Below are 144179 nucleotides of genomic sequence, written 5' to 3' on the forward strand. Positions count from 1 at the left end.
TTGCTATATGAAGAACCATTCTTTTCAAACTAAGAGACAAAAACAACATTTGAAAAGCCTACAACTGGTAAACAAACCTCTAAAATGGTACTGAGAATCTACAACATAACAAATAATATGAAAATAGTTACTCTGAGGCTAGACAAGAAGAGCAATTAATGTTCTATTATAATAACAAAGCCTGGTTATTGTTGTGTTTACATACAGTATGGCTCATTCTAGTCTCACAGGCATATACCAAACCAGGTATAATTTCTTTTTAATTGTTACTTTAATTACTAAGATCAATTGTACACAAGAAGCGCAGTCATTTGGCTGTTACAATGGTATAGTGTAACATACTGTGTGCACCACAGTCAGTGTGAGAGTGTGACTCACATCTAACACTGATGTAGGCGTGGAAATTGCTGATCACACATATGACTTTCCCTTCTTTTCTCTGTTCCTTAGTTGTCCTGCAAAGGTTTTGCACTTAAGCTGATTGTAATTATGACCATGCTGCTTGCACAGGTTATTTTCAGTGTCAAGTTTTATTCATCTATCAAGAAGTGCAGATAGCGTATGACTGCATGGTAGGCTTTTCAGCGTCTGTATGGCATGCAGAAAGAGCATTTCATCGATTTCAGATAGAAATTTTACATGTTTTCCTCAGGGTTTCCCACATAAATGTAAAAAGAAATCATAAGTGATGCACCTGTTATATTGAAGTGTTGGTATCCATTGACAGTTTTATTATAATCCTCTGGCTGTATAAAATAGGTGACATTTGGTCGTGCTTCACTGCAGAGATTGTGACAGTGAAAGACCTGGTAAAAACTCTGGCTTTACTGAACTTTTTGTTGAGCATTTTGTCTAATGAGTTGTAATTAATTGTATGATTATGCTTAGGGGCTTAATGGCTCAGGAGTAACACTATGTCCTCACACTTCCAGCACTGCGGGTTTGATTCCTGGTTCTTTGTGCAGTTTTCGTAAATTTATGTTCCCCCTGGGATCAATAAAGTTAATCTAATCTAATTTAATCTAATCTAAATTGCCCAGTGTGAGACCTATGATATACAGGCATCTCACCAAAGGGTTCCAGCACCTTTCCACCATAAGCTCCAAGCTGACAACATAAAGATTTGTGGGTAATAATATCCAGTATGTATATTACAAAAGTAATAAGGCATATAAACTAAACTATATTCATGAATTCCTGCGCTTTGATTACCGTAGTACCTTCACCAGGCTTTAGTGTTTTCTCATAGATGACATTCGGTTTCTCACTTCTGATGTAAAAGTGATATCAGTCGTTAATTTACGTGAACCTGCCCATGACTGCAAAATGTCATTTTCATATCCTTAGCGATGCCAAAATGTCTTCATGATTCATAAGAAGTGATTTAAACAGGTGCTAGGTGGGTAGGCGAAGTTAATATTAAAAGGTAGCAGTTGATATGGAATTCTCTGAATCATTTCGCATGCTGTCTTCATAATCACAAGTGTCTCTGAAAGGTAGATTATGAAAGATTACTGATAATTAGGCCATGCATCAAGTTCTTTATTCATTACACCATTAAAAAATGTTTCGTATAGATTTTATTGTGTCATCCCAGTTGGGAAAAAAAAATTGGTTGCGCATTACCGTCAATATTTGGAAAGGACTTATTTATTTTATATTTTATTTTGTTTATACATCCACTACAAAAATAGTTTGCTGAAAAGTTGATATGGGAAGGTGAGCTCGTAGAACTGACCTGTGTGTTTTGGGTTACAAAGGTTTTACCACAACGCTAAATGCTAGATGAAACAAAATTTCAAAAAGCTGGAAGTGACTGGATAGCGAAGCATCATTGCTCCTCTTTGGGTTCCCTGACACCGAACAGGTGCTTTGCATGAAACCTTTTTTTTCCTCAAATTATTCGCTATTATTATTTTTTTTGTACAGAACGCCTCCCCCGCAGATTTTTGCAGTAGAGCAAATCATTAATCAGAGTGGAGCACTGTGACAGCACTCCCTGTGTGCTGAGCCTTCTTCCTCTTCTAATGAGAAAGTCACAGAGGATAACACAAATCAATAAGTGGACACAACTCAGTGAGCCATCAGATAGTAGGAAACTAATAGTGATTAGAGAGATCTGAAAAATGAGCTGCTCTTCACTTCTACAGAAAAACATCATCCACCGCCGTCACTTGTAAAATGTCTCCTTATTTGAATGCATCAGGGTTAATCTCTTTCCAACTTGTTATCTTTAGGCGACGTAGCACTCCAAGCGTTACTTAGTAAATATGAAACTTCTTATCCCAGTATGAAGAATCTTTTAATGGCCTATTTACACATTACATTTTTTTTCTCCCCACTTGGGAGTTTCATTTCTTTCCTCAATTGTCCTTTCTTTCTTTCTCTCTTTCTTTCTCTCTTTCTTTCTTTGAGCATGCATATTCCTGAAGAAAGGAAGACATCACATTTTAGGTCCCTAAATGGCAATCCATGCTGCTCTTTCAAAGGCAGGTAGGCAGTATTGACACTGACAATACACACTTGTAATACAAGCGGGGCTGTTTTGTGTCCAATCAGATACTCTGGTGTAACTGGAGGACTGTATTTAATTGTTCCAGTAAAACATCCTGATTAATGTAAGATGACTGTTGTTTAATCTCGACATACAGTACACTTACTGTATATACAAGGGTTGGCATAACTGATACTCAAGTGTGCATTCGCAGTATAATGATAAAAATGCGTGGTGATTTCTTGTTGTGGGGTGGGGGGGCTCTTGACTGCCTGATGCATTAGTTAAAGTATATTTTTGATTAAAATCCTTTGGAGTCCAGGTGAGCAGGAGATACCAAACTAGAATGACAGGTTTGACCTACAGCAGGTAAATTATCTAGACGAGGCAGTACCACAGTCCGAAATGCTTACCCTGTGTCAGGGCTAATCGATCTTGCTGAAAGGACATTTTAGCTTGAAGCAGACGAGATTTATTTCATATTATAAGGATATCTATGAATGCAAATGACATAATTTAACTAACGAAACCTGAAATATTTATTTCAGTAGATTTCGCAGAATTTCAGGAGATAGAAGTGAAGAACGTGTGAGAACGAGTGAGTGGAGGCCTGAACACCAGCCATCCATCTGTCAGCTACTTCCTCAGGTCCGCGGGGCCATGGGGGCTGGGGCCTGGGGCCTGTCCTAGGCAGCGTAGGGCACTGGCAGGGGTACGCCATGGCCACCCCGTGGAGGAGACCGGTCCACTGCAGAGGCCATGATGAAAAAGGAAGAAAAAGGTATCAAATTAGAATATGGAAACTCAAGCAGGGCGGCAGGCAGCATTAATTACTTATTTAGAATCTTTTCTTTGCATTTACTTTATTTAGTGGATGGTTTTGTCCAGTGCTGCATACAAGAGGCAAATACACATTACAAGCATTTTTAAACGGCTTTTAAGTTTACGTTTTTTTTTCTACATGAGCATTTTGGTAAGGTTTTTTATCAAGGTATTGTACTTTAAGAAGAGTCTTTATGGGATACAAAGCAGTTTCCTTTGAGGTCCCCCAAACCGGGTGCCTTAGAACAATGAAGAATGTATGACCCTAACCTTAAGGCTATCAGGCACCAGTCCACCTGCTTCCCAGCATGCGGCCCTATTAAATGCTCCACTTTGCAGTGCGCTATCATACCAGCCAGAGCTACTGTCAAATCCTCTGCTGTCAGGCCTTATTGTTAGAAGGAGAAACACACAATACCTGCTAAATTCCAATGAGTCATTGCATTGTTGAAAAAGCTCGGTTTTATCCGTTTTTTCCTAACGAGGGCAGTTTATGTTTGCTTTAACTTCTATTCATGAAGCACAGACTGTTTCCTTTAAGTGAAGACATATTCAAAAAAGTATGAGGAGCTAAAGTATTAATTGATTGTTAAACAGCATATTATGTTAAGTTTCAGTGGTGTGAAACAGTTACAGTTACAGTGTACAGTGTATTGACAAACATCTAAGGATGACATGCCCCATTAAGTCTCAGAATAAACAGAAGCCACTATGTTCCTCAGCTACTGTAAGCAGAAACTGTCACTGTAAAGGTATCGCCCGTTCACGTTCGACAGCTAAGGCTGACGGCAACTTGTCAAATTACGACAAAAGTTTGGAAAGCACTGACAAGTGAAATGTAGTACTTTTCAAAATATAATCATTAACAGTTCTAAATAAATTAACCTGCATTGTTGAATGAATATATATATATATATATATATATATATATATATATATATATATATATATATATATATATATATTTTCAGTTAAGACCTGCAAACTTACTGTTAAGACACCAAATAAAAGGTATCAGTGGGGAATCTGTTCACAGAGGTAGAGTAGCAGTCAAAAGTTTGGACACGCCAAGCCGCCTATAAAGGGATAGTGGAGGAGGAGTTTGAAGAAAGAAAAGTGGCCAATGAGAGCTCAGCATATATGTGGGACCTCCCTCAGGACAGCTGGAAAAGCACCTCATGAAACTGGAGTAGAGGATACAGTAGGTCAACTAGTTCCAATTTGGATTAAGGGCCTTGCTCATGGGCCCAATGACGGCATCACTCTGCCAACCATGGGATTTGAACCAGCAACCTTTTGAGTTCCAATCCACAGAGCTCTCCCACCTGCCCCCAAGAAATTATTTTTTTTATACTTTTTTCCTCAGTACATAAGCCATACTGTATATGTTATTTTGTAGTTGTGATGTCTTTAAAATTATTCAGTACAAAGAGAATAGTTACTATGGGTATGTGTGTCCAAACTTTTGACATCATGTACAGATGGTTATACATGGGGATGGGCTGGGGGGCCGAGGTGTGACCTGAGCACATGCCCTTTAGCTTCAACTGCCTCCCAGTAAGGCAAGAGAGGAGATCTTCTGAGAGGGCCTCTACCATAGCTATTCCCCCCCCCCCCAGTCAGTTGACACGTATTTGTCCAAAGCGAAACTGGACATATGGGGCCGATGTTGGGCTTTTCAGCTCCATGGCGCCGTGTTTAAGACATGAGGACGAAGGGGAAGGACAGGCCTTTCTGCTCACCAGTGATCAATTAGTAATTGCTTAAAGTGGGATTGCTTTGTGTATGACAGATACACTGGTCCAATGGGAGGCGGGCAGGGGGTCCGGATAGTTCATTCTTGGTTTGTTATATAGTATGTTCTTGTTTCCCACTCATTATACGCCTATGAATTTGCCATCCCATCCCACAGCTTTCTATGTCTCCTGACGGTTCGAGTTTGTTATGGTCTATATTTGTTGTGGCAGCCAATAGAGCCGCCATCCGCATCAAGCTCTGTACTGAGAGCAATGAGGCTGACAATGTGGTCAGAATTGCCATGTCTTCTGACAGTCTTTGTGCTGCAGTCTTGCAGTTCTTTGCCTCTGAAAATCCGCAGCCACTTTACTGAACGTGAAAAGGACCAATTCAGTCTGCTCACCTCATTCAGTAAGTCTCACACATGGCATCTAAGATGAGGATGAGGAGGAAGGACAACTGGAGAGTCAGATCTACCGGGTCACTGCTATGCGTTTGCCAACCAAATAATTAAAAGCAATAGACAAAACGTTATAACTCTGGGTTGGCCGAACGCCTTGGATACTAGAATCAAAATCATGTTTTCCTTTTGCCGAAATCAAAGAACACCTTCAACATACGTTAATAAATTGATGTCATGCCTACGCTGGATGCTGCTCTCAGCCTTACATGTTCATTTTGAGCCTCTGAAGAATTACCTCAAATATGTCATCTTGTAAGACAGCCCCCCCAGCCCGCCAAAGCCAACTGGCTGGTGCAAAATTACAGGTTGTCTTCTCTGCTTATCTGGAAAATTAGGGTCTTGTCAGTAGATCTGGCAATTCCCAATCTGCGCCTTAGTATCTGTGTTTACTTGCCTGGAAATTAATGCTGTTTGCTGCATTACTCAGTATGTTAGGTCATGCAGTGCTTTTTCCAGCCTGATTTTTTTTTTTTACTTGCTATCGTTGAAATTTAAAAACAGCATTGGATTGAAAAATTGACACCAACAAGCTGGTCAAAGAAAAAATAAAATATAACAAAATAAAACAGCGATACCAGTTTTTTTTTTTTTTGAGTACATCAGTTACGGAGTGAAAAGTGGATCTTGTACTATGTGGGCTGTTTTGAAACACATACTGTAGTGACAATGCTTGATGATTTACAATTTAATGGAGAGTTCTGGGGACATGGAATCTATGAACGATGACACATTCTCTTCCTGTGGACCCCTTGCTGATTCCATAGCCTTCCACAATATTTATATCATTTTTATTGTTTGTCAAACCTCATAATTATGTGGTCAGTAAAAATGGAAGCTGATTATCAGCAGCAGCTTCGCCGTATCTGCATTGTTTCCCAGTTTTACCTTTTTAGAAATTGTTTGCACTTATTCATTTTTCAATAAATTTGAATATGAATCAAGTTAAATGTCATTATAACTGAGATTTTACATACAGGAATAAACACAGCTTTAGATGTCGACATCTGTGAACACCAGTGCATACTGTATGTCTAACGGCATCTACATTATTGACCCCACTGACCACTGCTTTAAACACGAAAAGAACCACAAAAACCACCAACAGCCTTAACACACAGGGATAAACTTCAAATACTTTTAAGTTGAAACCCAAAGAATTAACGGATACATATTACAGTTAGTTATGAAACCCCGAATTGAGTTTTTTTTGTATATTCCCTGATTGTCTTATGTTGGCACTCTCTGCAGAATACACTTTGATGTTCCCTGGTTCCAGCTCCCTAGGAGCAAAATAAACCAATCCCAGAAGCCATTTACATCGAGTGGAAGGACACCCAACAACTGATGAGAGTAGGACAAAAACAAGGATTAATAACATAATCTTACTTTAAAGCTACATATTCTATCAGCTGTAATTCTTGGTTTGAGCTGAATGTTACGAAAGCCCTGAAATGCATACTGTAACACACCAGCAAATATGAACACACACCAAGAGCTACCGTGCGCTACTTTGCTTGCTGGTATATTTGCTTTTGTATTTCTGTATTTGCTGGCATGTGTTCATATTTCCTGTTTTGTGTTTGTTCTGTCATATTATTTATTCAACCTGCGACATGTTTATACTTTATTACTAAATTGATCTTTCGTTTTCCACAGAATAAAAAAAACGTAACATTACATAATTTGTGTGCATTATACAAGTGTTATATTACGTAAAATATCAAATTGTGATATTTCAGACATTTATAAATATATTTCAGATATTTCTGAGTTTCAGACAGAGGGTGAATAGAGATGTCCAGTGCGAGAAAAGTAACGCGTGCAACAATGAAGCATGTAAATCTATTCTAGTAAGCCCCAAAAATAAAATTATGAAGTGATAATTAGCATAATAAATCCCCTTTAATAAACTATAACTACTTTTCTTGAGAAAACATTGCAAGCCAGCTAGATAGCAGCCAGGTACCCTGTGCTACTGAAATGTTTTTAATATACTGTATAAATGAATTGACAAAATTTGTTTTTTGCTCCAAAGAATCTCCAGAACATTCGGGTCCGGCCCTTTTCTACAGCAACGTTCAGCTGGGTCGACTCTATCCAGAGGTTAACTAAAGGGTTTTGAAAACTATACAAAACTGCCTTCCAAATGTTCATCTAGCACAGAGTTCTGGCGGATCCTAATGTAGTACCATGCAAATGCAAAAACCATATTAAAAGTCAAGCTCATATTCTTCATTTGGGATGGAATAGCAATCATCTGTACATGGACACAGGAACTGCGGCGTGAAAAAGCACAGTAGCAGAAATAATACTGGTATATTAGCTGATCAGGCCTTTATTCCAGAGGTGACATTGTTATTATGGCTTAATGAGGTGTGCTTATAAGGAGAGGAGATCGTATGCTTTTCACCTCTATGACGATGGCTTGGCAAGTCGCAGTCAAGCTGAACGTGAAGTCCTGCTGCTCGATGTAGCAAGGCTTGCTAAAAAAAACACATGGTCAAGTGAAGTCGTACATGTTTGTTTCACTGGGCTGACAGGGCAGGCAAGGCCAAGGAGCCAAGTGTAGGTGTTAATGAGCAAGCTACTGTAGCAAGACGGGCAAGGTGCAGCCCCGAAAGGTAGGAAGGAGACATTATTATTAGCATAGATTATTTAAGAGCTTATTAGTCATTTTTTATTTTTTTTTAAATCCAACACCAACTTACATGGCTTACAAATTAACATCATTATGTCCCCAAAGGAATCCAGATGCATGATCTGTCTCAGCGCCACAACAGCAAAGGCTCCATCGACCCCCCCCCGGTCCAGTGTGTAGGTGTTTCACTGTCACTAAGAGCACTGCATTGTTGGCAGGTAAACGCCACAACCTCCCTCGACCCACCTAGCACAGTTGTGTGGTGTTAAAGAAGTTGAAGCTGCTGAACTTTCGCTGCGTTTCATCCCCAGCGATTCTCTCTCGGGATTTTACCGTAAAGATATCCATCTTTTGTAAATAACGGCTCATCCATTTATGGTTGCAGTGATACAATCCAGGGAAGATAAATCCGTAATTTATTTTTGGAATGCCATACACAATACACACAACACAAGTTATTTTGGCTGGTGTGAGGACACTGAATGAGACACAAATGAACACAGAAGCAAATCTTTCACCTGCACACACGCAAACGCAGTAAAATGGGTTCTGAGATTTTTTTCTTATGTAGTAAATATTTTGTCAGCAACTCATAAGTATCCCTCTGCACCATCTGTGTGTAGATGTTAGTGTGTTCATAGCACCAGACAAAGATACCAGACAATTCGGACTGTAGGAAACTGGCCCATCCCTTATGATAATTCCTTTGCCTGTCCTCCATGACGCCTGAGACTTAGAAGATGAGGGTGAAAAATGTGGATTTTTACTCTGATATTGAAATGGGAATTTCCTCCTTACTATGCCTACACAATATGTGCTCACCACAACATTTAAAAGCAGTGAGATTTGCAATTCCAAAACAATGGAAAGTTAAAAACCCATTGTGTTACATTGCATTAATTCTTATTTAGGCGATGCTGTTGTTCGAATTAAGTGCCGTCGGGTTTTCCAGCTGACCTGCACGTGTGACGTGCGAAGTCCTTGCAAACTGAAGGCTAAAGTCCCACGAAAGCCTGGTGCTCTTTACATGCACATTTATTGATTTATCAGACACTTTTGTCCAAAGCAACGAACTAGTGAGGCAAACAGCACATTACAGGTAATCCCTAAGTTAAGAACGAGATTTGTCCGCCAAGTTTACCTTTAAGTTAAATTTGTAGGGGAAACATAAAACGTAAAACAATACGGTACATGATGATGATAATAATAATAATAATAATAATAATAATTATAATAATAATAATAATAATAATAATAAATAAATAAAACTTAATAATAATGGCTCAAGCATCACAATGTTTTCGTAAGTGTCACAAAGGAGTGCGTGCATTAATGCGTTATTATAAACCATTGTATTTACAGTAACTCTATATATATATATATATATATATATATATATATATATATATATATATATATATATATATATATATATATATAAATAAAAAAAAGTTAGCTAGTATGGTACTTCATGGCAGTCAGTTAGTATGATGTTCTTAAGCCATGGAATGCCTGTAGTTATAATCAGAAGCCCAGCTACAGGACAAGCAATGGCCTGGGGCCCCCGAGCTGTGAGGGGGGTCCCCGAGGGCGGCTGATTACGTAGCACATTGAAATGACAAATCTGCTTTATTTGTATATTCGTGTTTATTAAATTCTGTTTGTTGACATTATAAATATACCCGTCACAGTAAAAATAAAAGTAATAGATTTTACCATGCTGGGGGAGGGGGAGTTGGAGGGGCCCATGGAGTTTTGCCTGCTCCCCCCCCCCCCCCCCCCCCCGAGTCCCTAGAATCACTTCTTTTAATACTGTTAAGCTGAGTAATGTGTCACGAACCTCTTTAGTGGATATTTCACAAGTGGTCAAACATTCAGGAAGCTTCAGATCCTCAGTTTAAACACAGCAATGAAAAAACGCTACAATTAATATATAGTTAGCGCTGATACATGAACCAGAATGGCTAAAGATACCAGGTAGAGGCTTCCATGATTCTGAAACCATAGTCTTGAACCTGAATCCCTAAGAGAATCAAATTCAGTGTTTAAATGCCAAGTTATTGCTGATTAAATTGCTGTACCACTGCCAGCACTTGATTTACATAATTGCCCACTCCTCAATACGGACGGTTTAAAACACAACTGATGAACCTGTGCATTGACTCTGCATACCATCCACACTCCTATGAGGTGATTAAGCATATTAATGTGTATTAAACTATTTTGGGGCAGGAAATCAATGCAGCACTAATGCTCCAATCAAAACTGAATGTTAATTTATTTCTGTGGACATATTAACACACAGGATGACACATTTGTAACATACCACAGAACAACAAAGTGCTGTGAACAAAAAAATAAATTGCGTTATATTTTACTTGCAGGCGTGAGAGCGGTCCCAGCTCTTAAACAGCTCACCATCTTGCACCCCCTGAGTACCTGAAGCAGACCTCAAGCTCGCTGTTTGGCTCCCAGTGACGGTGCTGCTTGTACTAAAAGCCCCAGAATTTAGATGCCCATCCTGCATATTCTGTAATTAATGCCCCAACCCTTCTTGATCATCTCCACTGATTTCCAGTAGAAGCGTATTGATGGCCATTGTCTCAGCACCAAGTAACACATGTTTTGGAAGCTGAATGCTGAGATCATCATCCTTGGGAGTCTGAATCCTTCAGATCACAAGCTACCAGCAGCCTAATCTCGCTCCTAAAGAAAAGCAGTGACACAGATGAATGAAGTAAACTGAAGTGTGACTATGAGGTAATTTATTGAAAACTTTTGCCACCATTGTCATTTATATCTTATCAAGATAAATGGTATTGATTTTTTTTTTGCCAGATAGTAAAATGATTCCAAGATTTAAACGATTAACAATATAAATTTTAATGGTTGCAATTAAATTAAATGAAAAATTTCACTTATGTTAAACTTTAGAGCAAACTCCTTATTAGCAGAGGAAATTTAATTTACAAAACGTGGAGTGAAAATTAATGTACTTACCTGGTAAACCATTTGTATCTTAATATTGACGAGCGGCGTGTTTCCTGGAGGTCCTGTACTGGCAGGGAATCTTATATCGAGTCCCCAATGAAAAGTCTGTCAGAAACCCATCCTAACACAGTATCACAGCATGTGAATCAATCACTGGCAGCTAAAATCAGTCTCACAAGAACCAGTTCATCAGTTAATCAGGTATGGAAATAAAAACCCCAAACTTCTGCTGCTCTGCGTAAGAATCGGCATGTAAATATGTGCATCGTTACCTTAAGTAGGGTGTGATATTTTACATTTGTTTTAATGTTGACTGTGCTAAGAAAATTTATTAGGATTAATTAGAAACTGGAAATCTCTACATTTCACTTCAGCAGAGATGAGATGCCTTCTGCAAGATCTGATAAGTGTCAGATAATTGTGAAATAAGTGTGAAATACCTGCGCAATGATGGCATCTTATAGTGCTATTAGCATCCAAAACGAAATTTTCATTTTAAGGATGGAAATTTACCAAATTTTCTATTTGATCAGTATGGTCATATTTCATTAAGACTAATGTTTTCCTGTGGTAAAGTGGGATTAGCAATCCAATTAACTGCAGTTTTTCAGCTTGATCTTTGCTCCCTCTAGTAAGATTCACTAACAGCCAAACCTGAATGTCTGTAAACTGCTGAAAAGCTACAGGACAGCAACTGATTAAAGCACAACGTAGATTTGACACTGAGCTGTCTATTTGTTTGTGTCATATACTGTAGCTGTTTATTTACCAGCAAAATGATTTTAAAATTCTAGTTTTCAAGAAAGTTACAGATCAACCATGGCTGGTAAAAGTAGATGTGTGTGACTGTTACCTAGAGGGGAATTTGACCCCAAAAATCACAATTTACTCATCCTAAATGATGTCCTGCATTTCAACAGAAAATAATTGATTCTAGAGCAGTATTTCTAATATTATTCTGATCTCATTTTTTATTTAGGCTGCCATCTGACAGTCCGACGTTGCTACATTGTAATATTTACATTAATTGACAGGGTCCTCAGCTCCCAATAACTTCTGGTGAAGGGCAAGATGAAAGGAATTTCCCCCAGGGAAGTGTAAACATATATCTCATTACCAGTGCATTTCAGTAGCACTAAATAAGAACATCACTATGCTGGAGTGATTGTATTTTATATGTCTGCAATGCATTTTCATCATTCTGGCTTTATTATAACTTATTATTAATGGATATAGTGCTATTGTATATATTTTGCCATGGCATTTTACTGAGATGTTATATCAACCTTGTAATAAAGGTTTTAGATTCATCAAAGTGTACATTTTCATCAGAAACATTATTCTGTCAAAACGAATACATTGAGCTAAAACAATAAAATAAAAGGAGTCTACCCAGAACAATGACTAAAGTTTTAAAATATTACAGTGTGTTTTGTGATTGGAAATTAAATTTATTTCCACTTTACTTTTCCGCAGACTGTCTGAATGCAACCTCCCTACAGTGCAAACAGGGACTAGGATAAGTGGCTAGAAGATGGATGGATTCATGGATGGATAGATGGATGGATGGTTGGAGGGAGGGGGGGACGGAGGAAGGGATATATTTGATATTTTAATGCTTGGAACTTATTGATTATTTTTATATTATTTTATACAGTAATTGGTAAATTTTATATTGCAGTTCACTGAATTAATAGTTAAGATTTAAGGGGCTTCATTTGTATTTGGATCATGTTAAGTGATGCGTATGACTGAAAAAAAGGATGAATATTGAGTGTCACCTCTTCAAAAATATAAAGAGAATATAGACTTTTAAAATCCATCTTTAGATCCGAGGCATAGAGTGCAAGTATGCCTGAGAATTACAGCATGGTGTCGATCCGCCCTGGTACAGAAGCTGCCTTAGCCACAGCTACATAGCTACAAATGACGGATCGTTATTCTCTGTTGAAGGACAAGCTCCGCCTATTGCAGTATGCTTCTAGACCTTCGTACCATTAACCAAGCTCATTTGAGGAATTCAGTCGCATTATGAAAATGACCATGTCCCGCTTGGTAAAGGTTAGAATGCATTATAAAGTTCTTTTTCTTATTTAAAACTCACAGAAATCATTAGTACGTACGTCCCTGAAAGGTCCCTCTGCTCAGAAAATGTGGGTTTTTCAGTAATTCAGTGAAGAATGAATGAAAAGTAAGTGTAAGATGGTAAAGCATTCATACGCAGAATGGGAACCTGGGTCTGTAGGAATAAGAGGGTGTAGAAGACACTGGCGAAAATGGACTGAAGGGAATTCCTTGTATGGACTAGGTTTGCAGTTAGGCCGACTGTTTGGTAGCTTTGCTGAAAATACAAGGACGTCAGGTGCTGAGATGTTGATATTATCCCTAGAATCATGAGTGTGAAACGCAACGTGGAGGTGATTTTTTTTCGTTGACAGAGGAGTCTGGGCCAATGAAAGGATGCCCAGTGGTATAACTACAGGATTACCTAACTGGCGAATGTGTGTCACACCCATAATAAGTCGCTAATATCCTTTGCAGTATGTTGGCCTCCCCTAATTGCCCTGTAATTAGGTCATGGCAAGTCAACCGGCAAAATATGTCTGATGACTTTCCAGCAGCTGACAGCCTTGTGCTTCCTTCACCTGGCTGAATCCTGGCCTATTTCTAACCTTTCTGGAATTGCTGCAAAAACAAACAAACAAAGAAAATAAAATTATTTACCAAGTACATGGACCAAGTACGTGTTGCTTTCGTTTACTGTTCTCACAGAGAATGTCATGATTATTATATACCATCATTATATCTTCCAGTATCATGTCTGTGAATCACTGTCATGTTGGCGTGAAACACTAGCAGAATTAGCATGCGCTTGAGTAAATTTGCATTATCATTCCGTTCAGTGATTCTCTGCTGTTTTTTTTTTTTTTTTTTAAGCAGGAGCTTGGAACTTTTCAAGTCCTAAGTTTTTGGGATTGCCTAAATACATTGCAATGTGCGATACCACTAATAATGAATAATACATATAGAATATGCCATTTGTTCCTTCAGATAATCCAAGCACAGAACACTAGTATCACTGCGCATTTCAGCCAAACAGTGGTGATGCAACCAGCCCGGTTTGGTCCCGCTTTCGGACGTGCTAGTAAGCTGGGCCACGTCAGCAAAAGGTACCGCTTGGGTACGGCCCGCATAATTAACAATGGGAGATCAGCAGTTTGTGGTACTTCTCGGGTACGGCTGGGTTCTTGGTGAAAGTGGAAAGGCGCCATGAGAGATGGAAGAACCTGTAGGGCCGAGGCTCGGGTCCACAGTACTGAGATCAGTAAGGAGGCAGTTAATGTGGAAGTTTCTTTAGCAGTGAACCGGCAGCAGTCTGACTCTGACACACCTAGGTTACTCAGAGGGTTTGCCTGGGCATCTGAGGTAGCGTAAGACGGGGCTTTTCAGGACGATCGCAAACCAGGGCATAGGAAGTGTGGGAATGAGGAAAACTGGCACAGTGGCTGTCATTCTCTTAGGTGGAAGGAGTGGGAGAGCATCTCTGAGAGGGTCTTCCGATACCGAGACAGAGAGTCAAATTATACTCTGTCAGCTGGGTAAGGCGGGAAAATAATCTGAAAAACAAAACATGCAGTGATCCTGGGTTACCCAGCAAGGCAGAAAACAGCTCTCCGGTCTGGGAGCCAAGGAGAAAGAGGAGAAGAGCGTGCTTTCGTACAGTAAACATGCGGAAATAGAGACAGCTGGAACATGTCGGTACCCCAGAGACATTTCGAGGATGACGGTGACGATACGCCTCGCTACACAGTGATGACCGTATGTCTTACTTATTCTTCCGACTGTAGTAAATGTGCTCGGTTTGATATCAAATAAACTGAATTAAACTTTTCGCGAAAGAACGTTTTATTAATTTATCAGTCTGTGTTGCTCGCCAGAATAATGCTAAAAACAGCATTAATGAAACCTGCTGACCTCTGATGGCAACCGCTGCTCTACACCAGCATAACTATGCGCTTCACGGCCGCTCAGTCCGCTTCACAGGTTTTTAAACATACAAATTAATACACAGATATATAGACACACTGGACAGAAACACTCATCCTTCTTTACTGCAGTTACACATGCTGTACCATGTATACCCGGTATACAGTAACTGTATATAGATATACATGTTATAACTGAAAATCAGCAAACAATATACATGATTTTTCATTTATAAGCCGGATGATGTTGGTATGTCTAAGATCACTGGGTGACAGTAAAATTATTGTGTCTTGGCAACATCTAGATAAGTTTTGAAACATGGAACGAAAACAAGCTGATTTAATATGCAGGAATAATTAGGCTACAATAACTGCATCTTGAGTGAAGGAAAGCAGCGTTCCTGAACTGGCAGCCTTGCTCACGCGTGTCACCGGTTTGGACACTTCCCAGCTTTTTCCCTATTCAATGTGTTCCATCGTGAGGTAGAACAGCATCTGACAATTAACTTCTTCATTCTTCTCTCATCTCCAGACCCTAAAAGCTAGACATTTATTTGCTTCCCATGGTCCCTGACTGCGGAAATTATGTGAATTGCCTAAAATAATAAACAATAAACTAAAATATGTTGGGTTTTTAAACGTTTGGAGCTGCAATCATTGCGTTTGGGAGGGACGTCACACCACTTAATGTTTCCTGTTCTTTTTGAAGGTTACTTGAGGTCATCTTCCAATTGATGTGTAACTGCAGGTTGACAATCATCGCTGGCTTTAGAAAGCTGCTTCTGCCCTCTTCCTGGCTGGTTCCTGTTGTTCCCAGTGTCTCCTGCCTCACGTTGTTCTTGTGTACTGCTGTCTTACAGATTTTGAACCTTGAAGCAGCCTGCCTCGCAGTGTAGCCTTCTGCCAGCAGAACCAGGATTAAACCAGGATTTAAAAATGCAGATTTAAAAAAAAAAAAATGTATAGTGGTTCCTTAATTTTTTCCAGAGCTGTATTTTTACACATAATATTCACATTTCTCTTCTTATACTGTATACTCCTGGAATATTCAAATAGGAGTGGGAAAAACTAAGAGAGCTAAGGTGTATTAATGTCAGTTTGATGTAAAACCACCAAATTTAAGGTCTGATTAAATACATTGCGACTATGTAGTTACTGCAGCAGTGTACAGTGCATGGCCTATTGCACTGAAAAGCACAATGAATAATGATACTATTTTTTTCAGACAGGACAGTTGCTACACTATTAATATTAATTCGGCTTTTATATTAATGCTGTGATATGCCCATGTAGAAGATAAATTGATTTACCTCTGCTGCTGTTTTGTTCTCATTGAATTCTGCTAAACGTAATAAATAGAACCTGGAATGTTTCCAAACTGTGAAAATTATAATGTAGCGCATAGACCTTGAGGTCATTATTCTTGTATGGTCTCTGCCTTGCACACGGTATCTAAAAGAACCAGTAAACACCTGATTTCACATTCTTGAAGTTCTATTGTTCTCTGAGCTGAGAAAAAAGTTAGATAGTACATTATTTAAACTTTGCATTTCTATCACAGTATACTATATTAGTTTGATTCACTGGGATTGTACAGTAAGTCACGGTTTACAGAAATCAAGTCGCTAAGTTTCAACCGAAAGCAATAACAGAAGAACGTAATGTTGATGACATTAATAGCAATGAGAATAACAATGTCCTTTTGTACAGCAGCAGCTGACGATGTCAGAGAAATTATTTTGGTTCATGAATAATTCTGCGATATGAAATTTACGAGCTAGAGAACTGCTTTATTGTGCAGGAGATATTAAATTCCAACATGAGTCCTGGAGAAGAAGACTCAGATAGATGTCTGTAGTGAGTGTGAGATTTCGGCAAAATAGCCACTGACACAAACAGCAGTGCATCTTTCATTTCCTGCCTGTTGTCAAAAACTGCTTTGGCCATGTACTTCCTGAAGTTTAATAAAGCGGCTGGCTCAGTCTCTGCTGAGCGTCATGTTAAATATGTATGAGTGGAGCATGGGCAGCGTTTGGCTTTTTGAATCGTGATGGTTTGTCTTAAACATGAACGCGACGCCGCCGCGGAGGAGAACATGCCGTGAAAACTCAACGACAGCAAAACCTGCAGCTCTGTGAAGCCAGGGGGCGGATGGTGCAGCAACCCGACCCAACGGAAACGTCAGGCTTCCTTTTCTGTACAGCACAGGCAAAGCACAAATGTTGGGCTCATATTCCAACGGAACTAAAAGGAACAGCCCCTAAGTTTGTTTAGGGCGAAGCGCCATGAAGGAGGATCTTCAGTTCGACTGTAGCTGCATGTATGGGAATTGGAATTATACATATATAGTACATACTGTGTGTGTGTGTGTACATATACATACATACATACATACATACATACATACATAGTACACACTGCATGTGTGTGTGCACATGCATACATACACAACCACAGGCATATATAGTACATACCGTATGTATGTTTATATACATACATACACACGCTCATATATAGTATATACTGTGTGTGTGTGTGTACATATACATACATACATACATACATAGTACACACTGCATGTGTGTGTGTATACATGCATACATACACAACCACAGGCATATATAGTACATACCGTATGTATGTTTATATACATACATACACTCACAAATATATATAGTATATACTGTGTATATATATACATACATACATACATACATACATACATACATACATACATACATATAGTACACACTGCATGTGTGTGTGTGCACATGCATACATACACAACCACAGGCATATATAGTACATACCGTATGTATGTTTATATACATACATACATACACACACACATATATATAGTATATACTGTGTATATACATACATACATACATACATACATACATACATACATACATACATTTCACAATGCTGTGTACATCCCCGAATCAGAAAAAGGTGGGACTGTATGGAAAAAGCAAAAAATAAAAACAAATAAAAAAACATAGTGATTCTGAAATTTACTTTGACTGTTATTTCATTGCAGACAGTATGAACCCAAGATATTTATTTATAGTTTTCTCTAGTCAACTTTTTGGCGGTAAGTTGGGAAGCTTAATGGAACAAACCATCCAACTACACATAAGCAGCCAGTTCACTTAGTCCAAAAACAGTTTTCCTCTTACTCCTTGGGCTGTACTTAATTTACTGTCTGTGTTTTATGAAATAAGCTTTTTGTTTACTTATTACGTTCTAATGCTTGAATTTACTGGTACTGTAAGAGGCTATGATTAAAAAAACAAACAAAAAAAACATTCACGGTAGTTCATCGACTTCACACAGCAGTAGACAATAAAATCAAGAACCAAATCGAGAGCCACCATGCTGTTTATTTCTGCAGGATGTGCATTTTTATGGAGAGGGAGGGCTTACGTTCATTAATTCGGCCATTCAATAAAATCATGTGCTGGATGTGAGGCTGCTGCCATTAAATCAATGCGGATTCCGCTGAAATACGGATGCAGTCGGACGTGTCAGGATGGGTGCATGTCTTCATAAAAGAGGAAAAAGATGAGGTGTCACAAAATGTCCTGTATGCCAAGATGCCAATATAAAAGCAGGAAATGATGGAGGTTTATATGGAGCCAAGTGGTTAAAGAACTGTATTTTACCAAAAGGTGATTGGATTGAGGCCCTTCTATGCTAGAGAGGAGAACAAACACAGTTTCCAGTCGTGATCTTTGAAAGTTGGAGATCGACATCAATGAAGCAAACATGACGCCACCTCCTTCGCAATCACAGACGTGTGTCTAACACACAATCGTACGTCATCCATGTATCCGTCTCTCATGCTTAGTCCTCTGTGTTTCATTGTCACTTTGCATATGTGTCGCGGCCTCTTTAGCTCTGCCAGGTGCATGTGGAAGCCTCTACTGACAGCATGACGTTGTCTGTCTTCTCGATCGCTCTCTTTTCCCACCAAGATGCTCGGCTTACTCTGTGAAACAAACGTCCCCTTTCGCATCACATCTTTTTCTCTTTAGATCTCAAGCCTTGCCCCTCTTCCTCGCCCCTGGACCGAACACGTAGCGCATCCACTAAGTCCTCTGAGATACTATTAGGCAAGCTCTGCAATCGACGCACCTGCCGCCTCTCCTCCGCTTTCATGCCCCCTCCTCCTTCGTCACTGCGTTGGCATGTGCCTGTGCCATTCTGCACGCCTTTCTGTCACTGTGCCGCCACTGTAAGGAAGCTGCACCACAGTGCAGCCCAGTTTAGTCTTCGTCTTCCTCCCCCTGTTCAAAGTTTGCCCCTTGCAGATGCAATGCCATTAATTATTAGGTAAAGTACACAATATGCAAAGCAGAGCAAGGAGAACATTAATTAGGCTCCTCTGCATGAATATTTCCTATTTGGTGAGGTATTCATATGCACCTGTGTATTTTGCAGTATATTGTTCTGACACGCTGTTACCAGTGCTGTGACAGGCGGTAAACCGTGATTGTTTAGCATTTGCTGCTTTTTGTGCAGAATGTTATTCGACATCTGTTCTGTTAAAACAGGTCGTGGGACAATTGCTTATTCGTTGAAAAAGGTTAGTCTTGTCAATTAGACGGTCTGTTGTTGGGGGAAACACAAATTAAACTTCTATGAAAGATAGATGCAGCAGAGTAGGCTATTCTATGGGATTCTCTTTCTGTGGGGACCTTCCCACCACATCCAGAGCACGAAATGGTCAGGAATTTGTCATTTTAGAAGGGTTTTCAGTCTATAAACCACGGAGAGTTCTCTTTGAAAGTGGAAGCTCGTGAGTCCCGTCACTCTGTGCTGATTATCTCCAAAATCTCAGAAGCTGGTACGTCATCAATGCCCTCGGCTGGCAGCCTGATTGAGTGTCTGCTGCATGACTCCTACTTTCTCAGGGGTCCTTGAAGAAGACAGTTTTTTCTAACCTGGTAGGACTATTCGAGTACAGAACTCTATCTGGGTTACATGGGGCCCTCATTCCAACAATCCAATGACATAGTTCTTACAACCCAGCGGGAGTGTGTCACTGTGCATTTTAATAACTCAGTGCTTCCTAATGGAGCTCATATCGTCAGAGTGTGGCAGTTCCTGTGTGCATTGATGGGAGCTGGAGGCAAATCCCAAGACATGCCAGTCTGGACCAGAAGAAGCTAAATATCACAAGAACCCTATTAAAAAAAGAAGGTCATTGTTACCTTAAATTATCCCAAACTGGTCACCTGGAAACAGAAGAACGTCTAGCTGCGCAGCTTATTGCTTCGCCTTGCCGGGCCAGTTATCCGTAATTTAATAAGCATTCACTCCCATTGCCGATTTCCATTCCATTCTGCTGCACATGGACCAAGTAAAATCCATGAACCAAATGATGCCTATTTAATGTATTTCACCTTAAAACTTCACTTTAGTAAAATGTTAGGGAAACTGCACTTGTTGGAGTATATTAGCATTAACACTGCTGTGGTAAAGACCCAAACACAAATCAATGAGATTGCCACATCCCAATGGGAAGACCTAATCTTTATCCCAAGTCCTGTTCTACCAGAGTTTGACGGATTTTTGCCTGTCTGATGAAGAGCTAAGAAACGGACCTGAGGTGCTTTTAAATCAACCAATGTCTGAGTTTTAACAAGCACATCCGCGGTTAGCCTGGCATCGTTCGTCTGCGATATGAGAGGCCTGCTGTAATTTACGGATGGTCTCAGGAGGATCCCTCAGCCTGTTGCACCAAGACCTCTGTTCTGCTATGTCTGCGGCTGTAAAAAAATCAATGCCAGCTGCCTCTTTGCATCATCGGCTATCATTGGATCCCTTTGCTGACGGCCTGTTATTTCTTGCCTGTAGACACAAAAAATTAATGAACTGCACTTCTGCTTTGGAAGTGGGCAGGAGTTTTAGTTAAGAGGTAAAGTTTAACCCAAATACATACGCAGGCTGAAAAGAGGCCAGGTGTCTGGTTCATTGGCTTTCGTCTTTGCACTCCAAAAACTCAACCATCGTCTGATTCAATTGCCTTCCCTTCAGAGCCTTTCAATCATATCCTTTTGCGGCGTTTACATTTCACTGAGGTGCTACTGCAGTTACCAGTCTGTCTTTGAAATGTGGACCTTTTATGTGTGTGTGTGTATATACAGTATATTATATATTATATATATATATGACACACACACATATAATACAGTATGTGTGTGTGCATGAAATATAAAAATGCAAATATATAAGTACATATTCAATGGGTGATGGTGGGTTCCCTGACTCCCGCGTTCACCGTCATGTGTGCCGTGCTCCATGTTACACCGTATTACATTCGCTCCTTTCCTGGCGACGTTTCACGCCGGTTGCATTTATTAACAGCTGCCAGTAAGCGGAACAAGAGGCAGTATGTATTAGGTTTATATAACCACTATGAGGATGAAAAGATCTCTTTTGATCAGAACTGCCTCTAGATGAGGAGCACTGCTTCGTGGTTTCAGGTAATGTGATTTTTCAGGAAATATTTTTAAAAATGAAGTTTTATCTAAAAAATAAAAATCTAAAAAAATTACTTTTAATGATACTTGCTATCATTTTCTATTCCCTGTACTTGTACAGCTCGGCCTTGTTCTCATTCAGTATACATAGTTGGGTAACCAAATGACTTGATTAGCATACCATCTATTTGCAATTCTGTTGTTGGCAAGGAAACCAAGATAAACTAAGAAATGCAAGTTCTCCAACGGCCTCTACGTTGCTTAGCATTTGCTCCACTACTTCAGTTCCTGTAATCAAATTTAGTAAAAAAACATTGTGACTAAAGCACCCGTTCAAATATTAATTCATTAAGTTTAAGTAGTCCCTTATCCATACACATTACCCACTCGAAAGGCCATCAGTGATCTGATTGAATGACTTGTATTTACTGGAGACAGAAGTTCCAAATAAACTCAAGATGGTAGGCCTGGTATAAGCTGTACATGGTTACATAACTGCTGAAGTTCAATATGTAAAGATGGTGGCCTCTCAGTGGATGCTGCAGTGCTTCCGTAGGTAGTAATGTGGTCCCACACTTGCGGGGCTGTGGGTTGGATTCCTGCCCCACACTGTGTGGAGCTCTCGCAGTAACTACATCGATTTTCCTCCGCATTTCAATGACATGCAGTTAAGTGAACTGCTATCACTGAATTGCCACAGTCTGAGAGCGTGTGATGGAGCAGCAGTGTCTGCTGTCTCTCGGCCCATCTTTCCCGCGATGGGCTCCAGGCTCGCTGTGACCCTGTTCTGAATAAATGGGAATGGGAATTGGATGTATAATTATTGTCTATGGTACTTTTTTTTTTTTTTTTTTTAGAAAAAGAAGCTTATATTCAGTTGATGGGCCCTCAAAGAGGTGGCCACTGCGTTTTCTAAATTTCCCCCAAAGTTCCCCAGGAATTTCTTATAGAAATTCTTCAGCTCTCTTTTTGGTTACACAGGAATGACCACCTGAATTGTCTGACAGCGCATGTTGAAATGAAAACTCTGTGACTGATGGGTTATGTGGAAGAGAGCTTTTCCTTCATTGTTATTCCATTTTATTGGCATCGTGCTCTTGCAGTACTCAACATATTTCAGTCAGATGTGATGGATATAAGTAGGATAGTTTATAGGGACGTTCCCAGTTTGTTAAGTGTGGCGACTTGATAAATATTAAACAAATGGGGAAAGAATAGCATCTCTCACTGAAGAAAGACATTAATGCTTATTATCAGAGGAATCTAACAGCAATATAAATGCTTTGCATCTTTAATTGAATAACACGGTGATTACGACCAAAGCAAAGAAATAATCTCTTGCAGAATGGTACCTTAGAATGAGGCACTTCCCAACCCTGTGATACATACAATACAGTACATGCAATAAATACATTATTGTAACCAATTTAGATTATCTGAAATTTTAATGGGTAGTGTGACGATACACAGAGTGGATTTTTTGAGCAATGTTGCAAACTGAATGTTGGTGTTGCTGACCAGTGTTACTTGGGCCATTTTTCATTGATGCTGGGCAGCAAATTCCTATTTTGAAAAACTGAAATCAGCAGTGGGCAACTTTTTACAATCATCTAGATAAGTTGCCCTTTGTCTCAGGAGGACCTGCAATTGCCCGGCAGCATTGCCCAAACAGTTCCTCTTTGCATTGTGACCTTTAAATAGTATTGTATGTGGTGACGATATGAATCCAGCAAACAACATACTGTGGAGATTTTTCATCAATCAAGATGCTTGGTGGCTCGCAGACTAATACTCAGTCACAAAGTGATAAATTGTACAAAATTTGTATTATGTGAGTACTGTGCACCTAAAACTTGCTTGTGCGGAATGAAAATGATGTGCATTTTGAAGTGCTGAAAAATAATGACTAATCTGCATTTGCTGCACATGATCAAATAAACTGCTTAGTCAAAAAGTGTTGTAACGACACAGAACTGAAGCGCCATGAATGGAACACAAGCATGTCACATGCTTCAGGAGCTCTGACTATGGAAATACTAGCAGGCAGCAGTACGTGTGTACAGCACACTTTGGATTGGAGCAAAGCTTGAAGCAGGTTTCATCTTGGTCCTGGTGACGTTTCAAATTAATGAACCGTTTCCACTTATAGTTCTTATGTTGTTCTTTTTTCATTTATCCGATGTCATAAAGAGGGTTTCAAGGCTGCAAATGAACCCTGAGTAATGGGAGAAGTCATCATGGGAGGGGGGAAGGCGGGGGATGAGGAAGGATGGGGGGGGAGAGGCGTTCCTAAACTTCTGTTGTCTAATCAATCGCTCCAGCAAACACAACCACGGCAAAGCCTCACCACCTCTGCCGGCGCCCAGAGCCGAGCACGTGGCACTAGGCAAAGGCGAATACAGCGAATTACGCATGTGATTGCTGACTTGGTCAATAAGGTCCAAGGAATACACAGCAACAGGAACCAGGACCAACGACAATAAGAAAACCCCCCGCAGAGGGACTCCGGTGCATGAGATATTTATGTCACTAAGGGTCTGAGTTGTGTCAAGCTGGAGTTAGGAAATCATCTTGCTGGGTATATTTTTATGGCTTTATTTCTAAGGCCGTTGCATTAATGGTTATGCTGATCATGGCAGGAAGAAAAATGCAGAATTGGCTTTAGAACATGAAGCAAATGGAACCAAAGCAGCTGATAGGGAGGGAAAATTTTGCCCTATTATATATACATATACAGACACTCCTCTACTTACAAACTTTCAGACCTACAAATGAAGAGGACTGTAATTCCAAATTGTGTTCGTCGGGCTTCAACTTCCTGTCTGCAGCATGGAATTTTGTTCTGCGCACCAATTCCGCCCAGTACGACTTCTGGCCGTGACTCCCGCCGTGCAGCAGCGTAGTGTTCGTACTCCCGGCATCCTAGTCCTTCGTACTTGTGTATCGGTAAGACATGTTCTCTAGAGATCAAAGTTTACTTTGTTTATTGCGAAATATTCTGTGCATCCATTATCCATTCTTGTTTTATGTATAATTAGTAATGTGTTTTAGGATAAGAAAACATGTATTGACTTTATATCATACTTACTTATGCATGTAGATTTGAGTACCTTTAAAATGATGTTGAATAATGACTTACAAACATTTAAAGTTAGGAACGGTTCAGAACGCAACTCGTTCGTAAGTAGAGAAGCGTCTGTATGTGTGTGTGCGCGTGTGTGTATGTATGTATGTATATAATCACAATATTTACTCTCTAAGTATGAAAAGTACAAGGATTTCCTTTAGGTGCAGGTAGTGGCAGGACATATCAGTTAAACATACAATTAAACATGCAATCGAGGAAAAAAAAAAAAAATCGAAGTAAAAAAGATGGTCATAATATTAATGAGATGTACAAATAATAATGACAATAAACAGAGAAATAAAGTGTGATAAGCGAATGTATGGGGCAGACCTTGGGATGTGTGCAGAGGAGCATAACAAGGCAATAACAGTACAGGAATGGAACTTGTATGGTGCCTGACTGGACCTGACGCCATGTCCTTCACATGGCTCCTTATTTAGGAGATAAACGGCATGAAGCTACAGCGACGTGACGTTTCACACGAGCCCAACGTCATGCCGCTTTCCTTTGATCCATCTTTCACAACAGCGTGATCCAGTTCAGGGTCACGACTGTCCTTTACAGGTCATGTATTAGTGATAATTCAGATACGTCCCTCGATGGCACCCAGAGCTTCCTCATGCAAAACAAGGCGGAATAAAGGAACTTCCAGGGTGTCTTTAAGCACCTACCCAAGTCAATAACTACACCACTGAAAAAAAGAGGGCATCCATGTTAATATCTCACATAGGAAACATCTGCCAAGAATCAAATCATCAAATTGACCCTGGATGTTTATGCTACAGTTCTAGCAAGTGAGCCACAATGCCAACCTGTTACGGTATCAAGATATTTATTCATAGCACTAATGAATAATTATTTTCATCCTTAAAACAAGCCGTTAGGAAATGTCCCCCTTTTCCCCAGTGGGATGACTAAAATAGTTTAGGCTCAGTATCTTACTCAAGGGTACAACAGCAGAATTCCACTCGTCATACTCTGCAAGTCATTTCCTCGGCCTGCCACCCGCTGACACCCATGTGAGACCCATGACATGTGCTCCTAATTTCCACCGCTGATCCTGATGGCAGCTCGCTGATGTCACTGGCTTCCAGCTGTCCGATAGCGGCGAGAAGTGCGTCAGCTCTCATTTCCGGAAGACCTCGAGCTCCAGGAATACACAAGAAATAAAAAGAAACAGCAGAAAATTGTGAGGACGTGACAATGGATAAAAAATTAAATAACTGAATCTGCCTATTAATTGTCCTGTTTTTGCACAGGATATGTCTACCGGGGGAGTCATTAAAGGTGAGGCCAGAAAACTCAACCGAAAAACAAATTAGCTGAGGAGGAAGGGAGGACTCAGTATTTTCCACTGTTATTTTCTAGTCACTGTAACTATGTCCAACTGTCATTTTTGTGATTCAGCAAGAAGCAATTTATGTAAACACATCCCTCCAGATCAAGTATGAAGTATGTATTTAAAAAAAATAATAAAACACACAAAATGGTCACTTAGCTGTAGGAAAAGCACATTTACATACTCGGTCTGAGCCCTCAACTTACCAGAAACCATCACAGATCCTGTTCTTACCATCAAATAATAAAGGTGGACAGATATTTCAGTGGTTGTGAAACAGGGCTTCGAATATCGAGGCAGGGAGGACGCTGGCCTTGAGGAAGGGCTTGCAGAATACATTTCAATTAGTGGCCGACTTTCTATAACAGATAATTACATGCAATAGTTTAAAAAGCAACCAAACAGCAATAAGAGCATCCTGTGGGCCCTGAGGCCTGGAAGAGCAAACTCCCCTGGAATAACAGATTCCAGTGAGCTGCAGCTTCCTCAGACTTTTCAAAGGACGCAACTGCAGAGTAAATAGTGCAGCTTGTTGTTATTTTATATTAATGATAATTATGTGGCCCAAAATAAAAATACCATTTATTAAAAATATGTCAATAAATTCTGAATAGAGAGCTCAGTGACGTGTGGACGTGCCACAGCATTCGCTTGAAAAGGGAAACTTCTCCCCTCTAGCTGCAAATTTTATCCGTCCCACTTTCAGTCATCTCCAATTGTCCTGCACACCTGGCAATTTTCGGCACCAGGAAGCACGGGGGGGCCGAGCGTGTTGTCCGCGGATACGTGCTCTCACTAGCCAACAGCTAATTGTCGCACCAGCAGCCACAGAGCGCAGCGCGGGGTGGGGGGGAAAGCAGCCCGTAACTCGGCAGGCAAGCTGTGTCCAGGCACCTGGACCGTCTGTCTCCAGGAGGCAGTTACTGAACGGGCGCCGGTTCGTGAACCCCAGTGCACAGGGGGGCTAACGGCGGCGGCGCTGGGCGCGGAACTCCCGCTCGCTTCCGGCGTGCGGCGACTTCTGTGAGTCAGCACCCAGGCAGTGTGCTCCTAGCAACTGAGTCACCCAGGAAACCCGCGAGGCATCACGTCTGCTGTTAAAAGCTTCTGTTCACATGACCGGCGTCCTAGGTTACCCGCCACGTGCCTGTCTGACGGCCATGTTTAATTTATGTGCTTTTGGCAGGTGTCAAATCCGTCCCACATGGTGCTGGAATTGGTCTGGATTGCTGTTCCCCTTTTCCGACCATCTGTTCTTCATCTTTACTCGTTTTCTGGCTGGGAGATAAAAGCACTCCTTTTTCACTCTAATGACTTCCTGTTTCTGTTTTTTGTTTTTCCTTCAGGTTTGCTTTTTTTCCCCACAAAGGCACACAGTCATGCACGTCCTTTGCTGGGTGTGCGTGTCTTGAAAAGGCAGCATTAGCATACCGAGGGAACTTCGCTCTCATCTAGATTCTGTCCCGTGTGGAGCCAAAACAACAACAACCCTTTTTATTTTAATCAGATATTCAGCAGTTTTACACCCTTAATTCTACTTGCTTCAACGAGATATCGTGGAATTCAACCTTGGAGGTCCTTGTAATATTCCGTACAATTTCCTAACTAAATCCTTGACTGCAGTGTCTTTTTCAGCGAGATCCGAAGAAACTTTTGTACAAGCATATAGAGCGAGAGAGCTTCAATAACCCTAACAAGTCTGATAGGGACTTTATAACCTGTTGAGTTTAACAGCAAATATCCTTCAGTCCTGTAATCATTCACAACGATTTTTAATGGAGGTTAAAAGTAGGACGATATTACGCATCTCGTTTTTCGTGTTTCAGCTCAGTCACACTGAAGACATAATACTGGAATGTTGTCACCAGTCATTCCAGTCTATATAAACTGGAAATTGGGGCGTACTGGATTCTGCTCCATTGGACGTCTTTTTGTTTCACTGTTCAAACCCAAAGTAATCAGAATGATGACTAAGGTAGTTACTCTGTAGTCCCAACATCACTGGCGAATACAAACATGGTCCTGGGCCCCTCCCAGATGGAACTCCAGCCCCCCAGAGCCCCACCCATTCAGCGTTCACCATGGGTCTTTCTGAAACTGATAAAAAATAAGTAGTAAAATTTGTACTGTGATTTTGTTGCAAAGTGAATTCTTATGAGACTGCCCCCCCCCCCCCCCCCGATTTTCTGCCAACCCACCCATGCCTTAATGGTTTTGCTATTGCACTGTACTTATGACATATCTATTTTCTATTTATCATTTATTTATTTGTATACTGTTAATCTCTCTTTCTACTGGCTGTGGCATTTCTATTATTGCACAGTTGCAGCAACATCTTAAATGTTGAACCTTGAATCTTGGCGAGTGGGCAGTTCTGCATCCTCACATCACGACGGCCACGGGTTTGATTACCGTCACCAGATCTGCACGTTTGTCAGATGATGTAGTGGCATCCCGTCCAGGGCATCCCCTATTTCATATCCTGTCCATCGTAGTATAGCCTCCAGGTTTCCCATAAACCAATAAAATTCTATGGTACATGTATGGATGGACACACAATATTTAATCAGCATTGTATAAAAGATTTAATGAATGTTTGTGTGTGTTTGCCATTCGCACTGGACCAGCTTAAATCATTATAATTATAGGTAACATCATTATCAACGTTCTGTTGAGCACAAACACAATCCCACCCATTAATGTTAACAGGAAATAACTAAACACTAGCTACAGATTTAAGACTATATTAGCTGGTCATTAGGACTAATAATTCAGGATCTGGTTTTGAAAAAGGCAGATGATCATTATTCTGATAAGACATGGCAAATACAATCACACGTAATATGGTCTCAGTTTCAGATGCATATTAACACTTTCAAGTTGTCAGGCCTGCTTAACCTTTTTGACGCGTGTAATTGTGTGAGAAACAATAGACAATGAACACATTTAATTGTGGTGAGTATTGATATAAGCATAATGTTTTGGAAAATAATAATTATTCTAAATTTGGAACAAAGGCACCTGCAATTAAATGCCAAAAATGGGAGGGGTATTTAAAATAAGCAGGGGGTCATCAACATGTCTGTACTTGGACAAACATGTCTGTAGGAAACGGTTTTCATCGAGAGAAAAGGTCTGTGTGGGCAATGTTTTAAAATGCTGCATCTGGAACAGTAACTGCATCTTCATCAAAACGGCCATCAGAATCCGTCATGGTGTCAGCTGCTGGAAATGAGGTGCTTTAAGGGAGAAAAGAGACACAAATCTGTGAACTTTCCTTTACGCTGAGATAGTGCCCCCACATGACCGGGATAAATGGATGGATGGATACAAACATATTTTACATACAAAAAACATGATTTGAATTTGTTACAACCCCTTTATGGTAACTATAGGTGATTTTAGGGAGGGGGGGGGGGGCGGTCAGCTAGGCTGCAAAATAATTAACAGAACTGCATGATTTACTGTATTAACAGCAATAAAACACTTTCCATTTGCAGTGAAAAGATGCTCCTTTAGAAGTGTAACACTTATTTATTTAACTTTCTTGTAGGTCAGTGTTTATGTTGATTTCGAACATCATTCTTAATATGACCCACATACAGGGGCCGTGCAACCACAGTGTCACTAATAACAGATAATTAGGGAAAATGGATTAATTCATGGGTGTTTCTTTTCAGATGAGGCGTGTTTCTCAGAGGCATCATTGCCACATTCTACGTACTAAAATAGTCTCTGCCCTCGTTTACTCCTGAATGCCTGCCATTAAGAATAAATAATCAAATTTCGACACATACACAGTGCTGGTTTCAGCGTACCTGTGAGAGCAACAAATTAATCCTCAAAAAGAGATGTAAGCTGATAAGAAAACCAGTAAGTGGCTTTTTGGATTCTCCTTAAAAAAGGGATTGTATCGTGGAAACAGACCCCTAAAGGGTCAGTTAATGCTTCAAAATAGGGTAAAAAAAAAGCAATTGCACAGACACATAAAAATGGAAAGCGCTATACTGGAGAACATTATGAAACTTAACAACGGAGTTAGGAGTTCTTCATTAAAAATTGATACAGTAAACAAAATTTATTTTATTTTCTGGAAGGGATTCATTTATCTTTTAGGAGCAGTTCCGGCAGAACACAGCCAGCTAGCGCACAGCACGACAACGCGTAGTTCTGGAAATGTGCTGGGGTAGAATCAATTAACGCAATCACTTAAGTCACAGGAAAACACAGTTATTAAAAATTATGCCTCAATTAAAAATTTCAAGTGAACGTTTCTTGCAGCTTTAACGGCTTTGTTTATTCTTCGCCTGTTCGTTATGCGGATATAACAGAGGGTCATCCACAATCCTGAAGCACATTTTAATCATTAATGTCTAATTGGTTTTGAAGGTCATCATTTGTCTCTCTCTCTTTTTCAAGCATTTTTTATCACAGTAAAGTCCAATTTACTCGCAGCGTCTGACAGGTAGACATCTGTGTACTGTTACACTTGTTGTGATCGAGCACAGACAGATGTATTGCGTAATTAGCTTTTCTTGAACACAAATCACCCCCTGGGTGATCCTTATTGCGGCTAACCCGCTTTCAGAGAAGCCGTCAGACCCCCCCCCCCTAGATGCCCCCCACCTTACACTCCACAGATCAGCACAAGCTGCAAGCAACTGCCATAACAGGTGTTTTAGGGCACAAACATGTGATCTTGTGGACAACAAAAAAGGTGATGTTGGCCGATATGCCCAGGAATAAGGTGACCCCCCTCCCCCCCATCAAACCTCGCACTTTATCATGGCCTCCGTGGCTGGAGATTGGGACTGATTCCACCTCAGTTGACCATCTAACGACTAGTTAACCTTTTATAGGAAATTCCCTCTCTTTGGAATGTCAGCTTTTGCAAGACAATAAAGTAACACAAGGGCCTCATTTCCGCCCGTTAAGAGTGAGCTGTACAGCTAATTAAAGTATTAAAAGTGCCTTGGAATGGAGTTTGGGTTGTGACTGGATAAAGCCACTTTTGTCAACCTACGGGAACTCATTGACACTTGAAGGCAGAGATCAGAGAGCTCTGATAAGTCAATTTGTTGGCTATATTTATTTATTTCAATTTAAGGTTTCTGCTATTCCCTCACCTCCGAAGGGGGCCTGAGCTCTGAATCCTCTCCTCCACTTCTTCAATATCTAGAGAATAAGACGATTGGCTATTACGCTGTGCTTCGGGGAGCGATTTCTGGGTTAGGAGCAGCAATGTTTGTCCTTAGGTTTGTTGTGCATATCCCGCTGCACTGCAGCGTGTTTGGCCCTGCGATGCTGGAACGGTTAAATGACACAAATACCAAGTGCCGCCGTCCAGTGGGCTGGAGAACCAGGCATGCAAACGAGAGCCGTCTGTAAACGGGATTGTATGTCTCACTGGGATTTGTCACCTGCTAAAAACAAAAGGCTTAAACAAGCTTAAACTCACCCAATACCCATTAGCATGCCTGAAATTATCAGCGTATAATGTATGTTCAACAAACGTAAATAGCAGTGGCACTGCACAATACTTAAAGAGATCATACTTATTTCTACCAGTTAATTGAGCACTTGGAGAACAAGACCATACTCATAACACATAAATAATGTCTTTAAAATTTAAGCAGGGCACATAGACCGGAATGAATTGGCCAACTGGGAGCAGACAACAGTAAAGTGTGAAAAATGCCTCCAATAGTTGTTTTAGTTCTTCTGCTAAATAACATTGCATTTCCTTGACTTATTCTGCAATATGTGTGTCTATATCCATCCATGCAGCCTAGGGACAGGTGATCCACAACCCCCTGGCGGGATGCAAAGGGCACGACGTGAGCTATATTCTGGACACAGAGAATACTGATGATTCAGACTGACTAATGCATCTGAACTGGATACCTTTGGACGCAGTGAGGGAACCAGCAAAGCCAGAGGACAGCCACAGAGAGGCATATCGAGGCTGACCTCAACCTGCAGCCTCGGAGGGTAACAAACAGGAAGGGAATTACATATTAGCCTTCTAATCTCCATGAAAGAAAGTGCGAACATCATTGCAGCTGTTAATTAATCCAAGTTCCGACTGCTTATCCTGGATGAGGGAGGGGCGGGACCGTATTCGAGACGGCGTAGGGCACATGCCAGGGGAGCACCCTGGACAGGTTCCCAGTGCAGTACAAGCACATGAAGGCGCTACAGGCAATATAGGGTAGGAGTAACAGATAGTCTAAATGCATCTCCGTGCCCGAAAATCCCATGTTGCCCACAAAGGACACGGAAACCAACAAGCTCACACACAAAGCACAGGTGGGACTTGAACCCATAGCCTTGTGGGGCAGCAGTCCTACCCACTTTTATATAAAATGTTTTTATCACAGTTATTTAAAATGTTCCAATATGTTCCATTTCATACATCAGTATAAAGCAAAAAAAAAATTAAATTAAAAACTTAATTCTAAACTTTCTTAAATGCAATTTCTGTTGCTTCAAGCGTTTATGAACAATTTCCAGTTTTTGTCGAAAGCCTTCTGGTACATTAATTAATTAAGGCTCGCATCTCTGTCCGCAGGTCCCCTGTACGATACGCGTTTATGTGTCATCTGAGCGGAATCAGGGAAGCTGGTATCTGCGTGTGTGGTGAGACCTTGCAATATCACATATTTTACTTTAAACTGACGTCACGGGAGTGTCAAACGAAGCTGGACTGGCAGGTTGTTAGTGAGTCTGCGAGAGGCAGAGAGAAGCGGCGGAGATACTGCGCGGGGCGGCATCGCTGCTCCCTCCGCACATGATAAGCGCACCATCGTCCCTCTCTCTCTCTCATCGCCACTGACATTTCGCCTCTTCAGTCTCATTTTGCAAAGCGGGCTCTTTTTAGACTTGCTGCGCTCCATCTCCTTGGTTTTCATAGTTCAGTAATATGTTTCGAATGATATTGTGAACATGCGGACGGTGGAATTTGCGCCTCCGCATCTCCGTGGACTGAAAACACAGCCTCACTTGTTTGCTTTTTAAGTTCCAATTTTGCGCGTCAAACATTTTTTTTCGTAGGCGATGCCAGATTGGTATGATTTAAATTAATATCCTGGGAAAAGATCCGTGCTCAGATGCGAAGCTGAATCTACGGGAAATGTTGACGATTCACCTTAGCGCTTTGGTGACATTTTTCATGCCGTTTGTTGGGGATTGGCAGAGGGACGCATCTGGTCATCCTCGATACATCGAAAGTTTGATCGACACAAGCCAGTGAACTGAAGGAGCCTTATTGAATAACTTGTAGGAAAAGCACCTGCCCGCGATCGCTGCCGGCGCCTTCTTCTGCTGCGTTAAATAAAAAATAAAGAGGAAACTACTGCGCGTAAAACAGATACTTGGCCTCCCGACTTTTCATTTTTTCGGAGTAATTTTAATGTGCGAGATCGTGAGGGGTCGAAGCTCAGAATGTTCGCATTGTTGATGCCAGGAATAAGGTCTTTAACTTAACTGTTTTATGTGCGATCATCGACATTTTGGGAAACGCGCATAAATGGGAGGATACAGGAAAGACTGATTCGGAATTATTATAGGAAAAATGTGGATAAAACACCTTATTCATCGCAGGTAAGATAAACGATAACTTAATTGTTGTCTTTTCATGGTCGAAAAATTCGCAAATATGGGCGCTAAACAAATCAATGCGCCAGGTAAGATGTCATCAAGTTATTAAAAATACTATTGCATATATAAATAGTCTTTGCTAACAAGGCTGTGCATTTTTATACGGATTTGAGATTTTTTAACTACGTCATGAAAAGAGTTAATAGTATGAATGGTATTGTTAAATTATTTTTGTACATATATATAACTTATTAATTCAGATGGTTATCAGTTGGTAAATACATACATGCGATTGATAATATTTATGTCAAGTGTCTCTGCTGTGGTGTTTAACACTGGATACATAAGGAGGAACGTTAAAAAGATATTTCTTAGTTTACTTATTATTACCAAGTATTTTGTAGCGGAAATATTCAGGCGTCGTACACTGGAGGTCGCCAAACACACACGGTAAGGTGCAGAAGGAGGAACTGCATGGAATTGCACATCGTTTTAGGAAATAGCGCAAGGAAAAGAGAAAAAGTAAAACCCACCCCAACGCACAGAACGTTACAGACCACACAAGATAAATTATTAGGGGAAAAACAATTCTAGCTAATTCTAAAAAAATATGCGTTTAGTACAATGAAACACTGGGAATAGTGTATGTGAAGAGTGGAAGTGAATAGCTGAGAGCCATGGCTGTATGATCCCAGTATGACCATAAACTAATGATTCTAATAACGCTTCGTAATTTGCCCCATGTAGTGATATTACTTGACAAAGAAAATTCATATAAAAAATTTATTTTTAATCCTTTTAATTATCGTCAACTAATGCTTCATGTCTGTATACGGAGGACATACTGATATAAGTTATAAAAGACTAAAATGACTCCGAGAAAGTAGTAAATTTGCGTCCTTTGAGAGTTTAATTTAGTCAGAAAGGAATGTTTGAAATTAAATTTTCAGGCGACTATTTTGAAACTAAATTTCTCTGTTAAAATACAGTCCATGACAGAATAATCGCAGGGCGAATCAACTTTAGGTACATAGAATACAGGCAATATTTAACGTTTTTCATTGATAGTTTGGAGACAAATGCTTGTTTTATATCTAAGGAAGTATTAACATCGGTATATGAAACAGGCAGAAGAAATTGCAACCACTAAGAATAATTTTAATTGACGGTAAAAATCACATGCGCAACTTAACCGCTAAAAAGGGGGCCAAAGGGGGCTGTTTAATGTCTTGTTCATGTCTAGTTCTGTGTCTCAAGATTAGTATTAGGCAGAAGCTGAATCCAGCTAATCCATAAAAGTTTAATTGCCCATGCAAAATTCCATGAGAATCATAGTCAGGCAAAGAGCGCCTTCGGAGGACAAATCCGGCACGCAAGCGTAAGAAATAGTGAGTCTTACATGAGAACATGCATGAGGACGCGCCTGTCCGCTTTTCGCCTTTATCGTTTAACCTCATGGTCAGTATTTATGACTGCAGGTAATACTTATTAGCCAAAAGCACACTAATGGAGCCATTCTCTCTCTCTCTCTCTCTCTCTCTCTCTCTCTCTCTCTCTCTCTCTCGCGTGCGCGCGCACACATATGTACAAAAAAGCTTCTGTCCGCTTGTCAATCAGAGATGTATATAAATGAACTCAGTACTAAATCGCATTTTACTAAACCCATGCCAGCTAAAATAATGCGCTCTGTGCAACACTATGTGCTAAATTTGTTTTTTTTTTTTTTTTACAGATTTAAGTATCCTCGTATATATCGGAATGGAAAGGCTGGATAGAACAGACTTTCAAGCTTATCAAGGGTTATCACAAAGAAAATTAGCTGTAGTCTAAGTAACCCCACGGCTGCTCTGATTTTAGGCCGTTCGTGTGTTACGTCCCGTACTACACCAAGTTTCTATAACTGTTGTAATGTTAAGATAGATAAACACAAATTTATACGTCACATTTCTCTGGAAATATATCTTGCTGATGAGAAACTCTTTCATAAGATGCTCCCGCATGAGAGTTGATGTTATAAGTGAATATACTATACTGCTGTTAAATCAATTCTCTGGTTAAAAATCATACAGGAATTCTGTCTTTTATACAGCCGGATCGTTCAGACATTTAGGTTACAGGTCCGTCCAGAGCCGGCACTCCCACAAAGATACAAAGAGACACTTCGAGAGGATTCGGCGTCTGCGTGAGACAATAATGTAGTTTATAATCTCCTAATACTGAGGTTTAGTGAATGTGATTCACACAAATTGATCTAGGGGGAAAACGAAGTAAAAAAAAACATTTCAGCATTTAACAGAAAAGAAACAATTCGGAGCCTCTTGTCTAAGTTTTACTTCTTAGCCCAATAAATCGATATGCTGGAGTAATTAAGTATAATTTTTAAGGTCTTCGTGTCTTAAAAGTTTTTTTTTTTTGGTAAATTGTTCGTCTTTTGTCTTGTTTTTGTTAATATTAGTAACAGAGAGGTAATGGATTGCAAAAGGCTGTTGCGGTTTGGTTCGTCAACGTCCAGCCGGGGTGTGGGTTTAGATTGGTGAGCAAATTAAGCAGGTGATTTATAGTAATGCAGCCGTAATGAATGAAAGTAATTAATGAATGGAATTCACGTGTTTCCAAGTATCGACGCCACTTTTTATTTAAAGCAGAACTAGAATTTCAAAGAAGGTCACAGATTTTCCCTTCTGGGAGGAGTGAGAAGGACAACATTCTGTGTAGCGGAACTGAATTAGTTCAATTAATGGATATCTTATGCTATGTGTGAAGTCTGAGACTGTATACTAATGTGATTATAATCTTTTGACACAACATAAAAACATGAACAGTTTGTGGAATTAATATTTACTACATTTCCGGACATTTGAGGTGCTGATTGGGAATATCAATCAATCAATAAAAAAAATGAAAATTCAACTAATGAGTTAATCACCCATCTGTCGATCCCGCCGTCCACACGTCAGTACTTCTTATACAATACCAGGTCAATCGTTCAAATCACATTTCAATGAATATGGGAGATCTGTGCAAGAATTTTGCAATTAAAAATCTGGGTATTGACAAACAAACATAAAATTTTATTCTGGAGTATGCATATATTATAGATAGAGATGAATAGTTTGCATTGAAATCATGGAATGAGGTTGATATTAATATATACGACTAAAACAAAAAACACTGTCGTCTGGCTCTTGTTTATCAGCAATTTATTTAAAATCTGTGATCAGGATAAGGATGAACTCCAGACAAAAGTCAGGTGAGTCATATGTCAGACCCCAGCCAAGCGCCGCACCTCAGGCACGAGCTGTTTCAGTTTCTTAAAGGAGCCATGCTCTGGATTAGCATCTCATCATTACTGTGGAGAATGTGCTCCCACAGCATATGAATCAGCTGTTCTTCCTGAATAGCTGAAAAATACCAAAGGGCCGTACCCTGTGACATTTCCTGTACTGGAAAATTAGAAGAGGCAGTGGGTGAAACACTTGATTATTCTGAACTTTTATTGTATGGGGACAGACATTGGTGTTTTAATCCAGAATTCAATCTTATTGATTTGATAAGGAGCCTGCAGTACAGGCACAATTGGTTATCAGTGTCTTTGATGTGAACTTGACCTGCAGTAACGGGCAGACCTCTGGTCAGAGTTCTGAGTGTTCCATTTCCTCCATGGCAACGGCGGAATTGCAGGAGGGCAGTGAGAATGTGAAAGGGTGGCTGTTGAGCATGGTGCATGGAGGGAGCGCCATTATTTTCATATTTTCAATCTTTCCCCTTGATCTGCAGTTACATACATAGCACAGGATACCCCAGGCTTCAACATGGCTATGAGGAATCCCAGTGGTAAATTGCCTGTACTTAATGTCGTCTTTGAGTGCATTGTTTTATTTTATTTCCCAGTGCATTAGCCAGATCACTTAAAAACATACCAATTTCAGCTAGATGTTTTAATAGAGATGTTACATAAAAAATTCAAGCTAAATACAACGGTTCATCACTCTCTCCTTTGTGATGCTCGAGAAAAATTATGCAGCTCCAGTGGTTCGTCGGCTTCAGGTTCAATACAGTATTGTATGTAGGTACTTGTATTATTGTTGTATAACTAAGAGGGGTGGGTCGAGACCATTTAAACTAGGGAGCCAGACTGGGTGCAGTTGTTCTGTTAGGGGCGACAGATGCATTTGACCTTAATGTCCTCCAAGTATTACGTACACTAGATTGCCAGCATTAAGAAGCAAAAGACAAAAAGTTACTTATGCAATGCTTTTGTGATGATCGCTGCTCGGGCAGGAAGGCAGCGAAGCCATGGAGTCAGGAATGGGGTTTTATTCATCCAACAGACAGGGCAGGGTACAGCAGGACAGATGACATTAATGACAGACCTGGGGAATATGGACTTGGACGTGGACTAAATACACCAGACAAGCCGACATCACAGGAAACAGCTGGGCACAATCGGGGAAGCACATGTGGATGATCAGGGGGCATGGCACACATGAGGACTGTACGCGCAGGTCATGACAGAACCCCCTCCCCCACAAGGCACGCACTCCAGGTGTGCCCCAAGGGGAGCAACGGACAGGACGAGACTGGGGCGCAGAACCTGGAACACAAGAGCAAAACCATTAACGAGGGACCAGGAACAGGACAGACACACAGAACAGGCACAGGGACAGGACAGGACCTGACACAAAATGGGGAACGCCGACAGACAGATCAGAAAAGGAGGCAATACAGAGGGAACAGAGACAGGTGGAATGAAAGAGCTGGGAGTGAACACGGGAGGCACAAAGGGATGAGGAGCAGAGGCAGGTGGGACAAAGGGACAAGGAGGAAACAGAAGAGGCCAGACGGGAAAGGCCGGGGGACAAAGGGGAGCCCAAGGGAGCCACAGCATGCGACGGGCAGCACCTGGGAGGCTGGAGCAGGAGGGGACCTCACAGGGGGCGAGGAGGCAGGGCGAGGGACAGGTGGAGGAGTCAAGGAGGGAGTCGGAGGGGGCACCAGGGGAGGCGAGGAGGAAGCCGGAGGGGACATTGGCGAAGGCAAGGAGGGAGGGGAAGCTGCAGCAGGCAACGGCGTCACCACAGCAGGCAAAGGCAACATCCACCGATGGGCGGGGGTGACCGAGGAGTCGAAGCGGGGGAACCTGCAGGTGACCAACGAGGCGACGGAGGCAGGACCAAGGCTGGGCGACGAAGCATCAGATAGGGAGCCGCAGGTGACCGCCGAACCAGAGCCCCAGGACCCGCAGGCGTCCCCCGAGCCCCAGCCAAGGCGAGCGAGGGTGAGCCAGGGGGCAGGGCAGGCGGGACCCTGGCCCTGCGGCTGTGTCCTCTCCCCTTTTGGGACTCTGAAAGGCTGGATTCTGGCCAGGGTCGACTTCACTGAGGCGAGGGCAGAGGAGTCATTAGTGAGGTCCCTGAGGGATCCCACTCAAGCTCCTCCTCTCCCTCCATCAAGGGAGGAGGAGCGATGATCTGACAGTCCGGATCCTCCTCGGGGACTGGAGCTGAAGTCGGGGGGACTGGAGCAGGGTTAGGGACCTGGACTGGCAGAGCCTCAGAGGCAGGAGTCACAGGCACGGGTGGAGCAGGGCTAGGCGGAGGCGTGGGCTGCGCCAGGGCCTCGGCCAGGGCAGGAGCTGGAGGTGGCAGAGCAGGAGCCTCAGGGACAGGTGGAGCAGACGGGGGTGTAGCAGGCGTAGCAGGAGGCGGGGCATTAGCAGGTACCACGGGCATAGCCGGGACCTCCGGCCATGGTCGTAGCAGTGAGCGGTACTGTAGGTGGAAGTGGCGTTGGGACCTCGGGCGGTGCAGCAGCTGCAGCACGGAGCTCGGGCGGTGCAGGGAGCAGAGGCGGCGCTTCGGGCGCCACAGGAGCCGCCAACTCTGGGCCTGCAGGGAATGCCGCAGTTCAGACACGGTAGGGCAGGCAGTTCAGACACGGGCAGGACAGGCAGATCAGGTGCCGGCAGGACAGGCAGATCAGGTGCCGGCAGAACAGGCAGATCATCGTCCGCCAGTGTAGGAACCGCAGGGGGCAGAGCATTCACCGCCGGCACTGAAACCGCGGGGACTGGAGTCGGGATTTGTGTCTCAGCAGCGGGTGTTGCCCCTTGAAGGACCTTCGGGATCCGCGGAATTGTATCCCTTACTGACCTGGCCCCTGTAAGAGCCAGGCATGTCCTTGCACAGGGGCGAGTTGCTGGTACTGGTACTGGCTGCATGGCGGCTTCGATGCGAGCTTAGGGCACCCGCTTGTGTGAAGCAGCGCTTCAGGGGAGAACACAGACTGGTTGAGAATCGGAAAGGATGTCCTCTGACACAGCGGGGAGCTTGGTAGCACCTAGAAAGATCCATGGTGTGGCTTCCTGCTCTCGGAGATTATGCTGTCTTCTCCTTCCCATGGTTTTGGGTGAACTTTGGGGCTCTTCGGGTAGTGGACTGTACGTTAGCCCGCTGTGAAGGTGCACCTGCCACTGCATCGCTTCAGCCGCGCTCTCTCGAAGCCGCCAGAAGTTTTCACGCACCTCGATTGGTGCATGTCGCCGGGTAGGGACATCCCTTCCAGGATAGCCATGCTTCGCTGCACTAACCCACGAGCCACGGGATCCTCTTGGATCCTCTTGGATCCTCTTGCATCTCGGACTGGGTTAGCCAATATAATACCTCATATCTACCAGGGACATGTATTCCTCCTCCATGAGGCGAGGCATCTTCTTTCGGAGGTCTGTCATTCTATGCCGATCACTGGTTGGGCAGGAAGGCAGCGAAGCCATAGAGTCAGGAATGGGATTTTATTCATCCAACAGACAGGGCAGGGTACAGCAGGACAGACGACATTAATGACAGACCTGGGGAATATGGACTTGGACGTGGACTAAATACACCAGACAAGCCGATATCACAGGAAGCAACTGGGCACAATCGGGGAAGCAGACGTGGATGATCAGGGCGCGTGGCACACACGAGGAGCGGAGGAGCTGGGCATGATCGGGGAAGCAGACGTGGATGATCAGGGCGCGTGGCACACATGAGGACTGGACGCGCAGGTCATGACAGCTTTACTATTACCTTTTACCATTTCACAAAAATGTAACTCACGCTGATTCCTTGTTTAGTCTGCCTTTTGTGTGCAGCTTTGATTTAACTTCAGTTCACCAACTGAAGCGACTCGACCACCCGACGTACCGACATTCGAAGTCCGTCAAGAAAATGTGCCTATGTTTGCGTTTCGCCTGTCCCCAGCAGACAAAATTTTAGTCCACATATATAAATGTAAATAATAGTAATAATGACACATTTATTTCAGACCCAAGCAGCATACATATTTGGGGGAAGATGGGGGGTTGGGGATATGCATGCTGTCTCGGGGGCACCACACCCCCAGAACCTCCCTAGATAGTTGTTGTTATTTTCACACACTGCATAATTCTCTCTCCTTCAGTCGTTGACTGAACACTTCAGAGTTTTTAGGAGCTGACAGATGTAGTCATCTGCCCAGACTTCAAGAACGCGACGTACCTTGTTGCTAGACCAAGTAAAGGCTCAATTCGTTTCTCCTTCTCTGCCCAGCTGCTGCTCCTGGTTTGTGTGCTCTGGCGTATCCCAGAATGCAAAGCGCACCTGGCTACGGGGGTCATTTAGCTCTAACTCGCAGGATACACCTGGAAGTTTGGTCGGATCGAGGTCGGATCACGTCCACACCACAAACGAACTGCTGCAGAGATTGTTTGGGACTAGACTGAGATTACTGCGTTCACACCTGCCCAAACAAATCGCAGCAAGGGGGAATTCGAACCAGTGTCTGCTTTAACCGTCCTAATAAGTGCTGGTGTTAAAACACTCCTAAAGACAGACTTCGGGAATGTAACCTGGGGACTGCAGTACCAAGGTGATGTCACTAGTTGCGTAATCTAGGACTAAGATAGTTGTCTTTTCAGGAACAGAAAAAGTCCAGTGTTAGGTGGAAAGAAGAACTTTAAATTGTATGAAAAGCATTATTTGGTGCCGGCAATGTATGGATCTCGTAATTGATGATATGCTGACATCTCTGTAGATATCCACCTCAATCCTTAGCCGAGCCACTGGTGGGAAGCGGAGATGAGATCTCTGTAGATGGTCTGACACACTTAAAAATATATATGGAATATATGGAGAAGAAAATAAAATTGATGTTATTATTTAGTCTAAATCCTTAATGACTGTATGTTATAGTAATAAAGATTGTTATTGAGTAACAGGCACCCCATTCAGGGTGTATCCTGACCTTGTGACCCATGATACTTGTAATTGGTGCTCCATGGCATCCCTATCGAGGCTAAGCAGTATGAAGATGGATGGATGGATTAATACACAACATACTGAGCAATTGTGACAGCGCCCACTTATATATATTAATAGTATAGAAACAAACGTGATAGATGAAGCTCAGGGTAAAGATCTGCACTCCTTAAAGATGAAAGCTATGTAACGATTCCTAATTCCTAATAGTGTTATCATAACTTCGCAGCCATTATGTGGGTGATTGAGTGCTTCTCTCTGGAGCGTTGTTAACCTAATTTGCAGCGAAACAGGACTGGGCCATATCCCCGAGGCCCAGCTCAGGAGGGACTGGGGCAAAGTGATGTGTTCAGCACTCACCGTATCTGGAGTAATACTCAGCACTGTAAAAGAAGGGTGGACAGCAGCCGTCTCGGGCTAAGGATCGGCCCCCTTACAGAGCTGGTTCTGCTCAACTGACAAGCATCTGATGTATAAAAAAGGCAGAGAAGAAGAAGAAACACATTTATGCATTTATTTTGAGGCTTGATTAACATTCATTGCAATAGCATCTTGTACAAAACAAATTCACTGAAATTGTCTCAATGGAAGCTGACCTCTTTAAAATGGTCTAGTTGGGAGAGAAATTGAGGCTAATGGGCGTGTGTCTCAGCTCTCCTGCTGTCCTGCCCGGCGGTACCACTGTCTTTCTGTCATTAAACTCCTCAGAGGTTCCCCTGGCAGCCACTGGAAAAAAGGGGAGGTAGAGATAGTGCCTGTGACCTGTTTGTGTCAGGAACACACTCTCCTAAATGATGCTTAACTGCATGCTTGTGCTGTGAATACACTAATTCCATTCATGTCATGGATGGAACATTGAATTATTTTCTTGGACGTATATTTTGGCTAAATTGAACGGGAAGATCTGAGTATCAAAGCAAAGTCATTTACATTACAGTTTTGAGCTCAGACTTCCACAAAAAAAAAACTTAATTTAATCTGATCGAAATGCTTCAATGTGCCCGATTTCTTGGGTTGAGGAAAGTGTTATTAATTCAAGCGATTATGTCGCGGCCGGAGCTAAAGAATGGGCGGCACTTAATACATCGATAGGTATAAAATGGTTATTTCTTGTGAATCAATATCCTCTGAATCAAATATTAATGCACAAGGTAGCAAAGGTATAAGGAGTTACAGTAGGCCAAAAAATGTACTCATCTGTTCAGCCGACTGCGGAGGTCTGATGATGATTTCGTTTCTGCTTCCCTTCATCGACCTGCCAGCAGCGTTGAGATAAAGCGCAAAAACCATCCTCATCGACATGGTTTATAGTGGCGCCGTGGACTAACATTGACAGCCCCACACCTAACAACACGTCTAGTGGTCACTCTGTGAGACTGCTAATTAGGACAGTCCAAAATGGTTCGTAAATGAAATACGTTCGGAACGTTCTCAGCAGACACTCAGTTACGTTTGACTGTCCATCGCTCTGTCCATCGCTCTGGATTGTTTGACTGTCTCCATGCTGAATGGTTAGGTCTCAGCACACAGCCAGTGGACGATGTGGTGTGGAGAGACTTGTTACTGGGTCATTGCTCAGACTGTGACAGTTACATCATGGCTACTTGACTTCAATATGTCAGCAAAGGTTGGATGTACAGATCTAACGTGTTACAGCTCCATTCATCCATGTGACCAGCACAGGCTGGGTCACCGAGGGTGTGTCAGTCAATCCTATGAAGAACAGGACACAGCTGTTTTCGTCCCATTCATCCATTTTCTGTAACCACTTGTCCTATGTAACCACATTGAGCCTATTGAGACAAGGCAGGGCGCAACCCAGGATGGGGGGCCAGCTCATCGCAGGACCCTTTCACACGCTAGTCACTCACACATGCACACCAATGGGCACTTTGAAAACTCCAGTTACCCTCAGCATGTTTTAAAACTGTGAAGGGGGGAAATTGGAGTAGGAAAAGGGAACTCCAGGACGGCACGGGGAAAACATGCAAACTCCACACACATGGAGCCACGGCAGAGACTCAAACCCACTTCCCAGAGGTGTGAGGTGCCAGTGCTAACCACTGCGCCACTGTGCTACCAAGCCACTGCACTTTTATCCATTATTTGTAATTTTGTTTGACTGCATGTAGCTCTATTTTTTCCAGTCCGTATCTTTGATGATGCTGTCATTGGAAACACTACACATTTTATTTGAATGAATTTGCCAATTTTAGTGCACACATGAGAAAAGTATTGACTGAAAATATATAATAGAAAATGCTAGAGATGCCTTTATTGTTGATGGATGCCTTTATTGTTCAAATTGTACTTCAAGCGGAGAGAGTGGGTAACAATGGGTGCAGACAGACATGAAGGTTTTATATCCAGTGTGAATAACCTGCTTCTGGATGGCACAGAGACCCATGGGCAACGAGGATTGGGGGTAGAATGGTGTAATTTTATTAGCACCCTTGGGATCAGACGGGGGGGCGACCCAAGTAATAATCAAGATTATTGCTTTGCTCTCTCACTTAAGGGAGCATCGCGTAAACCCATGAGAGCTACATGCTGGCTTCAGGCTCTCATTCCCTCCGCCAGCACACAGCAAACTCGCTTTGTACTCAATAAAATTAGTTATAGGTGTATAGAGGGGCTTATCCACTAACCTTGCCTCTCCTGAGAAACATCCACACATTTCTCATCCGGGAAATAGTTCAGTATTCTAAACGGGTTTCTACAGACAATAGGGAGCGGTTTTTCAGAGAGAAAAAAGAAGCATTTTCTGACCCTCATGTGGGGGTCATAGAAATGAATTGGCTGAAGGAGTTTACTAGTGTAAATTCTTTAACAATATTCAGTAGAATCATGGATCCGGAAAGTAAAGAAACATTTTTAGAAGAAATATTTTGTTGTGTAACAGCATTCTGGCCGATGCATATATACTGCGTGAACATATTGTTGGTGTAGCAGAATTAAATACATCAAGATAGAACATTTTATGTACATTTGCTATCCTAAGAATCTTTATTTATTAAAAAACGCTTCTCTCGATGCATTGGTGGTGATGGCTGAGTGAACAATAGGTTAAGAAAATTCCATCCATCCTAGTCATGGGGGTTTGAAAATTGTAAAACTTAACTTTACATAAGGTGAATGTAGAAAAAAATTCTACTGCATAATTAATAATTATACTCTTCAATGGACAAGTGGTAAATTAGTCTGTGCTACAGTCATTAGTATGTGCTGTATTATACAGGAAGTCCATTACTGAGAGGGAGAGAGAGGGTTGTGCCAACCAAAAAATTAAGGGGGACTAATGAATAGATTTTTTTTTAAAAAAAATGCATATTTAAGTTGGCACACAGAAAATGAGTTGGCCTAACAGGAAAACCAGGAATACCTCCATCAGGAAAACTGTGAATAGCCAGTAGAATTCCTCTTCCTGAAGTGGGGAGCCGTGTTGCTTCAGATGGTCATGTGACCCATCGTCTGCTGCTCAACACCTACCAGGCAGCTCTAGGTTACAGAAGAAGCTGGTGCATTTGCAGGTCACTGCCTTTAACTGTGAGGCCTGTGCTGTTTAAAATAATAAAATGAAAAGACCCATGAGTCACACTCCGCCACTCTGAAGATCCACCTCTTTTCCCTGATCTCTTATCCAGCAGCCATGCTCAGCACATTGGACGGGATGAACAGGATGTCACTCCATCGCAGGAAACACTCGCACACAGTAGAACCCTAATAGCTTTGCAGAAGTTAGTGATTTAGCCCAGTGTTTTCCCGTCCGTTCCTTGGGGACCCACAGTTCATGTTCCTGCTCCCTCCCCAGACTGACTGTAGGCTCCCGAGAACCTGGTTGGGAAGCTCTGATTCAGCCAACTGTATGTTTTCGGACTGCGGGAGGAAGTGGGAGTACATCAAGGAAATCCATACGACACAGAGAGAAAATAAAAACTTATGATCCAGAGAGTCAGGGATTGGAATGGAACCCAGCAGCCTAACGGCGTGCCGGTACCACGAGGGCCACATCCCTAACTGTTGGCATTATATGCATACAGAGCACAGTTATATCAGTCACATGTACCAATGTAGCCTTTCGCACGATATGCGATGTTTGGCTCCTACCAGATGGGCTGGCCCTTCTTCCTGCGGCATGAACGGACCTGCGGCATCTTGGTAAATCTGTTGACCGGCTTTCTATCTGTGCAGCAACAGCTGCTTTAAAAAAATTATTTTGCCGGAAATGTATCCATTGTTTCTTTCCGCGCTTCTTTCTGTTCTATAGAAAAAGAGCTCAGACTAGCTTCTCTGCTAAACAGGGACACCACACCACAAACTAGCAGCAGAAGCTAAACTCTAAACTCTGAATAACTGGCTGTTATTTTTTCCTGGTAGTATGAGGGTGTGTGTGCCCTGTGATGGACTGGCATCCCGTCTGGGGTGTCCCCTGCCCTGTGATGGACTGGCATCCCGTCCGGGGTGTCCCCTGCCCTGTGATGGACTGGCATCCCGTCCGGGGTGTCCCCTGCCCTGTGATTGACTGGCATCCCATCTGGGGGTGTCCCCTGCCCTGTGATGGACTGGCATCCCGTTCAGGGTGTCCCACTGCCTCCCACTGCCCTGGGATATGCTTTAGGGAGTTTTGAGATGGATAGTTGTAAAAACACTGAAGCTGTTAAGACTGTAATCACATTAACTGATGACACTCCAGGTTCACATCAAGCTTAGGTTTCTTATGGGTAGTGATATTGATGCAAAGCTATTTCTCGATTACACTCTATGTTCCCTAAGAGTTTGGGTTTATCGGCTTATATAATCCCAGAAAAGCACCCTGTAGACTGCAACAAAATGGTACATAAGTGGTATATTAGCAGGCATCAGCATTTTAAATCCTGTCATTTGTGCCTCTCACACTGTGCTAGGCTACATTTAAAACCTTCCAGCTACTCATTAGTTAGAATGATAGGAATATGCAAATTTTATGGAAAGTCAGTTAGGCTCTTTAAGGGAAGTACACTATAGTAACTTTTAACAAAAGTGTAGAAGATCAGTAATCACAAGGTATTAAGCATTTTAAAATGGCCTTTTTTATCAGGGGCCTTTTTTCACACAGAGGGGCCAACCTTATCATTAGCCGGTGATATGCTTTGGATCGACGAGGGACAGGGGAGGGTCTGCTCCTGGGGCCAATCAGTTTTCTGCTGGTGTGCATGTTTCGGGAGAGGGGTTAGCAAGTTTGTCATATGCGCCTTGGAGCAGAGACTGGGAGCGATTGCTCGCCTCTTCCGGCTGCACAATTCTCTCATTTGACAGTTGTTTTGTTGCTCAGTTCACCCACTCGTTGGATCTTGAGGGTGTGTATCGAATTGCACTGTTCCATCCTCCAGTCCCAGTGTTTTTTGTTTGCTCTCTGACCAGAAAAGCTAGGATTTTCACTGGAACTTACAGGAGGGAGCAAAAATGAGGACTGTTTGGGGATTCCTGAGGACTGGGCTGGTAAACATTGCTGTAGAGCGTTATGGTATATATGAGCATTTTAATAAACCCATCAATCTTCCAGCCTATGTAATGATCTACATCCCATCCAGTGTAGGATCTCTGAGGTTCATGGAGTCTCTCCCAAGAACCATAAGGCACATGCTGGACCGGATGCCAGTCCATTGCAGTACGAACATGCAATCAAACTTTAGAAATAATTTGCATATAGCTATCAGCCTAACTTCATGTCTGTGGGAGGAAACGTATGCACCTCTGCATGACAGAGTGAGAACATGCGTGCTCCTCTGCATGACAGAGTGAGAACATGCGTGCTCCTCTGCATGACAGAGTGAGAACATGCGTGCTCCTCTGCATGACACAGGGAGAACATGCGTGCTCCTCTGCATGACACAGGGAGAACATGCATGCACCACTGCATGACACAGGGAGAACATGCATGCACCACTGCATGACACAGGGAGAACATGCATGCACCACTGCATGACACAGGGGGAACATGCACGCTGCTCATGCTCAGGCTCTGGACCCCTGCAAGCCCGAATAGAACAAGTGGTTAAGTAATGGATGGATGGACACAGACAACATGAAACATATAAGATAACAATGTATGAATAATTAAACATTCTGTGCAAACCGTGCTTTTAAAACTGCATAAGGTACAATGTCAGGCAGTTCTGTCACTTGTTATGTGTGACTGATGCATAAAGTGACCAGTGGAGATGGTGGCTCTCTGCCTTGGTAAGCAGCTATGAATGCTGTGTGTGTGTGTATTAGATGTTTCATATGAATAAATGCAGCTTCTTTCTTTTCAAACTCTCCCTCATATAGTTCCGCGGTAATTTCTGAAGTACTGCAATCATTTGTGGAAGGTTTTCTTTTTAAGGAACTTTACACGAGCGAGCGGGAAAGAGGAATTCTTACATAACGTTCCCCGAGCAGTGGCACTGGCAGCCTTCTGAGAGAGCCTGGCTCCGGCAGTCCCAGCTGCGAAACGCATCCCAGCTGACCTCTCTTTCAAAACACTCATTATTCTGGGTCATGTTTCCTTAAAGGGGTCACACTCTTGTTGCAATGGAACCGAAGAGAAGACGGTTGTTTACATGATGGTTTTATTTCCGAAACTTGCTGCCGGGAGACAAACGCCCTCAGTCACTGTCCTATAGGCTTCTTGGGTGGTACTATGCAGCAAAATGACTTTCTGAGTTTTCCTGGGAGCAGTTTTCTGTCACAGGGCTGGTGTGTCATTGCAGCTGCAGTTAGTTGTAAATACGTTTCTCAAGAAAATATATATGTATGCACATGGAGATACAGATGCAAACATTTGAGCTATTTTCTCAAAAGTTTAAATATGTAGCATGCATTAAAATAACACTGGGCTTCAAAAGCCCACACCTTGTTTCCCTCATCAAAACGATGCTAATTTTACGTTCTGGCTACTCGATGGAGCGACAGATTTGGCAAGAATGCCTGTGGCGTTGATCCATGGCGGTACCTGTACCGCTGTGAAGATGAATGAATCGCTCCCCCCCCGTGCCAAATGGACCTGGTTTGATCAGAGAGATTCCCAGGGTGAGGTGTGACTGGGGGGTGGGATGGTATTCACATGCCACCATTCATGGGACTCCAAGCTGACCCCCCCCACCTGGACACTCACGAACACAGACCCCCCCACACGTGGCGACTCGCGGACAAGAAAGAGGGGGATTGAGGCGAAATGGAAACCTGCCTCCTCTCCTTCATCCCTTTGTTCATGTCTCAGATGCTCGTTTCCATCGTACACGCCCAGTCCACGTGACACCCTCTGCTTTTCTCATCCTTCTTTGCCTTTTGATGGCACGCTGAATATTTTGCCAGATAATGTGACCATGGGTGTAAATTATGGGGGAGGTCGGGTGGGGGGGGGGGGTTGTATCCCCCCCCAATAATCAGAACTAGCCAATACATCCCGCCCCCCAATAATTGTATTGTCATAATGAATGGGTGGGAACCTCAACCCCCGCAATGTTCAATCCAAAGTTACGCCCTTGAATGTGACTCATATAATTTGAGTGTGTAGGTCTGAACATTTCACCAATGCAAAAATCCAAATGGATTTCCATCACCACCAACTCACATGTGCGCTTACATGTTGCTGAACTGTGGTCATGTATTAGTGCACAAAAATGTATTTGATGAAATGGGAACTTACAGAAATACTTAAGTATTTCAGTATGCAGTATTAATGCCTGTATGCATTAATTTCTTGATTAACGGATCTTTAGTCCAGGAAACAAACAGAAATTATATATACACACACACACAGACTGTATATACATACATATTATTAATTTACTTATTTGTCATAGACGGTGTCTCGAAGCTACTTAAGTACAATTTGACGATTTATACAGTATGGCTGAGCTGTTGCTGCAGTATATCTTAGCGTCCCGCTGACATGCATTGCGCCGTCCCCTCACCTGCTGCTCTGTTTTGTTCACTCAGTAACACCCCGCCTGTGCCTTCTCCTCAACTGCCACCTAAGTTTCCATTGATAATATTTACTGCAAACAAACCCACGTAAATCGCAGGGCAAAGTCGGTAGAACAGATGGGACCCGGGACACAAAGAATAAAAAAAGACTGAGTTGTTTGGAGGCAGCCGTGGATTTTTCTCACCTTTTATCTTGAACGTAAATTGAAAAAAATCAAGTTAAAAAAATGCAAGCAGAACTTTGCAAACGCAGAATCCTCCACAATTTCCCCAGCTGCCGTACTGCCCTCCTTCTCCTGCTTCCCCTGCATCACTATGTCAAACTCTTGGCTTATTTCTGATTGCATCTCTCAGGCTGTTGGCCAGCTATTGGCATGGGAGAAGTGTGCTAAGCTAAGCAGAATCAGGCCTCCTTAGAGTTCTCAACCCGGGGAGCTGCTGATCGGCAGGCATGAAGGACGGACACTTCCTCTTTCGCAGTTGTGAGGCTCTCTCTGTTGGTCTTGTTTAATTTTTATTTTTTGGAGTGATGCTTGGTTTATTTATATCCGCTTCTTACTTTCACTACCCAATGTGGATTGATAAATATGTTTTTTTATGGAGAGCAAATGCCCAACCTGCTCCGTAAAGCTTAAAGTCTTGCAAGGGATGACATCTTTAAAATAGTGCCTGACTGCAAGCAACCAAGCGAAACGATTGACTGTTTAGTTATTTTGGTACAGTAATCAAGCTTTAGGTTGAGTAAAAAATACACAGCTTCTGCATTTTAAATTAATTTTGGGCAATCAATGGAGAAATGGTTAATGTATTGAACTTGGAAAGTAAAAATCGGAATCTCTTTAGTAAATATCAATATATATTGCGTAACACTTCACATGAAGTGCACATTCATGATGAATTCATAATGCATTCATAAGCAGCATGCAAGTACACCTTAACATCCTAACATCCCTTAACAGCTTTATTATACATTAATAACATACATATATACATTATATAATGTTTGTAATTAATGTATATTACAGCTGTTTAGGGATGTTAGGATGTAAAGGTTTACATGCATGATGTTTATGAATGATTTCTGAATACTTCATGAATACATTATGAAGGTGTACTGAACGTTTTATTAATGTAATATAAACGCATTTTGAAGGTGCAGTTAATGTAAAGCGTTACCAAATATTGATTTAATGCAAGTTGATGATGTATATAATATTGTAGGTTTATAAATAGCTCTGGGTAACATCTGTGAAGTTAATAAATGATTTGTTAATTATTAAATGCTGGTATGAGAGTATCACCTGAGTCCTCCTTTAACGTTTCTTATCTGTAGCAGCACAGAAAATCAGTATGTAAGAAAGGATGCATGGAAAAATAACACCAGTGAGTCTTATTCACAGAAACGAGCTGATGTGTGACAGTTCAGTGTGGAAGCAGTTCCTGGTAAACATGAGAAAGTGATGAACGTGTCACACAAGCAAGCCTGATGACAGCTTCCTGTCCTTTTCCAGCAGAGCTGGGAGGGTGCGGAGGGTGTGCGCCGGGGGGCGGGTTACTGAAGGATACACTGATAACACTTTATACTGACGGAAGGGCAGGGGGGCGGGGACAATAAGGACAGAGATAAGATAAACACGGCGATGGCAGGCTGGTACTGCGGAGGATCCTGGTCCTCCCTCGATAACGGAGGTTACCCATGTCTTCCGAGTCTCAGTACTGATGACCTTTCGCATTTTGCAGCAGGATAATTCATCTTCATAAAATGGCTGCCCCGCTAATGTAAGAACATAAGCTGCAGCGTTATTAGTTAACTTGACCTGCTGGTAACGGCATCAAGCAGAAAGCGAGTTTGAGTCGTACCATGGCAGTGCATGGGATGGATGGGATGTGTTTGGGCACATGTGCTGATAAGAACTTGCTGGAAATGAAAAAAAACTCCACACCTGTACAAACAATGGAGAGCCACAGGGCGAGGATATCGACACCAAATGTCCCTGAGATGCAGGGGGCATCATGCTTCTCGAAAGATGGACTTGTCAGCAAAATGGTGAAGGTTTTTCCCAGAAGGCTTTTGCTGGCTGTACCCTGAGACATGCACTTTGGTTCCTGTACTGTCTGTGAAAAAATGTCTATATTTAGCTGCAAGAGAAAGAAGTAAAAGTGTTTTTTAGTATAAGTCACAGAGTAGTAGGGGGGTATAGTGATATATTTACATTTTCCTTACTGCCTAAGTCAGGAAACGCAGGGCACAAGGCAGGGAACATCCTGCACTGGGTGCCTGTTTGCAGGCTATGGAGAGCTTAGTGATTCACGTAACTGCGTGTCTTTGGACTACAGGAAATAACACATGCAAACTTGAGGAGAGCTTGCATACAGTACATATGCAGAGCTGGGCTTCAAACATGTAGCCCTGCAGTGACAGTTCTGAGTCACCATGTCATGCTTGCTAAAGCAGGAAATCTCCCTTGGTACAAGTGATGGACAAAATGACTCTTCATGAACCATTTGCTATATTTTTTGACTCCAGCAGATGGTGCCCTCTGTTCAGTAAAGGGCACGAAGCATGCCCAAAAGCAAACCAAGAGCACCATCTAGTGGGGCCAAAAAAGACTGCAAATGGTTCATCAGGTGTCATTTTGTCCATCAAAACTTGGTACCATCTTAGAGGAATGGAATCTCCTTTGTCATGGCAATGACAGATAAATGACTGCTAACTAGTTAAATAGGTATACAGAGCAGATCCGTTATTATGCTAATTCTGTTAGAATCCATGAGGAATACACAGTATTGTTCTTAATTAACGTTAGAAATTTAACAGAAGGCCAGTCATTTTGCTTGTTTGGATGTTTCATAAGGAAATGTTATGAGAGTTATAGCAAGTGCTGAATTTTTGCCTGGTAGTTGGATGCTGGGGAAATATTGTATCTTTTGGGGTATTACAGTGTGCTCTCGTCACTGCCAAGTTGGGGGTTTGAGTGTCACACCTCTTAGGACAGATTCATCTTGACCCGGGACTGTAAAAGTCGCTATGGATGAGGGACGATGGATAGTACAGTACCAGCACTTTGTGTAAAGAAAACTTCCCTCTGTTGATCTGTAACCTGGTCTCTATTTGTGGCATTTCTTCCCCACGTATGATGGAATGAGATCATTTGAGGTAGAGTTAATCTGATTTTCTTTGAAAGGTAGATTGAGGGAAAAAGTTCTTAGTTTCTGCAGCGTTCAGTACGGTGGAGACATTTTTGACGTCGAGGAAAATTGATTCCGTCCTTTGACGTGTTTTGCTGGAAGCATGACTGTACCAGAGAGGGGCTCTAGACTTAGCAAGTGTGTTAATGAAGGAAATCCACGGATTCTCAGCCAGTCATTAATTACAAGGTCATTTCGATTTTTGGAGAAGTTTTTGGACAACGTCCAAGTTTCTTGGAGGAGTTTCATAACACTGATTTGGATCTATATTGAAATCAAATGCAACGACTACATTTCCTCTCATATCTCTGTAGTTATTCATTTTTGTCAACACTGTTATCAACATATCTTTTTTTCTCAGCACAGCCCTCGTCTTTTTGTTGCCGAACATTGTGCTGATTTGGCTGTTCCTTTCAATAAATATATGATTGCACCATTGTTAAAAATGTCAAAAAGATACAGGCTTGTCCTTTTTTCATCTCTTATTCCACTCTATCCCCAGAAGCAGCACCTTTCCTGCAGGATGTATATGAGCAGCAGTTCTCATGTTGACGTTGCTGCCCTTCTGCGATTTCCTGTATAGCCTCATATGTGGAGCTTGTATGCTCTCCCTGTGTTTACCTGTGGGTAGCTTGGTCTCTTCTTGCAGTCCAGCAACATGCAATATTGGTTATGTGGTGTCTCTAAATTTCTCATAGTATTCAAGAGAATGTATGGCCTACCATAGACGATCAATAGATTTCAGAGCAACACAAGGTCTGCATACTGTTTTCACTGTACTCCCTCTATATGTACATTCATTCAATAGAGAACCTTTGCAATGTCATGATTAAAGTATTTTAATGAAATGGAATAGCGAAGAGCAAAAATCTATTTTGAGACTCGCATGTAATATACGGAACGAAGAAGCCCCAGCTGCTTAGCGTACATCACTTTCCTTTAAACGGCTTTCAGGTTAAATACCTGCCAAAAGGTTGCCATCGTGGGGCCCATCCTTGGATATGAAACAAAAGCTACTAGTCTAATCCCTAGGCAACCTGCTGAATCTGCCATTTGTACAGCCTCACCCCATAGCAAGAGGACAATCTGGGCAGGACAGGCCGCTCTTATCTACGCTCCCTTTGTAGCTATGACTGGACCAGAGCCATGAACCATCAAAAAGAGATCCCAACACAAAAGGACAGAAAGCCTTAAAACAACGAACCTGGCCATGCATGGCAGGTAAGGGCACAGGCTAATTAAAATGAAGGTTGTCCATTCAACATTTTTTCTACCCTTGAGTGATACACAAAACCGGTAAGGCAACCAATGGAACAAATGCGTGGATGGTTGTTTTATTGATAAAAACATACTTTTATATATAAACATGGAACAAATGCATGAATGGTTGTTTTAATGATAAAAACATACTTTTATATATAAACATATTTTATTTGTATCTGAGTGTCTAATTGTAAGGTCAGGAAAAGACCGTAACATAGCACTGGCCATAAGGAATAGGAATGAAGAGGAAAAAATACTGAAATAATGATGTGATGACCATTTAAAATATTTTATTTTTATTGATCACAATTCTCCCAGCAAATAGAACATTCATGCTAATTGTTTTGCCTGCCCTGGCTATTTTGGTAGGCAGCTTTGAAGTGTTTGTTTAAAAAGCGTGAAAATAGGAGCATGTTTCATGAACAAGAAAGAAAACGTACGAGCTTTGAATGTGCTGCTGCCAATTTGCATTTCTGATGCAGCCCAGGCAACAGTCTGCATTCAGTCCTACGTCCCTTATACCCTTTGAAGAGAGAGAAAACCTGCTTTTGATGTGCCTCCGAATCCAAGAAAGTGTGAGAAGCAAGTGTATTTAAATTGAAAAAACTTCCCATGGAAAAGGGCATAACTGGAATGGACAGTGCCCCCTATGGGTGGGGCTGTGTGGCTCTGCTTTATAATGACGCCCCATCTTTGCTCTCGACACAGACGTTCAGAAGGCATGTCCCTTCTTTGCTATTGACACAGACGTTCAGAAGGCACGCCCCATCTTTACTCTGGACACAGACGTTCAGAAGGCACGCCCCATCTTTACTCTGGACACAGACGTTCAGAAGGCACGCCCCATCTTTACTCTGGACACAGACGTTCAGAAGGCACGCCCCATCTTTACTCTGGACACAGACGTTCAGAAGGCACGCCCCATCTTTACTCTGGACACAGACGTTCATAAGGCACGCCCCATCTTTACTCTGGACACAGACGTTCAGAAGGCACGCCCCATCTTTACTCTGGACACAGACGTTCAGAAGGCACGCCCCATCTTTACTCTGGACACAGACGTTCAGAAGGCACGCCCCATCTTTACTCTGGACACAGACGTTCAGAAGGCACGCCCCATCTTTACTCTGGACACAGACGTTCAGAAGGCACGCCCCATCTTTACTATGGACACAGACGTTCAGAAGGCACGCCCCATCTTTACTCTGGACACAGACGTTCAGAAGGCACGCCCCATCTTTACTCTGGACACAGATGTTCAGAAGGCACGCCCCATCTTTACTCTGGACACAGACGTTCAGAAGGCACGCCCCATCTTTACTATGGACACAGACGTTCAGAAGACACGCCCCCTGGGTGATTTCATAGAGTCTCACTTTGCTCGCTCCTAATGGGCTGCTGACCTGGCAGCTCAGCCTCCATCAGCACCCCAGGATAAGTGAAATGTCACTGGTGGTCATCTGTAGCATCTGAGTCATCCTGTCATAGAGCAGGATGACGATTAAACACCCCTGTAGCAGCCGGTCTGTTGGATCTCCTGCCCCCACAGTACCTGTTTACATGCCTGTCTGACATGGAATATATTTAAAAAAAAAAATTGCAGAATCAATTTTTTTACCCCATAAATGACATTTATCCAGAAAGACATTAATGTCTAATTACTTTTCTTCCAGTGTCATTCTAGGTCATTGGCCACATTTATCTTGATATATTAAAACAGAAATGTGGCCTTTTTTTGCCCTTAATTTTTTATGTGATGATAACATACTGTACAGAGACCAAAAAAAAAGAAAACTGAAAAATGTTTCTCTGGTTTTTAAAATGTCTGCAACAGTATGTTAAAATTCCTAATTAGCAATCAGTTAAACAATAAGCAAAATATGTGATGTATACATGCTGTGAATTCAGCGTAATACTGCCTGGTGTCCTCTGCATTCTAAGAGTGGCTCCGGACTGTGATAAGTGGGTATGGAAGATGCTTCATATAAATCTGTCAAAGGTAAACATTGCATGGAATTTACGTTTGAGCCGAGTTTTAAAATCTTACTCAAATTAATTCATTACCAGAACAACTGTGCGTATTCAAAGATACAGTATCTAAAATGGGCAGTTCACCCCAAAACTGAAAAAAATTATATATTTTAAAAGGACTTTAGTGCTTTTGATCGAACAAGGTTGATCTTCTGGGAGTTGTCTCTCGGATATAATGGGAGTGAATGACATTCTTTCTATGGTGATAAAAAGCACCAAAAACACATTTAAAAACCGTATCACTGTGCTTGTATCTCGGCGCAGTGATACGATTGGTGTCTGGAGTTCAGTAGAAGAAAGTAGCTCCTACGTTAAACTGCTCACTACAAAGTCTGTGGATTATCCTATATGTCGTGATTTATGGTAAGAGACATTGCTGTTGAATTTTTTTTGTGTATTTTTGGCATGTTAATCAGCGCATTCAAACTAGGCAACCCCCCAGCAGAGCAGGGTGGATAGCACTGAAGCCCCCCACCCAAAGCGTATCCTTTTTAGCTTTGGGGTGAGCTGCCTCTTTAGGAGTATGCTCCTCATTCCATTGATCTTCTAACCACTGATCCTGGTGCAGTTCGTTGGGGGCCTGGAGCCTATTCCAGACAGTACAGGGCCGTCAGAGACACCAGTTGTCAGAACTGCCTGTCTTCTGCTTGTGGGAGGAAGGTGAGCTGGAGAAAATGCAGGGGGAGCATGCGAATTAGACAGGGCATGGCTGGGACTGAGACCAGCAACCTGGGAGCTGTGAAGATGCAAAAGCACTAGTGAGCTTGCCACACATGTCCAATATATATATAAAACAATGTATGCTGCTTGTTTGTGCAATATTTTTCACTTAAGTTTTTTAGTGAATATATTCTGCCATCTCTGTAGCACTGGCTTTGTTTACTGATTGATTATTCATATTTTGGTGAGATAGTTGAAAATAAAATAAACTCCCTGAACTGAATTTCAGAATGCCACATCCTTGTTTCGGTTCTGTCTGCTATCATGGAAGAAGTCTGAACTCACAGTCAGTTTTTGAAATAATTATCAAAAGACAAATATGTACATTGATTTCCCAAGCTTTATTTTGTACTAGCAAAATGTAAGCACAAGCAATATATTTATTACATATTAAGTAGCAATTAAATATTTTATAGATCAGCTGTTGGTGGTATGTTTTATTAAAATGGTATTGCTCAATGACTGGGCATTGAACTGCCTGTTTGAATTACTGGGTCATGGACTAATGTGTCTGTTCCTAAAAATCAGAGAAATGTGTGTTGCTCAACATTTCATCTTTTTTAAACATTTATCAATAGACTGTCCTGCCCCAGTAATTTTAGCACCCAGACCTTGCAGGCTGACATTTAATAATGCCCTGTGTCTCGGGCTGCTCTTATCTCAGCTGAAGAACATTTTATTGAGGATACAGGACTGTTACAGTGTGGTTTCGCTTTTGGTTACCCAGCAGTGTTGACCTCTGTCTATCCTGTTGTCCTCTGTCTATCCTCCATTTGAGAAGTGCTGATCCTTTCTGAGGGCCACGCTGGAACGTGGAGCAATGCACCTTAAGATGTCATCCATTTATGAGCAATTTACTCTGCTTAGAATTACGGTAAGATTGACCAGCTGGTGGCTTTGCGGGGTGAGACATTTCTCTCAAAAAGCAGCCAAACAAAATCCGACATCCATCCGTTTGTTCATAAGGCCTTTAATAAATTAAATTTGTTGTTAAACCATACGAGCAAAATAGTAGTTAACTGCTCTAAACATGTGATTCCCTGGTTTGACTACCTACTCATATTTAACCCTTTCCCGGAAGTACAGGGAACAGGTTAGAACACATCATGGATGGGATGCCGGTCCATCGCAGGACACACACTCTCTCTGTCAGTGTTGGGAAGGTTACGTTTGTAATGTAATAGGTTACAGATTACTAGCTACCCTTTTAAAACTGCAATATGGATAGTAACTATTTTGATTACTTTGTCAAAGTAACAATACATTTGATTACTTTTTGATTGTATTTCTAACAAATGTTTTATAGTGGGCTGTAAAGTCTCATTTCCATGCTGACCCACAAATATGCCAAATGGAGGCGTTTCTGCACGCCGAAAAGATGCAAAAAAACAAAATGAATTTCTATTCTACTGTATATATAAGCTTTTTACCAAAAAGAATATATTCAGATGTCGCCCCTTTTATAATTACAAACATAAGGACATAAAAACACAATAAGTCTACAAACGAGAGGAGGCTATTCGGCCTATCAAGCTCACTTGGGGAAAATTCAACGTTTTGATTAATAACTGTAATTTATTTGCAGATTTTTTTTTCCTCAATAACTATAACAGACTACAATTACATTTCTTTTGCAATTTAATTACGTGAAAATATTACATGCAACTAATTACTCCCCAACATTATTCTCAGTGGATATACAACAGACACCAGTTCACCTCACTGCGTATTCTCATACTGTTAGAGGGAACCTAGAGCACCAGGACATGCAGACTCCACACACGAAAAGCTCGACTTGTAATTATACTTGCACTTGCACTGCAAGTGACTTGTAATTATATTTGGAGCAGAGGTTTCCCTTCTATTTGTTTAGCCATGAGAAGAAACAAACTGCATTTTTAAATGATACTTTCGTGAACTGTAAGCACTTGTGCTGCTTACTCACTTGCTGTACGGGGATTAATGGCATCATGCTTTCTGGTGTCCTTACTGATCATCTGTGCATTCCTTTATTCTGAGCATGTAGGTGGAGTGTAGGAGTGTTGTTGCGTTCCGGCCACAAAATAAAAATGACTTTCTTGCAGCTGCTCAGTGCTGGAGCTTCTGGCTACCTGTTGAGTATCCAAGTGAAGCGGTCAAAGAATGAAACTGCATGACCGCCATTTTGCTTCATATTTGTAACTGTTTCATATTGCTTATCTAGAATAAGGTTGCAGTGATGTATAATAGATAAGCCCAGTCTCTAGAGCAGGATTCCTGAATTCCAGTCCTGAAGGGTCTGAATTCAAGACAGTTTGCAGATTTCTCTTCAAACACACTAAATCTGGTAATTAGCTGGTTAAGATGTATTTGAGCAAGGACATCTTGGAAACCGTATTGTATTAAAGCTTCTGCAGGAGCAGAATTGAGACAATTTGTTGTTGTTCCTTTGGCCTGCATGAATCCACAGACGTGGGTTTAATTATTGTCTCAGGATCGATAGATGGAACTTCATGAGTAAAATGCTGCTGTTATGCTTGGATCTTTCCAGTTGCGATTTCTAAACTTCCTTGAGTGTAAGACATCAAGACCGATTTTCTGGGATTAAAGCCAAGGCTGTAAGCTAATCACGGGGTCTGCATGCTGCTCAGCACAGCCTGTGTTATCGGAGCGCACGGCCCATGTGTGACACCAAACCCGTGTTGTGCCTGCTTGCTCAAGACCATTTAAATTCCTGTATAAAACGACACTTGACTGAGCATAATGAATCATTACATAAAGCAAGAGAACAAAGGAAAAATATTTGTGTCCTATTCACTTTGTTTTTCTTTTTGTTCCATGGCTGAAAGTATTGTCCCCACAAAGTCCAGCTGACCTTCAGGTGAATCTCCTCTGGAAAAAAAATTATGTTAATTATTGGCCCGCTCAGTCGTTTCGGAAAGTAATTTAAGTCCCTATGAGAGATCAGTCGGAAAACAGAACAGAGATGAGACTGAGACCCAGACTGTCACCAGGAAGTCGGAGGAGCTGCTGAATAATGCATTTTATTTACAATCAACTTAATCTGCTGTCAGTCCTCAGTAAGATCCTTGGATATTGAAATGTGGGGCTTCTCTGTGAGTGATTGTGATTCTTGACATGCCTCATGTTATTATAACATATCAAGGATAATGATTTTGGACGTTTACATTAGAATTCTACCAAATGTTCATTCATGCAGAAATCAATAAATGCGAAACGTATGCAGGAGATTTAGGGGCTCAGAATTACTGAAATTACTGTATGTGTGAGTATACTTATGTAACGATGTGTCGAGACCTTCATACCATGTTATAGACATCTTTATATATATTTATCTTAATATATATTTCTGTGTGTGTATATATGTGTGTATATATATATATATATATATATATATATATATATATATATATATATAGAGAGAGAGAGAGAGAGACAGACAGACAGACACACACATACAGTATACCCAACTCTCGAAGAAATTGAGACCTGCATTTTTAAATTCTGGTTTAATCCTGGTTCTGTAGGTGCTGCTTGTGCTGCTATTCTGTCTGCTTCCAAACTCAAAGTTTCTAAGGCAGCAGCACAGAAGAACAGGCTGAAGCAGGAGACACTGGCATTAACCGAAAAGCAGCCAGGAAGAAGGCAGAAGAAGCTTTGCAATGGCAGAGACGACTGTCAGCTTATCGGCAGTGTCTCATAAATCAGAGGGTGACTTCAAGTGATCTTCAGAAAGAATGGGAAACATTAAGTGTTGTGGTAGGACAGTTCATGTTAGCCTCCTAGGAGCCGAGGAAGAAGCCAGAAGGAAGCCCTTCATCAGTGAGAAGCAGGAAAGAGCCAGGCTGGAGTTTGCAAAACAATGTATATGTCACACAGACACATCCCCATAATTTGAGAGATGAGTGAAACTGAAAATTTTGCTGTGGTCTCTTATTTTTTTCCAGAGCTGTGTGTGTCTGTGGATTATGTTTATCGTACATTGTGGGGACCAAACGTTCCACACAATGTAATATAGACCCTGTTATTTTGACGTTGTGGGGACCATTTTTCAGGTCCCCTAAAGCTCCATGAATGCAATCAAAAAACTAAAATTGCCAAAAGTCTCTTTTTGTTTGGTTAGGGTTAGGATTAGGATTAGGTTTAGGTTTTTGTTTGGTTAGGGTTAGGGTTAGGTTTAGCTTTTTGTTTGGTTACTTACAGATATGGGTAATGTTAGGGCTGGGTAGGGGATCAGGTTGTCATTGTTGATAATAGAGTTTTCCTTATAGAAATGAATGGAAAGTCCCCACAAAGATATAATTATAAACATACGTGTGTGTGTGTGTGTGAGTGTGTGAGTGTGTGTCTCATTTGGAGCAACTAGGCAAAAAAATGTTATTTAAGGTCACGACTAATTAGATTTTACAAAAGGTACATTTGAAAGGTTTTCCTATGAGAAAAAAATAATTGAAATAAGAAAACAGAAAGTAATTATCATTCTCCTTCAAAAAGGCATTTCAGATAATATACTCAAAATACAGAGTCAAAATACAAGCTGTTATGCATAATCACTTAACAAGAGTAAAAAAAAAAAACTACCATTTGGTCAATTATAATTTGATGAAAAATATTCATTTAACAGACTGAGCACGCATACAACAGAAGTGTTAAAATTAATTTTAACAGTGTTCATGAAGACTGCTCAAGATATTTGCAAAAAAATAGGAAGCAGCAATTACTGCATGGTCACAGACATAAACCAATAATTTGTATTCCGAGCATGAAAAACAAAACAGGTCATGAAAATTTAAATTTTGAAATCCCCACAAATACAATTTATCATCAGCTGTGTGTGTTCCTTCTTATTCTTAAAAAACTATGTCAGGTATTTATAATATTTCTTATTGTCTTTTGGGGTTATTGATATATGGAAAATGTGTAATATTCTCTGAGACAGGAGGGTGACACACTGTGAAGGTTCCTAGTGGATGCACTCACGGATATTTTTCCATAACGAATCTTACAAATGATCTGCTTCATTAGAGTTAATAGGGAAAATAAGTGTAAGAACCACTCGTACCAGTAAACGATCCACATGTACAGAACCGGGGTTTCAAAATATACTTTTTAGTAGCTGTACATTTCCTATTGAAAAGCAGTTTTGAGCTGACATCTGAATAAAAGTTGCATGAAAAATTGGTCATTTTATATATTTTATGCATTAATATATTTATTCGTGGCTGTATTTTAGTTTTGATGGAAGCTGGAAGTGAGAATGTTCGTTTTCCGTTGACAGATCTGTGTGTGCTCCGCATCGCATCATAAGCATGCGACACTTGTGGACATAAATGTAGTTTTGCCCCAGGGGAAAACTGGCTGCGCTGGTTTGACTTGAGCTACTGCACACTGACTTGTCTGACATAATTTGTCTCCAGCAATAAACAATGAAAGGTGCCGGATCATGTGGAATATGGCGCTTTGGCATGAGTGTGGTATTGGCTCAGTGGATTAGGGTACTGTCCCTCTGATTGGCGCAGTGCTGCTGGGCCCTGGAGTAAAGCTGTGCCTGTGATTGGAAGAGCACTGCTGGGCCCTGGAGCAAGGCTGTGCCTGTGATTGGAAGAGCACTGCTGGGCCCTAGAGTAAGGCTGTGCCTGTGATTGGAAGAGCGCTGCTGGGCCCTGGAGTAAGGCTGTGCCTGTGATTGCAAGAGTGCTGCTGGGCCCTAGAGTAAGGCTGTGCCTGTGATTGGAAGAGCGCTGCTGGGCCCTAGAGTAAGGCTGTGCCTGTGATTGGAAGAGCACTGCTGGGCCCAGGAGTAAGGCTGTGCCTGTGATTGGAAGAGCACTGCTGGGCCCTGGAGTAAAGCTGTGCCTGTGATTGGAAGAGCACTGCTGGGCCCTGGAGTAAGGCTGTGTCTGTGATTGGAAGAGCACTGCTGGGCCCTAGAGTAAGGCTGTGCCTGTGATTGGAAGAGCGCTGCTGGGCCCTGGAGTAAGGCTGTGCCTGTGATTGCAAGAGTGCTGCTGGGCCCTAGAGTAAGGCTGTGCCTGTGATTGGAAGAGTGCTGCTGGGCCCTGGAGCAAGGCTGTGTCTGTGATTGGAAGAGCACTGCTGGGCCCTGGAGCAAGGCTGTGTCTGTGATTGGAAGAGCACTGCTGGGCCCTGGAGTAAGGCTGTGTCTGTGTTGGAAGAGCACTGCTATGCCCTGGAGTAAGGCTGTGCCTGTTATTGGAAGAGCACTGCTGGGCCCTGGAGCAAGGCTGTGTCTGTGATTGGAAGAGCACTGCTGGGCCCAAGAGCAAGGGTCTTACCCAGCAATGGTTCCAAGGGATTGCTTGGCCCTACTTTCTCAAAAAATCTACGTATTTTTGGATAAAAAAATCTGTTGAATATCCATCCATCCATTTTCCAAACCGCTTATCCTACTGGGTCGCGGGGGGGGGGGGGGGGGGGGGGGGGGGTCTGGAGCCTATCCCGGAGGCAATGTCTCAGCATGTTTTTGGACTGTGGTGGGAAACCGGAGTACCCGGAGGAAACCCCACGACGACATGGGGAGAACATGTGAACTCCACACACGTGTGACCCAGGCAGAGACTCGAACCCGGGTCCCAGACGTGTGAGGCAACAGTGATAACCACTGCACCACCATGCCGCCCCTTCTGCTGCATATATAAAACGGAAATGTAAATGCAAGTCCATGATTGTGAAAGTAAGAGCCAATGCGCTTTAGTACACTCCAGATTACAGTGTTCTCAGTTCCTTTGGGGTTAGCAAAATTAGCCACTCAGCGCCCAGAGACATATTCAGATCTTGGCTTTTTTTAGAGAAAACATAGAAAGTTATAAGTTGTGTTTGGAATTTTTAAATACGGGAGTCTTCAGTGCTGAGTAATAGCTGCCAGTATTTATGTCTACATTTTATTATTGTGATCTCATTACTTGATTGACACTTCTAACAAAAGTGACTTTTGTTTTTATTCACTGTTAAAAGGGATTTTTGGCTGTAGTAGCTCATGTGAGGTAGCTTGCTGAATAGTATGGCGTATAACCCTTCCAGAGAGTTGGTAACTTTCCGATAACATTTTTATGCTTCCAGTTACTGTGTCAGTGTAACTACTACCTGATTCCGAATATTTACTCCTTGCGTACATTAAATATCTTCTCTGTCCCTGCAGTTCAACATCTGCTTTAAGACCAGGGAGCTCACCGGGATGCCACACTTGGATCCTTCTAGCCATTATCCACCTCACCATGGACTTCTCAGCTTGCAGTTCCCCTACTCCTGGCCTGGGGGGCAAACTCACAGGCAGATCTGTGCCACGGCTAAAGACTAGCCCCACGATTCTTTGGGAGGCCCCAAGTAGGCCAACGTGGAGGTCTCAGGGCCTTGGATGGAAGAAGGGCCTGCATCCTCTGCAGCAGCCTACCAACAAAGCGGGCAGGAGTCCGACACTTGTAGGCCAAAAGCGCCAAGGCCCAACCCACGCGGGGCCCGGCTGTGAAGAGTGCCACCTCCAGGCCGCCTCTGGTGATGCTCAGGCCTCTCCAGCCTCCCCAGAGGGCAGGAGCCTGGATTCTGGCACGTCGCTGCCCCGGCTGCGGAGGCAGCTGAAGTGGGACACCAGTGAGAGATCCCGCGACAGCAGGACCACGACAGTGCCAGGCTTTATTGACTGGGGGCCGACCGGGGGCGACGACGGCGGCGAGGACGACGGACGGGCAGTGCCCAGCACCACAGTGTCTGTCAAGGCCACGACGACGACCACAACCACCGTCAGCACCACCACCAAGAGACCGAGAAACTCCGAAAAAATCTTTGGGGTAACTACCATGTTCCCCAAGAGACAAAGCACAACGCCGCCCAGCGTTAGCTTCGGAGAGACTGCCAAGCCACCAAAGACAATAGGAGACACAGCAGGTGAGTCACACTGTTCACTCTTCCTATGAGAAGTGTTCAGCTTTTTGGATTCTCTGCTTTCTTCTTGGGAAATGCCTGTCCTGTCTGTGAAGTTATTGTAGCCTTGGGTGTTTTTAAAAATGGGTTTTGTTAGGCACTTGCAATTGTTAAATCCTGCTTTGCAAACATAAGCGGGATGGTTTATCACTGGTATCTGTCAGGATATAAAACGCATAAATGATTTATACTCTGTTCGAAACAGCTTGCAGTTTCGTTCTGGTTTTTTCGTATGTGTGCAGTTTAATTAATGTGTTAGCTTGGAAATGATTGTCTCTGAATTCTGAAATAACCAGTGCTCCATGAGTAATCCTAAGCGGCTCCTGTACTTGACAGTATTGTTCACATGTCTGTATTGCAAGGGAGGAAAATGTTATGAAAGATCTTTCCATTAACAGCAAAAGAATTTAAAATTTGTTTGCCATGTTGATATCCCCCGAGGGCTGTGTGTTCGTGCTTTGAGATTTCTGCACATTTTTGAGTGCTGCTTAGAAGAAGCAATTGTAGATGAAATCAACAAGAATGATAATAAATGCCAATATCCTTCATTAACTAGTAATCATCATTAGCATGCTCAAAGCAGCGCTACGCTCAGTATTAGCGAGATGGAATGCAAAATCAACGATGGAATAGATCTTCAGGATTAAGCACAATGGGGAATCCGCGCATATTAATTGACTAAAATTATTAATGAAACAACTTTATTAATCAACACAATATTTGGCGAAGTGGCTGAGGAATGTTTAAGTTAGGTTCAACTGAGCTAATTTCTGTTGCCATGGATGTCATTCAGTTACAGGTTGGGTGGTCCAGCTAGATGGACATTTATAAAAGGATCTTTTGGCCAAAAATAAAGACGCAGGAATTTCCTGTGTGTTACGTTCATCTATTTTACATTGATCCCAATGTCTGAAAAGTCGTACATTATGTATAGAACGGTATGTAGATGACAACCGAGTGTCCAACTAAAGGACCTGATGTACAACTTCTGTATTTATGAGCGTCGATGAATAGCATAGCTGAGTGTTTGAGAGTCTTGTGTTTAAACTTTTATTTGGCTACTAGAAGCTGCTCTAGTTACATTTTTTCAAATCTGTTTCAGTGGAATGAGCTTCATCCACTGTCCTACTGTCTGGATGAAAGCAATATTCTGGGAAACTTGAACAGATACTGTAAGCTTTTATACCAATTGTGTCTTTTAATGCTGCAAACACGTCTGTTTTAAAGCTAGCGGCCTGAACTTCCCTGCAATTTCTGCTGTCCTTTGTGTGGCAGAGGCTGCATCGGCGTCACCTATTCAGTGGATGACGGCTGGGAACAGACCTCAGTAACTCGAAATGCTCGCGAGGGAGAATTGCTATTGATCACAGGCCGCGTTTGATGGGCTTGGGGGCATTCCATCAGCATGGGGCGGGACGACTGTGATACGGCGGCGGCCTGTGGTCCAATATGTCGACAGGAATTGCGATCACTTTCAGAGGACAGTCCGGTCCTTATTTTTTTATTCTTCCAGTTTTATTTACGGGAACATAAAAAAGTGGCTCAGGTGCAAGGAGAAAACCGATGGAGGACTCAGTGACTCACGTGCCAGATCCGGTTTGAAAAGCTCTCCAGCACCTGGCAGGGGGAGATGTGGGCTGAGTAACGGAAGTTTGGAGGGGGGGGGAGGGGGGCGGGTATTCGGGTGTCCCTGTGATGTAGAAAGGGCAGAAGATAATTACCAAACACAGCCTGACGGCTGACGGAGTTCAAGCACCTTCAAGGTGATTCCTGCCCAGCTGTTTCCTTCACTTCAGCTATATTAGTGCTTAGCCATAAAAAGGCACCTTCTGGAGATGTTCTGATAGATACCATCAGTTGCTGCCTGAAATGTTCTCTCAGCAAAAAAAAACAGCCATTTTTAAAAAATATATGGATTATTTCTCATAAGAATCCAAACATCAGGTCACTGTTCAGCTTTAGGTTAGAATTTGTATTAAATCTGTGAGTATTAACCAGCATTGCGAAGGTCGTTTTCATTTTCAGTATATCTGAGTGATGGAGGTACACATTGTGCGGAATATTCAGCAGAAGCACTGGCAAAAAAAGCATAACAGCTAGATAACAGCAAATGTGCTGTACGTTACCACAGCGTTTCACTCCTACTGTGCACCCCCAAAATTGTGTCACAGTGAGTCTGTGTGTGCCGCTGTTGGTTAGGTGACCCTGATTGGAATATCATGGGATCAGATCCCGAGGCTGGCAGACTGACGCCGTCATTGGGCCCTTGAGCGCGTCATCGGGCCCTTGAGCGCGTCATCGGGCCCTTGAGCGAGGCCCCTAACCTCAAAATTTGCTCTTGTCTGCATTTGTGTCTCACGGAGAGCAGTATGGCGCAGGTGAAAACGCAATTTGAATGAATAAAATGTTACCATTCTATATTCTATTCAATGTATATACGCTGGATATAAGAAGTGCAGACACCCCTGTTAAAATGGCAGGTTTTTGTGATGTAAAAAAAGTAAAGCACTATAAATCACTTCATAACTTTTCCCACCTTTAATGTGACCTACACTCTAAAAAGAATTCTTGGCTCAACTTTATGTTAACAAATTGCTCAATTATTGATTAAACTATAAGAGTATTTTAAAGTTAGACTAACGTAAATATTTAAGTACAGCCAAAATGATGTGCCTTTACTTCTACAAATGTAAGTTAAAACAACTTGTATCACTACAGCTTCACTACATCTGAATGGATATTACATCTTCATTATCTGAACTTTGCTGTTTTTCTTTCTTTCTTTTGTTCCCATGGCTGTTCTCCTCCAAACCAGGCAATGTACTTTAGGCTGGATAATACAAATCGTTGGCTTTTATTACTTGGAAAAACAGACATGGGAACTGAACAACTACAAGCCCAGCTCTCAGGGAAGAGCGAAGTCTTGAGTTCATTACAGGACTAACACAAGAACTCAATAATCCTCAAACATCACAGAAGCACGAGGAGGTCTGACGCTAGAGACACACACTCAGAGGGTGGTAGCAAACTTTTCCTACCTGGTGGTGTGGGCCAGATTTCAGGGATATTGTGCATCATTCGCGGGTGTTGGAGCCGCTGTCAGTCAGCCTGACACTCTGGGAACTTCCAGTAGAGCTAGGATGTCTGACATACAGTAGGTATATAAAATCATGGTGATGTGTAAAAGTGTTATTCGGGATACTTGTCCTGGACATGATAATCATTCATTATCACAAATGTCTGATTTCCCTCATAGAACATTGACTTGCACGTAGGTGTGGCCTCCGCACGTGCGACACTGTGCATTCTTCATGTCCTTTGTGTCGTCTGACGGTTCTGGATCTCTTCCTGCCACCTCCACTTCCTACCAAAACGACAGGCACGTACTCCCGGCACAGCCGCGGAGGAACGGAATGTACTGGGGGAACGCTGTCGATCGCGGTGACTGGGCCGTGACGGGGATTTATGGCTGGGGGGCTCCAGCTGCTCCCCGATTGTTTCCCATTTACCAGGCGGCTCTGCTGGATCCACACAGATGGGGCTGTCGGATGCATTACGAGCACAAGATGATTAGAACCACGGTAGACCTCAGTGCTAATAACTCAGGGCTCGGTGTCATATTCCGGGGTCAGGGGATTAACTGCAACAATAAAACAAGCAGGCAGCATCGAAGTATAACAGAATCCAGAGACATATTGTCTCTTAATCCTTCGCAAGCAGTTAATTTGGTGGAATCTCTAATAATGTGCTATTTTTTAAAAGTCTGTTACTTAGGGAAATCTGTTACCCAGAGGAAGTCAAATAGCTTGCAATTTTCCAATTATATAGACGGATATTTTAAATTCAGCGGTAAGTAACGTCCGTCGCCCTGGTGGTCACTTTGCAATGCACCTGCAGCTCTGAGCTACATGGCCAGATATGGCTCCCTGCTACTTCTTCATTATGGTAAATGGCAGTTTGTTTTTAATGTGCATGATTTTGATGAGCTTGTCGTGCACGGCCCCTGTGATCTGACAGTAACACGAGAACAATAACATCCAAGCCTCCTCCGAGGCTGCCTAAGGGAGATATCTTGCCTGTTCCCACTAAGAAGCTAGTTACCATGGTAATGGGGAAAAAAAAAATCTTAATGTTCGCCTTTATTGTCCTACAATAAACTCAGGGAAATATGAATCTTTTCTCCCCAAAGGCTTAATCTTGGCTTGAAGTGATGATCCATAGCTCTGTTGACAGAAGTATGCAGCAAAGGCCTCCCTCATTACAGTAATCCAGCCAAACAGGAAGTGAGGACATAAGGAAGATGCTTCTGCTGTTTCGGGCTCCCTGCTACCACCTCCGCTGTGGCTCATTTCATTCCCCAAATCCCTTTAATCGCTTCTGCTTTGCGTCTTTTACCCGCGTCACTGGTTGGGATGTGGATGGTGCGTGACACACCAGTCCGACGGTCAGACCTCCCCTGTCTGCTGTGGCAGAGGCCTAGCCAACCTTACCAGGTCCCTGTGCCCCATTTCCGCATCGCTTGCCCTTCATTCCCGACTCCGCGTTTAGCTTTTGAACATCCGGCCTCTGAAACGGTTACACAAATGAACACGGACAGGTGTTGTGACAGTCGCGTAATGAGGTGGGACCCCCGCAGCCCCTTCTGGAACTTCTCCTCATTCCGCTGCTCCGTTATTCCAGACTTATTGTCACATGTGCTTAGGTGTTAGTCAAGGCTGCCTCCGCTGGCCGTGAAATATCGAGCGCTGGAATGTAGGACGACCTCATTGCGTGCTAAGTGCTGTAATGAAGATGCCGGTCACCCGTTTCCCAGCCATCTTAGAAAGTTTTGCCCTCTACAGTGATTGAGTTATGCAAAGGGCTGCTGATGACATCAGACAGAGAAAAAAAATCGGTTTCAGATAATGCACTCTGATTTGCGATGTTCCAATCTTTCCTCCTCCTTCGGTAAGTGTTTCTGGTGGCCGAGCTACAGTGAAAATCATGGCAGAGATGGATGCTGTGACAACGGTGCTAATTGGCGATTGCCAGCCAGCCGGCGGGTCTCACGCAGCATTTCCAGGCAGGCGGATAATATGTGGTTGTGGAGACTGGAAAGGTGGTGGGGGGGGGGGAGGGAGTGTCTTCTTGGGCTTGGACTGTGAGAGGATCCTCATCATTCCACACTTAATGCATTATAAATTAGTGAAACGATCCAGAACATTTGCAGACAGTAGGCAAAAGCTCTTCCCTCTATTTCCATTTTTATTACCTTTTTTAATTACTAGTCTTAAAGTTTAAAATTTACTTTATTATAGGCATCCTTGTATGTGCAGCAAAATATAAACTGTATGTCTTAGCAAGAAAAACATTAATGTAGTGACAAAGGTGTGGGACTGTGCCATGATGTCTGAAATGCACAATGAAATATAAAAATAGAACAATTAAAAGCATCGATGTAATGGAAATACTCTAAAGGCTGCTCCAGGTCAGTTTGTAGCCCCAAGCAGAGATTTTGCTGCTGTGCGCTTCTGTTGATGGGAATTGTGGAGTTTCTCTTCGTATGAAGACCTTACAAGCTCATGCCACGAGGAAGAATCTCACGCGGTGCGCTAATGGGGATCTTTGAGCATGTCGATTGAACTCCCTGTAGGCAAATTCTGTCTCGCTTCAGTTGTGCCCAGCCTTGTGTGGAGCCCACTCATAGGGTGTCAGTAGCATCGCCGTACATTCTCTGGATATAAATGATGCGTAAACCTGGCGCAAGATATCAGAAGAACGACCTGTGTGACAATGAATGAGAATCTAGCAAAGACAGAACAGAAGATAGTGCTCCCAAAATGTTGTTCTAACAGGCAGATTGTTCGCTATTAATGTTGGTAGCATTAAATACTTTTTTGGTTACTGTATGTCCTTATGTGGTTTCCTCATAACTTTCAAACATTCACTCCATCTACTACACATTCACTCAAACTACGGAGCAGGATAGAGTCGGGCAATATCATCACCCAGTGAATTAAGACAAAGAACAAACAGGAGGAAATAATAAAACATCTCCCCACCCGGCTGGTGCTACTTATCGGCTTAACCTGTAGCTCCGACATTCACACTTGTCCACTTAGAAGAGGTTGCCCAGAGTAAGTGTGAGATGCTATAGTGAATAAGAGTCACTGGTGATCAATGGTGTCAAGTGCCTGTAAAGAATCAATGAACATGGAACAAACAGCTTGTTTAGGGTCGCTTTTGATTGCATTGTGCCAGTACCGTGTGGATACTGTGGAGCTGTTGTTTAACTCTTCCGATTTTGCCCCCTAGTGGTTCGGACGCAAAAGCCTATTTTTTTTGTAAATATAACTGAAGGATAATTGCTGTGAATTTTCTGTGGTGGTGTGTTTTCAAAAAGGGCACTCAGTAAAATTTACTAACCCAGGGAGGGCCGTTCTTGGCAAATTGTTGCGAATTTTGTGTGAAAGTCTGTCATCAAAGGGGAACTTGGTTAAAATTGCTGACCTGGGGAGGGCCGTTCTTGGCAAATTGTTGCGAATTTTGTGTGAAAGTCTGTCATCAAAGGGGAACTTGGTTAAAATCGCTGACCTGGGGAGGGCCGTTCTTGGTAAATTGTTGCGATCTTTGTGAAATCGTATGTTATCAAAAGAAGTACTCTGAAAAATTTTCTGACCTGGGGAGGGGCATTCTCAGTAAATTGTTGTGAATTTTGCATGACTGTCTGTTATCTAAAGGGGCATTTGGTAAAATTTCCCAGCTGGGTGGGATAAACAGGATGACTAGACTGATGGATGAATGGGTTACTAAATATCGGTGTAGCAGTCAACGTATATGGAGAATTTGGAGAGTTACTATGTTCTTAAGTATAATCCTGGCAATAATCTCCATTTTTTCCTGAATTTGAACTTTTGGATTTGCCGTGACTATAGAAGAATACAGTTATGTTTTTCTCTGTTTTCTGAATAAGTAACGTCATTCCATGTCTTCCGTAACACCCCAGAACTGCGTACATGTTAATGTGTACACATACAGAAAAGAATGCATGCTTTCTTAGAGCCTGGAAGTAAAAGACCCAGAGTTGTCTATATGTAGACCTGATTTTAACTTATGAATAGATATTATTTTTTAGAGCAGGGCACAGCTGTGTAGCATGTGAGGGGTCTGAGGGCACATCTCTTCCCCGTTCAGTATGGGCCCTGTTGGACTAACATCGCATTCAGTGGATCATTCCCTACATCATGTAATTGGCATCAGACCAAGGTGAGCCTTTGGTTATGGTAAACAGATAGATGGATAACAAAATGGAGTGCAGAAGCGTGGACTAGGATGGCTGAATCGTAAAGGGAGAAGATCCCTGAGATTTGCAGTCTCCTTGCCGGTTTGGTATAAAGCTCAGTGCGGAGGAGGGGAGATGTTTGTGACCTTGGCAGTAACATAGCTGAGTGAGTAGGATTGTCTTGAGTTAACTAATACCTTAGTGGTGTCTAGATTTGAAGGTGGAATTGCTGCAGCCCGCATGTAAAATTACAAGATTACATAAGAGCTCGTTGCATGAATTCTTTTCATAGCTGTAATTCCCATGGCTCACATGTCTGTTCTTTTTTTCAGATGAATTACATAAAATACTTATAAGTGGCTGAATGAAAAAAAAAGTCAGTTCCTCTTTGAAGCAAAACATCTGCAGCCTGCTACTCGGTTCACAAGAATAATTTCTGGCACATTAGTTTGGGGTATCAGCACAGTGAACTTCAGGATAACAGTGTAACCCCCCTAGGGGGGGGGGGGGGTTGTGTTACGTCTGTGTTCAGTTTCAACAGCAGTGTGACACAGAAGGCAATAGTAACACCTTTCTGGTACAGGAAAAAGGTTTATTTACCAGGCTACAAGTTGATGTAGTTGATGTCGATGTGCCACAGCATTCATTTTTTTTTGTCGTGTTTTAATCTTAATTATCTTTCCATATGAGACTCTAGTCTGTCTCACATGATAAGCATAATACTACTGCAATGTTGCACAAAGGAAACTACACAATACTCTCCATGCCATGTCACGAAACTCTGCATACAGTGTCACAATACTCTGCATACAGTGTCACGATACTCTACATGGAGTGTCACAATACTTTGCCTACAGTGTCAATAATGCTCTGCATACAGTGTCACGATACTCTGCATACAGTGTCACAATACTCTGCATGCAGTGTCACAATACTCTGCGTAGGTCTTCTTTCTTCCGTTTTGCGATGTAAACCTGGATCCATAAATGTTTGAGTTGATTTCCAAATGTAATTGCTCAGTTAACTTACTTCTTTCTTTTTGGCATGTCAGGGCTAATCTGACCTCTTCATTCATTGCTGAAGTTTCTCCTGATGATATGGTTCATCAAATATGAATCAGCTGTTGATGAATTTTCTGTGGAGATAATGTGTATTTTTCTGCTAAAGCTGCTTGATCTTTGCTCCATCAGTTATTATTTACCAGTCGACATCCTTCAGCATACCCATTCAAGACTGGAGCTTATTTTTAATCTCATGGATCTTTTGAAAAACAATGAGTCGAATGAGATGTTTTTCCGATGTTTGGCTCTGTCATTCTTGGTAGTGTTCCGGAATTTGCTAATAATCCCCTGAGTTTCATAAACAGTATAGCAACATGTCACAATATTTAACAAGTTAGAAAATCTATTAAATCTGTAATCTCTGTGCTTAATCTTTGTGTCATTAACCCTAACAGCTTCCCTCGGTCTGCTCTCTCTGTAATTGGTCAGCTCAGACTGGGAGGGGTGCGTGTGCTTATTCTCCCACACAGCAGACCGAAAGCAAAACACAACCATCAATCAAAAAATGCGCTTTTCATACATCACAAGAAAAAAATAACCTGAGCGAAAAAGTTCATTTTCTTTAACAATCCCTTTCTTGGAAACACCATTATAACACTATCATAAGCATTACATAATAGGATGGAATAACTGGCAATTGCTCTTTAATACAGCTGTGCAGTAACATTGGACAGCTGTCAAAATGTATCGCCAGCATGAAGCTACTGAAATTATATGACAGCGCCATGTGACATGTGACATGTCATACTGCTGTCTTCATACTGCAGTTACTATGACAGGAGTGTGATGTGAAGAAGATCAGTTATTACCTCTGATATAAGTTACAAAGAAATCCGGGATCCTTGGTTGTGTGACACTTAAGCCTGAAGACCAAGGTAAAATAACAGTTTTGAGCTAGATCCAATCAGAGGTCAGAGGTATCCTGCAACAAACCCCCCCCCCCCCCACCACCACCTTTTCATATCCCTGGATTAGTTCAACCAATGCTGAACTTGGCATCATCATACCGGGGGGGGGGACACTTTGGAATTGGCGTGACCTGCGATGGCTTGGCGCCCCATCCTGGGTTGTTCCCTGCCTTGTGCCCATAGTGCCCTGCAGTGGGTTGGCGCCCCATCCGGGGTTGTTCCCTGCCTTGTGCCCATAGTGCCCTGCAGTGGGTTGGCGCCCCATCCGGGGTTGTTCCCTGCCTTGTGCCCATAGTGCCCTGCAGTGGGTTGGCGCCCCATCCTGGGTTGTTCCCTGCCTTGTGCCCATAGTGCCCTGCAGTGGGTTGGCGCCCCATCCGGGGTTGTTCCCTGCCTTGTGCCCATAGTGCCCTGCAGTGGGTTGGCGCCCCATCCGGGGTTGTTCCCTGCCTTGTGCCCATAGTGCCCTGCAGTGGGTTGGCGCCCCATCCGGGGTTGTTCCCTGCCTTGTGCCCATAGTGCCCTGCAGTGGGTTGGCGCCCCATCCTGGGTTGTTCCCTGCCTTGTGCCCATAGTGCCCTGCAGTGGGTTGGCGCCCCATCCGGGGTTGTTCCCTGCCTTGTGCCCATAGTGCCCTGCAGTGGGTTGGCGCCCCATCCGGGGTTGTTCCCTGCCTTGTGCCCATAGTGCCCTGCAGTGGGTTGGCGCCCCATCCGGGGTTGTTCCCTGCCTTGTGCCCATAGTGCCCTGCAGTGGGTTGGCGCCCCATCCGGGGTTGTTCCCTGCCTTGTGCCCATAGTGCCCTGCAGTGGGTTGGCGCCCCATCCTGGGTTGTTCCCTGCCTTGTGCCCATAGTGCCCTGCAGTGGGTTGGCGCCCCATCCGGGGTTGTTCCCTGCCTTGTGCCCATAGTGCCCTGCAGTGGGTTGGCGCCCCATCCGAGGTTGTTGCCTGCCTTGTGCCCATAGTGCCCTGCAGTGGGTTGGCGCCCCATCCGGGGTTGTTCCCTGCCTTGTGCCCATAGTGCCCTGCAGTGGGTTGGCGCCCCATCCTGGGTTGTTCCCTGCCTTGTGCCCATAGTGCCCTGCAGTGGGTTGGCGCCCCATCCTGGGTTGTTCCCTGCCTTGTGCCCATAGTGCCCTGCAGTGGGTTGGCGCCCCATCCTGGGTTGTTCCCTGCCTTCTGCCTGTACCGTCCAGGATGGGGTCTGGACCCCCATGACCCTGAATAGGACGGCGGGGTAAAGACAATGGATAGATGGATGGATTTAGGAGTTAATACACAGTTAATTCATTCATTTAAAAACCTCTGGTAATAAAACCTTCTTAAATCAGTGGTGATGACATAAGACCCTGATCTGTACAGAAAAAAATAAGTGGAGATCCGCCACTGATTAATGCAAAAGCCAGGTCTGACATCCCCGGGCCCTTTCCGCATCGTAATCTATTACGTCACACTCCATACTCACAGCCTTCCTATCTCAGATGCGGAAACGCAAACGGCTGTGAAATAAGTTCATGTGCTAGCAGCTCAGAACGACCCTAATTACAAGGGCAGGGGCTTTTCAGAGGAGGGCAACTGTGCCATTTATCCGACGGCTGACAGTCTGCATGTCTTCTTCCCCTCTGCATTAGTAATGCGTCGGGTGCGTCTTCGCAGCAGCAGATAGTGCCATCAGCCGGCTTCAGCAATTAAATTGCATGCAGTAACAACTGCCTTTCGCTTTTTGGGACGCAGCATTCTTCAACAATCCAGTTTTCCTCACCCTCCTTCACATAAAATCACGCAACAGTGATAAACTCCCTTACGATCTGAATGTTGCGGCAGTTAATACCACCGTCCCTGGATGGACCAGTTTCAATCGGCGTAGCATAAACTTTGCTGATTGTTACTGACTGTCATTTGTTTCTGACTTCCCGACCCCATGTAATGCTGGAGCAATTCTGTTGTTGACAAATATTTTATTGAGGTGGGCAGGAAAAAAAACAAAAAGCAAAAAAAGTCTGATCAGCACCACGGAGAGCCCCCCCCCCCCCCCCCCCCCAGCCAAATCTGCATTATCCTGAACAAAAGGTACAGCTACAGGTTCCTCACATAGAGAAAAAGAAAAAAATGTCGACTGAAAATTCATTTCTAGATGCAAAAAAGTCGATTGAAATTGGGTTTTATTTATAAACACATAATTTCAAGCTTGTTGACATGTTGGTGTTCAACTGGACTAAGTATGTTGGGAAGACGTGAATGCAAAACTTAACTGTATTGTGAATGTATCTGATCATTTTCATGGTAATATTAATAACAATAACACCACCACCAACAACAGTAATAATATTAATAAAATGTATGAGTTTTTATTTTATTGTTGTATTAGGTTGTTTTGCGTTAAACAATGCAGTGGGAAGCAAACAACATACTATTTACTTTAAGAACAGAGATCATCAATATGTAATGTGATGATATTTACAAACCACATTGTCAAGAAACGTTCTTGCGCTATAAAGAGAATAATAACGCTGAAGGATGGTTTTAATATTTGCCCTTCCAATGGAACAGCAGCCTACTTTCTGTATTTTTCCGTTTCATTTCGGTTTTCTGTTTCTCATTATTTCAGACATCTGTGTAGACTGCAGATTCTGCAATGTAGCTAAATAGTAGACAAAACTAAATAATTTTAAATCAGATTTTTCATTTAGAAATGTTTTCAACGTTTGGGCCATGAAGCAAGCACTGAATGCCTTTGTTTTGGTTTCCAGTGAGGGGAAAAGCAATACCTGTATGTTTTCATGTGATTGCATTATTTACTTTACACTGCCTTTAGGGGAATTCAAAATGAAAGATTTTTCCAAGAAATGACTAGTACAAGTACAACAAGTGGCTAAAGTCACTTGAGGGTTACAAACACAAAATACAAAATTGAATCGGATTTTGGGCTTGGTGAGATGTAGGCGGGGCTGCACTGAGCTCCGAGTGCAGTGGCTGAAAGGCATACTCGTCAAAAGCAAGTGATTAATGTTTCAGTGCCTTCTTCACATATTGAGAGGCAAATGCCGCATCTAGGAAGAAAAGAAAAACATTTCAGCCAGAAATATGCACCTAGAATAAACTACAATAAAATAAACTTTTAAGGATAAAACCCCAGTACACAGAAAAACAACCAGAATACCCATTTTATGTGTATATGCTTACATATTATCTCCATTGAAAATAACAGAACATCTAAAATTGGAAAAACTATTTCACGGTAGCTAGTAATCCAAGAAAAGTTAGAATCTGAGACCCTGGAACTAAGAGTTTCGCATTTCACAGTAACAACATGCTGTCATCTACAAATAGGCCTGTAGTTTGAGTCTGAAGTTACAACAACAACATCAACAACAAGAACAACAACAATAATTAGTGATCATGACTTATTGAATATGATAATAACTTTTAGCTTATAGAAATAATAAAAATAGTCTGCATAACGCTTGGTAAATTTGAATGTAGTAATGCCTTGAATACAGATGACAATTATTAAGCTTTTTGCTTGAATATGGTGATATTTGTTCAACATGATGGTACTGTATGAATTGAATATTGTATTGAATATACACCCTCTGAAGGTTCAGAAGATGTTAACTACTTTAGACTGAAACATCAAATGCTAAATATCATCGTCATCGTCGGAACCCTTTATTGCTGATGCAATATACCATGGCACCAGTCACAAGTACCGGTGAAGAGCAGGCCACATTGTGTGTGTGTGTGCGCGCGCGCGCGCACGTTTTAATTATGAATTTATTATTTATTTATAGTTTTATTATTTTCATGGATAAAATATCTGGAAATGGATTAATTGCCAGGCACCAATTAAATGAATATTCAGCAGAATTGTTTTATCGGACAGCGAGGAAGTCTGCACTTAAGTGTCTAACGCCTACTTTATAAGTCTGTACTAGCTGGGATATTCATTAATCTGCGTGGTAACCCGAGGAAACAGAAAACTCACAGAACTGGGGAGCCCAGCGATGACTACAGGTTGCATTTGACATCCCATGCAGAACATTCTGTGTGTGTAGTCTTGTATACTGTATGTTATATTATAGGGGGCAAATGTCCCCACAGTGTGATTAAAAACTTATTTATAATAAGAAGTAGAATTACTTAGTTATTTTTACCTTGTGGGGACATTTATTGTTCAGTCTCGGGGGACTCCAAAATCGGGGACTCCAATAAAAAACAAAAAATGTCGAAAGTCTTGTAGGTAAGATTAAGGTAAGCTTAGGGCTGGGTGGCGGCTAAGGTTGTCGTTATGCCCATAGAAATGAATGGAGAGTCCCCACAAAGATATAGATACCTAATCTGTCTGCTGTGTGTGTGTGTGTGTGTGTGTGTGTGTGTGTGTGTGTGTGTGTGTGTGTGTGTGAAGAGCTGCGTTAGCTGTGTGAGTTTCCTCGGCTGCTCCTGCTTCTCTCTCATAGCCCAGTGATCTGCATTTTTCATGATTTCATGCCATTACCCTTGATTGCTCTTGCCTTATGACCGTCTGCACCCACTCCTTCGAGGCCTGCGGTGCAGTCTGAGGGTGAGTCTGTGTGCCCTGCGTTTCCTGGGAGTGTAGCCAGGCTGCGTTTGACCCTGCATAGGATACATGGTGATGGAGAACATTACAATGGGATGATACAATGGGAGACCTTGGTGCTGAAAGGACAGATGAAATCACTGCTTCCGTTGCATAACGTCTTCCTCGGTTCTGGTTATATTCAGTCTGAGTTTATTCACATGCATAATGAATAGCTGTTGAAACACTGTCTTTCTGAGGCACTTCAGCACTGTAAACATTCTAGCTGAAACTTTGTCTCATTCCCTGTCGGTGTGACACCCATGTACTGTACAGTAGCCATGACTGTTTAGTTGTTTTTTTTAAATCCTTTAAATAATGCATCAGCGCGAACGCAGTGCAATTCATGTGGAAACAGCGTTTATTTCTTTGTTTTCAGTGTTGTGGTGGGGACACATGGGTAGGCTTCCCAGTGCATCTGTAGCGGTGTAGTAAGTTGTCTGTCCTTACCGCCTTTGAATGCACTGGATAAGTTGCCATGGCAACTCTGAAATCGATTTAAGCAGCTGGCTTGTGCTTTGAACTCCATACTGATATTCAGCAACTGGTTGAATATCTTGGCGTCCTCCCAGAAAACTGCTATAGAAATCAGAAAACTGACATCCTGTGATTGTGTCAACCATACAGGCCCAGCTTGATACAGTTATTTTCTTGTTGCTGACAAATAGGGAAGCAGATTGTTTTTAAAGTCAGTCACTCCGCAGTTTCTTAAAAAGTCTTGAAAAATTGCTGGATTTGTTACCCTTTTTTTTTCACCTGAAGCACGTTTCTTAAACCGAATCCACGCTGTTCACTTTTTTTCCTGGATACTTGGATATCTGAAACATGCTCACACTTAATGCTTGTGTGTTTATGGAGATGACAGGCTGGCTGGTCGTGCGTGAGCAGACAGCTGGGTGAAGCATGTAAGAGGGATTAACTTGTGTATGTCTGCACCTTCTTCTCACCTTTGCTCTGCAGATGTCGCGGCTGAGGTTGTCGTTACTGGGGAGGATTTAGCTCACGGCTAATACCCTTTAATTCTCCCATATGCATATGTACCCTCCCATTGGGTCCTCCTGGCAGAGAGTGAGGGGGATGTGCGTGCGTGTCTGCAGGCAGCCCCGTGGTGCACCTGGACGGCCACCTACTCCTCCCACATGCGGCTTTGCCCTGTCGCTAGCTGTTGCTGAGAGTCAAACTCCGAGGTGGTCTTTGAGAATGTGAGAACTGTGGGGTGGGGGGGGTTTGTGGGAGGTGGTTGGGCTGAGAGACCTGGAATTCAGAGGAATCTACAGAGACTTGTTGCAGGAAGTGCCGTAGCTGGTGTCTGAGTCACCGATCGTGCCTTTGCAGCTGCCGTGATCGGCCTTCCGGCTGGCGGGAGCCACACACCGCTCTGGGGCTGGCTGGGGAAGCTTCCTGCTCGGGCACCGCGATGCAGCCGCTGCTTTCATTAAGGGCCTGTCACAGACACGCTGTACATGCTGCCCTCGGGCACCCAACAGGTGACGCACTGGCAATAAAAAACACTGGCAGTTCAAACTGCAGGGGAGGAGGGGGGCTGGGCTGCTTTCATTTTGTGCACTTAGAATTAATTGCTTTGGTTAAACATCCAGCTGAGTAAATAAGTCAAATTATGTTTTGGAATAAGAAACTGCAGAGAAAGCAAACTGTTAAGTCAGGGTCCTTATAGAGAAGATGGAGCTTCAATAATATGCTTTGGGATCTGGAAGCTTTCCAAGGTGCCAAGCCTCTCACTGCATGGGGCATGTAACTATAAGCTGGTAAATCACCATGCAGAAAATGCAGCAGGTGGCACCTTGGAATACTGGACTGCATGCTGCCTGCTCGCGTTTCACCTCCTGTTTAACAAATAGGTACCAGACAGCAAACTCCAATCAAACCGTAGGCCGTGAAGTAAATGGAAAAGCGCTTAAAACAAATCATATCTGCAATACCTCTTCGGTGGACGATGTATCCAGATCTTCCACTAACTATCTCACTGGCCTTATTTACCCTGAAACCTAAGACAGTGATCAGTGCAGCCAAGCCCAGCTGGATTTCAGTGCTGTCTGAATGAGATGTGAGTGAGAGGCCTCCTCTAGACCCAGCGCCCTGCTGTCACCTGGCAGCTCGCAGTGCATAGAATATGACTATGCATGAGGTAATATCGCTAGAGGTTTGGTCAGCGTGAACTGAATTCCTGCCTTATAATAACCCTCATCACATCAGGCCAGCATACAATATGACATTCATTCCACAGTGTTAGCCTATCCAAGTTTCCCATTCGACCAATTCTTTCAATGTAAATTTGATTTATTATTTTCACATTCAGCTGTTTGGATGATACTAACCTGAATCTCATACTGTAGTGGGATTCTAGCACATTCTTATTTAGAAATCAGTCATTAAATCTGATGCTTAGCCCAGGGGTTATGGCCCCCACTAACAATGTATGTTAATAGCCGATCATTCAGTAAATCGGGGAGGTATCCTAGACTGAGTCAGGCTTTCAAAGTGCGTCTGGTTCCTCTTCTACTTCTGCTTATTATTACTATTATTTGTGAACAGAAATGTGTGAAATTGAATGGGAAGAAGCAGTAGGAATTTTGCCCAGGATAGTAGTTTAATAGAAATGGCTCACAGAACCAAAAGCAAACACGGTAATTTCAGTGTCATCATAAGGGAAAACGCACAGCTTTGTAAACAGAAGTGGACAGAAAAAGGACCAAATACTGGTTTCATCTTAGACTGATGACTTTACGTATTTAGCAATGTGTTACAGCAACGCCACACTAATGCGACACATCGCTGCCGGGTTTCTGCATATCTGTGAATCATTGCTCCGCCCCGCTCGGTATTATGCGGACGGTCCCTGAGGGAGAGCTGGCTGTCTGGCTCTCGGACAGACCCCCTGCCTCCAAGGCGGAGTAACCCAGTTAAGAAATCTGTCCAGTCTGAAGTTTCTGCGAGACATTTTTCATTTTGCTCTTAGATGAGAGCAGCACATTTGCAAAGCTTCAGAACTGGTAGCCATGACCAGGCTTAAGTGACGTTAATCCGTGCATCCGCTTGTTTTCCAGCTGCTTATATAGTACAGGGTCAGGGTGATTTACTGTAATAAATTGTCATATGCTGTGATGGGTTAGTGCTCGTTCCTGGGTTGTTCCCTGCCTTGCACCCATACCCCCTGGGAAAGCTCTGGACCCCCCGTGACCCTGAATAGGGTAAGCGGTTTCAAAAGATGAAGAGGTGGATGGATGGATGGATGGATCGGTGAAAATGATCACATGACTTCTGCATTGTTAGCGAACTCAGTGAAAGAAGCTAATTACAGGAAACAACGAAAAGAAAAAAGGCAGGAGATGAAAAGAGGAAGGTCCCGTAACTCAGGGATGCTCTGCAGCATGTGCCGTCTGAACGAGCCGCAAAGGTCTGAGGTTCCAGTCAATATGCCAGTCAGAAGCGTGATGCATTTGCCATTTACCGCTGAGCCGCTACTGTAAGGTAGCAGGGAAAAGGCGGAAATAACATGAATACATGTCATGCCTCGGGGAGTTTACCTCTCTGTTTGCATTTCTGCTGTTGGGGACTGTTACTATTATTCCCGTGTAACTTGCGATTGTCTGTGTGTGTTTTCTATTCCATGTGTCATGTCTCCTCATACATTTATCACGTGTTGATACCAAAGTCTAAGTGATAAATCCAATGGGGCGATTTATCTTCACAGCCTGCAGTGACATTATCAACGGGTCGACTAACATTAAGTTTTAGAGATATTGGGAAACAGGAATGATATTTTTTGCCAATGGTTTTAATAATGTTTGATAAAACTCTATTTACGATGCTCATAATACTGAATATGTAATAACATGTGGTATCCCCCCCGTACCCAGTATTTTACATCATAGGTTATAGGTCAGTGTGAGGCTGTTTATGATGCAGCAGATCTGTTTCGTGTAACACTGAGTGAAACTTGTGGCTGGGATTTTTTTTTTTTATCGATGTATCTCACACTGGCAGATGCCAACTGAAAAGCAGAATTTGATCCTGCATTTAATCCCCTTGGTGTTTTTTCTTCCTGTTGTCAGGTTTGGCTGTTCATCAGATTATTACGATCACTGTGTCTCTAATCATGGTCATCGCAGCCTTGATAACAACACTCGTCCTTAAGAACTGGTAGGAAAGATTCCTTTCATTCATGTTTCTTATTTTAAACATAGTCATATTAATTAATTTCCAGTGAAGTTATTTTAAGTTATAACCAAAGACAGGACGAATAAAACTAATAAGCATCTCCTCATTTTTCAGCCCCAAACTTTCGTCATTAGATGAGTATTTTTTGCATTCCAATGTGAAAGTCTTTGAAATGAAACTTTAATTTCAGAGGCCACACCTCCAGCCTGGTTTTTTTGTTTTTAATTGGCTTCTGACTCACGCAGTACGGACATTCAAAGCTGGAGGCGCAAGGTATGATTTTATTGTTGTTTCTTGTTTTTGGTACGTGTTTTTGTAGCTGTGCACAGAGGGGAAATGGGCACCACAATAGCCATCAGAGGAAGATCAACCAGCAGGAGGAAAGCTGCCAGAATTTGACTGACTTCACCCCAGCGCGTGTCCCCAGCAGTGTGGACATCTTCACCGCCTATAATGACAGTTTACAGTGCTCGCACGAGTGTGTGCGGACACCCGTGCCCATCTATACCGATGAGATGATCCAGCACACCCCGGTGTATAAGATGGCGTACAATGGAAACAGGTAAAACCCAACCTGCTAAGGCCTAGACAGCGACTGTTAGCTAAAGTGTGACCTCGTTGAAGGAGCGTCCCATACTCCACATCAGGGCTTCTGGATACAGATCAAACCACAAGTTAATCTGGACCCAGCTGATAATGGACCTTTCTTTATGAATAAGAATGGTTAACATCACCAAACGTCACTCACACATAACTTGTCATATCCTCCCCAACGTCAGAGAGTTGAAATCATCAGCGAGTTTTAAAAAGGCCCCGTTACTGTTATATATTGATGTCTGTAATTGAAAGTTATTGTTCATTCATTAGTGTTTTATTTTTTAAACTTGTTCTGAACCTCAGCCTTTGAACTGCAATCTGATGCAGACCTTTGATCAAAAAGTTTGAGCGCAGCTGCTCTAGATCCTTACTTTGACTTTTTCTAGTGAAATATCTGACTGTATAAATGGATTTAAAAGTACTCGGCAACTTTGTAACACATAATTGGTAACTTTGAATGGTATGAATGCCGTTCAAGGTATTCCCTGTATTACATTTCCTCTTGATGAAATGACACTAAGCGGATTGGCGCTCAGCTAAACTGGACTGTTCTGTGGGAGCAAGCGTTGATTCATGCTAATGTGATGCTCAGTGTTATTTAATAATCCTGTCATTTGATTGGGCAGTGATAATGAGATAATAAGAGGCATTGTTTTGTTGCGTGGAGGCAATTGAAAATAACTTGGACAAGGTTCAGTATTCTCTTCAGTGCGAGCCTCTTTTATACTTGTGGTGATGGGAAATTATGACACACTTTTTTTTTATGAAAGGGAAGAAATGTTATTCAAATGAGCTCAGCAAAGCTGAATGTATTTTTATTGCCAATTTAAATTTTTAGGTTTTCCGGAAGATAATGGAAGATAAAACAGTCTTCTTTAAAGATACCTAATATATATGGCTTATGCAAAGATGCAAAAGATAGTCCTTTAGCAGGAGTTGTCTGTTAATTCAGGACAAACCTTCTCCACCCAAAAGGCAGTGAGAGATCCTTGGTTTGTCTTTTAAGAGGATACTGGCCTGAATGATGCTGGAATCAGTTCTTGTGGTTATTGAAGTGAATCCATTATACATTTTCAGCATTCACTGTATGCCCTGTGGGAATTGCATCAATGCTGAAATAAAAATACATGCTTATGTGAATAGCAATCTACCAAAGCATTTGGCCTATTGTCCTCTCACCTGCCAAGAGCTGCTCCATTGCAGTGTTTGTTGCTTTTATTGTTTAATGTGGGGGGATCCCTCCCCCCAGCTCTTGCTAGGAGCTGACTTGAGAATGGTAAGGTCTTGTTCAACAGACTGTTGTGTCAAATGGGGGTGTCAGCTCTGCCTGCCCCCCCCCTGCCGCTTTCCTGAACTAACACATCAGCTGTTAGCTTGTGGCTGTGTTGTCGGTTCCCACTGCTGTGTATATTCTATGCTGTGGAAAATCACAGACCTCAAAATCTTGAAGGAACAACAAAATAACTATAACGACTGTTATAATTCTAAAATACATTTGAAGATAAAGACTTAAAATTCAAGGCGGCACGGTGGTGCAGTGGTTAGCGCTGCTGCCTCACAGCGAGAAGGTCCTGGGTTGGGTCTCGTCTCCTTTCTGAGTAGAGTTTGCACGCCCCCCCCCGTGTTCACGTGGGTTTTCGCCAGGGGCTCAGGTTTCCTCCCACAGTCCAAGAGCGTGAAGGATAGGTTCATTGGTGAATCTGAATTGGCCCTGTGCTGTGTTGGTGACTGCCCAGGGTTGGTTCCCGCCTGTGTATAATCCTTAAAAAATTGGCTACTATCAAATTAAAAATATTTTTGTCATAGCTCTATCTTTATATGTTCCACATACTTGGAATTGTGTTTTGAAATTGTGCTTAACATGCCTTCTCTGGTAAAGGTTATTGTGGCCTGCATTTGCACCCCCCCTCCCCTCCCCTCCCCCCACCGCTCACCAGCTTGCTTTTCTCCTTCATCCAGACCCCCGCCCACGGAACGGCAGCTAATTCCTGTGGCCTTTGTGTCCGAGAAATGGTTTGAAATCTCCTGCTGACTGGCCGAGGCGCCCTTGTTGTCGTGGGCAGGACGAGAGCTCCTGATGTTGTTCCTTGGTATGTGCCACAGCTTTTACGATCCGCTGCCACCCCTCTGCCCAGGTCGTCCTCACTGTGAAGCTGTGAGCTTCTCTTACGCCTCAGCCTGCACATCAAGAGCCTCATTTTGGGTATCTGATGGAAATGCATTTCCTTACTAGTGACTCTGACACTTACATGCCATAAAATTTTGTGAGATTTAATACTGAAAAACATGAATTCCATGCAGTATTGGGCAAAAGTATCTCTAATCTTCATCTAATGAGGTAATTTTCACATTCTTTTTTTTTACGTATTAAATATTAAAGGCTGTAATACAGCAGCACATTTGTATGTCTTACTATAAAATGGAAACTGGGAGGAATGTGGAAGATCCATGGAAGATTGGAAATGATACAGGTACCGAAGCTGCTGACATTTAATGCTGCTGTCCACTGGCTCCCCAAGCATTCATCAAGATTAGCTGTTGCTGTATATTACACTCTTTCACTCTGAAATCCACATTTTAAAGACACTTTCAGGTCAGTTTCCATAACTGAGTTATCACTCTGAAAGATAGTATTGCACCAAATAAAATTTGTATTTATGGCAACAGACGTTATAAATCAAACCCGAGGGAATATTGAAGTACAATTTTTTTCTACCAATGTACAGCACTGTGCAAAGGTCTTAGGTAGTCAAAGCAAATGATGTCTAAATATTATTCATGTTGATGTAAAATTGTAACATGCCTGTCAAAGCGTGTTAGCTTATCTATCTCAAAACCTCTCATAGTCAGCACAGAGCTAGCAGTAACCTTCCAATTCAACATTCAACCATCCAATTTTATTTGACTCATCCACTAGCGCACACTGTTGACTGATCAATACCTCACTGAGTTATTTAACTAATTCCATTAATTAATGAAACGGCTGGGGTGCCCCTGAGGAGAGATCTGGGAACAGAAATCCATCCTACAAGATACCGGCAATTTTTTTGGAAAACAAAAGAATTTCTTGTTTGTTTTTATTGTGCCGGTCTTGATGTGCATTATGTTCAAATGTTTTTTTTTTTCTCCCCTGAACAAATATACACGTAATACCCAGTTAAATAGCGCTGAATGTTTTCTTTGACTGTCTACGCGGTTCTCTATGTGTTCTTCATTCAGGCACATTAAGGGTTTGTTTTCTGCACACCTGCACAAATGATCTCGCTAAGCAGGTTACCCTACTAATACAGTGCGTGTTGCATACCTGCTGCTACCGGCACCTTCAATTACCGGTTGCTCACATATGTCCAGGGTTACAAATTTATTCAGCTGCAAAAGACTCATCTTCCGAGGGCATATTTGTAACAGGCACCACTATAACGTAACACAATGCAGGCCGATGATGCTGTTTTTTTATTGCTTTGTCATTTAATAAACATTTATTTATTTCTCTTTCAGGATCCCTTTGGTAGACCTCTAAACCAAGTGAAACAAGCAATTACAGTACACACAGCCAACTTTGTTAAATAGTGGGAACTCTCCAACATGAGAAAATAAATTTATTTTTCTAAAAGGGAGATGAGACAATGTACAAGATGCCACTCATGGTTATTTTACAGAGACCTATATTTAGAGTAAATACATAATTATGTGTGTGTGCCGAAATGTGAATCAACTCTGCAGACATCTTGAAGAAAGGAAAATACACAGGAGGCTGGAGAGAGCAGAACTGAATTATTACTGTACGATGTGCCAATGATGCCAATATGTGCCGCGATCTGTACAGAACTCATCCAGGATGCCATGGATTCATAATGACCTAAGTGGCAAGCGTTTCGTTTTTCCTTTCTCAAAACAACATTATCGGTTCATACGTCCAATAATGGTTTGGTTCTTTTTTAGAAAAAAAAAAAAAAGTCTTAAAAATTATTTTTGAATAAATTTTGACGTAGTTTAAAACATGTGTTGCAAACTCCCAAAAATTCTGTTTGTATACAGCACCGTGAAGTGCAAATAAATGAATTAGAATGAAACGTTACTCTATACGGTAAATTCTGTACTCAAATATCTTTTCTTTTCGTCACCTCAGTCCTTCTGAAGTATGTCACATTGACTGTATTTTTATAGACAGCATTTTAACACAAGAATCAGTTTCTTTTGTAGGCTAAAGTTTTAAATGGTAGTGAAGTCTCACATACAGCCATGTCAAGAAATGGTCCAACAGTATTTAAAAAATCAGCTCCGATATCAGCCCTGTTTTACTCCCTTAAATCCTCTTCATTGTGTACGCTGGTCATATTTGAGATGTTTCTTGAACTTTTTATGTCAACCAAGACATGGTTCTCTTATTTTAAGACTAGTGAACGGCATCATCTCTCATGGAAGATTTCTCAGTGCAGAAAACTGATGAGTCCAAAGGGAAAGAAGCAGCCGAATGTCTTCCGTAAAGATCGCATACATTAGCTGACCGTCCAAGGAACCATGGTTTCTTGTGCTCCATTCAACAACAACAACACCCCACCCCGCCAAATTATTTCCCGATTTTCATTCAGAAATCAGGTGTGGATGCCAGCAAAGGCCCATATTCAAAGGTCACAGGCCCCCCGCCGGAGTGCTGGTGTCCGGAGAAGCCGGCCGCAGGTGGCAGGGCAGCTGAGAGCCAGGCATACTGATCACCTCACACCTCCATTGAGCTTCAGTCGCATGCAACACACGTCCATCGGATTGCACCTTTGGTGCCCCGTTTGGGCTAGTGTTCTTGTTCCTCAGAAATGTTAGACACCTGCGTTTCATGGAATCAGTAAAGATAGTTGCATATTCTCCGCCTCAAGAAAACTATATCCGTAGGGACTATTGTTTTCTCTTTTTTTACCACTTAAAATAATCAAAAAATGTAAAAAAAAAACAACAATAATAAATTGTGCGGACCGGCAAAGAACATTCATGAATACAGCCATTCTATCGAATTAGCTGGATTGTAAAATGAGACAGAACTGTGCCAAATGATCTGAGACACTCCACAGCTGTTGGTTTACCTCCCCAACAAAATCACTTGAAAACTGTAAAAATGGCACCTTGTTCCAGAAATCTGGCTTTTATGCCAGCAATCGGCCATTCAGGATGAGTCAGCAGGTCAAGCCTTTCAGTTCAGGGCACCTCTAATGCTGCCAGAATAGGGGCTTTCCTTACGTAAACATGGCTTCCGTTTTTTTAAGCCAATTTCCGTGTCTCCCAACACCTCACACCTCCCACGAGAGATAATGTCCCACACTGTACCTAGACATCTATGTGAATCTACTTTTGCTGCTGCCCAATTCAATATTTTTACTGACTGGTCATTGACAGATTTGGAGTATATTTAATTGCTGTAATATGTATATGTATATCTGTAAATGTATTTTCTATATATTCAATTTGTGTACAGGTGTGTTCTTTTTTTAAAAATAATACCTGTCCATTTTAGGGTGGTGGGATTGGGCTTTAGAAGCTGTGTCTTTGTTTACAAGTGTGACTACAATGATGCTTCTTTTCATAACACTGACTAAACATTGTGCCAAGCTTCCTACTTGCACTTTCAATCAGTACTTGTATGATACCTTTGGCAAACACATATAACTCAGTTGTTACACTGAGGTCACCGTGTATAAAAGATCAGAGGAGACCCCCTGTGTGTGCTGGTTTGTGATCAAGCCAATGGCAAGGCTGGATTGCGATCCAGCCAATGGCAAGGCAGGTTTGCTATCCAGCCAGTTGCGAGGCTGGATTGTGATCCAACCAATGGCAAGGCTAGATTGTGATCCAGCCAATGGTGAGCCTAAGGCCGAGCCCCATTCCCAAGAAACCGTCCACCTGCAGAATTTGGAGTATACATTGTAGTTAGCACCTTATGGACCTTTGAAAATCAGATCAAGCATCTTCTTAAATATCTAGAAAACTTGAGGAAAAATATAGGTCCTCACCTATGGTAACATTTAGAAGCCACAGTCTATCATAATCGCACTTTGGTTAATAATAATAAAAAAAAGTAATAAATTTAAAGAATAAAATAAATTTTATAGCTAATAACATTATTAATTAATCAAATAAGCTCAAATAATATATTTACATATATAAATCTATTGAGAAATACACTTTTATCTATTAAAAAAAGACATCTATATAAAATTCCCTGTTTATATATTTAACAGTCACAATCACAACTCAGTGAACATGTCAGTCATATCTAATTCAGACGTTAACTGTAACCAAAACCTGCGTTCCCTGGCAGGCTGAGTATCACAGCAGCAACCGATTTGGGACTTGGGGGTGGGGGGAAGAGACGCTGTCCCCCTTATCAGTATATCTGAAATTTGTGCTAATATTTGCAGTTACATTTGTTAAATACTTCCCCTCCCCCACCCTGCCTGTATTATTTGGATGAGAGTAACAATTTTTCTAACCTAAGGCTCAGAAATGACTTACAGGCTGATATTATTGAAACTTAATTTCTAGATTATCTTTCTCTACATAAATCTACCATTGACACACTGACGTACATTAAGACTTTAATTTTTTTTATTATTGCCTCTGTAACTGTACAGCACTGAAGCACACATATGAAGTATACAGATGTTTACATAAAATTATCTCCCACATTTTACCTCAGCCTTTTCAGGAATCTGCGTGTATTACTGTACCGATACAATCTCGCCTTGCTATGATCCATTTGAATGATTGATATTACAAACGATACTGAATAGTGAAGATGTAAAACATACACAGAGGGTAATATGCTCATTTTCGTAAAAGTTTCAAGAAAACTAGATGAAAATGTGAATGAGATGACTGTAAAAAAACAAAACAAAAAAAAAATAACTATGTAACTGGCACAATCAATGTTTGAAGCTTCTTCCATCAAGAGCGATCGTGAAACAGGTCAAGTAGATTGCAGTTTTTTTTATGGTGTGTTCGATTATTTATTAGCATCATCAACAAGTTCTCAGACTTAAGTATTTGCTCAAAGAATAAGGCAACAATATGAATTTCTTGTCAGTTCATTTGCCAAACTCACTGCAAGAAGTTAGCGCCTTTTGAAGCTGTGATTGTTGAGATACGCCTAAACCTGCGAATAGAGCTAGTACGTTAGCTACTTATGTGCGTTAATCCTCACAGTGCAGTTCCTGCTCACAGACCGGCTGGAGGGAACTTGTGTTTCTTAGAGACCGCTGTACTTGTCTATGTTTTGTTACATCATGAGACTTAGCTTCCAGTTAGCACCTATATAAGCTTCTCCAAGAAGGACATCTTAACATATTTGGAATTCTATTTTAATTGAAAAAGAGGCAAATGTAAGGATGGATTAAGCAATTGTATAATTTTGCCAAGCAATCCATCCATGTTGTATTTTCAGGGGTGCGTAATCCTGGGTCTTCTGGCCTGCTTGGCATGCAAGTCAACACTTGTGTAATAAGCTTCTCCACCTTGTGTCACAGGTGCAAATTTGAGGCAACTTGAAAAATATCCGGGATCACCTAGGATTTTATGTTCCTGTTGCCCAAAAGGCAAACATGTTTGGAAAGCTTATTAGATAGCTGCTTATATTTGCATTCCTGAGTGGTTCTCTGAGAGTTTTAATGACTGTATAGGGTTTAGCAAACACCAAAATGCAACAAATTTGCAAGCAGATAAATATTTGCTGTTTCTGCTTCCCTATGACATTCCGACTTCAGTTTATAGGCTGTTGAATGTGGTTTTATATTATATATTTAATCTGCCAGCCCCATTAATAAGCTGTCAATAAAATGTATAAAATAACAATATGAACAGAAAGTTGTGTGGTTCTCATATTCCTCATACATTTTTCTTGGGATGGCAATAATTTCCTTTTGTTCACATCCTTAACTATGTATGTGTTGTCAGATGATAGCAGAAATGGTCAGTTTACAACAGGTTTTGAAATATGTCCCCAGGCAGCGTACAGTAGACGTTAGATGCCAATTAAAAATGGGTGTATTGAAATTCCAAATGTAAAATGATATTTGTACCTCTCAACCGTAATGGGATATATTATATTGTTGAAGGAGACTATTGACATTTCTTTAAAATGCAAATTACAAGATTTATATCTCAGTAAACTCTACAAGGAATGGTGTACTTACTTCAGAAAATGGAAATTATTATCGATGACTGACTATTCTAATACTTATTTACTTCTTTGATGATCAGAGGTGAATGGATTTGGTTTTTTGTCCCCAACTTCATCCAAATGCATTTTTGAACAATATGAAAGGTCTGCATTAATTACTAATCGGTCTATTATTCTAGTTAGAAATAATAGCAGTACTGTAGTAGAAATTGTGCCAATATATTTTGACTGGTGAGCAATACAGACCAGTTCAGTCGTCCAAAAACTCATTTTAAACACACTGATGCCAACAGGAGTCAGACTTTTTTAAAACCTTTTCTAAGTTCATAACAATCTTGTTTTACTGGAGTTGTACACAGCGCAGATTAATCTTAGCATACTGGTAAAAATGAGGCTGTCATTCACAGACAACTACAATGAAATTTCCATCACTCAACATACACTGTGCTAGATAAAGAATAAGGCTTATTGTTTTTTTTCCATTCAGATATTTTTTGCTATTTTTCAATGCTTGCCTTCACAACTATTAATAATTTCTATTGTCATTTTTGTATTCGGCATCTTTTTAACATTTCGTTTTTAATGGGAAACAAGCACTTTATAAAGGTCTGTTTTGCAAGTAAAAAGACGTTTTCCCTGTTACCAAGTATGAAGCATTTAACAGTGAAATTAAATTATTCTTGCATTCTTTCATCTTCCTGATAGCTGCGTGCTGCAGATGCTCACTATTAAAGTAACAAAAAGCATGCAGGTCTGACGCGACTAATGTCAGGAAATGTGTGATTTCCACTGCATAAGCGCCTGCGTTATACCAAACTATCACTTTATAGGCCTAATAAAGTCTAGCGAGTGTCTGACATCTCGAAGCACTGAAGTCAGCGTTGATGCGGTTTAAATGGTGCCATTCTGATTGTTCTTCACTCGTGGTATGTGCCACATAAATTGTGTGAGAGACTGAGCTGATCATATGCGCTACAATTCATAATGACACACAAAACCTGACCCACCTTTTGTTGTTTCCAAATCAGAGGATAAGTTTGTACGTAGTGGAATCTTTATCTTTTTATATTTGTGTTTAATATATCAAGGAGTACCTCGTCTTGCTTTTATATAAGACTGATGAGATTACATACGCACACATCCACATGAAACAGAGAGAGTTGTGTCAATGGCAGGTGCGGTTCCTGTGTCGGGTTAATGTTGTATATTTTTCTTTTTTGTCTCATGGATCACGGTTCTTTACTTTTTTTATTAGTATTGGTAATATGTTTAAATTTCCAGGTGATATTGATTTGGTTACTGTATTTCTGAGCTCTGTATTTGCAAGCACTGTAAAAGCGATTCTCATCTGATTTCCTCCTCTGTACATTTAGTACTCTGATGTTGCTATTAATAAAATATAAAAGTACACGGGCTGTCTTTCTAAAAACAAATGTGTTGAAAGGTTTGTTAAAAAAATCCTCAGCGAATAAATAATGATCTGGACAAATAAAGAAGTGAAAAAGATGAAACAGCAACTGAGATTATATCTAAAACGTAAATTGCAGGCGCTTCTGCTTCCTTTTCACTTATGCAGAGTGTTTAGTCGAAGTTTCAGTAAGTATTTGGCAGTGATATGTGACAATGAGAGTCTAATGTGTCAAGAAAAATGTTAACAGTTTGCACCGTGTGCGGGATGATGCCAATTCACTGGATGTGTCCTTCAGGCCATCGGTGAAGTATCCTTTGTGTACAGTGTGAAAATATTAACATGGTTATACAGTATGGTGCTTCCCATTTGCATTTGCAGTCCTGCGTAGGTGGATGCGTGAACCAGCAGAGCAAACTAACAGGAAATCACTCATATTTTCTTCTTTAGAGGGATTTCATCTTCTTCATTACTGTCCTAAATATCAGAATCATTCCTCGATTTATCACGACACATTCTCTACAGTTCTCTCACCTTCTCCATCCAGTTGAGAAGTATCATGTAGAGCAGAAAAAAGAGATTAAGGCAATTGAAAAGAGGGAAAAAAAACATCTCATATTTTGGTGACACCAAAACAATGAAATCTATTTATCAGAGTTGCTGGTTTGTGTTTAACTTGTCGGGGTTTTACCTAAAAGTGTACAGTCCTTCACTTAAGTCATTTATGCTTCAATTTGTCCATCGAAGTACAACTCTCCTGAAAAATGAAAGGTATGTTATCATTTCCTGAATTGTTACAGCTGTCGTACCAGTCTTGAAGAGGGTGTCAGTATCTGACAACAGAGGGACTTTCCTGACAGTGCTTGGTCTGGAACCTGAAAAAAAGGTGGCTTTTAGTTAACAGTCTGTAGCCTTAATCATCATCTTACCTTTTTAGATTGATTTTAGCTGCTTAGTTATTAACCAAGTACTTATAAAAACTTGTGAAAGAAATCTTCAGTGAAACTAGGCACTGGCAGCTGTTAATGATATGCATTCATTTAATCACAGAAAGATACCAATACTTAATAGTGCCCCAGTTTCTGACTTTATTTTCTTACTGTATTGCAGAAGTCGACTAAGTTTCACCAACAGTTAAAGCTTGTAAATAATAATAATTTTAAAAAGCATCAAACAGAGATGTTGCTAATGAGGAGACTGGCACCAAGTTCCTTTAATTAGGATTAACAAGGATTCTAGGGATGTTTACGGCTGTTCGGAGAAGTGTGATACAAGGCAATCAGGCCAGGACAGATTATCACTGCTTCCTTGCTTCTGCAAAGAATGCAGCACTTAAAAAACAAACAAAAAAAAAAAACAAATTAGATCTCTGAATTAACAAAAAAGCACCACCCTTCAGAGCATCGTTAAAAGAATATCCCAAGACGGCAAACAATATGGATTCACAATCATTGTTTGTTTCACAAATTACAGCAAACCCATTAAAGAGTCGGAATGCAGAGGGTGCTCAAGGGCAGACACCTGTGAATCTGAAAGCACATTATATTGTTTTTCACCTTCATTTGTCGCAAACTCATTCTTATTATGCTCATTATCTGACTATCGAGCTGCCAAAAGCGAACATATACGGTCACATATGTAGTTTCAGAAAGAAATTGCAAATGTACTTTTGTTGAACCGTTGTACAAAAATGCTAATTTCTGACAATGGAAATAGTCCAAATTTACATAATGAGAACATGGCACTCATTAATGATTGAATGGTGCTCTGTTAATTAATTATTGATTGGTAACATTTTGTGCATGATGCATCATAGAAAAACACTTAGTAGATACTGATGACTACAGCATGTGACATTTCAGTTTTATCCGTGAGAACTGTTCTTATTTTTTTAATTAACTGCATGAAAAGCTCTGGCACATCCATGGTCTCCACCTTGGCTCCATGCGGGTGGAATTTCACGTTAAATATACTTAAAGGTAGTCAGTGGTTATTGTGGCATGGTGGTGCGGCAGTTAGCACTGACCCTTGTATTTCAAGGACCAACATACAAGCCTTTCCCTCAATTTTGTATGTTTGTCCCACGTTGTTGTGGGATTATCTCTCGGTTCTCAGTCCAAAAACATGCTGAGGTGAGTCAGAGGTGCCAGACTGTCGGTGTTTGTCCTGCTTTGGAAAACTGGCTATAGAATAATGGATAGTTGGATGCTTGTTTAACTATGGGAAAATTTCTATTGTCCACATGCACTGTACAGTACTGATGTGATAATGGTATCCAAGCCTGAATTTATTACGATGCTGACAGTCCAGCTTTGCTATTCTACGGGCCTCACCTGAAAAATCTCTGACAGCACATGAAAACACAAGGGATGTCAGTATGACGTCAGTATGTTCAGCAGGACAGAAAGACTGCAAATGAGCAAAACACGTGTACGAGAAACGTAGCGTGTCAGAGCAGATATATGTCGTCCAAAGTTCAGCATAGTGTCGTTATTAAAACAATCACAAGACTTTATTTGTTGTATCCATTTTTATGACACCTGACCAATGAGGTATTTTATGGACATGAGTAAATACAGCACAATGAAATTAACCTGCAAATCTTACTGTAAGTAGCTATAAAAATTCAAGACTCTTGAACATAACTAATTTCGAAGTACAAGCAAGACATGGATTTTTACACTCTCTTTGGGATGGATCACTGATTGGTTGTCATTGAATTAGGAGAAAAAATGCTACCAGTTAATTTTCTTAATTCAGTTGCAGAATTAAAGGAATGATCCAATTTTTCTGTGAAGGCAGATAACAGATAATTGATGGGTATTGATGCCCCATGAGGACTAGCAGGGATGTGATACATCTTTGTTATTGCAACAAGCACTATACAGATAGACTTTAATCTTTCTGGGGAATGAGAACACTGGAACTTGCCTAGAAGTAAGTTTTTAATATATGCAAAATATAATTAAACTTCTTAATATTCCTGTAATGCTGTGTGAGTCAGTTGTTAAGAAGGGCTCACTAACATCTCATGATTTGGGTAGAAATAAACCATTAAATGGCCATAGACTCTGATTATTCTGCATAGCAGAGGATACCCACCCCCCCCCCCCCCAACCCCCACTCAAAATGACTGCTGTTCTTCCAGAGACATGCCAGGAAGCATTATCCAAAATCGGGGCCGCAATCCATCTCTGCCATGTCTGACAGCCCCTCACCCAAGCACACAACCCGACAGAACTGTTCAACTCTCATACATTAAAAGGAATTATGCAGGGCGGCATGGTCAGCTGGATGGATGATGCAAACGACAGATGCTAACGGCTGCCAGCCGAGTGTGTTACTGCTCAGATGTAGTAACTACTCTACAAACTGCAACCATCAGAGAAACTGATGGCGGCCACAGATGTACCAGTCAAATCTGATTAGTCTAGGTCTCCTTTGCCAGACACAGGTATCTCAGGAAGGGGAGTCTCCTTTCGGGCTTGTACTGTAACCTTAACTTCAGAACAAAATAGATAGCAAGAAAGGTTCGTCTGCGGCGTGAAAATGAGCAATGCACTGGTATCAAACTAGCAAGTCACTTTGGGTCACGCTTTGGGGCGCTGGAAAATAGGGCCCATAATCTCTCCAGTGCATCCTGGGCCTGCCCTGGGGCCTCCTCCCAGTTGGACATGCCCCAAACACCTCCCCAGGGAGCCGTCCAGGAGGCATCCTAGGTTGTTGCCCAAACCACCTCCACCGGCTCCTTGCGACGGGGAGGAGCAGCCCCTCCCGCATGTCTGAGCTCCGCCCCATATCTCTAATGCTGACACCCTGGTGCTTGTATTTGGAATCTGCACTCTTGCAGTCACTTCCCAAAGTTAAGTACAGCACCCTTTTACTTTTACCCAATTAAGAGGTTTGACTTCAGTATTTATCTCCTTCTATAAATGTTTTATTGAAGTCATTTTTTATTTTGTGAGGGATTTCCATTGTACCACATCAGTTAATCCTTTGAATTTAATTTGCTATGACATTTATTTGGTATTTTGAGCTAACCATGAAGGAATCTAACCACACATTTTCTGCTAGTGACTCGTTATACAGTAATGGGGAATAAAATGTGGAATGAAATGGGGAATAAAATAATCTTCTAGTGGTATTGGTTTACCAAAATGTGGGATGTGGGCAGATCTCGTATGGAGGAGTATGGTAACCATGGTATGGAGTATGGAGGAGTATGGTAAGGAGTCAAACCCCTCATCTCACCTCTAATCATCCATCCATCCATCCATTTTCAATACCTTCTTGCGCAGGGTTATAGGGGGGTCCAGAGCCCCACTGTAACCCTACACAAAGTTTTTGTCCCTAATTGTACAGATATGTATAATGCTGTGTTGGAAATACATATCTAAGCACATCTTGACCATCATTTAATGGCACCTCAGTGGTCTACTGCTGTTTTTGGACAATTGTCAGCTTGACAAGGAAAAAGCAGCATGATTCTTCTTATTGGAAAAAAAAAATGGGAGTAGGGCGGAACGATTTATCGATTTCAAGTCAAAATTGGGCTAAAAAAAAAATGCGGTCAAACCCTTTTTCCAAACGTGGCACTTAAAACACGGACCTGAAAATACCGTTACTGTACCATGTTCGGTGCACCAGTGAACCCAATATTTTTTGGCAAATAAATTACTACAATAATATTAAGCTGTCGTGGATAAAGAGGATGTGGCAATATTTGGGAATAGTGTCCCCCCCCGAATCATACAGTATGACCATCATCATTATATTATGATGCAAAAAGTTCTGTTCAGAAGCTGTTCCTAACTGTAGCACAGAAGGCTATATATGAAAAAGTAGTATATATATATATATATATTGGAAGCAATTCATATCTTTAAGTTCTCATCCTTGCATTAATATGTTGATGGAGCTCATGTGGTAATATGTTTTGCGTCTATTACATACGGTATATTGAACTGAAGCTTGAATTTTAAAATATGATATGGCGAATCGAACCGCTATCGCAATATCTGTTTCTGAAAAATCCCAAGTAGGTATTTTCAGATCTTTCAGGATGTTTAATTTGTGACTGATTGCTGCACATTTTGAGCCATTATAATCGACATACGAATTTTACATCACTCTGATGCTTGCTTACAATTAGGGACGGAGTGAAAAAAAAAAGTGATTTAATTGGACAGCTGCTTATTTATAAAGGTGATGAATCATAGCAGGAGAGATACTGTAGGGACCATTTGGACTGGGCTCTACCCTTCTGCTGTCTTGGGTCTTGGGTGTGTCTTTGGCCACCCGTTGGTAGAGCTGCTGTTTTTGCTATGGTATTGTCTGCATTGGACAATTTATAATCGTCATGTAAATTTTCACATTAATAGTTTCATATGTAGCCTTGCGTGCTACAATTAATCACCAGTGTATAGAGATTGAATGAATACATATTGGTTACAGGACAGCAAATTACATAACATAAGCATTGTCAGAGACCACGCTGAAACGTCTGTGCAGTGAGTTATCCGTGCCACTTTTGCTAGTTATAAATTTAATGCTTTGCATAATAAAATCGTCTGCTTGTGCAACGGCACTATTTCTCCATCGCATATTTCATTGCTCACTGGACCGCAGTCTCTACCACTGAGGGATGCGATTAATTAGCCTGAGCAATTTGAAGCAGCAGTGAAAGCAAACGGTTGGAATGACTCAAACGAACCAAAATTTATGACATTGCTTTTAGCTCGTAAAACATGTAAAATGTATTGGGGGCTCTTAGCAGCTGTGACTACATATTTCCAAGATCTTAAGGAGGCTATGAGCAAGTACATATTATACAATCACTTAATGGTACAGGGTTGATTTAACACACAGAGAAACAGTAAAGAGTTTGTTCATGAATTTGTTTTGCAGTGCAATTTGCTGATTGGCTGAGAAAGCATTTCAAGTTAGTGTTTCATGTTGTATTTATTGCATAGACAAACATTCACCAGTCTGGCTGTTCACACTGTGGCTGTGCCTTCCTGAATGCAGCAGAGAGAAGCTACTGTTGTTGGGGTGGCTTGAATCTTTAATTATGTTCACAACTTTGCCTCTGCACTCCTATGGGCGACCGGCGAATTAAGGAGAACAGGTCTGCCAGTAGTGTTCATGGAAGATCATTAATTCGTTCAGTAACTAAACTTACCAACAAACTTCTTTTCTCCGTATCATATTTTTTGCTTCCTTCACCACAAAACTGCAGTTCGTACCAGGCAACTTTGTAGAAGGACATGCATCGAGCTGCAGATCCTCTGTTGCACACGATGAATGGTTGTCTACCATTCCAAGTCCACTCATGTGAAGTTGAATTATGTGAAGTTTTCTTGCATGTGCTGTATGTGGGGCGACATGCTGATTCAGAGGATGACACCGTAGCCTCAGATGTCTCCACATGGGTATTGCAGCAGTTTACATAGTAGAATTCCTTACTGTATGTCTGAGGTGTGCCTGTTTGGGGTCTCCTTTGTCTTCTGCCCTGTGTGTCATGTGCAGTTGTACTGGATAAGCAGCATGGAAGGTTAACAGATAGATGAATGGATGTGTAGAGTTTCAGGGAGTCTCTAGAGAAACGTTTCTTGAGATAGAGATGGTAGTGGTGGTTCAGACATTAAAGCATGTTAGGACATTAGATAAGAGCTGCTATTGATATTTTACCAAACCATTTGCTGGGGGACAATTACAGCTTGGAGCAGACTAGAGTTAAGAGACTAATGAACGTTCAACTTGGGAACAGCTGGTAATCTCAAGAGAACATGCTGGGAGTGTGTCTCCTATCTCCACCCATGGCTTGATTTCCTTTATCTGAAGGGAAATGAGAACCAGCCATTAAACATCAATTTCCTGCCTGAGACAGACATAGTGAACTGGCCAAAATGAGCCGAGCGGCTGACTTACTGTACATATGACTGAATATGAACGGCCATGGCAGCTGACTATGATTTAGCAAGAGTCCTGTGGAAAATCTGAAGAGCTCATATAGCTAGAGTTGAAGTTATGTGAAGAGAATGGTTATGTGGCTATACATGGATGCAAATTTGAACTTAATGAGAAAATTGATTTTATTTCAGGTGAGATAATTAGCTAATTGATCAGAAAGAAGCAACCGGTTTTTCGTACAGGGATTATTCTCCAAGGGAAAGGTGAAGATCTGAAGCAAACTGAAGTAAAATAGCCAAGCTAAGCTTATGTTTAGACATGGTTTTACACATAATTAACCATATTGTTAAGTCTCATGCAGTAATGCAAATACAATGGTGGTGAGTGGTTCAACAAAAGTTCACGGTGAGTGGTAATGAACCATGGATAATCCAGTGTATAGGGGGTCCGCAGAGAATTTTTGTGTATATGGTGGGGCGGGGGTGCAGTTATTAGCACTGGAATCAAGATTTAAGTTTCTCCAAGGGTTTCATGCGTGTGGAGCTTGCATGTTCTCCCCATGTTGTCATGGGATTTTCTCCAGGCACTCTGGTCTCTCCCCACAGTCCAAAACCATGCTGAGGCTGATTGGAGTCACCAAATTGCTCATACTGTAGGTGTGCATGCGTGAGTGACTGGTGTGTGTGTTTGTGTGTGTGTGCCCTGCAGTGAGTGGGCTCCCCATCCTGGGCTGTTCCATGTCTTCAGGCTCCCCACAACCCTGAACAGAACAGGCATTTTCAGAAAATAGATGGATGAGGGAGGGGTTTATCATACACTGCGTAATGGGGAAAAGAAGCCTAATAACAGTTTTTAGTCAAGGAGAACATGACTTTGGTTAGATCGCTGTCATTTCGCCCAAAATTGATACTCCTGTCACGTTGCTTTTCAAGATGTGTTCTTGCTGTTTCACCCCCAAGAAATGGAGAGAAATGGCGTTATTGGTAAATTACACAGCCCTTGTATCACACCTGGTGAAAGAACGAGTAGTGACTCACTGTAGAGGCCGAAATGAGGTAAGGATCAGACGAATTAGATGTGTATTCTCAACCTCAAATGGACAACATATTGGATCCATCAGTGGCAAGTGGATATTGATAGGAGCCGACTAAGTGCAGATTCTCCGAAAAATTGTTACGTTTTAATGTGGCTTTGAATCTGAAGTTACTACTGTTAGCTTTTGTGACTCAAGCCATTTATCCAGCCTTGCGTCTCTGAGCACAGTGGTTCTTGCTGATTTTCAGTTTCCGACATGGCGTCTGGATCTTGACAATTGTGTTTGTATAGACTTTCATGAACGTCTTCAGAGGCATAAACCGGGAGAATCAAATATGAAAGAGAAGCATTGAAAGTGCAATTTGTTTGCCTTTTGAGCACAATACTAAAGGCAGGTTATCTACTAGGAGGGGTGGAAAGTGATCCTCAAAAGATGCAACCAACAAAAGTGTGCGTCATGCTAATAAGGAAGAGGTATGGAATTTCATTACACTTGGTTTCATTGGCACTTTTTGGAGTTATTTTCAAAGATAGCCTGACCTTTATATGAGAGAAAAGGGTCCTATTTCAACATCTGAATATGAAGATGCTTTTTCTTCAGTGCCCCAAATGGCCTGACCTCAGGGCAAATTTCACTTTGGATACAGTGATATGAGTGTGTAAAGGACTCGTTTCCTTCCAAAATATTTAAGGGCCAGAATAAATTATTGCTCATTCAAGCAGACGGTAGATAAGACAGAGAGGAATTAATGCAACGATCAGTAAATAACTTCTGACTACGGTGAAGTTTACCTTGCCCTGGTGCCTTCCCTGCAATGAAAACATAACTGCAACTTATGGAAAAAAATATTGAATAATACGAGTAATGATTTTTGTGTAGTTTTTATAACATCATATTAAGCACAAGTTTTATGGAAATAACCACATACGTGATATGGAGTTATGCTGCTTAAATAAACATATACATTTTAAATCATATAAAGACAAGAAACTTGTAAACATGAACAACATTATATACTCTGGAATAATATATTCTGACAAATTTAATTGCAAATGCAAAGGAGAACATTATGTGTCTACTTGCTTATCCACAGGAAATCTAGCACCTTGTGAGGAGGGCTCTTAAAGTCATTAGGGTGATTACTAGCTTTGGACAGTGCACAGCCATCTGCAGGAATTCTACAGATGCTAGGTGCGGACACAATGAACCACGAGCATCCGTACGCAGGAGTGTGCACACACATTGCTGCGGAAAACGATTAAGCAGATGGCAACCACCTTCATTACTTTGCTCTGTTTAAATTTGCAGTAATGGGTTCTGTTCCCAGAAACACAGAGTGAAACAGCATGAGGCTACAACTGGCTAAGCCAAGCTTTCTTAAGAGCTTTCTTTTCGATTATTTCAGTGTATTTGGTATCAAATGTGAGAAATTATAAAACTTCAATCTGTCATTAATTATGATATTTTACTCTAGTATATTTTAAAATTGATAAAAATTTCAAAATAATACATTATTCTACCTGTTTCATCTTGAATGGCCAGCTATCCCCTTTCCCACAGCTCTCCCCCTCAGCACACGACAACAGTACAGATGTGTATACTGTCACACGAATGATTCACTTTACTCTAATGATCTCAGCACGCATCCAAATGTGTAGCATTCAGGGCTCTTGCTAGCCTTTCAAAAGTATTAGCCACTGAGGCCAAGTGTACCGGAGCTTCCTTAGCCACTCATGGAATGTATAAATATATCACAGGGCCCTGATAGCATCTTACCTATAGTTATAAAAGAGATGAGGGATATTACTAGCCAACCTTTAACTTCACTATTCCAGAAAACGTTATCTGCTCGTGTGGTACCTTCTGTTTGAATGTGTGCTAATACTGTATAATGCCCATATTCAAAAAAGGGGATAGATGTAATCCAGTAAACTATAGGTCAGTCAGTTTAATTAGCATTACTGGAAAAATAATGGAAGCTATAATCCAAGTGAAAATGGTAGATTACCTGGATTCAAATAACATTCTGAGCAATAGCCAACATGGATTTAGGAGAGGTAGATCCTGTTTAACTAATTTACTTGAGTTCTTTGAGGAAGTTACAAGAGAAATTGATCACAAAAAGGCCTATAATGTGATCTACTTAGATTTCCATAAGGCCTCTGATGTTGTCCCCCACAAACGGCTCCTGCTTAAGCTCAAAGCTGCAGGGATTTTAGGGACTGTAGTAGCTTGGATCAAAAACTGGTTAACAGACAGGAAGCAGTGAGTAGTTATTAGAGGCACAATGTCACAGTGGGCCTGCATTCATAGTGGGGTACCACAGGGTTCAATTTTAGGACCACTACTGTTCCTAATGTACATTAATGATATTGACACCAATACATGCAGTAAACTGACTAAATTTGCAGACAACACCAAGGTGGGTGGTGTAGCAGATACTGATCTAGCAGGAGAGGCTACAACGGGATCTGGATTTAATTAGCAACTAGGCTGATATCTGGCAGATGAAATTTAACATAGATAAATGTAAGGTAATCCATGCAGGGAACAGAAATATAAAGTACAGATACATGTTATGGGTTCCACGGAAATAAAGGTAGCTGATTACGAGAATGACCTTGGTGATTATGAGAATGACCTTAGAGGAATGTCTTATGAGGAGAGGTTAGCTGAGCTGAATCTGTTTAGCCTTGAGCAAAGGAGACTAAGGGGGGACATGATCCAGGTATATAAGATTATAACAAGTTTCGATGCTGTTCAGCCAAATGGCTACTTTAATATTAGTTAAATATTAGGCAATAAGTGGGAATTAGCGGGAGAACATTTTAAAACAAATTTGAGGAAGCATTTCTTTACACAGCGTGTAGTTAGAGTATGGAATAGTCTTCCTACTAGTGTAGTGCATGCTAAAACCCTTGGTTCCTTTAAATCAGATCTAACAACTCTGAGCTATTAGTTAAGTTCTCCCCAAACAAGTTTGATGGGCCGAATGGCCTCCTCTCTTTTGTAAATTTCTTATGTTCTTATGTCTTATGTAGCCACAAAATCATTTTCATGCTGAAAGCAGAATTGCCTGTACAGATGCAGAAAGGTCACATCTGTGTGGCTGTGATGCAGCATGAACCGGCTGATATCAAATCTAGAATGTATGGATCGAAATTGTGTATTATGCACCCTTTGGCTTCTAATCAGCCAGTGTAGCATGCTATCCTGTCTTGTAGCAGCTGCATGCTGAGTGCTATCTGTGCTTATCGGGATGAGTCATCAGCAGGGCTACCTCACCAGGAAGACCTGGGAGTCCGGCTTAGAAAAACATGTATTTGTAGTATGGGTAACACTTGAGGTGGGCACAAATAATGGAGTACTAAACTATTACTTATGTATTAATCGACCACAAATTGTTAGTTGCATACTACACTCGTAAATGTTCGTTCATCACTAATGAATCATGATGCATTTTGTATCTCAGGTAGTTACTATACTTGTTAATTCTGTGACCCTTTGTGAACCACAGAAGGAGTAAATAATGAACAACACATGTGAAGTACTTTGTTCTTCATTGATGAATCGTGAAGCATCATTTATCTCAGGCAGTTACTACACAGAATTTTACTATACCTGTTCATTCTATAAACCTTTGTAAACTACTGAAGGGATTACTAATGAATAACACAAGTGATAATCATACATAACAATGAACAATCCATCACTGTAACTGCTTAATCCCAACTGGGGTCACTGGAGTCTATCCTGGGAAGAATGGGTCACAGGCAAGATCCAACCCTGGGCAGGTACCAACACACCACAGGGCCAACTTAGAGTTACCAATTAACCTATCATGCACATGTTTGGACTGTGGGAGAAAACCAGAGACGCTGGTGGAAACCCAGGCAAACACAAGGAAAGCATGTGAACTCCGCACACACAATAAGCAAATTAATATTGGATAATAAGCATGAGATTTACACCTTTACTACCCGTGGCTACACCAAAATCCTTCATGTACACTTTTTCCTTCGCAATTTTGTACCCAGCTAGAATCAAATAAATTAAATCTCCAGATTTTCTTTAGAACTTTTGCTTCAGTGTTACCCATGACTTTTGGAAAACCGACTATTAATGTTATGCTCATAAATAAAATGACAGCGGGTGGCTCAGACACTGTTTATGGGTCCCATATAGTAATATCCCCATTCTATTTGTATCGTTTGATTTTTATTTACTTTTATATGATGTTTTTGTAATGTAATTTCCCATCACCATATGCAATGTACTGAATATGGCTGATAAGATTATAAAGTGTACTTGACTTAACTTACTTGCAGTAACATGCTGAGAATACTCTGTTACCATGACCAACAATGCACCAAGATGGCGGCGTGAGGCGATTTCGCCTAACAGACAAGCCACCATTGTGACCAGAAACTCATTCATTCATTGGCCAAGTGTTTCCTCCACAATGAGACATATCTTTCTATGTCCGCTAAATTGTTCAGGATTCAATGTAAATCTCATCATGTAAAATATAATTTTTAAATATATTTTAAGGAAAAATAACCTAACAATGTCTACTGATCAGAAAATGGTTCAGAATCACTACTTCATTAACACTGTTGATTATGAAAGTATTACATTAAGTCACAACAGTGCATATTGGCTGATGACATTTTTATATTTTTTTTCACTGCATATCAAATTTGAAAAGACATAATCACTCATACTAAATCATAGTGCCAAGGGAAGAATGCACAGTGACAGCTGAAGTGACTGTCATTTTAACAATGAAGAGACCACACATCTAGGTCAGTGCATATCAGAGACAGCTGTGTCATTACAATGAAGTACGTTGGCATATTGAGACTCAATCATTGATACACGTTTATGAATGGCTATCTTCAATGTCTTGTACTCCATCACGTACACCCCTTGCTTCACATTTTGAAAAGGGTGGTATTCTACAGGTTACAACATATAAACAACTGAAATGACATTAGAAACTGACAGCTCCTATGACATTAGGGCAGTAGTATATAGGGGAAAGGTCTGGGAAAGTGGGGGATTACAAAAGTAGCTTAAACAAAGGTTTGAAGACCATTCTGCAGCTTTACAAGGGGAAGTCGTCTTTAAGGTGGTTCATTCTTCCAGAAAGCCTTGTTGGGTGAAGTAATAGAATAGCTTAGGGCTGAAGGGAACAGAGGTCTGCTATTTGATAAATAATTCGAAAGCTGTATTTAGATTACAAAACAAATAAAAATATTAAATAATCGTTTGGGTTATGAAGCAACCAAGATACTTGTGAAGTGATGTAAAGGTTATTTTTAGCATAGATTTTATTTTGAGGAATGAGTAGATATGAGGGCAGTGGAAATAGTGACTGTAGGTAGTGAGCGAGTACTGTAGGTAGTGAGTGAGTACTGTAGGTAGTGATTACCCAAAAAATACAGAAAAGCATCATCTTGTGATAATATGTGAATGCAGATGTAATCATTTTGGTAAGGTGATCATTTAAGATAGGGAAGACCCTAGATGGGGTACCAGTCAAATGAAGACCAGATTTTGGGGAAATTCAGGCTAAAAAGAGATTAAACACTTAATTCAGAGTGTTCCAGTATCCCGGAAGGTGTGGAAAAGGTGGCAAACCATTGAAGCCATTGTAACCACACAACTTCCTTATTCGGGATTTTCTAGACTTTCATTTTATTTGTGATAATGGAGATTTACCCCACACATTCAGATCAATCGTAGATCAGGCCTGATGTTATATGAGCTCTCACCTTCTCTTCCTTTACATGTTCATTAAAGTTCCGTCTAAAAAGGCCTGAAAGAATGTCGGCACCCCAAATGTCATGGGAACAGCTTGGAGGTTTCGGAGGCTAAGAGAGCTTCTCTTTTTTAAGATTTTGTAGAAGGTTTGAACAATATATGCACTGATTTTGCCCTGCAGTCCAAAAAGCTGTAGTCCAGGTGATCTGTTATCTCTGAAATACTGCCACTGTATACTGGCTTGTGTGCGCATGCAGGACTGCCCTGTGCTTCTGCGGACAGACCCCATGTCCACTGCAGCCCTGAATAAGTGATTATAGGAGAATGGATGGATGTCAAAAGCACATCAATTTCATCATAAAACAAGAATATAATCAGATGAGAGATGCATAGCTCACTACGTATTAAACGAGATATATAATGTATCATAATGTATGTAGGAAAGGGGCAGCCTTGCTAACGAATTAGCTCATATAATTTCTGCATACGGCGAACATGGTTTATTTGGACTTTCAGAACGCATGCGATATAGTGGCACATAAAAACTAATACTCGAAAACTGAAGGCACCTAGAATGCAGGCTAAAAGCCGAACTGGTTATTAAACAGGAATAAAGGTACTATTCAGCCTGCGTCTGGACCAGGATAATCTGTAAAGCACCACATGGATCTGTGATGGGGCTATTGTTTATTTAAGCTCTGAACATAGGGCAGATAGATAGCAAACAAACATTAGATTTACAGAGTGCTGGAACAAACACCAAACTGGCCTCAGATGTAGTGGGGAATATGAACTATGGCAGGAGTATAAATGCAAGGAAAATTACAATTAGGAGGCAGGTAGGAGTAACACAGAGATTCAGCACAGGACACCAAGGAAAAAGCCGGCATGTTTCTTCTGACTATACATCTGATGAATGGGTTTGAGATGGGGCACCAAGCAGGTGCCACCCTGAATGGGATACCGGTCCATTGCAAAGCACACAGTATAAGCGATTTAGAGACATCAGTTCACCTAAATGAATCTCTTTGGACTGTTAGAGGGAACCAGAGCACCATTTGGAAACATTAGAACGCATGTAAACAAACGGCTCCACATTCAGGGCTGGTGATCAAACCTGGAACTCTGGAGGTGTCTGACTGCAGTGTTACTTACTGGGATGGCTGTAAAAAAAGTAAGAATCTTTATACTGTGCCAAATATCAATTCATTCTTCTGTGAACACTTTTCAGATACATGCCTTTAGTTGCTTGTGCAACAGAGAGTTATTCATCTGGAAAAGATTTCGAAAGCACAATTGCAATCACAGAAATGTTAGACGATGTTTTTCATTTGGTCTCCTGCTGGTTTTACCATTCAGCATCATCATGGAGAACTTTGCATTCTCAGATCAGTCTGTTGGCATGGCAGTGTGGGGTTTGCAGAGAGTGTCTGAATTAATTTTAATAATAACAGTTTGATTTAGTTTGATAACTATTTTGTGCTGGATTACAAAACACCATGTTCTCATTTCATCCTGGTTGAATGCATGGATTGACAATGATTCTTCGAAGAGAGTTGAATACAAAAGTTTTGTACTAAAAGGTCAAGTTAATAGCATTTTAATAATTTTTTTTGTATTTCAAAAATATGTAAGATTTGCTTGTTTTGGGTAAGATTTGAATTTTCCTTGAACTAAGCCTTTATAATAACTTAAAAGAACGCACTGATAGTCAAAAGCAAGACAGGCAAAGTAACAGAAGAATGATGAAGACTGCTGGTTTACTACCATCGTGTCAAGTATGAAAATGTTTCTAAACTAAAGAGATGATGGTCCTGACCTCATGTAGGATTGTACTGCTTATCCACCACTGGCCCATTTCTGTTTCAGAGTTTGCATGGGAATTTTGCACTAGAAAGCAGGTTTGATGTCCCTCTTGGATTTATGCAAATCAGCGAGTGGGTGAAGCGCCGAGTATTCTTTAAAAAATGCCTTATTCTCTGCCTTATTCTGTTTATTGGCAGGTATTTTGAAAACACTGTCATAACATCGTCTGGCATTGTTTTCATTTTCATTGTTTTTTTGGTGATATGTTGTACTTTTCCTTGCTTTGCACATTTCCATTTAGTCTTCACTTGCTCGTAGCCAAAGAATTTCACTAGTTGGATATTACCTGAAATTTTTATGATACGCACCTTTTCACATGGCATTACAATAGAGATGTGGGATTTAAACTGGTCAAGTTTGAAAAAAAAAAAGAACTCTCTGTGCACATTATTTGAAGACGAAGATTTTTAATATGACTTACAGTAACAATACTGTGGCACAGTGGGTAGAACTTCCACCTCACACCTCTGGAAATGGGGGTTTGCACGTTCTTTCCGGTTCTGGGTGAATTTACTTTCCTAGCTTCCTACTGCAGTCCAAACTCACAGAATTAACTGGCAGTTCTAACAACAATGAGAGACAAGAACGTAGAATTCTGAACGTAGAGAAGCTCAAACGGAGTGTTCTTTAACCTGCTTTTGTGTACAGTGAATTGGGCCAATTTCCACCTCTTTGGATGTATTTGAAGCTTCATAGTTTCTTGTGTAAAGTCAGAGACTTTTCTTTTCAAAATAAAATCAAAGCTGACAACTGCATCATTAATTGGGTCACCGCTGCTCTGCAGCGGCACTTGGACAGGGATGGTGCCGATGGAGGAACCAGCCGGTCCTGAAGACCATTGCTGAAGCCATCAGCACAGGACCCAAATGGGCCCACCCCTCCAAATAGACCGTTGCTTTTGTTAGAGCTGGGGAGGCGCCAAATCCCACTACAATGACATCTGCAGGCAGGCTGGCCTCTGCTAGGGACTGGCAGCTGTCAGTGGACGACAACTGAAGTTCCCCAGTCAGACCGTGGTCACCACACTGCAACTGCACATGGTTCTCATGTCCAATTCCAAAAGGCAAGTCATGCTGCTGGAGCTGAGAGTCTCTGGGAAGATGGCTTGGAGGAGGCCTGTGGAAGGAAACTCTTCAAGTGAGCAGGACTTGTCAGCAACTGCCAACAGTCTGGATAAAAGGCAAGGTGTCTCTCAGTAGAGGTGGGATGCAGGGAATTTGCAGTCTGCTCTCTAGTCAAAGCCTTAAGTTATTGGGGCATTGAGGGAGAGAGGAGAAGAGGAGGGATCTGCAATACCACCTAAGTGGCAGAGAGAGGCTCGAGATGGCTGTGACTGAAGAGCCGGCGAGCCATGGGGTCAGAGTAGCTAGCCAAGTGGATACAAGCTAGGGTCTGATCAGCCCCAGCTGGGTCACCTGGTCGAAGGGTGCATGATGCTGAAAGACCCAAAACACCCAATGTGTCCGGGAACAAAACTGAAAATGACCGTTACTATTATAATTGGATTACAGTACATTTCTGCAAGAGAAGCACAGAGACTAACCTCAAACAGGGGTCACAGGAAACAGATAAAAGGGTACGAAATGGAGGCAGGAATTACTGAGTGATTTGGGCAAATATAATTCATTTCTTTTGCATACAGTATGGTAGCTTATTCTTTATTAAAAAGTACCCTGTAAATAATAACAGTTTCTCCTGAATTATATTTATTTCTTAATGAGGTAACTGTGTGAATTACACCCAAAATGATCAAGACCACTTGACAATTCAAAATCATGTCACAATATATAGAAAGCTGGATGACATATAAGACATTTATTAAGTTGTGGTTGAAAACTGCAGTATGTCTTTCATAGATGGGGGACTGCCTGTCATGCAGTACTGTACACATTGCATCATTCCCTATGCCATCAAATTGGTTTTCAGTGATATCCTGCCTTTTCACTATCCTGTACGGGTTAGGACTTCACTGAATAATTACATGGTTTATAGTAGGTGAAGAATATGAATTCAGAAAAAGGCTTCATGGCCCAACGACCCTTGTTTAGGTAAAGCAGTGTCTCTCAAGCCTGGACCTCTAGATTGTCCATGTTTTTGTGCTCTGGCAATTCCCTGGCAATTGGGAGCGAGTAAAAACGTGGACCGTCTGAGGTCCACGAGGACTGGATTGAGAAACGTTGAGGTAATGGCATGTTTCTGGATGCATTATGCGACATGGATGCTTGAGTTAAAGAAAATTGCTTGTCCAAGCGATGAGAAATCTTGCGACCCACAGGACTGAGAACACTTCAAAGGGCCATGTGCCATATTAAAAATCTCATTCTGTGGCTCAGTCAACTTTCCAGTGCAGGGACACTGCAGACTTCAAACATTAACTAAACTAGCTAATGTTATTTTCCAGTCGCATTTTCTTAATCACATTTCTGCCCATATTAAAAAATCTTGCTGTAGGCAAATATATACAAACGAATATGAGTCGCTGGAGTTTTTATATTGGAGCATAATCAGGTCTGGTTTTCGATGCAACCAAATAATTGAGGCACAAACATTTTTAAACACTCATGAAAAAAGCATGGTGCTCAGTCTAATATTATTGGATGTGCTGGTCCAGGTGTCCCAACACGCTACCGGCACCCCCACAACAACAACATTACTGTAGAAATGACTGCAGCTTCAGAAATCCATTTTAAGTCATGGATATACTGTATGTATTTACCAGACAAATACTGAGGCTTTGGGATGTACAAGGTGCCATGGTGCAGGTTAGTCAACATTTTTTTTATTGGCATGGGTTGTCCTGGTTTCCCAGAAGCAGTACAGAAGCAGTGAGCTTCCTTGACAAAACTCACTCATAATATACCCTTCCTTCGTTTTCCATTTGTTGTTCTGCTTCCAACTCTTTGTCTCTGTCTGCTGCCAAAACGTAAAGGAAAAATGGCTCAATAGCTGAATATTTACTCGATTTTTCACTTTACGAGTCTTGTATAGACGAATGAAAAGGAGCAGTGGCGGACAGCCGAAGTAACGCTGTTGCTGGGTGCGATCCAGCGCAGAGAGAGTTATGGAGGTAGGGAGAGATGAGGAGGGGGCGGCAGTGTAGAAGAGGTGGTCTGTCCATGACAGCTGCTGGGGGCGGTGGGGGGGGAGCGGGAGTCTGTTCCATCTGGAGTACCACGGTCAATCTGATGATGCACTGTGCGAGGTCATAAGATGCCGGATTTTACACACTGGCCGTGTCCGTAGGGCTGCATCTTGACTGGCGCAGCTACGACGGCCCATACTGTACATGTGAACAACATCCTAAATATAGAAAGAAACCATACATTACACAACTGTTTTGTGGGGTCAATTTCTGTAAAATTAACAGTGAAATCATTCTTCCCATTTGTTTGACATCAAAAAATACTGCCGGCATGAAATTCTGTTATGAAACATCTCTGTTTTACCAAGGATCTCAATTACTCTACTTATTAGGTCAAACTGTAGCTGCAACCTGGAAGAATGACTAATTTGACTAAACTCACACTGATTCTCCAATCAGTGCCAGCAGTTATCTAGCTGCCAAAGTTTTTGGACTTTCAGCATGCAGGCAAAGGGGAAATATCACCAACTGATACTGAGCACATCCAATTAAATCGCAAAAATAATATGTTTGATTATGAACCTCTTAAGTTCACATTTGGCTGCTCTCCAAAGTCTGAGACGTTCTGTTAGCTTTTTTATAACAACATATTGAAAGAATATAATATTTGTGGTCCCTGCTAGCACCATTAAAGTGTGGTTTTCAGATGAATGGTGCTTTTATTGAGCAATGCAAAGTCATTCATTGACTGTAAATTTGTTTTGTCTGTTCTTCTTTCCCATGGAGAAAACGTTCAGGGTTTATCTGGAAAATCAGACGAATTAGTGTTGTGTAAACAAACCAAATGCATGGTTATTTTGGATTTCATAAGTGATCCAAGTGATGCTTTTTTCACCCCTTCTTATATTTAAATCTGATACATTCTCTTTATATCTCCTTCTTATTAACTGTAAACACCAGTTAATTGATATGAAGTGACTCCTTACCTGGGCAAGCGGATCATTGTCCAACGACAGGCTAACTTGAAGAGTTGCACTCCGCCTTTTATTGATAAAATTTTTAATGAGGGCATTCAAAATGGTCAAATCTCACTGTTCCAGACTTAATTAGCTGGCCCTGTGCCTCTGTGCTCTCAGATTTATTTTGGAAACTGCCCCAATAAATCCAGAGAAAAATTGAAACGTATCCCAGGGAAAATCCCACCAGTGCCATTTGGTTTGTGTGCTTAATGCAGAAAATCTCATTTGTAAATAACTGCTATACTGAACGGTCTTCATAAATAACCACACCTGGGACACCAAGTCGCATAACCCGGGCCCCGGGCCCCATAGTGAACTGTAGGAGGGAAGCATGGTAGGCTTAAATCATTAAAACATCTTTGATAGAAAGTGTTAGTTCAATGCATATTTTATTTAAACTACCAATCAATAACAAAATAGCCATCAACTCTGGAAAAAAAATGATTAATGTATTCATTCCTTAATTAGGTTTCCTTAACTGGCAACTTTCATCTTTTTTTTGTAGTAGTAGTGAGCTGTAAATCAGGTGCTACCATAAAGTCAGTTCCAAAGTGAAGTCCCAGTAGTGATTAATGACTAACAAACACACCATATATACTGTATGTGTCTGGTTCTTCGTCAGTTTCAAAACAGAAGCATCAAGAACAACGAGAAATAATGGTGCTGTCAATCAATTAATACTTTGATCATGATCAATGGAGTGTTTGGATGTAATTAATCATGATTAATTGCACAATTACTAATTTTAAAAGTCATCAATGTACATTAATTAATAAAAAGTATGTATCAAAAGAGTACATTCTAAAAATGAAGCATTACCACAAGGTCAAAATGATTTCTGTTGAAATTTGGATGTGATTCACCTGAATCGCCTTGTTGCATGATGCTGAATATGAAGGCATAACACAAGAGGAAAACATGCATGCAGATCTTTACTGCTTCTCCGTCATGATTGTACTGTATACAGTACAGCTACATTATCAGCACATGTATGGTTTCAAAATGGAAAATAACCAAAAGGGAAAAAAACTAACAGTATCCTTTAAAGGAAACACTTGCAGATGTTTGGGACGTGTTCCGTATGGTGAATTTCCATTCATCACACCTTAGCATCGCATACCCAGAACCTGGCTTTGTCAGGTGACAGTACTGACTGCTTCTGCACAACATACTGTAGTCCGAACAGTGAAAAGTCACACTCTGCGGCTGCTGCAGGTGTGGCCAAGAATTTCTGTGCAACATAAGATACCATGAGCTCCTTTGTGTGAAAACCATGACTTTAGTGGACATTCTTCAAGGTTGACTCTGGTCTCCACATTGTACCTTTAGTTGGGACTAGATATTTTTGAGGCCAGACTCTGATCCCATGAAGAGGAGACTTCCTTTCTTTTGGATGCCGCTGGTTCAGGTTCTTCTGAGGTTGGTGCCCCCCCCAATGCCTTTCCTGTTCCTTCTTGCTTTCATTCCAATACCGGCATTTATTCATGTGCCTTGTTGTTTATTTTTATTCTTCTTATATTCTTCTATCTATTTTATTTATAATGTTTCTTACCTGGGGCGGCATGGTGGTGCAGTGGTTAGCACTGTCGCCTCACACCTCTGGGACCCGGGTTCGAGTCTCTGCCTGGGTCACATGTGTGCGGAGTTTGCATGTTCTCCCCGTGTCGTCGTGGGGTTTCCTCCGGGTACTCCGGTTTCCCCCCACAGTCCAAAACCATGCTGAGGCTAATTGGAGTTGCTGAATTGCCCGTAGGTGTGCATGTGTGAGTGAATGGTGTGTGAGTGTGCCCTGCGATGGGCTGGCCCCCCATCCTGGGTTGTTCCCTGCTTCGTGCCCATTGATTCCGGGATAGGCTCCGGACCCCCCGCGACCCAATAGGATAAGCGGTTTGGAAAATGGATGGATGGATGGATGTTTCTTACCTATATGTGGTAATGTTTTATATTTTTCTATTTGGCTAAAACCTTCATCGTGTGGGAGGACTGACCGAGTTCAGGTAGCACCGCAAAGCAGCACGCTTACCTCTGATGCCCTGCAAGCTTCTGTAATCTACCTACAAAAGCAGTAATGAATTTTATTCCGATACCATATTTCCTCAAATATTGGCCAAGTCAGAAGTCCATCCATCCATCCATTTTCCAAACCGCTTATCCTACTGGGTCACGGGGGGTCCAGAGCCTATCCCGGAAGCAATGGGCACGAGGCAGGGAACAACCCAGGACGGGGGGCAGCCCATCGCGCCGTAGAAGTCACTGGTCTCTATTTCTTCTTCCATCTCCTGCTGCATTATGCTGTTAATACAAATCCGACAATGAATGGTTCAAATCCCACCACTGTGTCAGTTTGAACCCTATAAAACGTGCCGGGTGCACTTATTGGAAATATTCTCTCAAACGGATAATGGAAGATTACAGGCTGCATGGAGAATTCTTATGGCTGGCCCACGGTACCAGCCTTCTAGCAGTGTATTCTGAAAAGGTAACTTTTCACTGATGCCATATAAATCATACATACGATCAATTTAACTTCTGTGTACTACGATCAGTCATGTACCGGAGTTTAATAAAAATATGTTCAGGTGTCACAACATAAAAACACCAAGTCAAGTTACTTCAAATTTTAACCATAGTAGACATTTTTTTTTTTTTTTTTACAGAACAGTTAAATATCTAATATTGATCAGATTTAGCTGCAAGCAAAATCTGAGCTGAAAAACTCGGATATTGCTTAAGTATAAACAACATCACAGGGTACCTTGACAAAACAAATGCTGAATGTTAGTCCATCAGATACAATAAGAATATTTCTCTTTTTCACGCCTTTCACTCAGCACGAATACTGACTTAGATGTAACTTAGATGCAGATTTCTGTATGAACTTTAGAAGCCTCCTTCTTGGTTTCCTCCAAAATGTTCATAATACCGCTCTGGGCCATTCGTAAATATGCACATTATTTTCAGGGCATGTTTCACTTATGTCATTTCTTTATAGATCCGGAAATGTTTGTGTTAAAGTTTGTACAAATGTTTCTCCCCCAATCCATGACATGCACCCTTGTGTTTTCCCAGCAGGCACTTGGGGCCTGCCCTTTATTTAAGTCGACCACGCCCCCTGCCATTACCTCAGACCAGACTTTTATTTGAGGAAATACGGCACCTAACATCATCAGCAAAGGTTGTTAATAACCAAAAAAAATAAAAAATTCACTGCATCTCCAGCTTGGATAGTTTATCAAACTCAGATCAAGTTACCATGACTATGTTGAGCTTTGTATCATAACATTGCTGTCAAAGGATCTCTGTTGTGGATGAGCAGCTCCAGCTTATGCAAGGCTTGCAGAAACCACAGGTCTGTCATAGTTCTGGGGTTGTGTTTGAAATGTCTGACTCATCCATGGCACTTTGTCAAAACACTGTCAAACTCGCTGTCATTGAGAGGCAGTGTGATTGTCCTCTGTATAAGCGGGCACACAGAGGGCATATAGTCAAAGGGATGCTTTCTTGCTGCTGCTATACTATTGTTGGTGCCGTTCCTGCAGTAGATCCAGCAAAAGGGTCCACTCTAGTTTTCCATCGCAGATAATTCAACCAAATGCAGATACCAGCTGTCATTGGGAAATTCTGCTGTTACAACCAGTTGTGGTTGCTTGTCCATGTCCAGTGTTTTCTTACTAAAGCAACGCTTGTTGCTTGTACTGATCCATCCCATTTTACATGCCTTTTCATGTCATGAATATTGATACATTTTTTGAAGAGCTTTGTATGATGGTTTACTGGGGGGATTTGAATAAAAAGTGAATAACAAGTTCCTGGGGTTCAACAATGATAATGGTGGCAGTCTAATGCAATCCATTTAGCAATGGCATTTGTTAGCTGACGTCATTTTGCTAACAGATCCTGTTCACCAGTATGTACATGTACTTTTATATAAAGATGCACAGCAATTCAATTCAAAGTGTGCAAAGCTACTGGCTCCAATAGTAATCAGTGAAGCTGGGCTCCTTTGGGCATGAGGCTGGACTTGCAAACTCACTCTAGTATGGACGTCTCACCCAAAACGACACCCACCGAGTGAGAAGCGGCTCACGGACCCTTTGCTCCTAAATTCTGTCCCTTCCTCTCTCCCTTAACCTTTTCTTACACCCGGCTCACACAGTTTATTAGTGATAAGCACTTGCAAGACGGAGGGATGTTTATTGTTCCATTCCCATATTCCCTGGAAATAAGGTTTTACATCTGGTCATTGATCAGCTCATTACCCTCTTCAATGACACACTTTCATTTGGTCTGTTATTTAAGAAAGGTCCATAAGATATGCTCTGCGTCACTCTGTCCCCAGAGTTTCTGTTTGGTGACGTATTTGTTTATTATCTCTAATCAGATCCCTCTCATACTTTCTGCGTGTTTCTTCTCCTGCATTGACATTACTTCAGTTCTTTGCAGTGTTTTGCATGCTTCATAAACGTACAGTTCATATAGATGTGGACGTCCTTTTTAATTAGAGGAATTGGCTATTTAAGCTACACCAGGGTGTATCATTAATAAATACATACCCACTGCTGACATTCAGGTGTATAATTAAGCACACAGCCATGCAGTCAGTAGAGTATCAAACACTGCAAGCAGAACAGCTGGTTATACAGAAGAGATCAGTATCTCTCAACTTGGCACCATCAAAGGATGCAATTATTCCAACAATTCATTCTGCCAAATGTCCGTCCTGCCAGAGTTGCCCATGTCAACTGATATTACGATTGTCAAGTGGAAATGTCTGGGAGTGAGTTCTGGAAGTGGTTGGCCACACAAATTCACAGAAAGAGACCCAGTCACCCAACATCTACCCACAAACTTTAGGCCATGAAGTCAATTTTTTTTTTGTGACGTACACAATATACAAATAGAATATCCTCAGAAAAATAATATTGGAATATAAAAGACATACATATTTAGTAACAACAACAACAACAATAATAATCACAATATTAATGTAGGTTATGTTGGTTAATATTAATAAAATGTAGATTCTGTAACAAATAAATGTACTGAAGTTATGAACATTATAAAAAGCAGGGCATACCAAAAACAAGGTTATAAATAAATTAAAGAATAAATGACTAAAACATTTCATGACTAAAACATTTTCAAGTAGCTTTTTCAGACGCTTCTCTCTCCCGTGTATGTTTGGCAGAGGCGTTTCCATGGAAACGCTTTAATGGTGCCCTTACACTTTTGTGACAGGTGACATTTATGAAAACCCAAGTGATCGTCATTACATTTTCTGTACCATTTCCTTTCCCATTTCCCAACAAGTGATAATTTTCCTGAGGTACATCCCTTAATCTGTTAGGGCTCCCCATTAGCAATCCCACTAAATAGCAGTCAATATTAATGACTTACCATTATTTAAATTATGGACTGCGGCTTTTATAGAATAAACTGTCTATATAAAAAGAAAAGAAAGTTTCCGCATTTCGCTCAGTCGGCTAATTTACGGAGACAGATACACAAAGATCCGATTGTTACACGAAGAACCGATTTGTTGGAAAGGTGTCCAATCGTGTCCAATGATTGTGCCAGGCTGGCTAATCTCTTCTGTATGACCCCCCCTCCCATTTTGCTGCCATTGTTTGGTGCTGCAGGTTGCAGGTTGCATGGCTGTGTGCTTAATTATACTCTTGTATGTCAGCGGTGGGTGTGGCTTATGGTGTCCCATATTCTAAGGGTGTCCCAATACTTTTCTCCATATAATATATATCTTGCAGTCATGAAAACCGCTGACGCCTGGATATCGCAGTTTGCGTTGCAGAACACACATGTGTTTCAAGACTTAAGGGATGTGTCACCAGGAGATGGTGGAACCATCCTAGGAAATGGCTGTCAGGCAACTGGGAGACTATTAAGAACGCGGCCGCATTGGGGTCAAAACAGAGGCGGATCGGCTGGGCAAAGATGAAGGAGCACCGGCCAATCGACACACAGATTTAGGCAGAGCGAAGAGAAACACAGATTCTTATTAGATAGATAGACAGATAGGCAGATAGACAGCTAGGAAGATAGACAGCTAGACAGATACGCAGATAGACAGCTAGACAGATAGGCAGATAGACAGCTAGACAGCTGGGCAGATAGACAGCTGGGCAGATAGACAGCTGGGCAGATAGACAGCTGGGCAGATAGACAGCTGGGCAGATAGACAGATAGATATCAGAAGACTGAGAAAAAAAACATTGAGATGACTGATATAACAGCTCCTGGTTGCATAGGAGCAGGGAAAGAGCTGTTTGTTGTTCGCGAACCACAGGCTCACCATGGACGTCCTGATTATGTCCTGAGTAACAGGACATTAAGAAAACTTTGGGAAAAACCTGTAAAGCTCCTTGGCAGTTAAACAGCCAAGTCTCAACTCAAAAGCAAAATGAAAAATACTTAGAACTTTGAGGAAAACAAGGAACAAAATCCAGAAGATCCAACTGGAGAAAATGGCCTGACTTCCAAAGCAGCACGTCTTCTGTACTGACTTGCCCTGGTGTTTGCAGGAAACCAGGGAAACGACATGGAGGTCAGGTGTGGTCACCACCTGCTCCCTGCACCAGCTGAGTCCTGCCTCTCCTCAGCTGCCCTTTGTACCGTCTCAGCCGGAGACAAAGCGCTGTAGCTGTGCCTGGACAGGAGAGCTCCTGGTGTTAAGTGGCAGCCGTAGGTCTCTGTATGGAACTGCATACAAGGCGAGTGGAAATGAATGAAGCTGCCTGTCCTGCTGGTTACAGGGTGTCACGTCCTGCAGGGTGGGGCCAACTGATCAGTGGGTAACATTTTACTGAGAGGGACACAGATACGTAGTTATATTTCAGTTACTACTGAAGTACAAATCGTGAACAAATATAATAGCTACTTGATACTGATGAACAAACATGAGGTCAGTATTTAACATATTATGTATTATTTGTTCCTTCAGTAGTTGAAAAAGGGTTACAGAATTAACAGATAGAATAACAAATATAGTAACTGCATGAAGTAAAATATGCATCACAATACATTAATGATAAATTACCATTAGATCCGTATGTAACTAAGACTTCATTTGTGATTAAATAATACATAAGTAATAGCATAAAACTATGTTACTTATGCCCCTTTACTGTAAGTAAAATGTTGTAAAGTGCTACTGAGTAATGACTGTTAACAGCTACACCTGCTCCCTTCACTCAGTGTGAGGTATTGTTGCTTTTCCATGAGCCTTTCTGAGTGTTTAAGTGTTTCACTTGTTCCGTATCTGTTCCTGTTCTCATTTCCGTTCCCATTCCTGTTCCATTCCTGTTCCCCTTCCCATTCCTGTTCCATTCCCATTCCTGTTCTCATTTCCGTTCCCATTCCTGTTCCATTTCCGTTCCTGTTCCATTCCCAAATACATTCCTGTTCCATTCCTGTTCCCCTTCCTGTTCCATTTCCGTTCCTGTTCCATTCCCAAATACATTCCTGTTCCATTCCTGTTCCCCTTCCCATTCCTGTTCCATTTCCGTTCACATTCCCATATACATTCCTGTTCCATTTCTATTTCCATACCCAAATACATTCCGGTTCCCATTCCCATTCCAGTTCCCATTTCCATTCCTGTTCCCATTCCCAAATACATTCCTGTTCCATTCCTGTTATCCTTGCCATTCGTGTTCCATTTCCGTTCCCATTCTCATATCCATTCCTGTTCCCATTCCCGTTCCCATTCCATTCCATTCCATTCCTGCCTGCCTTAACTGTTACTGCCCTTTATTGTTCCTGTATCCGATGGACCGACCGTCTGTGTTCACCCATTGTTCTCCGTCCCTCCATAGGATTGATCTCCCTACCTTTCGACCTTTTTGGACCTGTGACTGGATATTCCAGTACTGTTTGCCAGTACTGATCCATTTAATGAAATCTTCATTCTCTGATTTCTTTGTCTCTGGGTTTCTGTCCTAGCCGGTCCTGACACAGGGACGGGTTGAACGCGACAGAAACACGAAAGTAAAGCAGGCTTTTCAGAGGACATGTAAGTTTCCATTTTTTAACAACTTATCCAGGAAGCACAGGGTCCTGGGCAGCACAGGTGTGTAGGACCTAGGCAGGGAAAAGCCCTGAATGGGATGCCTGTCCATTGCAGGACAGACAGACAGACAGACAGACAGACACTGGGACATATACAATTACACAGTCACATAACTGCTTGTCTTCAGAGTGTGGAAATCAAGTTCTCACAGGTAGAAGAATATACACTATAATGGGAGAAACATGGACTCATATACGGCGTGATTTGAAGAGAAACACCGAAGACAGGGGGCGCCAGTGTGACCCACTGCACCACAATGTCACCGGCTAGACAACAATACGCAGCAACATTCCAAGACCCCAGGCAGGGAATTCAGGTACAACCATCAAAGCTGTAGTCCAAATAGAGCACACTAATAAGTAATGCATTTACAGTATGAAACAAGGCACGGGTGAAACAGACAACAGGGTGAAAACAGTTGAAATGCAGAAAAGTAAGAGAGTCTAAATTCTTTATTGAGTTACACTGTTTTCTCAATGTTTCCTTCATTCCTATAAGATTGGGAAGATATATCCTTTGTGATATTGTCTGTAGGTTCAAGGGCATGATGGTACAATGGAGGAACTACTTAGCCCTGGTCCAATGATATATTATTAGACAAGGCACTAGGCCTGCAACATTGAAATCTAACTTACAAACAGAACTGTCCAGAACAAAGTTTGAGTATTATATCCAATTTTTGGAAAGTATTTTGTAAAATAGATGGACAGTAATGCTGGTGCAGAGAAAAGAGTCAGAATTGTGTCCCTCTGCTTTCTCTCCAGTGGCTCATCAATGGGGAGCCAAAAATACCACGGGGAGGGAAATTACAGCCAATTAGAGGAAAACTTCAAATGGCTTATCAGAGAGATAAAAGTAAATGGACAGCATTTAGAGGGAGGAAGATGGTATTTAAACAGGTACGTTTTAATTAACTTAATTAGATGCAGTGTAGTGCTTAGTTCTGCTACAGAAGGCTAAAGGACGGAACACTAAGGTTGTTAGACATTGGTGCCGTTCAGCTTTATTTTCCTGGTGCCGGTTTTTTTGTCTGCAGTATTTCACTGGCTCTGTTCTGGAGGAAAAAATGACACATTGAAGGGGGAAGGCGTTTTGTATCATTGGGGTCATTATTGCCCCGATTTTCTCTCTCTCCTTCACTTGACCAGTCACATGCTAAACAGCGACTGCTCACAGCTTTATTGGCAGTGGACATTTCAAGTGGGAAAATTTCTGCAGGCTGAAGTGCAAAGGCTTGTGGCTGAGTTGCTCTGATCCCTCCCTCCGTAAGTCAGCCAATGGCCCATTTTCTGCTTACTCAGCTAGGGATCAATTGGGGTGGGGTCAGGGGGTATAATATAGAACGGGTCCAGAATTCCGACAGAAAACTATAGTAACATTTTATCGAAAGAAATTCCAAGGATACAGAGTACCGGGCCTGCTAAAAATGAGCAATAATCGCCCTGGACAGTGATGATTTCATGTGTGTAGCGTGCTTGCTTTGTTTTAATGATATATGCCGTTATAATGCCACAAAAATCAAAACTGGATTTATGTTTAACTGCTTTTGTGGTCCATTTATAAGTTCTCTGCATTTGCCAAGTTTTTTTGTTTTGGTTTGTGTTGGCCACTCCATCTCTGACTGTGACTGAACTATTGCACCTGTGTCCAATTCGCTTATTCATAAATTAACCCCGCCCTAATTAATATCACAGCCTGGGGGAGATGGAACAGCAGAGAAGATGGGATGAGTGTACGCTGTGAGGTCCTGCTTCGTGGTCCTCATGCTGGCTTCCCTGATTGGATGAACTCAGGGGTCGAAAAGAAAAATATGCAACCTTGTATAACTTGGGCTAAATTCATTTAAAGGTCGTGGGAAACGAGGAAGAATCGCCAGTGGATTGTGGCAGTTCAGCCCTGGTTAGAGGGACAGGATTATGACGGATGAGGTTGGGATAACCTAGAGTGCGGTGGAGTGTTATTGGACCGTCATTCATGAGACGCTGGCAAAACAGCACAAGGACTCGCTTGGGGACTGGCTCAGAGCATTAGTGCAGGATTTGCGATTGCTATTTGTTTCGTTTTTTCTACGATAGTGGCCTGTGTTTTATTATTATCGGTTTTTAGCCTTTACATTTCATCTTCTGGTTTTCTGTGGTAACCGCTAAACCCTGGGGTTTAAATGGCGTGCATTAAACAGTGCATAAATCACAATGTTTTTCCTTTGTTATTTTTGAAAATAACAATAACATAAATATTCTATTTTATATGCGCTGCCTGTGTTTGCTGTTTACTTGGAGGGCTGTAAGGTCACCCAGGATAATCTCCACTATATCTTTCGCTTCAGATACAGATGGCATATTTTTAACTGTGCTTGTTATTTGGTTAATGGTGGTTTCTTTCAGCACCTAGTTAGCGATGCACTGGGTAACCTGGGTAACCTGGCTAACCAGGCGCTCAGCGGGGGGGGGGGGGGGGGGGGGGTGAGGCCTGTCTCGTGCCTGACTGACTGCCACGCAGCACTGAACATGGGACGGCCGCCCCGCTCAGGTTCCCGCGGAAGAGAGGCTGCGGTCAGATGGCTTCCCAGAGGTCTCTCAGACAGCGAAAATGCAGTGTCGCCCTTTACACTTTCATTACGTGCGCATTTTGACTGAAATGTCTGCACTAAAAGAAGGCCAAGTACTTATCAGGTTTCTGCAGGTAGCTTTTGAATAGCCATGTCAGTGAATTAAAATCAGCACGTTTTAGGGGGAAAAAAATATTTTGTCAAATGGTCACTGGGTCAAAACTGAATAAGGGTTCTTGCTGTTGTACCCTTGGGCAGGATGTGTGTTTGAATAGGGTGGAACTCGGGGAAGCAGAGGGCAGACGCACCCCATGAGACAATTAGAAACACAAAGTCACAAAGCATCTTAGGACTAGGAGGAGAAACAGTCCAGAGGAAATTACAAGTACTGTATGGGGGGAATATAAAGTAAATCACAGAGACCCATCCTTCATCAAAATATGAAGCTCTGTAGATATGAAGAGAGCATAGAATTGTCCCATACATGGTTTCAAATATCATTTGTAGCAACAATGATTCATAGGCACCATGATGCTTTAAAATCCATCGGCAAAGCATCTCTATGAGGTCATTTGCTCGCTGGCACAACATCAAAGAGACATCGCTACTTAATATTGATTCAAAATTCCCCTGATGTCTGTGCAATGGATTTCTTTTGAATGAAGTAACTAGTAATTGTAACAAATTACTCATTTCTTGTAACTTGCACAGCACTGGTGGCCATTGCCTTTCTCCTGGCTCTGAAAGTACCACATGCTGGAAAGCCCAAAGCCCCCTCGGATTGATGCGAGTTCAGTTCAGAGATGTCCTGCTGAAAATAAATGGACCAGAAAGTCCATCCAGTACCTGGAGAGCCTTGGTCCTGCCTTGATTATCCATCAACATCTCAGTCCTCTTTAGATACATTTATTTCTAATAATGCAGCGAGAACCACAAAAAGCCCAGTTTGTGATGGAAATGATATTCAGTTCACACTGGGTCAGGCTTCCTTCTCCCTGCACCGGGAACCGAGCCTCAAGCCCCAAGCCAGCAAGCGTGAGGCCCACTAACCAGCGCCTGACAAACAGGCACGTTCCCAATTAGCGCTGCCCGCAAGCCCCGCTTATTTGCAGATCCGTAACACTAATGTGACGGAGCGAGCCTGAGAGAGCGTGAACGAAAAACAGCCCGGACAGGCGGCGCCTTACAGAAGCAGCAGTGTTTTAAATACAATTATTATTTTATTATCATTTTAAAATTTTTATTACATATAGAGCCTGATAATGGCAGACAATGCTGGGTAGCGTGATAAAGAGAGAAACAGAAGCTGTGAAACATGACTGAGGGACACTCGGGGAATTTATATGCATCTTAACATGTGTCTTAATATTTTAACAGTATATTTACTCTGGTTCTTCATTTGAAACAAGGTCATTAGTGAAAAGAAAACATTTATCTTTGTGGCATATGACTACCAACACAATTTGTCAATTAGATGTCAAACACTGTTAGTAGACAGAGGAGAACTGACATCCTATCTAAAGGAGAAAGTGAGAAGCTGAAAAAAGTGGCCAATAATGGTTTTCATTCTACAGCGAGGATATTACAAGCTGCAGTTTGGCCTGGAAGGACTGGAATTAAATGGACAGAAAGCAACAGCAAATGATTTTCAAGCAGAACAACTTGGATAAGTTGCAATTTTATGGTTCATTCATTTTTGTGCTTTTTAAATGGGGAAACATTATGGTGGGTCAAGCAGAACTGCTTTCGGCGAAGGTCTGGGGGGTATTCCATGAAAGTAGCTAAAGAAAGCCAGACTTTCAGGAAAAAGTCAGACTCAAACTAGCGCCATCTCTAAACTGAGCCTCATGTACTGTAGTTCCATGAACGCAGTTCAGCTTTAACTAATCAGGGCAACATCCACGACAGACTTGCATAGCCTCACTTAGTGTGCACACCCAGGATATCAAGAAGCCCAAATGAATGGATGAACTATAGATCGATAAAATGAGTCAGAAAGCGTGTAAAACAAGTGGTGTGTTTTTCCCATCACAGAACAAACGCTGGTGATGGAGCTTTATGAAAAATACAAAAAATGTGATCGCTAAAAAAGGCAATTCTGTGAGTATAAACACAGCCAGGGAGTTGGCTTGGCAAAGAATTGCAGACAGACTGGATGCGTAAGTTATGTAACTGTTACAAGTGCCTAGTACAGTGGTTTATGCTGTCGCCTTACACTGTGGAAGTTCCTGGTACGATCCCCATAGCCAACAGGGTGTCAGGATTCGCCGTGAGTGAGTGGGTCAGCGCACGGGCAGGCAACAGGCAGGAAGCAGGCAAGGAGGTAATACAGGGAAAATGGGGATTTAATAAGGTACGGGGACCAGGAAACAAACTCACAATACCTAACATCAATGACAGACGAAAACCAAGGCAAGACATGGACTGAAATAGACGAGACTGGGCGAAAATAATCGGACACAGCTGGGCAAGATCAGGGAAGCACACGTGGCTAATCAGGGGGCGTGGCACACACGAGGATCGGACGAGCCGGGCATGACACAGGGAACGTTACTGAATAATTGTATTCTGTATTATTTGATCTCCGTAAAATACTTTTGATTGCATCCATGTGAAATGTTCTGCACAATAACCGCATCTTGTTTTTGCTTTTTACTAATACATTTTCTTCTTCAAGTTACCATGGTAGTGCAGCGGATTCATTTAATACACGTTGATGGAACGGAACTCCCACTTAAATGAGCCTGACGTCCTGAGATAAGTCAGACTGTCCCCTAATCCAGCTTCCTTGCCTAAATTAGCCGTGAAGGAATTGTACAGTAGTACATTATAGTAGTACTTGAAGATAAAGACTCTCATATCAAGTAAAAAATATTACAACACCAACAAAACAACAATAACAAAAAACAATAACGATAATAATAATAATTATTATTAATAATAATAATTTCAGAAGTCAGGGTTACCCTTTGTTTGTTTGGGAAAGGCTCCCGTATTGTCCCATTACTACATGTAAGAGCTTTTTAATTACATATGTACCTTGTATGGATGACAAGGCAATAAGCAGCTGTATTCCGAGTGCAGGGGAGAGGCGTGGCCCAGACGCTTCTCCTAATGAGCTGGATGGGCTGATTGAAGTTCCAGTTCATCTATCCTTATACTCAGTGGGCTGGGCTTTATTTCAAAGCCATTTGGAGGGCGGTGGGACAACTTTTCCGGGAGGGGGCTTCTGTGGGCAGTGATCCTAAAGGTGCATGGGGAATGATATCAAAAACGGGGCATTTTGTACTGTGTCTGTGTACTAAGTGTGTCTACAGGTTACTTCTCAGAAGCTGTCCAGTAATATTCCAATTGCCATTGGCCTCTCGCTGTGCTTGTGAGGTTCAGAATATATTCTGGCAGTTCCTCTGCCTTCACTGTGATTTTCATGCCCTGTAATATCCACCTGCGTGCAGAGGAGATTTCAGCTGCTTATTTGATTTCCATATATTTGCGATTATTTTAGGCTCAATACGAAGCAACAGCAGCCAACTGAAGTTCAGGGGAACTTGAGCATAATGAAACAGAAAATTGGAGGCCCCACCGATACATTTTTGTTCATCTGTCCTCGCTGTGCTGTGTGCTTTATCAGATGAGTCTTTAGCAGGAGAAATAGGAGAAAGTGCCCCTGTCTTCCCATAAAAGCAATCTGGGTTTGGCAGATGAGGTGAGCAATCTTTAGTCAAGTCACATCTCTCTGTCTTTGACTTCAGGTCTTCCGCGGGACGTCCATTTTCCCTAATCTAGAGAGAGACACAGGATGCAATAAGTGAAAGGATTGTCAATTCTGAGGGAGATTTTTAAAAGATGCATCTATGATTTATTGTAGTAATTTATCTCTGGAAAATAGTGCATTTAATCAATGGTTACTTTTTTCAAAATCAGATAGAAAGCATTGAAAGCCAAACAATCTCAATATTAGAATTTCGCTTTATTTATTCCCACTGTTGCAGAAAAATACGGTGTCAAGATGCCCAAAGTAGCAGGTATTTCAGATACGGCCTCCTGCGCAAAAAGGAAAACTATTTAATGAACTATTGGTGGAAATTTGCAAAAGGTAATGGAAGAAGCTGGTGTTCAGTATTGAGTATATGATTCAGTGTTGAGCATATGATTCAGTGTTGAGTATTCAGTGGTGACCCTGCTTAAGGTCAGTGGTTTGACGCTGGCAGGACCTTGGAACAATTAGGTCATGATTCACACTTTCAGAGCTTTTACAACAAGGATCGATAACTTCACATAACCATATTTGATACAATTCTGAATTCTTTTAAGGTTACTTTGCTGAAGTGATACTGATTTCCTTCAGATTTCAAGAAAAGCACAACCCTTTCCATGTATGCATTTTATTAAAACAATTTAAGTCAGCAAATGTTCACATTACAGACTTCAGCATGAATACCAAGGTGAGCAGAAGACTGGAAATGGCTTATAAATGGCAAAGTCAGTACCAGTGAGAAAACATCTAGGTAATAAAGGGGGGGGTTTTTAAGGGAGTGGAACTCAAGGTAGGACAGGAGGCAGAGTGGAAGCCATGAGATCCAGGACGGGGACATGGACATCAGTGATTAACTGAAGAACATGCTATACTGTATGAAGGAGAAGCAAGTTACACATAATAACTTGACTATAACGCTCTGCTGGTAAATACCGACAATGCTAAGGTCAGAAGAATTATAAGCTGAACTTCAGACCAGTATGCAAATCCTCACAAACAGTGTGAGGGCCCTGGAATTTCTCTGACATGGGACCTGAAGATTCAATGGCCGTAATAGCTCTAGTTTTGGTCTGTAAAACACAGACGCCCTCATCCAGAGGAACAGGGCAAGGCAGAGAGGTACTACGGGCTGTCTTCATCACATTAAAAACCTAATTTTCCCAACAAATCAGCTTCCAGATCTAATAATATCTTCAAAAACAATCTATCAACAGCATCAGAACTGCCGTACCAGAACCATCTCAGGAAAGTGTCAGGATGATGACATCTTTCTATAAATCATTTGCAGATTTAACACCCCCTCCCCATGAAACCGCACCCATCTGTCACCGCTTGGCAGGTAATTAATTACCCTGACACTCTCAGTCACGTATGTTATTGTTCTTATCTCTGATCCATGGGATGTGCTGGGAGCTGGGTTACCATCTCTTCCCATCGAAATGTGCCAGCCATCTGGGTTCTAAGCCCGGCCTGAGATATTGCATGTCTCTGCCATTTTGTCCACAGATTACCAATCCAACTTGCCAGAGATGTGGGAATTACATTCATTTACAGGTCAGCAGGCTAAAGATGTGGCTAAGTCCCATGTAAGCCTGTTTAGAGAGAAGAAACAGGCATATTTGATAAATGACAAGTCTTTATTTGCCCCTGGCACAAGATCAGGTACACTGGAAAGGGGGGGGGGGGGGGTCACAGCACAGGATCAGCCAACATGAGGCACCCCAGGAGCTTGGCGTTAAGGGCCTTGCTCAAGAGCTGATGGAGAGCAAATGACTGTTCTGCTAAGGCGGGGTCTCAAACCAGTGAGGATGATGTCATAACCACATTTGGATGATGTCATAATCGAACATTTATTTACTTCTGAAATCTGCTTGAATATAGAGCATTTCAGCTGGCCTCCTTTCGAAAGACAGGAAGGTGAGTGCAAAGGGGAAAACATGGGAAGACGGGGGAGCTCAGACCCTGTCCGAGCACCAGGAGAGGACGGCCTCACCAGCGGGGCCTCAAGCTTCTGCTGTGGGACTCCAAGCGTGTGGATTTCGTTAGATCTCTCAGACCACCTGCTCTGAAACACAGTGCTAGATGCGATGACTGGCCCATGAGAGGACGCTGCTTGCTGTCCTGCTGTCTGACGTCAAAAACAATGATTACAGCAGTAAATAAAAAATAATGTACTTCTGAGTCTTTGGTGACAACACAAGTCATGCACCTGTAGGCAGGTAGGTAAGTAGATAGATTCATCAGTGGTGATAAGGCTCCTTCTGGAAATTATTTTCCTCCATGCATTTGCACTGTTGCAGCAGAATGAGGTCACCCAGATCCTTTCACGGAAAGCTTGATAAACAAGGCATTTTCCAAACACCAAATAACCTGCATGTCACGATGACAATCCTGCTTTTATTGCTGTAGATGATGTGGTCTCTTTCATCTCTCATTTGATCCATGCAAAAAAAATATTAACTGACAGTAAATTACCATGCTGAAAGAGGATGAAAGAAATGGTGCATTAGGACAACATTATTATTAGAATAAAATTACTATTTTGCACTTGGCTTGCATGTATGCAGGCCCCAAACTTAAATTCCCCATCCTTGCATTCTAAGATCTAGGTTAAAAAGTTAACTGCTAGTATTGAACTCAAAATATGAAATTATTTTATTGTATTTTCCCTTTTTATGTGTCCATTTAAAAGGGAAACTGGTGTATTTTTTGTCTGTTCCAATTAACTAACATCTGTTGATTCCCCCAATGATCTTGAAGCAGAGAAAAGACCCTGTATGGTAGGTTAAGCAAAGGACAGGCAAAGGAGGAGTTTTCTGGCATTATAATATGCTTTTCTGATGGCCTTTGTAACAAAAATAGTCTTCTATTAGATACCCTTTTCAGTTACTCGAACATCTGACACATTTAACTGAACCAGAGACTCTGCTGCAAACTGCTAAACGTCATTCGCTCTATTACTCTAAAGTTATAAGTCTACAATTAACTATCTGACAATATTGACTAAACATCTACTGACTGCTTTTAAAACTTATTTCAAACCTAGAAATAGTGGCCTCTTTACATAATAAGTGGATGTTCTACCGTTTTCCCCTCAGTGGGCCTATTTTGTACATTTCACACCAGCATTATGACGTGTTCATGAATTTACAATACAAGGGCTACTTGTGATTTTCAAATCTTAAAGAATGGCACTTGGTTTCAAAATATAACTTTAAACTATAATTTGCTGTTTTGAGCTAGAGGAGCAGTTGGGATTATATATGATACGTTACACTGTCACTGTACGACTCCACATGCCAGCTTCCAACTCCAGCCCAGTTCATTCTGCGCAGATGCTGTATGGGCATCCTTCTGTAACAAGCTTTTCAAGACGAATGATGATGCTGCACTGTCCTTAAGTGTGTGTGTGTGTGTGTGTGTGTGTGTGTGTGTGTGGTCCATGCATACCTGCAAAAACTCTTGTATTTTGCTTGGTTACTTATGGTTATGTTACGGCTGGTTGTCATTGTTAGCATTAACATTTTTCCCATGGAAATGAATGAGCAGTGCCCAAAAACGTAGGATTACTTGACTGTGTGTGTGTGTGTGTGTGTGTGTGAGTGAGAGAGAGGCAGAGGGAGAGAGAGAGGCAGAGGGAGAGTATCCCGTGCTGGGTAGGTATCCTAGGTGACGTGGCCCCCACCTTATGGATGGATGGACAATCCTAAATAGAGTCATGAGGAGGTGCAACCGGAACACTAACATGCTGGGCCATTAGCTGGCCGGTTTCCCCACATGATACAACTGCCATGTGCATAGAAGCAACACAACATTCCATGTCATGAAGACGATAGCAGGTGGATCCCCTGCCCTGGGCCAAATGCTGCGTGGAATAGACTCCCAGCCATCCGCCAAACTGGAAATACTGCTAGAAGGTAAATGGATGGACGCATGGATGGAAGATCGGTAGGAAAACGTGTTGCTCATTTGACAGATATACCTTCACGTTGGTAAATGTGACTGAAAGGAAATCATTCCCGTCATCTGCCTCCTTTTCCTCAGGAGAATCAGGAAGCTGTGAAACCATGGCAGAGTCTCCATTTCTCTCTCCACATATTTTTCTTGCTGTCATTGCAATACAAGGTGTGGGGGGGGGACTTGTTTTCAACAGCAGCCTGTTGCCACTATCCAGCAACCACCGAGTTCCTCCTAATTACCTCCCAGAGGACTATTGCTCGGTCGGGGAGGAGGACATAAGCAGGCCCTTCCGTAGCCTTTAAACTTGCAGCTCTTTATGCCATGTGGTCACATTATGCCATGTTGAGCCAATGCATTTTGAATACAGCTGTGCTTAAAAATATGTAACTACTGCCGCTTCAAAAGCCGAGATCGGAAAGTTTAATGCTGCTTGGGTTTTATTCCCACTGCCAGTGACCATAGTCTGTCTGTTGTGTCACCGGAGAAATAGCAATGAGATTCTGTTCTGGTTCTTATTACATCCTGAAGGAGGTTCAGTGCGTGAATCCTTCGATTAGCATAGCACTTGTTTTTCAATGAGACTCCGGGATGATTTGAGGGACCATTACACTGGGCATTACGCACCAGAGAAGTATGAGGAGCCAGAAGAAGATGGCTGGGTTGGGATCCTCGCTTTCCATTCCTTTAGGTATGCCAGAGAGGTGAGACAAGTGTCCAACTGACGGTGCCCCGTGGGCCACAATGCACACGAGTACTTAACCTCGCCTAATAAAGGCAACATTTGTGAAGCAGTGACTCATATGACCGGGGGGCTGTGTGCAGCTCAGTGCATTAGGCCTCTGTGCCTCTGATTGTATGATATGCACTTTGAATCCCATCCTTGGTAGAATATTCACCTCTCCACTGAATAAGGGCCTTAACAGAAGTGAGTAGTTCAGGTTCAGAGAGTAAACCAGCTGTATTGTAAAGAGTTAAAGTCAAAGTACTCAGTTGGTTGGTTGAAACAAAAGCTCGGTATGGACTTTTACTCTCTGGATCAGAACTACCTACCTCTGGGCCTTAACTTCCCAAAATGCTTCAAGGGGCCCTAGATAGATGCCTGACCCAACATTCCAACCCCTGCATGTATCTCTCAAAGGAGCGCAGGATGAGATGCGCGAAAACGAAAGAATTTTCTTTGTACTTGCGCAAATGATAAATAAGGCTTTGTTTCAATCAGCTTCAGTGCTCTTTACACGTCACACCAGGGAGAGGAACCCTTTTTAACTCATATTTCAGTAAGAATACGAAGTCGAGTGTACTGGCAGGATAGCGTCGGGCTACTTCATTATTAGATTCCTATTGAGCCACAGATAGCAGCCAATGAGATCCTGTAGCAGAAGGCTGCCAAAGATTGTACTTACTAGGACAGCACTGTCAGTGATCCAAAAATCCTCTCTAATCTCAGTTTTCTCCATTGTTAGAAGCAAGGACGTGTGGCGAGAGTGACCCCAATTTAACTAGGATTTTTGTTTGGCCGCATTAGGTTTACATTTGTATATAGCATATGGGAAAAAATAGTGTCTGATTCACAGCAAAAAGTAAATACTAAATAAATGAAAAAGATTAATAAAACATTCTTACAGTGGAGATGAGCAGACAGCATGTAAAATGACATTACGATGCCAGACCTTGGATGGATCCTACGGTTGTAGCCCTAAGCAAAGGAGTTATACTTCATTGGAATCATTTCAGTAAAAATATTCTACTATATAAAGAAGCAAAATAATAAAATTAAGGCGCATGTTAGGAATTCAGGTCATTATGTTTCCATGGATTATACTGTATGTCATGCACTGGTGAAAGTTTTATACCATAGATCCAGTTTTGCCTGCACTACAGTATGTTCCTGTAACATTTCTTAAAGAATGTTTAATGGAGTTTATTTCAGAGATACTCTTCTTTACCGATAAAGTGTCAGACTTTTAAAGTTGGAAATGGCTTATGATGATCACAGGCAAACTGAATAAATTCTCAAAATGATAGTTTGAACTAGTTTTTTTTTTGCCCTATTTAATACAATTCCAAAAATGGCTGGGTGCCCCGCTGTTGCCGTGAGACAGTGGAACACTCAAATAAACACTGAGTATTGAATTAAGCATGTCAGTGTCTCTGGGGAGGTCAGGCATCGGACGAGCATCATTCCTGTCCTTATCACTGAAAAGAGAAAATCTTAATAATCTGACTGAGCGTCCTGTACGATATCGGGGGTAGAAAAGGACAAAGGGAAGCCATGTTTTTCATGCATATTTATACTCATTATTGTTCCAAAGTCTTATTTTTCTCATAAAGGCTGGAGAAATTTCCCTTCTGCTCCACTAGGTGTGTTTCCTAGCATCCCACAGTCTGTCTGGCTTTTCAGAGTGGAGTGAATTTGTGTTTTTTGCTTTTCTCTTGTTTTTCACTTTTTATTTTTCCAAATTTTTATTTTTTATTGTTACGGCTCCAGTTTGAACGAGAGCACTTTCATTTCCCCAGCTGACAGTTTATTTTGTACTTTTATTTCTGCAGCACAGTAGACACGCCGCTGTACTGTAGTGCCACTGACTGATGGGCGGCCAGCAGCCGCTGATCTCTCTTGCACCCTCTCATTGGGCTGCTGCAGTGTTCGCCGTGTCGTCTGCCTGCTCCCGCCGCAGCCTCGCAGATTCCTCCGTATCTCGGTTTACCTCTGAGGCACGTTGGGACATGGCCAGCCTGCCCTGGCCGGCTTTTGGCTGCTCTTTCCTGGACGGCCAAGTGGTCTTAGAGCAAGTCCCTTGGCAGTGTCTCTGCGTGGGCTCTGCTGACCGTCCTGCCACATGCTGCAATGCATGCATTGCCAGCGCCATGTGGACATTTGCTTTATGCCCACACTCAGAGATGGACCAGCCGTGGAGGGCAGCCCAGACCCATGCACCAAATATTTTATGGTGTAGCCCTGATGCTGACATAATAAATTTTGGTTTGTGTCATACAATAACAAGATGGCCTGTTCTGCTTAGATTTTATGAAAAGCTTTAAAATCACAGCACCTATTTACTGCCCATGAAGCACCAAAAAAAACTCTATTTTCCTCATATTTATTACTAAATATGTTACACGTATTGATACACTGATGTGCAGGTTTTCAATAAAACTGGATTAATGTTCATATGTACTTTAAATCATCCATCCATCCATCCATCCATCCATCCATCCATCCATCCATCCATCCATAACATCTTATCCAGCGTATGATCACAGAGGGCCTGGAGCCTATCCAATGAAGTACAAAGCATCTGACAGAAGAAGACTGTGGAAGGGATGCTGGGTCATGACTATGCACACACACACACACACACACACACGCACACACACACACACACACACACACACACACAGTTCTTAAATAAAATAAATTACTTTTTTTTCCTTTACAATTTTTTAAAATGACCGTGGCAAGTAGAGACCCCCTCCCACCGCAGGCAATCTCATTAATAAACCACACTCAGGTGCAACCAATTAAAGGCTGTATGAGCTGCGAAGACGACTGTGGAAAATTGAATGAATGTTCTAATGCTGCCTGATTCCTGTGAGTAGAAATTCACCTGGTTTGCAGACTGAAAAGTGCCCTTATCTCCTCTGTAGTGGTTTCCACCTTAGGCATGAACAGTCATCACTCCTTTTCCCCCTCTTTAAAATGCTCAAGGTCCCTACAGACAGTTGCTTTTCAGTTTCCCACTGTTCATTTGGTCTGTTGCGCCCTCCCAAATGCCTGTCTTGGTTTATATGTTTATATAATTTGGTTCTGTCCCCAACTAACACCTGCATACTAATTCAGGCATTGGGGGGGGGGGGGGGGAGTTTAAGGTTCGGGTGGCATGGGAGACGACCAAAGCACAGAGCCAAAGGAGGAGATGATTAGTATCATACGTATAACGGTACCTGTGGAGGATTTCTGTCAATCAAAGGTTAAAGAGCTTTTACCTCTAGGTATCATCGAAAATCACCCAAAATCAAAGAGCTGACAGGACGATTATGGCAACTATGAGTAACAGTGTGAGCAACAGCTGAGGTATTAAAAAGAAAAGTTGTTCACTTACCTGTTTGAAATTCACACCTCAGTTCAATATTAATTTTCTCCTTCAGTTACTGACACACACAACAAGAATGACATCTCCTCACCTAATTAAATTAGACCTCCATCCACTAGAAATATAATTAAATGTTTTCTTCCATTTTCTAACCCACTGGAAGAATCCTGGCAGGGTGGTGAATGGTAGCACCGTGGACCCCCCCCCCTCCCGAGTTGTGGGTTTGATTTTCTCTGTGGGTGGGGAGTTTTCATGTTCTCCCTGTGTGAGTCTGCTTCCCGCCACAGTCTGAAACAAGCATGTAGGCAAATGAGGGCCTGTACATTGTTCGTAGTGTCTGTGCGTGTCCTGTGATGGACTCCGATACCCACAGACCCCCCAAGTGCCCTGCAATAAATCAGCAGTTATGGATGAATGACTCCCCCTCAAAATCCCAATAAACACATAGTTGTAATTGTCAATTTATTGGAATTTAATTAAAGCAATCATTGTTCCAACACATAAATAATTGGTTTCAGGGAGTTATACCTGTCCTGTTTTATAAACAGGGGGTTTTAGATCACCGTGCACCTCATATCTCCTGTTAAAAATGGCCAGAGAAGCTGCTCCCTACCTCTTTGGGTAAATACGAGTAGGTTCACATAGCTATTGATTTCAGTATCTGCTGGATTTCTACATGAAGCACATATCATGAAATTACCCAAAACTGCCTTTAAGCTGGTACAGTTCAGCTTGAGTAGAGTTTACAGGGTGTCCCTTATGGTTCACGCTTGATTTCCGGCTTTCTACCCACCATCCAACTCAAAACACATTCAGAATAAAGCCGTAGATAGTGACTTCAGTGTGTCCCCAGACATGGTACCTGCATGAGTGCTGTTTGATGAACAGGTGTCTTCCCCACCCCACAACACCAGCTGTGAAATGTGTTTCATGTAATGGAGATTTCACTCATGTTCATCTCATTTTCTAGGCGTGTAAAAAGGTGACCCCTGATTTCACTTTGCATTGTGCTGCAGTTATGAAACTAAGCCATGAGATTCAGATACACTTTGGTTCGGTCTGCATTATTTACCCTTTAGACCAGTGTTTCCCAATCCAGTCCCCAGGGACCCGCAGGCGGTCCATGCTTTTGTTCCCAACCAGCTCCCGGTAGCAAAAATGTCTGGCACAGAACAGGGAGGGAGCAAAAACATGGACTGTGAGTCCCTCGAGACCGGATTGGGAAACACTGCTTTGTACCATGAGTGTTACTGCGTCATAGCTGAGCCCAACACGTCAATGGCCCCAATCTCAGAGAGGCATTAAGGCTGATGTCATGAGCCATTTGCATATGTCCCACCTCATTTCAAAGCAGGTTCATTCAGAAAGAAGGACTTTGCATCTATTTAGCTGAGGCTTGCATCCAAAGCCACGTGCATTTTTTGGGAAAGTCGGGTCAGATAATCCCTGGAGGAACTGGGGTCCAACAATGAAATTACTCAAAGTGGAAACGTCCGATTGCAGCCGCAGCACCCTAACTCACCAGGCCGTGCACCACACCAATTTGCTACAGGCTCCTATTAAGAGGCTGAAAGTACAACAATCAATCCGAACTTTTACAATCTCTCTTTGGTTTGTTACAGTGGTGCCAAATGCAAATATGAAAAGCAATCTTTATAGAGTGAAATGTCTGCAGGTTTTTAAAATGCTGTGTCGGCCCACCGAGCCACGCCCACCAAGCCACGGCCACCAACCCACGCCCACCGAGCCACGCCCAGGTGATTCCTGCTCCCCCCTCATTTCATGCTTTTCTTGCTCCTTGCCTAGTGATCCGTATTTGCTTTCTCTTGCCACACTGCCAGTACAGTATTCCTGACCTGCTGCCTGTTTGCATTACGGATTTGGATCCTCTTTGGATTTGTTTGCTTTCTTTTGCCACTGCCTGGTTTTTGACCTTTGGCCTGTTTGTGAACTACAAAGGACATTTACACATTTACACCTGCATTTGGATCCCATCCATCTTGTGCAACCAATTGTCCTATTCAGGGTCAAAGGGAGTCCAGAGCCTACAGGTGCAAGACAGAGAATAGAATTTTGTGATTAATTGTCATTGTTGACACACCACAACAACAAACTGTGTCCTCTGCATTTAACCCATATGTGACAATGTCAGGGGCAACTAATTCAGCGTCCGGGGAGCAGTGCTTGGGGGCGGTACCTTACTCAGGGTACCTCAGTGGTGCCTTACTGGTCGGGGATTTGAACCTACAATCTTTCATTTACAAATGCACTTCCCTAACCATTAAGCCACCACTGTCCATTAATACCCCAGGATTGGGTGCCAACCCATCGCAGGACACTCTCACACACCATTCACTCACACCCTTGGGCAATTTGGTAACTCGAATTAACCTCAGAATGTTTTTAGACTGTGGGAGGACACTAGAGTGCCCAGGAAAAACCCCCCAAGGCAGAGAACATGCAAGCGGCACACACATGGAGTGACGGCAGAAACGCAAACCCTGGTCCCAGAGGTGTGAGGCAACAGTGCTAACCACTGCACCACCCCACTGGGAAATACTGCAAATATAATATGTCAGTATATATCAGCTGTTTTACAACACTGATATATTTGGAGAAACCCTGTGAGCATGTAATGGATAAGCAGCTGGAAAAGGGCAGGATGAATCTGCAATTCAAAAACTGAACATAATAAAAAAAATGTAACAGGCAATGAAAAAAAAAATGAAATTAAAGTTTTTTTTTTTTTAAGTACTTCAGAGGCAGAGTATATTTTTGGTACCTGATTTTACATTTTACTATAAATATGGAAACTATCATAAATTTGCTGCAAGTAAACATTACAAAGAAAAGCAACAATTCAGAAGGAAAATTGCTGGAGCTCAATCCAGACAAATATAATCAGCCATAAATGACCAAACCAGTCATCATTATATCCTGTCCATTTTTTTCAACTGATTTTCTTTTTGGAGTGCTGCACAATTAACAGAAATAGCTTCAGTAACAGTCCTCTGGGTTTGCGAACGCGAAGGAATCCAGGCTGCCGGCTGTGTTTTGGTTAATGTCGCTGGTTTAAGGCCCAGGAGGCAATCAGCAGTAATACATTTCAGAATTATAGTTCCTTTGGTAAAATGCGCTGCCTGGATAAATGTTTTAGACAGAGAATGCTGTTTTCAAGGTAAGCAACAAATAATTACCACAGAAGCATCTGAAGTATAAAAATCCAGAAAGCTCAACTGTGACCATTTTAAATTTCTGCTGTGAAATGATGCCTTTGAAATACGCTGAGATATTTAATGTTGCATCTGATAATATGGCTGATTTATACTTTTTAAATGTGGTTTAAAAAAAAGGGAAAAACATGCAACAAACCCGCCAGGAGCCTCAGTTAAATATGATTAAGAAGTTTTATCCCGTAATACTTTGCAATGCCCGTGGACGATTAAGAACAAAATTTCATGACTACAGTTCGGCGGACGACGCCAAAAGGCGTGTGCAGTAAAATTATGAGTTAGATTTTGCCAACTGGGGGGGGCATCCTATGTATCTTATGGTTGCTGGACACCAAATGAAATTTATTTCTGGCTACGGGCCTGATTATTTATTCCGGTGTTGTATGTTCACGCCCACTGTGAGAATGCCTGGTAATCACCGTGAAATGAGGGTGTGAATGTGGCCGTTGGATGGGAGGCCCAGGGTCAGGCTTGAAGCTCCTCTACTCACCTGGAAGTAACTGATAATTGTATGAACTGGGTGAGAGGAAGAGCGATTGGGAGCAGCGGCCCGGTCCTCTGGGTGGGGGGGTGCTTGTTTAAGTTAGAGGGTTAGCCACGTATTGCCTTCGTTTGCTGATCTCTTATTAAAAAAGGCAACCCAGTAAATCTGCCATTTCCTTCCTATAAAAATCCCTGAGCCCCATTCAGTGTTACAGAGTACCAGCATTAACAGTCTTTATTGTATTGGCGTTGTCAACTTTGGCTAAATAATCACCAATGAGGAGACATTCATAATGGACAATTACATTTTTCCTTGATGTTATGGAGAAATAATTAATTGATTTTCACAAGGGTGGGAATGATATTTGGTGCATTGTTTTTGTCCCATCCATCGGACATCCAGCCACTTATCCTGCTTCAGGGGGCCCTCACACAACAGGGAGAACATGCAAGGCCCAACAGCAAACCCGGGAAGAGTCAGTTGACTCTGCTGTACTATGAGTCACTATTTCTCCCCTGTCTGAAACCACAAATACATTACTTATAATAGTAATAGAACATTATTATTCTGAGAAAACCTCTCTTGTCCAGTATTTTCGCTATTTTTTTCCCCAGAATTTCATACTTTGATCATCCACTCTATTTTTGGCTAAATGCCTAAATCTGACCCAAAGGGACATCTCTAAATGAAGAATCAGCACATTCATTAACCCCTTTATTGAATCAGAAAGTTTTCGTCCTAATTTTGGATTTATGTGGCCAAAGGCAATATTTAATTGTAAATCTCTGTGAGATCTTATGCCCTAAATGTTTCCAGGTAAATGAGTTAAATTGTTTCCAGTCTGTGACTTTTGAGCAGTCGTTTGCTGTAACTTTGTCATTCAGCTTTAATGCATTGCTTGCCAGACCAGGACAAATGTAATGCCACAACATGAAAGGATTTTAAATAGAGTTTAAATGTGCATTCCATTCATTCCTCTGTTCTGAAGGAAATGCAATGCGGTCGATATTGGGCATGCATATTCAAATAATTTCCTTCTGAATACAGATGGATACTAAGTTCATTTTGTTTGGCCTGAAGACAGCTGTAATTTTTATCCCTGAATTTGTTAATGTTTCTCATTAATCCTAAATAAACCAGCTTTACTGTATATGGGCCAAATGGCCTCCTCTCGTTTGTAAATTTCTTATGTTCTTAGTTTGGGTGAAGTAGTGTCTCTACCTGTGCATCCTGTGAGTGTGTCCTGTGGGCCTGACGTGCAGCCTGTTCCGGTTTATTCCTGGGATTCACTCCGTGTAAAAGTGGATGGGGGCTTAAAAAAAAAAAAAAAATAAAAATCAAGGAGCGAAGAAGATCGTACATTTTTCAATATTACAATAGGACATTTTTCCAAAGAAGAGAAAATGTGTTTTAAACGCTGATACATTTTTCGTAATGTGTTTTATCAAAGTTACTTGTTTTATAATTTAATCTCAAAAAGAAACCAGATGTTACCCCCTTTGGCTCTGTGCACCCCCCATCTCTGACTCCCGGCTTACTGAGTAATCAGCATTACCCTGATTACCCCGATTACCCTGACCAGGATAATCAGCAGGAAGATGGATACTTCAGAAGCAATATACAGTCTGTATTTATTATTATGATTTTTATTAATATTTTAAATATTCTATAAATATTTACATCAATACCCATTGCAGAAATTTGAAGCTGAACTCATAATTCAAATGGACAGATAAATTTTTTAGTAGTTTGTCAGTAATGACAGAGAACTGAAAAATGAGCAGTTATGCTGGTAAATGCATGTGCTGTACAGTACAGTATGTTGGATTTATTACCTGCCTGTCACACGCTGTATTTAGAGTAAACATTTTTCTTAAACTATATCATGAATGCTAACAATTGTCAAGATCCCTATTTTACAGCCATAATCGAATAAGCGCAACATCGCATCTGTAATTTGTTACAGTTTTTGGTGCCTGGTCCTGACCAGAATAGGTGGCTGGAAGGTGGATGATTGTGTGATTTTAGATTTTTACGAATGCTTTGATTCATTATATATATAAAAAAACGCCCTTAATTCAATAAACCAACATACTCAAACCAGGATCAAAATTCTAGAATTTTCCCAATAAGGAAATGACACATATCTGCACTGCATTACTGAGATGTCATCTTGTGCTGATTAGTTTTGCAACCAGGCAGTGTCACGCACATTTTATCGTCAAAAATGAGCAAGTTATGTAAACAAACTTCACCGTGATTTAAATGAATTATAAACATCGCTGCCAAATAACATTTTGGTTCCTTCTAAATATAAACTAGAACCTGATAGGGGCTGGATGATGTAGTTTGGCTTTGTTGTATTTCTTTGCATTTTTGTATTTGCAACTAAGAAAACTTGTATATCAGAGGAACCTATGAAAGGCCCCAATATTCCAGCTTGGACAAATAAACTCCTCTCTGAATGTGATCATTTTACAATTTTCATGGTACAAACGATTGTACCTTCACCTCAGAAATGAACATGCTTCTTCCGGTTATGCACGTTACTGACGTATTCTCACCGCATCACATTCAGCTGTACTCCTTTAATTCCCTGCAGAATTAATCTATAGCAGCTTGATATTATGTAATTAGTAGCTATTGCTAATTATTATTTTAATTACAATGTTACTATGTTTAACTATAGATTACTGTGTTACAGTAATCATATGATGAAGAAGCTCAATTGCATTATATTTTATATTAAAACATTGCATGGTTGTGGGTTTTCATATACTGCCGTGATGTCACACCTGTCCTGTAATCTGCTAATAACCTTTAAAATGTGACCTCTGAGGATGCCTTTATTTTGTTTTTGTTTTTTTTAACTTCGAAGGCTAACCTATCACACTTTTATCAATTTGCTAGCGAAAATGAGGCCGTTTTATTTATTCATATTTTCGTAGAGGCCGTTGGTGATGTTTTATTTCTCAAAGTCTTCCCGGCCTGCTTTCGTAAATACGTGCTGACAGCAGAGGTTACCTTGAGCAGGCCTGGGGGGCTTGAGGCCGTATATCTTCATTTAACCGAGGTTCCGCAGATGCCAGAGAAGAAAAAAAAAAAAAAAAACTGGTTATTTTCTGCCTGGGGCCCATGGGGGAGCGGCAGACGCTAATGATCTGGGCAGTGCGGGTGGGAAGCCCCACTCCCAGAATAGCGCCTGTATTGGAGGGAAGGATGACGAGAGAAGCTGGACCCATGGTAGATGCGGCTGACATGTTGCCCTGAGCCCAGGTGCGTCGGTGCAATGACACATTATTTGGCCTGTGAGCTTCCTGGGGGTAGTGATTTATGGCCATGCAGGCTGTGTTTGTTAGACGAAGGCTGTTCAGTGATGTGCTAGAGAGATCTCATAAAATACAGCATAATGTCCCAATGACAAGTACAGTATGAGATCTAAAAACTGAATTTCGTACTCAGATCAATAATAGATGTGCCAGTCCATCACAGGAGCAAGTATGTTTTCATGTCAATATTTTTAATGTGAACGATGAAATCACCTTCTCTGAATTAAGAAAAGTCATGAAATGATAACAATTGGATTAAATTATATGGCCTTGATCAAGTGGGTCAAGGTCTTAGACTCACACGCTTAGAGATACTTTTGGAAGATTCTGGAGGGGGCGGGCGCACTCTGTTCCAGTGCACTTTTCATCTGTTGCCTAGATATCCAAGTCAAAACATAGTTTTAGTTCTATATTCATAGACCAGGGGCCTGTAACATAAAGTAGGAATTTTGGGTTAGCAAGATAACTAGTCAGATTTAAGGTAGTCTGGGCTTAACATGAGTGAATGAAGAAATAGGCCAGTTAAACCAGGGAACCTTAAATCCGACAAATTATCTAGATTACCAACAAATCCTGCTGATACAGCTCCCAGCCTCGGTTATTCTCAGTGTTGCATTCTTTCAAAGCTGCCTGCAAGTTTTCACTGCTTCCTACATCTTTCTAGTCAACTCATGGCCGAAGTGTCTCCTACTAGCTGCAATTCGCCTCGATATCCCATCGCTGGGGCCAACAAATCAACACATGAGAACTAAACTTTCAATGGAGCGAATCTTGTGGTTCTGAACAACATCATTAACAGCATTAAAGTCCATTTCGCCACGTGGTAGGTGTGGGCGAATGCTCGTCTGGCTGGCCATGGGAGAAATAGCACCCCCTAGGGATATCCATGTGTATTGGCCTGCAGGAGCACGAATGCACCTGTTACATCTCAGTATTCCTGACAGGTTTACATATAAGCCAAAAGAAAAAACTTTGCTTTAATGAAACTGCTTTGCATTTTTACTGCAACCCACCAATTCTCATAATATACTCACTGTCAAGCCTGTTGTATAACGACCCTCATCGGCACTTGCACCAAAAGTTCATCAGCCTTGACTAATAACAGCTCTTCCTCACCACATGTACCTACAACAGTGTTTCCCGACCCGGTCCTCAGTGAACCAGTCGGCCCACATTTTTGATCCCTCCCAGCTCCCGACAGGAACAAAAAGATGGACTGTCTGCGGGCCCCAAGGACCGGATTGGGAAACTCTGACCCATGACAATAATCTGGCTGACAAAGCCTGCATGTATGATACAACTGATGCTTCAAGTGAAGTCGTTATGGAGGGGGTGTGATCAGAACAGCCAGTACCCCCACTAGCAGGCCAGTATCTCAGTTCCCTGATTAGAGCTGTCACTGTCTCTAACAAGGTAGAAAGCTGTTTCATTATGTCCAGCGCTTGTGTGAGAAAATGACAAGTGATGGACTAAGCGATAGGCAGTGAGTCAGAAGACACCTCATTTTTGACTTTTAATTATAGCCAGCTGTCATAGAGTTAAACACTTACAGCTTTGAAATGGAAAAGATGCAAAGGCGTAGAACTTGGAATGTGAATAGACAGCCCCTTTGTTTCCTGTATTCTCAGTAGGAGTGACTTTCCTGTTGTCAGATAGATTTAAACCATTATGGGTTATCTGTATATGACAAAAAAAGTACAAATTTAATAGCTGTAAACATCGGATGATAATGTTAGGAAGGTTCCATTCTCAGAGCAGAAGTTTATATCCATTGAACAA

The 144179-nt window shown here is 41.9% G+C and overlaps 1 protein-coding gene across 1 annotated transcript; it reads left to right on the forward strand.

Moving 5' to 3' along the window:
• The first annotated feature begins 32813 nt into the window (after positions 1–32813).
• Positions 32814–90590, forward strand: ajap1 (adherens junctions associated protein 1). The gene is made up of 6 exons (XM_049018118.1): positions 32814–33690; positions 64276–65018; positions 82957–83044; positions 83382–83624; positions 85619–85749; positions 87158–90590. The coding sequence occupies exons 1-5, from the start codon at positions 33662–33664 to the stop codon at positions 85689–85691; spliced, it is 1176 nt and encodes a 391-aa protein (XP_048874075.1). The 5' UTR covers positions 32814–33661; the 3' UTR covers positions 85692–85749; positions 87158–90590.
• The last annotated feature ends 53589 nt before the right edge of the window (positions 90591–144179 follow it).

This window comes from Brienomyrus brachyistius, chromosome 6, assembly GCF_023856365.1.
Source record: "Brienomyrus brachyistius isolate T26 chromosome 6, BBRACH_0.4, whole genome shotgun sequence".
Lineage (NCBI taxonomy): Eukaryota > Metazoa > Chordata > Actinopteri > Osteoglossiformes > Mormyridae > Brienomyrus > Brienomyrus brachyistius.

Bases quoted from the DNA above. Each gene is read 5' to 3' on its own strand.
- ajap1 (XM_049018118.1), top strand. From the start codon at position 33,662: ATGTGGATAAAACACCTTATTCATCGCAG. The intron at 33,691-64,275 runs GTAAGATAAACG...CTGTCCCTGCAG, and splicing joins AAACACCTTATTCATCGCAG to TTCAACATCTGCTTTAAGAC. The intron at 83,625-85,618 runs GTAAAACCCAAC...TCCTTCATCCAG, and splicing joins ATGGCGTACAATGGAAACAG to ACCCCCGCCCACGGAACGGC.